The 127,299-nt window shown below is 45.5% G+C and overlaps 2 protein-coding genes across 9 annotated transcripts; one reads left to right on the top strand and one right to left on the bottom strand.

The window, feature by feature from the left end:
• Positions 1-28,589: 28,589 nt before the first annotated feature.
• Positions 28,590-88,868, bottom strand: SAMD8 (sterile alpha motif domain containing 8). The gene is made up of 6 exons (XM_023204883.2): positions 88,511-88,868; positions 57,479-58,071; positions 46,056-46,151; positions 42,071-42,188; positions 34,502-34,652; positions 28,590-34,330 (listed from the first exon to the last, which is right to left on the bottom strand). Exons 1-6 carry the CDS (start codon positions 88,682-88,684, stop codon positions 34,026-34,028), a joined length of 1,437 nt encoding a protein of 478 aa, XP_023060651.2. The 5' UTR covers positions 88,685-88,868; the 3' UTR covers positions 28,590-34,025.
• A 2,166-nt stretch (positions 88,869-91,034) lies between these two features.
• Positions 91,035-106,062, top strand: DUSP13 (dual specificity phosphatase 13). Of its 8 annotated transcripts, XM_023204884.1 has the most exons (8): positions 91,059-91,244; positions 92,044-92,261; positions 94,905-95,112; positions 96,677-96,880; positions 98,526-98,620; positions 102,619-102,792; positions 104,708-104,928; positions 105,616-105,869. In XM_023204884.1, the coding sequence occupies exons 3-8, from the start codon at positions 95,026-95,028 to the stop codon at positions 105,816-105,818; spliced, it is 984 nt and encodes a 327-aa protein (XP_023060652.1). In that variant the 5' UTR covers positions 91,059-91,244; positions 92,044-92,261; positions 94,905-95,025; the 3' UTR covers positions 105,819-105,869. The 8 variants fall into 8 exon arrangements, with proteins under 8 accessions (XP_023060655.1, XP_023060653.1, XP_023060657.1 ...); XM_023204887.1 differs by lacking the exon at positions 94,905-95,112 and having other exon boundaries at positions 91,035-91,244; positions 91,970-92,261; positions 105,616-105,828; XM_023204885.2 differs by lacking the exon at positions 94,905-95,112 and having other exon boundaries at positions 91,041-91,244; positions 105,616-106,058.
• The last annotated feature ends 21,237 nt before the right edge of the window (positions 106,063-127,299 follow it).

The raw sequence follows: 127,299 nt of genomic DNA, 5'->3' as shown, positions 1-127,299 counted from the left end.
CGGGCTGTGTGCCTGAGAGGTTTTTCGGGACTGCCTCTCCCTGAACAAATGTGAGCGGGTCCCAGCGTGCCCCACCCATTTCCACTCCGCCTTAGGCTTTCTCTTCCGCGGCTGCTCCCCACTCTGGCATGGCACTGCCTCACACCCGCACGCAGCCGGAGCTTGGCGAGGCAAGCCCGCTCCGGGTCCAACTTCCTCTGGATTATGGGCCTGGAGAAAATGTGGAATCATCCTGAGCAGGCGTTAGAATGCTGCACACCCAAGTTCCCCGGGTGTGCAGGAAGGGTGACAGAGCTGTTAGATAAAATGTATAGGGAGCCGTTAGTTTAGACTGAGCTCCTGCATTAGGTGCATCAAACCAAGCCAAAAGGGGGTTGTTCATGCTGAAGTTCCAAACTACTACGCCAAAGCTAGGATATTTCCAAGAAATCAGGAGAGAAACAGAGATGCTAACCAGATCCCTAAACAGGCTGGGCGTGGTGGCTCACATCTGGAATACCAGCACTTTTGGATGCCAAGGTGGGCGGATCGCCTGAGCTCAGGAGTTCCAGACCAGCCTAGGCATAGTGATACCCTGTCTCTACCAAAAAAAAAAAAAAAAAAAATGCCGGGCGTGGTGGCAGGCGCCTGTAGTCCCAGCTACTTGGGAGGCTGAGGAGGGAGGATTGCTTGAGCCTGGGAGGTTGAGGCTGTAGTAAGGTTAGATGGTGCCACTACTGCACTCCAGCCTGCCCACTGGAGCAAGACCCTGTCTCAAACAAAAATCCCAAACAGGCCAGTTTTAGCTGACGTAAAGAAGTCCCATGTTGTTTAACCTTTACAAGAAAAGTGACTTTCTACCGACTAATCCACGTTTTGTTTCTGCTTTCCTTGGCCCTTTTCTGTCTGTAATATCAACTTCCTCTTCTCATTGGAACGTTCATTCCATTTTACAGAATGAAGCATTGCCCAATTGTAGAATTGGAACTAAAAGCCAGTTAAGATGTGTAAACTAAATTTGTTGTAACTTTTTCTTTTAACAGAACCAAAGGAAGAAAAAAAAATGAGCAGTCTAATGATACAGAGCAGTCATCTATCTCAGTAATTTAGCCAGTCTAGCTCAGTTTTTGTTTTGTTTTTGGTTTTTTGGGTTTTTGTTGTTTTTTTTTTTTTTTGGTTTGGTTTTTGTTTTTGAGATGGAGTCTCACTCTGTCACCCAGACTGGAGTGCAGTGGTGCTCTCTCGGCTCACTACAAGCTCTGCCTCCTGGGTTCACGCCATTCTCCTACCTCAGCCTCCTGAGTAGCTGGGACCACAGGCGCCCACTACGACACCCAGCTAGTTTTTTGTATTTTTAGTAGAGGTGGGGTTTCACCGTGTTAGCCAGGATGGTCTCGATCTCCTGACCTTGTGATCTGCCTGCCACAGCCTTCCAGAGTGCTGGGATTATAGGCGTGAGCCACCGCGCTAGGCCTACCTCAGTTTTTTAATCTATAAAATGACAAATGAAACGAAGTGATCTTTAGTAGCCATCAGCCATAGTCTCTGAGCAAAGCCTTTTCCCCCTTGACTTTCTCTAGCTCTGAAAGCCATATCTGCTCAAATGCTCCCAAGGTTCTACCCTCCTCCTAAACCAGAAAAGGATGGCTAGATGGGCTTCCACAGTTCAAAACCCAGGTTAAAGCTGCAGCCTGGAAGATTTCCGTCCCATGAGCAAGCCCAGCCAGCTGTCTTGCCTGGTCATGACTGGGCTTACTTATGTTGCAAAAGGTTAGCAGAATTTACTTCTAAGAGATCAGTCACCAGAAGCCCTCATTCATTCCTTCATTCGAGCTCAGGTCAGTTTGCAATCATTTTGGCTCTTCTGGGAAATGGTCTGGTATGTTTGATGTTATTGTAAGGCTAATAACAAAGACCGGCATTTCCATCCTAACTGCACCACGGCACACTACCACTCCGAAACACCCAGTCTGATAAATGAGTCACCTCCACTACCTGCAGCAGGGCTTATTCACAATGTGAATTATCTGTAGCAATTTGTAGCCCCCTGAACTTCACTTTCTCTGAGGCTTCACCTTCTGCAAACCCAAGGAATGTACACAATACCTAAGGACCAGGGGAAGATCTGTGGCCAAACAGGGGAATAATGGCAGTTTTTTCCAGAGCTGGATTTAGTAAATAGATCTGAGTGCTTACATCCAAAGTCCTTTAGACCAAAGCTGCATTAGTAGGTCGTTACTACCTACCACAAGCAACTACTTTGTGTCATCCACAGGGTAAGCAAAGTCCATTGAGACACAGTCCCTACTCTCAAGGCACTTACAGTCAAGTGTGTGTAAAGGTGTCAAGAATAGGGGAGGATCCAAAATTTTACCCTACTTGCACACTAACAAGTTAGCCTGCCATAGTTTCAGAGGCTCGCAGATGCTAGCAGAAGACATGAGACGTGTGGGTCAAGGACAAAAGACTCTCTTACCTGTGACACAGCAGGCAGCATAAGCTTCGTGTTTTGCCTCAATTTCTGCTGTCCTCTGCGTCCCTCAGGGGTGATGCAGAGCAGGTTAGGTGGATGCTGTGCACACCATGCATTGGTGTCACAGCCAAGGAACCCTAAGCTTACAAAACCACCTGTCTTAGAAGGAGCTGCTAACAAATCTGCCCAACCTTCATCCTATGAAAGGAAAGTATCTTGGGCCCCCAAGATCATTAAGCTAAAGGGAAAAGTCAAGCTGGGAATTGCTTAAGGCAGACCTGCCTCGCATTCTGTTCAAAGTCATCCTTCCGCTCACTGAGATAAATGCATATCTGATTGCCTCCTTTGGAGAGGCTAATCAGAAACTCAGTGCAACCATTTGTCTCTCACCTACCTGTGACCTGGAAGCCCTCTCCCCACCTTGAGTTGTCCCGCCTTTCCTGGCCACTTTGAGTTGTCCTGCCTTTCTTGACCAAACCAGTGTTCATTTTACATATGTTGATTGATGTCTCATATCTCCCTAAAATGTATAAAACCAAGCTGTGCTCTGACCACCTTGGTTACACATCATCAAGACCTGAGGCTGTGTCAAGGTTAAGCATCCTCAACCTTGGCAAAATAAACTTTCTTTTTTTTTTTTTCTTTTTAAGACTGAGTTTTGCTCTTGCCGCCCAGGCTGCAGTGCAATGGTGCGATCTCTGCTCTCTGCAACCTCTGCCTCCTGGGTTCAAGCGATTTTCCAGCCTCAGCCTCCTGAGTAGCTGGGATTATAGGCGCGCCACCACCACGCCCAGCTAATTTTTGTATTTTTAGTAGAGACAGGGTTTTACCATGCTGGCCAGGTTGCTTTCGAACTCCTGACCTCAGGTGATCTGCCTGCCTTGGCCTCTCAAAGTGCTGGGATTATAGGCATGAGCCACCACGCCTGGCAATTTTTTTTTTTTTTTTTTTTTTGAGACAGAGGAGATAGAGTTTCACTCTTTTGCCCACACTGGAGTGAAGTGGCACAATCTCAACTCACTGCACCCTCCGTCTACCAGGTTCAAGCGATTCTCCTGCATCAGCCTCCCAAGTAGCTGGGATTACAGGCGCCTGCCATCATACCCGCCTGATTTCTGTATTTTTAGTAGAGACGGGGTTTCACCATGTTGGCAAGACTGGTCTCGAACTCCTGACCTCAGGTGATCCACCCACATTGGCCTCCCAAAGTTCTAGGATTATAAGCGTGAGCTACTGTGCCTGACCTGGCAAAATAAACTTTCTAAATTCTCAAATTTTAATTCTAAATTTAAGTCTAAATTCTCAAATTTCTCAAATTTTCAGGGTTCACATCCCTGAGGGGGAGATTATTATACTGCTCAGGAAATAAAATCTGTTTTCTGCCCCAGAGAGAGAGATTATCTTCCAAGGCTGTTTGCTAAGTAAACATCCTGGAAAGATAGTCTCAGACAAAAGCTGCCATACGATGGGTAGAAACGCCATGGAGAATTGGCCCTAACAAAGGATGGGGAATGGGAAAGACAAACTCAAGATGTCACAAGTACAGTTTTTTTGTGGGGGAGCAGGGTCTTGCTATATTGCCCAGGCTGGTCTTGAACTCCTGACCTCAAGCAGTCCTCCCATTTCAACCTCCGAAGTAGCTGGATCACAAGTGTGAGCCACCACACTCGGCTTCTGCAAGTACAGTTTTAAGATGTAAATACAGAGAACCGTGGGCACAGTCAGACGGAGGAGCTACTTGCACTGAAGTTTGAAAGCAGGACTTAACAAAATTAGAAAGCCAACAGATGGAGGATGGGAAGGCAAAATTCTAGAAAGAGGATGTGCAAAATCATAGGAGTGCTTGAAGTGGCAAGAATTGTTTGGAAACCACATATTATTTTTTTGCTTTTGATTTGCTTTTGTTTTTGTCTGAGACAGAGTCCCGCTCTGTCACCCAGACTGGAGTCCAGTAGCACAATCTTGGCTCACTGCGATCTCTGCCTCCCGAGTTCAAGCAATTCTCCTGCCTCAGCTTCCTGAGTAGTTGGGATTACAAGCACGTGTCACCACGCCCGGCTAATCTTTGTATTTTTAGTAGAGATGGGGTTTTGCCATGTTGGCCAGGCTGGTCTCAAACTCCTGACCTTGGATGATCTGCCCGCCTTGGCCTCCCAAAATGCTGGGATTACAGGTGTGAGCCACTGCGCCCGGTTAGTTTTCTTTTTGTTTGTTTGTTTTTGAGACAGGGTCCCCCTGCATTGCCCAGGCTGTTCTCAAACTCCCAAGCAATTCTCCTGCCTCAGCCTCATGAGTAGTTGGGACTACAGGTGCGTACCACAGGGCCTGGTGGAAACCACAAGTAAATAAGTAAAGCTGGAACAAGCTATCGAAAAAGTTGAGAAATGAGACTAAAGATGTTGGCTGGAGCCAAATACTGAAGGTCCTGAAAGCAGCACGTGAGGACAAGTCTAGGGTAGCTGGGAGCAACATTTCTGATTTGAGCAATGGGGAGGACAAAGGTTCCAGCCACTGTGGGAAGGTCTGCAGGAAGAGGGGCAGGTGTGAGGGTGAAGACCATGATTCCATTTTGGATGAATATGAGAAGCCAGGTCCACATTGCAATGCAGTTGTCCAATAGGCAGTTATGAAGCTTTGGAGAAAGGTCTGGCTCAGAAGCGTGGGTATAAAAGTTAGTTTTAATTATGACTAACCATGGGTGTGGTTTAAGTCAGTGAGATATGGGATAGGAATAAAGACACTAGCAGCCTAAAGGACGAGGCCATGGGCATTAGTCTTCTTTTTTTTTTTTTGAGACAGAGTCTCACTCTGTCACCCAGGCTGGAGTGCAATGGTATGGTCTTGGCTCACTGCAACCTCTGCCTCAGCCTCCCGAGTAGCTGGGACTACAGACATGTGCCACCATACCCAGCTAATTTTTTTGTATTTTTAGTAGAGCCAGGGTTTCACTATGTTCTCCAGGCTGGTCTTGAACTCCTGACCTCGTGATCCACCTGCCTTGGCCTTCTGAAGTGCGGGGATTAGCATTAGTCTTTTAGGGGCAAGAAGCAGAGGAGGAGCTAATGAAGAGAACTGACAAAGACTAGCCAGGAGGATAATAAAAAGAGAACTCAAGAGGAGCACTTCTGTGGAAACCAGAAGAAGAGAGCACTGGGTAGAGAAGGGAGTGCTCAATAGTGTCACAAACTGAGGAGAGGTCAAGTGAGGCAAGGGCAGGGAGCATTAGGGCTGGACGCAGTGGCTCACACCAATAATCCCAGCACTTTGGGAAGCCAAGGCAGGAGGATCACTTGAGCCCAGGAGTTTGAGACCAGCCTGGGCAACATGGCAAGATCTCATTTCTGCAAAAACAGAAAATTAGCTGGGCACAGTGGTGTATGCCTGTAGTCCCAGCTACTCGGGAGGTTGAGGTGGGAAGGATCGCTTGAGCCAGGAGTTTGAGGTCACAGTGAGCTATGATTGTGCCATTGCACTCCAGCCTGGGCGAGAGAGCAAAACCTTGTCTTTAATAATAATAATAAATAAAAGAAATAGCAGCATTAGCTGCTATTACTGTGTAACAAATTGCCCCCAAATGTAATGACCTAAAACAAGCATTCTATTATCTGAAAGTTTCTGTGGGTCAAAAATTAGGGACTGGCTTATCTGGGTGGTTCTGGCTCGGGGCCCCTCAGGGGGTTGCAGTTGAGATGCTGGCTGGGGCTGCAATCATCTGAAGGGTTAACGGCACTCAGGGACCTGCTTTCAGGATGGCACCCTCCTGTGGCTTTTGGCAGGAGGCCTCAGTTCCTTGCTATGTGAGCTTCTCCATGCAGCCTCTTGGGTGTCCTTGTGACATGGCCACTGGCTTCTCTCAGAGCAAGTGATCTGAGAGAGACACTGAAGCCACAATGTCTTGTATGATCCAGCCTCAGAAATTGCACTATCATTTCTGCCTTATTCTGTTTGTTAGAAGTGAGTTAGTAAGACCAGACCACGCTCAGGAGGGAAAGTAGGCTCTCTCTCTTGAAGGGAGTGTCAAAGAATTTGTGGATATTCTTTAAATCCCCACAGCCTATCTTTTTTTTGTTTATGTTTTTCGAGATGGAGTCTCGCCCTGTCGCCCAGGCTGGAGTACGGTGGCGCGATCTCACTGCAACCTCCTCCTCCTGGGGTCAAGTAGTTCTCCTCCCTCAGCCTCCTGAGTAGCTGGAATTACAGGCACCCGCCACCACGCCCTACTAATTTTTTGTATTTTTAGTAGAGATAGGGGTTCACCATCTTGGCCAGGCTGGTCTTGAACTGCTGACCTCTTGATCCACCCACCTCAGCCTCCCAAAGTGCTGGGATTACAGGAGTGAACCACCGCACCAGGCCCCCACAGCCTATCTTTTGAAAGGAGTGTCAATTTGTGGATATTCTTTAAATCCTCACAGCCTATGCCATGGTCACATTTACTTTCATTCCTCCCACATGCAAAACATACTCCCTCCCAAAACCTCCCCCAGATCCCAGCCTTCACAGTAGCCGCATGAGGCTCCTCGGATGTAGTTCCTTGAGTCCAGCAGTTCCTCTCCATCTGAAGACCTGTAAACTAAAGAGATATCAACACAAGTGGTGGGACAGGCATAGCATAACCACTACAGACGCCCCTGTTCAAAAAGGGGGAAACAGGAAGTACCCAGGAGTCACAGGTCCACAGAGATTCTGAAATCCAGCCAGGCAAACTTGGAGGTTCCCTTATTAGGACTCAGTCCTCCTCCTGCCTGCACCAGATGAGGTCATGCAGGGAGAGCCAGTCCTAGACACATACTCCTTCTCTTCCTGCCCCTGGCCTCTGTCCCACACTGGAAGGGGCACACCCCAGCCTGCACATCCAAGCTCTCTCCCCATCACGTACATACTCTGTTTGACCACCCCAGGGGCTTAGGGGTGTGTCACTGGCAGTTCAGTCCATCTTCTGGAGGAGGGACCCAGGGGGAAAGTCCATGCAGGCCCCAGAAGCAGGCTCAGGATGGTTTCAAACTGGAATTCTGAGGTCTCCTGTATTCGGAGTTTGGTCTGGATATGGAGAGGGCGGGCGTGGGCTCTGGTGGGCATGTTCTCTGGGCCCTGCAGGTTCCTCACCTCATAGGAATGGGCACAACCTGAGAAGGGTTCTGGTGGGGTCTTCCAAAGCATGAGACCCAGGGGACCCTCCAAAGCACGAGACTGGGGAGAGGGCTCCAAAGCATGAGACCAGGTAGGGCCCTCCAAAGCCTGAGACCCAGGGCAGGGGCCCTCCAAAACATGAGACCCGGGGAGGGCCTCCAAAGCATGAGGCCCAGGGGAGGGGCTCCTCTTGCCTAGGTTGAAGGGCAATACTGGGGCTAGGGACTGAGAATCTTCCTGTGATTGAAGCATGTTAGGATGAAATGAGAAAGAGAGAGAGGATTGCAAGCTGGAGTTATGGTTAGAATGTGGGACACAGGGAGGCAAGATTTTGCCATGGCAAAATTCAAGGTGGTGAGCAGCTGTGGAAGCGTGGAGTGAAGTGAAGCCCAGTGGAGCTGAGGTGATCAGGGCTGTAGCTGAGGCTAAAATGTTGAAGCTGTGCACCCCACACACACCCAGCAAACAGTGGTGGGGTTGATACAGGTTACTGACAGAGGTACTGATGTCACCAGGGTGTTGCCAGGATAAGAGATGAGGAGGACAATGATGAGTCAGGTACCAAAGTCTTCAGGGGACATGGGGGCATGACCAGGAAGTTGGCCATAAAGGATGACAAGTAAAGAAAGCCAGAGCTGGCCGGGCGTGGTGGCTCACACCTGTAATCCCAGCACTTTGGGAGGCTGAGGCGGGCGGATCACGAGGTCAGGAGATCGAGACCATCCTGGCCAACACAGTGAAAACTCGTCTCTACTAAAAATACAAAAATTAGCCGGGCGTGGTGGCAAATGCCTGTAGTCCCAGCTACTCGGGAGGCTGAGGCAGGAGAATGGTGTGAACCTGGGAGGCGGAGCTTGCAGTGAGCTGAGATCACACCACTGCACTCCAGCCTGGGCGACAGAGCGAGACTCCGTCTCAAAAAAAAAAAAGAAAAAAAAGAATGGCAGAGCTGATGGGATGAACCTCAAAGCAGGTGATCTTATAGGAGGTGACGAGTGAAGTAAGTGGCCCCCTCCCAGTCCCAGTCCAGTCGTGGGGTGTGGGAGGGAGTCTTCCCTGGGCTCCAGTATCCACGGGGAAGGGTGAGGGGAGTGAAAGAGCACTCAGCGGTGCAGCTGAGAATTTAGGGTAGTTTGTTAACAACAGCACAGGCTTCTAGAGGGGCACAATGGGATGGGGTGAGGAGGGCAGCAGTGGAAGTTCAAACCAAGGAGAAGGAAGGGCAGACAAGACTGGGATAAAATTAGGAAGAGCACAAATGAACAGACGAACTCATATTTTGGGGAGTTAGGGCCAACGGCCAGAGGTGAGGGGCATGCTAGGGCTCAAAAGTCAAGCCAGTGCCTGTGAAAATCTTTAAATCATGCATAAAGGACAGTATGCCTGGTTTTGGGTATACAACCTCGGGTTGCCATTTTTAGCCACACTAAAGCATGAAAACCACTGATCTAGACTGTCTATCAAATCCTAGAAGTGACTGGGAGAAAGGAGGGGCATTCTGCAGCTTTCCAGATGACATTCAGATTAATCTACCCGATGTAGTCTTTAATATACAATGTGATGATTAAAGCTGATAGTGGAGTTATAGCTCAACAGTCAGGACACAAGTTAAGTACAAGCTTCATGCAGCTCCTCTCAACTGATATCCCAGTTTAACCATTCAGAGTTGATATAAAGTTTGATATAAAAGAACTTTCCGGCCGGGCGCGGTGGCTCACGCCTGTAATACCAGCACTTTGGGAAGCCGAGGTGGGTGGATCACTTGAGGGTAGGGGTTCGAGACCAGCCTGAGCAACATGGTGAAACCCCATCTCCACTGAAAATACAAAAATTAGCAGGGCGTGGTGGCGCATGCCTGTAATCCCAGCTACTTGGGAGGCTGAGGCAGGAGAATTGCTTGAACTCAGCAGGTGGAGGTTGCAGTGAGCCAAGATCGTGCCATTGCACTCCAGCCTGGGCAACAAGAGCCAGACTCAGTCTTAATTAAAAAAGAAAAAAAAAAAGGACTTTCCAGCCAGGCTCAGTGGCTCATGCCTGTAATCCCAAAACTTTGGGATGCTGAGGTGGGCAGATCACTCGAGCTCAGGAGTTCCAGGCCACCCTGGGCAACATGGCAAAACTCCATGTCTACCAAAAAATACAAAAAAAATTAGCCGGGTGTAGTGGCACACACCTGTGCTCCCAGATACTTGGGAGGCTGAGGTGGGAGGGTCGCTCAAGCCCAGGAGGGGAAGGTTGCAGTGAGCTGAGATCGCACCACTGCACTCCAGCCTGGGTGACAGAGTGAGACCCTGTCTCAAAAAAGAAAAAAAAAAAGGGCTTTCCTATTCATTGTCCAGTCAGTAACCTGTGGCCTTGCTCAGAGTTCTGGTTGCAACACTTGTGAATTATTGTTCTGTTTCTTTAAAAAGCTCAGCACAGCTGGGCAGGGTGGCTCACCCCTCTAATCCCAGCACTCTGGGAGGCCAAGGCAGGCGGATCACCTGAGGTCAGGAGTTTGAAACCAGCCTGACCAACATGATGAAACCCCATCTCTACCAAAAATATAAAAATTTGGGCCGGGCGCGGTGGCTCAAGCCTGTAATCCTAGCACTTTGGGAGGCCGAGACGGGCGGATCACAAGGTCAGGAGATCGAGACCACCCTGGCTAATACGGTGAAACCCCGTCTCTACTAAAGAATACAAAAAAAACTAGCCGGGCGACGAGGCGGGCGCCTGTAGTCCCAGCTACTTGGGAGGCGGAGGCCGGAGAATGGCGTAAACCTGGGAGGCGGAGCTTGCAGTGAGCTGAGATCTGGCCACCGCACTCCAGCCTGGGCGACAGAGCCAGACTCTGCCTCAAAAAAATAAAAAAATAAAAAAAATAAAAAAAAAATTTGGCCGGGCGCGGTGGCTCACGCCTGTAATCCCAGCACTTTGGGAGGCCAAGGCGGGCGGATCACAAGGTCAGGAGATCGACACCATTCTGGCTAACACAGTGAAACCAAGTCTCTACTAAAAATACAAAAAAATTAGCCGGGCGTGGTGGCGGGCACCTGTAGTCCCAGCTACTCAGGAGGCTGAGGCAGGAGAATGGCGCGAACCCGGGAGGTGGAGCTTGCAGTGAGCCGAGATCGTGCCACTGCACACCAGCCCGGGGGACAGAGAAAAAGACTCCGTCAAAAAAAAAAAAAAAAAATTAGCGGGGCGTAGTGGCACACACCTGTAATCCCAGCTACTCAGGAGGCTGATGCGGAAGAATCGCTTCAACCTGGGAGGCGGAGGTTGCAGGGAGCTGAGATCGTGCCATTGCTCTCCAGCCTGAGCAATAAGAGCGAAACTCCATTTCAAAAAAAAAAAAAAAAAAAAGCTCAGCACATTCTGTGGGAATGCTTAGCCCCAGTAGTGGGGATAACGCAGAGGCTCCTGCTCAAGGATCTTCAGTGGCTCCCATTTACCCATAGGATAAGGTCCCTGACACAATGGTGATGGAACCATGATCCTACCCTGCCTCTGTCACAGTCGTGTTTCCCACCTGCCACCTGTGCCAATTCAGGTCACAGGCAATTCCCAAATCACGGTTTCTTTAGTGTCACTGCCATTGTTTTTGCTCACTGTACCTAGAATGCCTCCTTGTCCCCACTGTTTTAAATTAAATTCTTTGAATCCTTGTCAAGCCCAGCTCAAATGTACTCCTACCACAGTTTTCTTCTGTCTTACCAGCTATAAGTTCATTTTATTTCCTCTGAAATTCTATGGCATTTGTTACCTTATAACATTTATTACATATTTTTTTTAACTTTCTCTCTGAGCGAACATGATCAACACAATATTTTCATTTTTCTTTTCTTCCTTTCCTTTCCTTTTTATATTCTTTTTTCTTTTCTCTTTTCTTTTCTTTCCTTTTCTTTTCTTTTTCAAAACAAATGCAGTGGCACAATCTCGACTCACTGCAGCTTTAACCTCCCAAGCTCAAGCAATCCTCTCACCTTAGCCTTCCAAGTAGCTGGGACTGCAGGCATGTGCACCACCATACCTGGCTATTTTTCTCATTTTTGTAGAGACACGGTCACTCTATATTGTCCAGGCTGGTCTTGAATTCCTGGGCTCAAGTGATCCTCCTGCTTCGGCCTCTCAAAGTGCTGGGATTACAGGCATGAGCCACCATGCCCAGCCCACTATTTTTTTGTATTTAAAAAACAAACAAACAAAAAAACACAACTCTGCCTTCCCCATCAAGTTCTTTAATATAATCCTTCCTTCCTTCCTTCCTTCTTTCCTTCCTCCCTCCCTCCCTCCCTCACTCCCTTTCTTTTCTGAGATGGAGTTTCACTCTTGTTTCCCAGGCTGGAGTGCAATGGCACAATCTCAGCTCACCGCAACCTCCACCTCCTGGGTTCAAGTGATTCTCCTGCTTCAGCCTCCCAAGTAGCTGGGATTACAGGCATGCACCACCACACTCAGCTAATTTTGTATTTTTAGTAGAGATAGAGTTTCTGCATGTTGGTCAGGCTGGTCTCAAACTCCTGACCTCAGAAGATCTGCCCGTCTCGGTCCCCGAAAGTACTGGGATTACAATTGTGAGCCCCTGCACCCGGCCGAGAATTGTTTCTTACTCAGCTCTATCCCCACCACCCACCAAATATCTAATAATGATGACACTAGTCATAAATAATAAACACAATCAAAGTAGTCATGGCTAACATATAGTGCACTTCCTCTGTTCCAGGCATTGCTCAAAACACTTCATGTGCTTTACTTAATTCTCCCCACCTTTTTTTTCTTTCTTGAGACGGAGTCTTGCTGTGTCGCCCAGGCTGGGGTGCAGTGGCATGATCTCAGCTCATTGCAACCTCTGACTCCTGGGTTCAAGTGAGTCTCCTGCCTCAGCCTCCCAAGTAGTTGGGATTACAGGCACCCACCACCATGCCTGGCCTATTTAATTCTCATAACAACCCTATGAGACAGGTACCATTAAGTGTGAAACAGAGGCTTACAGAGGTGCACAGCCTGGCTTGGGATGCATAGCTAGTTCTTCAAGAGTTGGAGACAGAATCTAAGCCAGCTCTCTCTGAGTGTGAGGTGCATACTCTGAGCCACCACTTATATTGCCTCCTCGTTGTCAAAGCCTTTCCCATGGAGGGTGACTAATAATATTTATAGAACATTTAAAGAGTCCACTGCTTTGGACTATTCCAGTCATGACTTGCATCCATTGACAGAGTTGCCTTCAAAATTCTTTCCTTTTAAATTTGTAGTGGGGACAGGAGCTTCCACAATGAGAGTAAATTGATAAGCAGGGAGGGTCTTCTCCAAGACCTTTCACTGGGTCACCACTGAGAATGTCTCGTGACTCACATTCCATGGCTGCCTGAATCTACTGTGTGACTGCCCTGTGTCTCTGGGGCCGGTGTGGGAGGCAATGGAAGGAGGAAAGGGAGCATTTTGAAGCCTGGGAAAGTCACATGGGCAATTTGGCCGGCAGCCGCCTGGACACTCAGTACAGAGGGAAGCTGATGAGGAGGCCAGAGGGACAAAGGGCCATTATTTCTGGCTGTAGGAGTTTGGTCAGTTTGATACTGGGTGACCCACCATCACTCCCACCAATTTGAGTTCTCCTAGAGCTTTGGTGGGAAGTAAAGCAATGAGATTTCAAATGAGTCACATCCTATGTCTAGAAACTGAGGCAGTGTCAGGGCTGGTTATGGCTGTAAGGACTGATCAGTCATGACTTTGAGGACTTTTGAGGGCCACCCTCTTGCTCCAATCCCCACTATACCCCACTGCAAGATGAACACAGCTCTGAGTACATGACTCCTTTCTTCAGAACTTCTCCATGAATCTACCCACATGCCAGGTAACATATAGGTTAAAGCTCTCCACGGCATGGCCTAAACTTAACTTTCTAAGCCAGTACAGCTTTGTTGAATAATTACACATGTCATTAATATAATTTACATATACAGAAAGAGCTCTGTGATCACATAGGTTGGGGAAACTTTGGATTAAACCAAGATTAACCCATTTCTGTAAGTGGAACTTCTCAGAGCCCCACTTTTGTGCAGGATGAGTCTCTGAGAGGATGCAATATGGCCCCAGTTTTTTAAAGAAGGATCTTGAGAGACTAAAAAGTATGCTCCATTAAATATCATTCCCACCGTGAAATTTAACCAGTTCTTCCAGGCCCGTTGTGGCAATCATAGAAAGGTACTGTTCAGATCTGCTGTTGTGAGGAGCAGAGGGCTGACTGCTGCAGCTGCTGGGCTCTGGACCTACTGATGCCAGGCAGGCTGCTCCCCGCCAAAGACCTGCACTCATGCAGGGCCATCCCTGCAAAACCCAGAACTCAGTAACAGGCAGCTTTGGCTTGAGGATGATCTTTTGTCCTGGCTGAACTTTCCTAGAACTGTGTTGCCATCTGAGGCTCTTCCCACTTTATCTCCCCTCCTTCCTGTGTCACAGTGTGCACACTTACACCTAGATATATAGTTTAGAACATATATAAGCTCTGGAAAACTTTGTAATTTTGAGTTGGTCTGGTGATAATTTCCAGGCCTTTGCCCTATAACCGGTTGCAGAAATAACTCTCTTCCTCCCTAGTTCATCTGCATCTCGTTATTGGGCCACAAGAAATAGCAACCCAACCCTCAGTTTGGTCTAGGAACAAGAGGGTCTCACCATGTTGCTTGGTCTGTCTTCAAGGGATCCTCCCACTTCAGCTTCCCAATATGTTGGGATTACAGGCGTGAGCCACTGCGCCCAGCCTGATCGCGCTTGTTAAGCCCTGTTAAACACAACCTGAAAGGGCGGTTTGAGCAGTGAAAGCCTCAGACTCAGGCTAAGCAAAAGTAGAAAAAAATGGCAGAAGACCAAAGGAAGGAAATTCCAAAGGCTGGTGAGAGTGTGTTGATGAGGGAGCACAATGAGGACACACAGAATCCAGGCTTTCCTGGCCTTCTCCATTAGTGCAGCATGTCAGGCCACCTTGGTATTAGAGTTTTCCCAAGGAGTCTAACTTGGCAAGGGAAACCACAGCTCTAGGAGTGGTGGCTCCCAAACTAACCTGTTGTGGGTCTTTGCAGGAGGAAGCTGCTGGAATTCTTAGATCTTCTGCCTATGTGTCTAGCTGTGACCTGGCCTCTGGGGAGGCTCAGTTAAGGGCTTCACTTTGTCCCAGGAGCCCAACATTGCTCTCAGAGGGGAGAGGAGGTTATTTTCACTCACCCCAGCTCCTCCCAAAATCTCATTAGTTCCTTGAAACCATAGCACCAGGACATTTTACTTCCAGCTGTAAGTCACAGCTGGAAGAAATTCCTGCGGCCCTACTTTGGGGGCATAGTCCATCCCTAAAGGCCTCCTTGCTCTTTTTTTGAGATGGAGTCTTGCTCTATTGCCCAGGCTGGAGTGCAGTGGCATCATCTGGGTTCACTGCAACCTCCACCTCCCGGGTTCAAGCGATTCTCCTGCCTCAGCCTCCCAAGTAGCTGGGATTACAGGTGCCCATCACCACACCAGGCTAATTTTTGTGTTTTTAGTAGAGACGGGGTTTCACCATGTTGGCCAGGCTGCTCTCGAACTCCTGACCTCAAGTGATATACCCGCCTCGGCCTCCCAAAGTGCTGGGATTACAGGTGTGAGCCACCATGCCTGGCCACCTCCTCGCTCTTATAGGCAGGGGAACTCGTGTGTAGCAAGGTGTCCTCCCCACAGGATCCTTCTTCTGTTCTAACTGGATGATCCTCCATGACCAGTCTCTGATTTTCTTCATTTAAGACCCTTATGTGACAGGAAAATTCTATGTGTATGTGTATGTATACAGATGTGGGCTTTTGTGGTTGTAGCTTTTGTGGGGGTTTGAAGGAGGTTGAGAGTTGAGGCTGCTGCCACATCTGCCCTACAAGTAGAAAGCCACAGGGTTTATGAAATTCAAATATAGAGGCCAAAGTATACCAGGGACGCCACCATCACCTCCAAAACATCATCAATTTCTCTGTATTTCCAGCAATTTTATGAGACAGGCTACAAAGATACACCATTTAGATGAATCACTCTGCTCTCTGCAGTACCAAGAACTTCAAGCGTAGTTAATTCAGAATGACTAGGTCCAGCTAACAAGAGCTGGTTTGTCTGAATCAAAGTATATTTAAAGAAACTCAGTTTTATTACCTTCAGGAATCTAGTGGAACTATGCTAATAAATTGCTCCTCTGTGTAGGTCTTAAGGGAAATATGTTTTAATGAACAGATGAAAATATTTCCTAATTCAGTCTATCCAGTGTTTATATAGAAAGTGTTACTCATCAAGTGTTTACGTTTACTTGAAATGCTTGCTCTTGTTTACAATCACAGTATTTTAGTTTAATGAACCCTGTGTTTATAAATGGTATAAAATAAAACTATCCACCTTGTCATTCCCTCTAAATTAGTGAAGTCCCAATTAATGCCTCAATGGCTCTGTTGGCATAAATTCAAGAGTCATTGTACCAGCTGGGTACAGTGGTTCACACCTGTAATCCTAGCTCTTTTGGGAGGCTGAGGTGGGAGGATCACTTGAGGCCAGGGGTTGAAATCAGCCTGGGCAACATAGTCAGACCACATTTCTACAAAAAATAAGCAAAATTATTTTTTGTGGCCATGTGCCAGTGGTCCCAGCTACTTGGGAGGCTGAAGTGAAAGGATCACTTGGACCCAGGAGGTCAAGGCTGCAGTGAACCATGATCATGCCACTGCACTCCAGCCTAGATGACAGAGGGAGATCCTGTCTCAAAAAAGAAAGGAAGGAAAAAAAAAAAAAAAAAGAATCATTGTACCCATCACTCAAAAGAAGCACTTAGCTTTTGCATGGGCTATGCTTCCAGCAGTGGGGGTTTGGGGATCCAGCCCTAGTCTTTCATATTTTGTGACACACATTCTTTCTCCCTCCTTTCTACGAATGTTTGTTAAGGAACTAGTAATGTGTCAGACACTGTGCTAGGGACTAATTAACAGTCAACAATCTCACAGTCTAGAAAGGGAGACAGATATGAACAATGAGCAAGTATTGTAAAGTGCTGTAGATACAAGGATAGCTGTATGAACAGAGGACAGTGGGGTTAGAGGAGTCAGTTCACCTGGGGAGCTTCGTGAAGGCTTCAGCATTGAATGGATTCTTTTTTTTTTTTTTTTGAGATGGAGTCTTGCTCTGTTGCCCAGGCTGGAGTGCAGTGGTGTCTCGGCTCACTGCAACCTCCACCTCCCGGGTTCACGCCATTCTCCTGCCTCAGCCTCCTGAGTAGCTAGGACTCCAGGCGCCCGCCACCATGCCCAGCTAATTTTTTTTTGTATTTTTAGTAGAGACGGGGTTTCACCGCGTTAGCCAGGATGGTCTCGATCTCCTGACCTCGTGATCCGCATGCCTCCACCTCCCAAAGTGCTGGGATTACAGGCATGAGCCACCGCACCCGACAAATGGATTCTTAAAAATGGAGGATACGGCTGGGGGCAGTGGCTCACGCCTGTAATCCTCGCACTTTGGGAGGCTGAGGCAGGTAGACCACCTGAGGTTAGGAGTTCGAGACCAGCCTGGCCAACATAGTGAAACCCCGTCTTTACTAAAAATACAAAAAATTAGCCGGCCATGGTGGTGCACACCTGTAATCCCAGCTACTCAGGAGGCTGAGGCAGGAGAATCACTTGAGCTTGGGAGGTGAAGGTTGCAATGAGCAGAGATCCTGCCACTGCACTCCAGTCTGGGCAACAGGAGCGAAACTCAGTCTCAAAAAAAAAGGGAGACTATAAGGCCGGGCATGGTGGCTCACCCTTGTAATCCCAGCACTTTGGGAGGCTGAGTCAGGCAGATTACCTGAGGTCAGGAGTTCAAGGCCAGTCTGGCCAGTCTGGCCAACAGCCAAGATAGCACCACTGCACTCCGGCCTGGGTGACACAGGGAAATTCTCTCTCCAAAAAAAAAAAAAAAAAAGAAAAAAGGAGGATATATTTAGTTATACCCACGGGCTATTAAAAAAAGAGAGGATGCTCCAGGCACTGTGGCTAACACCTGTAATCCCAGCACTTTGGGAGGCTGAGGTGGGCGGATCACGAGGTCAGGAGATTGAGACCAGCCTGGCCAACATGGTAAAACCCTGTCTCTACTATAAATACAAAAGTTAGCTGGGCGTGGTGGTGGGTGCCATCTCAAAAAAAAAAAAAAAAAGAAGAAGATGTGTTTGGCAGACAAGGACAGGAAGGGCAGCACATGAAGGAAAGGTGCTCAGGCATGATACTGCAACTGCAAGGCATATTTAGCCAGCTGCAAACAATATGGCACGAATGGAAATGACAATGGATAGGCTATTAGGGGAGAAGGTTACCCAGCAAGACCAGGCTGGAGAGTTCAGGTAAGGCCAGATTGGAACCTATGCAAGACAGTGCCTGCTCAAGTTCTACCTCCTCATGAAATTACAAGGATGAAATAAGACATAGATACCCAGCTGTGGCTTAGTCCACATCCCCAGCCATGTCATGACCCATATACGCCCAGTCCAGGTCAAGGGAGAGCACAGGTTGGCTGTCCTCAGCACTAGACCCATATCACATCTGGAGTATCATATTTAGGGCCTCAGTGACAAATTAGGGGGCATTGGTGAGGCAAAAGAGTAAATCTCATCCCTGTTACTCTGTCTTGGCCACAGGCAGATGTCTAAAAGTTATGATTTCCGGCTGGGTGCAGTGGTTCATGCCTGTAATCCCAACACTTTGGGGCGCCAAGGCACAGAGATCACTTGAGCCCAAGAGTTTGAGACCAGACTGGGCCACAAAGTGAGACCCTTCCTCTAACAACAACAACAAAAACTATTTTAAAATTAGCTGTGTGGGCCGAGCGCAGGGGTCCACGCCTGTAATCCCAGCACTTTGGGAGGCTGAGGAAGGTGGATCATGAGGTCAGGAGATCGAGACCAGCCTGGCCAACATGGTGAGACTGTGTCTGTCCTACAAATACAAAAATTAGCTGGGCTTGGTGGCGCATGTCTGTAGTCCCAGCTACTTGGGAGGCTGAGGCAGGAGAGTCAATTGAACCCGGGAGGTGGAGGTTGCAGTGAGCTGAGATTGCACCACTGCACTCCAGCCTGGCTGATAGAGCGAGACCCCATCTCAAAAAAAAAAAAAATAAATAAATTAAATTAAATTAAAAAAAAATTAGCTGTGTGGTGGTGTGCACCCGTAGCCCCAGTTACTCAGGAGGCCGAGGTGGGAAGATTGCTTGAGCCAAGTAAGTTGAGGCTGCAGTGAGCCATGATTGCACCACTGTACTTCAGCCTGGGTTGACAGAGCAAGTCCCTGCCTCAAAAAAAAAAAAAAATTGTGATTTCTCAATTGAAAAATGTAAAAATTGCCGGGCATGGTGACTCACACCTGTAATCCCAGAACTTTAGGAGGCCAAGGTAGGCGGATCACAAGATCAGGAGTTCGAGACCATCCTGGCTAACACAGTGAAACCCCATCTCTACTAAAAATACAAAAAATTAGCCGGGCGTGGTGGCGGGTGCCTGTAGTCCCAGCTACTTGGGAGCCTGAGGCAGGAGAATCACTTGAGCCTGGGAGGTGAAGGTGGCAATGAACAGAGATCGTGCCACTACATTCCAGCCTGGGTGACAGAGCGAGACTCCATCTCAAAAAAAAAAAAAAAAAGAAAAAAGAAAAATGTAAAAATCATATGCATTGCTCAACTCAATTCCAGTCAAAGCCAAATGACAATGCACCAGTGAGTCACCAGTGAGATTGCATTTAAAATCCAGCAGCCTCAGAGCCAAGACCAGCCTTGTGTAAACAGAGTTCAGGGAGGCGTGAAGACAGTGGAGTGAGGCGTGCCAAGGCCAGCCGGCCTCTGGGCTCGGGGTGGGCTGTCCTCTGGGGGGCCGAGTGCATCTGCTGGACTGAAGGCAGAGTAATTTTTTCATCTCATCCAGGAGAAGAAAGAAGATACGCAGCAGAGGAAAGGAACGGAACATTATCCCTCCCTACCTTACACAGGGGAGTGGTCATCTACACTAAAGCAAAACTTCCTTATCATAGGAAGACCATTTTCCTTGACCTTCAGGTGATTTTATAGTCATCTCGAAAGGAAAATGAAACTCAACTCAGGACTTGATTGAACACAGGGAATCCACTAGGATGCAGTATTCCTGCCCACTTCTCTGGGAAGAAAGAAGCAAATGATGTGGGTCTTTTGGCACTGTTTGCTTAATTATAAAGAAATTATTTTGCAAGCTGGATACTGATGCTTTATTTGAAACAGGTGTTTAGATGGTGGCATTTGTGAATTCTTTATATTTTGTTCCAAACCAAAAGACTAAATAAATAGCAAATATGGGTGGAAAAAAAAAAAGCCTTTGCCAGGCACGGTGGCTCACACCTGTAATCCTAGCACCTTGGTAGCCCAAGGAGGGCATATCACAAGGTCAAGAGATCGAGACCATCCTGGCCAACACGGTGAAACCCCGTCTATACTAAAAATACAAAAATTAGCTGGGCGTGGTGGCACGCACCTGTAGTCCCAGCTGCTTGGGAGGCTGAGGCAGAAGAATCGTTTGAACCCAGGAGGCGGAGGTTGCAGTGAGCCGAGATCGTACCACTGCACTCCAGCCTGGGCGACAGAGTGAGACTCCGTCTCAAAAAATAAAAAATAAAAAGACTTCAAAACAGTATGGAACTATGGAACTGGATGCCATCCAAGAATACTGGAAAAATACACTCTGACCTCTTCATGTAGTAGAGCTAGGCTTTTCAAGATACAGGAGACCAATGAGAAGGGTTTTTTAGGCCAGGCGCAGTGGCTCATGCCTGTAATCCAGTACTTTGGGAGGCCGAGGCAGACAGATCACCTGAGGTCAGGAGTTCGAGACCAGCCTGGCCAACATGGTGAAACCCCATCTCTACTAAAAATACAAAAATTAATAACCCCAGCTACCTGGGAGGCTGAGGCAAGGAGAATCACTTGAACCTGGGAGGCAGAGATTGCAGTGAGCCGAGATTGCGTCACTGCACTCCAGCCTGGGCGACAGAGTGAGACTCCATCTCTCAAAAAAAAAGAGAAGGGTTTTTTGTTTGTTTGTTTTGAGATAGAGTTTCACTCTTGTCGCCCAGGCTGGAGTGCAATGGCGCGATCTCCGCTCACTGCGATCTCCGCCTCCTAGGTTCAAGCAATTCTCCTGTCAGCCTCCTGGGTAGCTGGGATTACAGGCACATGCCACCATGCTCAGCTAATTTTTGTATATATTTTTTGAAACAGAGTCTCACTGTGTCACCCAGGCTGGAGTGCAGTGGCATGATCTCGGCTCACTGCAACCTCCGTCTCCTGGGTTCAAACAATTCTCCTATCTCAGCCTCCCAAGTAGCTGGGGTTACAGGCACCTGCCACCACACGCAGCTAATTTTTGCATTTTTAATAGAGATGGGGTTTCACCACATTGGCCAGACTGGTCTCGAACTCTTGACCTCAGATGATCCACCTTCCTCGGCCTCCCAAAGTGCTGGGATTATAGGTATGAGTCACCGTGCCTGGCTTAATTTTTGTATTTTTAGTAGAGATGGGATTTCATCATATTGGTCAGGCTGGTCTCAAACTCCTGACCTCAGGTGATCCGCCCACCTCGGACTCCCAAAGTGCTGGGATTATAGGCGTGAGCCACCATGACTGGCCTCAAAGTATTTTTATAATATGAACTCAGTAGGTCCTTATAATATCCTTAAAATATGGCAATAATAGCAATGTTTAACATTTGTAATAATAATATTTAACACTTTACATCCTTTGCATGTTATCCTCAGAATAACCCTATGAAGGTAAGTACTATAATCACCTCAAAACTGAGAGAAAGAGAGGTTATGTAATTGCCCAAGGTAATTCAGCTAAATTAAGTGGAGGAGCCAAGATTTGAATACAGGCACTTGGCTTCAGAGTCTGTGTCCTTAAACCACTGTGCTATCTGCCTTCCAAATATTATCATGCATTATATCAAGGGAGGAAATTGAGATAGTGCAGTTTAGTGACTTGCCTGACCTCACACACAGTCCCATTACATCATGACTAAGAGACAGAACCCAGGTCTTCCCCTTGAAAGCCAAGCCCCATTAGAGTGTGGCAGTTGAGGTTAGCAGCCATTTCTACTTTAGATGGCTTTCCTAATAGGAAGGATTGCAGAGGGTGAGGGGTTGAGTCCAGAGTGGGAGGCCAAAGGCTTGCTGATATTTGCCTTGAGGAGACTGGCTACCTTTACGTTTAGCAGCAGAGGGTGGATGAAGCTGTGTAAATGGGAGCTGCTTGGTGAGCTGACCCCGGAAGCCAGTCCGCAGGAACAGGGGCTTGGCAAAGGTTGGGCCAAGGGAGGTGATGCTCCCTGTGCCTCTCTATGAAGACACCCAGCAGCATATAGGGAGAGTGGGTGCAAACACATTACACTGCCACCCCCCCCCCCCGATGCCATCTGCCCCATTCCACTACTGTCCAGAAAAGGGCAAATTCACTCTCCCTGGTGCCTAGATCAGAAGCCCCGTCTCCTGCTTTCCTTTTGGAGCACTCCAAGAGAGCGCAGCTCCCGATTCCCACTGACCTATCAAATGGGCTGAGGGGCACCTCCACCTCTGCCAAGCCCTGTTCCACCCAAGGCTTCGCCTCAGAGTCCCCTCAGATGCCACAACTCAGATACCGGACCCACTCAGAAACTCTGGCTCAGAGAAGCAGGACTGTGCTCAAGGTGAGGCTCAGGCTAGGCACTTCCCCACTGTGGGCAGGTAGGGGTTCCACTCACTAGCTCTGGCCAATGAGAACAAACTATTTCATCAAGGCTAGGTCTCCCTCATTTCAGGGCCAGCGGCCTGATCATTTCAGATGTCTTCCCCCTCATTGTCCTTGTGGTCTTTGCTAGGATTCAGAATACTGTCAAGTTGCTTTGTGAACTGGTGGTATGTTATCTGCCCCTAAATATCATGACAGAATGGGGTTGGCAGATCTAGTTCTGGTCACCAGAGAAACCAGAGTTCAAGATGGAATAGGGGGAAGGATAAAACTGTTGCTATTCAGAAATGATGGGATTGTCTATGACTATGTAAACATACTAACGAATCTATGAAAGAACTCCTAGTACATGACTTTGGCACTGTCACAGGATAAAAGGCCAGCAATTAAAAATCAATTGTATTTCTAGCCAGGCACGGTGGCTCATGACTGTAATCCTAGCATTTTGGGAGGCTAAGGCAGGTGAATCACTTGAAATCAGAAATTTGAGACCAGCCTGGCCACCGTGGTGAAACCCCGTCTCTACTAAAAATACAAAAAGTCAGCCAGGTGTGGTGTGTGTGCCTGTAGTCCCAGCTACTTAGGAGGCTGAGGCACAAAAATCACTTGAACCCAGGAGGCAGAGGTTGCAGCAAGCCGAGACTGCTCCACTGCACTGCAGCCTGGTGACAGAGCAAGACTTCGTCTAAAAAAAAAAAATTGTATTTCTATACACTAAAAATGCACAATTAGAAACCAAAATGAAAGGATGGGAGGGAGGAATAAAAAGCTAAGATGCTGGCAGTGATCATTTGTATGGAGTTTACTAATTTATAGCGTTCAGTACTTTCACAACAGCCCAGGGGAGGAAGGAGGGAACTCAGGAGCTTGGGGAACACCTGCATCCTCACTCCAGCCTGTTCTGAAATGCCTTTCGGGGATGCTGCTTCAAGCTGTGGGTGTTGGTGAAAGGCTCTTCAGGGGGTTCTGATCACTTCCTGAGGAAGAACCAGTCTGACTGGGAGCCTCAGCATCAGCTGGGAACCTGTCAGAAATAAAAATTCCTCCCACTTAGGCAGAAGGTAGGGTTTAGCAATGTGTTTTAACAAGCTAGGTGATTCTGATGCACACCTATATGTTGTTCAAACCAGTGACTTCCTGTGACAAAGGCACAAGGGCTGCTGGAGGTTTGTGGCACCCTCTGCTGGTGACCAACTGCAAAGGTTGACTTCTGAACCAAAAAAAGGTTCTCATAACTCTAGTTTGTCAGCCTGTGCATTAAAAAAAAAAAAAAAAAAAAAAAAAAAATTTAAGCAAAGAAAAGTTAAAAATTCTGCTGCCATTCTATCCAGGGCTGTCTCATCCCACTGCAGCACTTCTGAGATCATGCCGTATTTTCCTTTGGCTCTGCTGCAGCTTTCATCTCCTTGCACATCCTTCAGTTCTTCCATGCTCCTAATAAAGTACCCAGAAGCACTTGATGAAACCTTCAAGGATAACATGGTCCAGGGCCAGGCAAATTGGCCTACACAGAAAGAGCTGGGTGGAGGAGGCCTTCTCTGCCTTGGCCTACACATGTCACTCCAGCTACAATGGAGATGTGAGGTGGGGATGTGAGTCACTCCTCTGCACAAAACCCAAATCCACCAATGGCTTCCCATGTCACTTGAAGCAAAACTTAAGTTTTCACCAGGACCTTCAAGGATTGTACGACTACAGCCTAGTTACTTCTCTAAGTTCACGTTCAGTCACTTTTTTTTTTTTTTTTTGAAATGGAGTTTTTGCTCTGTCGCCCAGATGAGTGCAGTGGCACGACCTTGGCTCACTGCAACCTCCGCCTCCCAGGTTCAAGCGATTCTCCTGCCTCAGCCTCGTGAGTAGCTGGGACTACAGGTGCCCGCCACCACAACCTGGCTAATTTTTGTATTTTTAGTAGAGACAGGGTTTCACCGTGTTGGCCAGGCGGGTTGCAAACTCTGACCTCAAGTGATCCACCCGCCTCGGCCTCCCAAAGTGCTGGGATGATAGGTGTGAGCCACCGCACCCAGCCAAAGGTAGGTTTTTAATTAAACTTCCTGCAGCAAGAAAGACTAAACACCTGGAGAAGGGAGGGGACTCTCAGTAAGAGAGTGTTAGGTGGGGCTGGTACAGGATTTGGGCTTGTGTTAGGTGTTCTTAAGGAAGGTTTAGGAAAGCAACCAAGTCGGGTGCTGTTCTGGACTCAGCGCTTTCAGAAAGCTGGGGCAATTCGGAATCTTAATTCCCAGGAAGGAACAAATAATAGTTGCCCATGTTAATCAGGAGAGGGGTGTGTGGCTATTTTTGTGGCTGCACGGTGTCTTTATTGCCATTCAGGCATGATTGTGAGTGAAGAGGATCCATTATAGCCAGGCAGGGTTCTCATCTGACGTCGATACTCTATAGAATTGCTTATGTTCATTAGGAGAATGCCACAGTACCCAGGTCAATTACCAGTTGACAACTGCCAGGAACACTTTTTTTTTTTTTTTATCTCATATATGTGTTTCTTGTCTAGAAAGTAAGATTCCTGAAGGCCAGGGCTTTGTTTTGTTTACCGCTGAACCACTAGCACTTAAACAGTGCCTGGCATAGAACAGGTAACCAATAAATGTTTAATAAATATTCTTTCAAAACATCTTCCATAGCTCAGATCCTACACATCTATAATGAAGCCCTCCACAGGTAAAGCTGGGTCTTTGGAATGTCTTCCAGGTGATGGTAGGGCCAAAAATAGCTACTGCAGGCAGACCGGTATCAACATTACTCTTCATAGAACTTTAAAACAGAGTGCAACTGAGTCCTTTGGGCTTTCCCTTGGACCAGACAGGACTTAGCCTCCTACAGGTACTCAAGGAAGACAATGATCAGAAAAAATTGCTACTTTTCAATGGCAAGAGATGGCCAAAGTAAAGACTATGTTAAAAATTAAACAGGAGAAACACTCGTCAATCTGCTAAATCATCTTCCTGGCTGGGCACAGTGGCTCATGCCTATAATCCTAGCATTTTGGAAGGCCGAGGTGGAAGGATCGCTTGAAGCCAGGAGTTCAAGATCAGCATGGCCAACATAGTGAGACCCCCATCTCCACACACACAAAAAAAGACTAAAAAGTATAATTTGAAAATCATCTTTCTTTTCCCACTCAACATCTTATAGTCAGATAGTCTTTAATCTATAGTCATATAATCTTTAATAAGTCACAGTTGGCAGTTTCCAGAAAGTTTTACATACTAACCAAGTGTCACCACTCCACCAATTCCTTATCATATTACTATTTTAAAAACACTTTTTTTTTTTTTTTTTTTTGTAGATAGAGTCTCACTCTGTCCCCCAGGCTGGCGTATAGTGGTGTGATCTCGGTTCACTGCAAACTCCACCTCCTGGGTACAAGCAATTCTCCCGCCTCAGCCTCCCGAGTAGCTGGGACTACAGGCGCACGCTGCCACCCTGGCTAATTTTTTTATTTTAGTAGAGATGGGGTTTCACTGTGTTGCCCAGGCTTGTCTCAAACTCCTGAACTCAGGCAATCCACCCGCCTCCCAACATGCTAGGATTACAGGCATGAGCCACTGTGTCCTGCATTTTAAAAACACTTTTGGGCTGGGCATGGTGGCTCACGCCTATCATCCCAGCACTTTGGGAGGCTGATGTGAGCAGATCACGAGGTCAGGAGATCCAGAACATCCTGGCTAGCATGGTGAAAATCCATCTCTACTAAAAATACAAAAAATTAGACGGGTGTGGTGGCGGGCACCTGTGGTCCCAGCTGCTTGGGAGGCTGAGGCAGGAGAATGGCGTGAACCCGGGAGGCAGAGATTGCAGTGAGCTGACATCGTGCCACTGCACTACAGCCTGGACGACAGAGCGAGACTCCATCTCAACAACAAAAACAAAAACAAAACAACAACAACAAAAAAACACTTTTGAAGATTACTTTTGTAGCTAGGGAATTAAGATACCATTTTAAAATCTATAAATTTAGGCCAGGTGCAGTGGCTCATGCCTGTAATCCCAGCACTTTGGGAGGCTGAGGCAGGTGGGTCACCTGAGGTCAGGAGTTTGAGACCAGCCTGGCCAACACAGTGAAACCCTGTCTCTACTAAAAATATAAAAATTAGCAGGGTGTGGTGGCAGGTGCCTATAATCTCAGCTACTTGGGAGGCTGAAGCAGGAGAATCACTTTAACCTGGGAGACAGAGGTTGCAGTGAGCTGAGACCGCGCCATTGCACTCCAACCTGGGCAACAAGAGTGAAACTCTGTCTCAAAAAACTAAATAAATAAAATAAAATCTATGAAATTGGCAAACATCAAAAAATTCTGTAATACATTGCTTTGGCAATGGTGTAGATTAAGTAATTCTCCTGCCTCAACCTCCCGAGTGGCTGGGTCTATAGGTGGGCACCACCACGCCCAGCTAATTTTTGTATTTTTAGTAGAGACGGGGTTTCACTGTGTTGGCCAGGCTGGTCTCAAACTCCTGACCTCGTGATCCACCCGCCTCGGCCTCCCAAAGTGCTGGGATTACAGGCGTGAGCCACCGCGCCCAGCCCCTCCTGCTTTGTTAGGATATTAAGATATTCAATAATAGAAATACCCCCATCTAATCAGAACAGATTCCCACTTCAGTTAAACCTTCCCCAGAAGCTGCGTAACTCAAGCCCACATCCTATCCTTTCTAACACCTTCCCACTGAGATGCCCCACAACTCCCCATGGTGTGTATTCTCCATTATAACAAACAATAAACCCAACTTATTCAACTAAGGCGTGTCCTTCATCCTTGGCTGGAAGGCATTGGAAATGTTAAGTGAAATAAGGTATGAAACCACGTGCATATGTACATATATATGTATATGCTACAATTGGAGTAAAATAATGTAAACATTTAAAATTTTAAAAACATGTTTGTAGGCCAGGCGCAGTGGCTCACGCCTGTAATCCCAACACTTTGGGAGGCCGAGGCAGGCAGATCACCTGAGACTGGGAGTTCGAGACCCGCCTGACCAACATGGAGAAACCCCATCTCTACTAAAAATACAAAATTAGCTGGGCATGGTGGCACATGCCTGTAATCCCAGCTACTTGGGAGGCTGAGGCAGAAGAATCGCTTGAACCTGGGAGGTGGAGGTTGTGGTGAGCCGAGATCACACCACTGTACTCCAGCCTGGGCAACAAAAGCGAAACTCTGTCTCAAAACAAAACAAAAACAACAAAAAACCATTAGATACAGACATTCACTTCATAATGTGACCTAGGGCTATAAAGCTGGAATATGAGCAGGTCATGGTGGTTCTGTATTTCTGGCTTTCACGGGAGCCCCATGAACTGAGAACATACGGCATTTAAATGTCATGCTACTCTACCAGGAGCCTTAAAACTATCATTTGGGCATCTTCAAAGTTCCAGCTGAAGGTGGCAACTGAGCTCCTCTGAGGCACTCTCTTACCTCAGCACCCTCATCTTAACATCTCCATGAGCAAGGCTACAGTACTTTCATAAATTGGCCCTTAATACAACCTATGTGGTAGGCACTTTTTTCCACTTAAATAAGGTTAAGCGGAGGTTTGAAGAAAAACTTAATCAGTGTCAGAAACACAACTCATACCCAGGTCTTCAGAGTCTAAACCCAGTGCATTTTGTACTCCACCAAGCTCCTTGTGGTCTCTTTTGGACTATTTTTCCCAGAGTTCTCAAAAAGACTAGCTGGGCCAGCACTACAGAGGCTACATATTAGCAGTGATCAGGAAGACACGTTCAGTCGTTCAGTCGTGGATCAAGCAGATATGGTCCTGCACCTGTGACAATGCTTAGCATTCGAACTACTCCACAGTTCTGGACTAAGTACCACAAATTTAAAGTTGCAGAGCTCAATCATTTGCGTGTGTTTTGGAGACAGGGTCTCACTTTGTCACCCAGGCTGGAGTGCAGTGGCATGATCTCGGCTCACTGCAGCCTTGACTTCCCAGGCTCAAGCGATCCTTCTACCTCAGTCCACCAAGTAGCTGAGACTACAGACGTGCACCACCACGCTTGGCTAATTTTTGTACTCTTTATAGAGACGGGGTTTCACCATGTTGCCCAGCCTGGTCTCGAATTCCTAGGCTCAAGTGATCAGCCTGCCTTGGCCTCCCAAAGAGCTAGGATTACAGGCGTGAGGCATTGCACCTGGCCAATCATTTGCAAAAACTAAATTCATTATATAAAAAACTGACCAGCTCCATTAATAATGCAAAGACATTTTAATAAGAAACTGCAATCCAACTTTCAAATGTTTTATTTTTAGTGTTTTTAAACATTTTAATACAACAAGGATATAAAACAATATATATTAGTTAAATCTGGATTTAAGTTAGAATCAAGATATTTACTTATGTACAAACACTGTGCTTCAAGGTATGGCTACCACAGGAACTTTCACATCTTCAAGTAATACTAGTTTCTCTGTGGATAGAGAGACATTTAGGTAGAATTAACAAAACAAAACATGTCCGTTTTAGTCCAAGCTAATTTTGCTTCTCCCATTAAGTACCAGTTTCCACTTTCTTTGTTCCATATCAGAAATACTTCAATTTTCTAATAATACATAGATCCTCTGAATAAAACTTAGTAAAACTGAACACTTTTAAGATGACATTACTAACTGGTAATATTGCTTGGCTATGTTCAATTCTCCAGACAACCCAGTCCTTCAGATTGAAAGAGACCTGAAGCAACAATGAAATTAACATAGTGTTCTTCCTCTTCCCATATCAGGCACAAACCTTCCTTATGCTGAAATATGAACTACACTGAATAAAAAGTTCTTTGGTTAATTTAGGATAGAATGTATTCTAAAAACCAGAATAGCTGAAATATGGCTTACAGATTTCAGAGATATTTGTACAGAACTTGAAGCAGAGTAATTGGTCACATTTTAGTTATTTGAAATTGGTGACATTATATCTGGGTGGGGTGAGAAGGGGGGTCCAATACGTAGTTTCATACTAATTTTAGTCATTCAAAGTTACTCAAAGACAGGGAAAAGAAACAACCTACTCAGTCTCTTTCCATTCTTATTCATCACCTGAAGTATTATGACCTTTGATGTTACTAACAATTCTCTATAGCAGTATGGGGTAATGCAGGCTAAACCGCTTACAAACACAAACGGTTAAACTGTCAAGTTGGCATTAAAATGGACACCTTTGATGGCTTAGAAACTGTCTAAATGAAACCAATACTGTTTAAGAAAGCAATTGGACTATTCTACAAGAGAGCTTTCTTGTCTCAAATGCCTGAATACCTTAAAGAACTGGCAAATGACTATATTATCATTACCTTTATTATGAAGAAAACCTAAGTCTATAAAAGACTATCAAATAATTACATTTATTAAATTAGTTTAAAACAAGAATGTGGTTAATGTTCTTAGGCAATTTAGATCTAGAATCCTTTAAAAAAGCTTACTATGAAATTAATGGTGAAACTGCCTTTTGTTGAACACAGTCAAAGCAAATTAGTGTTATAAATATGACTTTGTGAATACATGAGTAATACTTTCCAAACAGATGTTTCTAAAACAGACTGTTTCTTATCAGCTATAAAAGAATCTGGCTTCTCTGTTTCCCATTTACAAATTATAGGATTTCTGGAATTCTTAGTAAAAACACACAGGCAGGGACAGGGCATGAAAGACCACTGCTCACAGAGTAAAGAGCTACATTCCCTGCAGGTCTCTTGGTCCAGTGGGTTCTGGTCTCTCAGTCACTGACTTTTTCTTCTGAATAGCCCACATTATTATTTAATTTAATTAATTAATTAATTAATTTACTTGAGACGGAGTCTCGCTCTGTCGCCCAGGCTGGAGTGCAATGGCATGATCTCAGCTCACTGCAACCTCTGCCTCCTGGGTTCAAGTGATTCTTCTGCCTCAGCCTCCCGAGTAGCTGGGACTACAGGCGTGGGCACGCACCACCATGCCCGGCTAATTTTTGTATTTTTGGTAGAGATGGAGTTTCACCGTATTGGCCAGGCTGGTCTCGATCTCCTGACCTCGTGATCTGCCCGCCTCAGCCTCCTAAAGTGTTGGGATTATAGGCGTGAGCCACTGCACCCAGCATAGCCTGCATTATTTAACTGACCGGTTCTCAGGCTAAGTTCATTACTTTCTGATTTCAAAGGATACAAATAAATAGAGCTAGAAGTTCTATTTTTGTCCTAGCAATTCTGGTCAGAGAACTATGGAGATGACAGCCACACATAGAATTCTTGCAGCACAGCCACGAAAGGTTTCCCCCAAATTATTTGGTGACAACAGCAAACCTGTCTCCTTCAAAACCTCTTACTCTCTACCAACTCTTCAATTACCCTTCAATAACACTACCCTGCCTGGTCTTTAAAAAAAAAAAAAAGGAAAAGGTTAAAAAATGCAACACTGCTCCCAGGAACACAGAAAATGCATCGAAGACTTGCAACATAACCTCCAGTTTGCATCTCCAAACCAAAAACCTTTTGGTTCCTTCTATACTAAAGTCTCCATGATGATGTAAGCCTCTCACAAGTCTGCAACTACAGAACCAAATACAAGGTCAAAAAATATGTAGAACAAAGCCATGTAGCTTCTCTGCCTAGCCACATTCACAGATAAAATGTAAACATAAATACTATCTTCACTGTGGTTTAGATTTGAACCAGAAAAAAAATATGAAGAAAAAATCCGGAAATTTCTGGACAAAACAAAAAGCAACTAAAATACAGGTTTCATGTTTAGGTAAAACTGAAAATAATTTTGTCTCAATGTTTTCCAAGAAAGAGATGATTAATTTATGTAAACACTGCCTTATAATAGTTAAAACAGTAAGTTATAAACCTAACTTACATTTTTCTCACAACATATATGAGCAAGTGCAAGGCTGAAAAGTTATTTTACAATCCCCATTGCAGTCTGTTGTTAGGTACTCTCAATGTCAATAGCTCTGCAAAGTTAGTTGCATTTTATTTTTCTATTTGGTCCTAGAATAGAATTTATATTAAAGAAAGAAGACCGAGGTTAATAGCTATTTAACTTTTTGTAATTGATTGAGACAGGGTGTCACTCTGTCACCAAGGCTGGAGTGCAGTGGCATGATTACAGCTCACTGTAGCTTCCTTGGGCTCAACTGATCCTTCTGCCTTAGCCTCGCATGTAGCTGGGACCACAGGCATGCACCACCATGCCCAGCTAATTTTCTAAAAAACTTTTTGGTGGGGGGGGGTGGCGAGGTCTCACTTTGTTGCCCAGGCTGGTCTCGTTTACCTGAGCTCAAGTGATCCTCCTGCCTCAGCCTCCCGAAGTGCTGGGATTACAGGCGTGAGCCACTGCGCCCAGTCTAACTTGCTTTTTTTTTGTTTTTCTGAGATGGAGTCTTGCTCTGTCATCCAGGCTGGAGTGCAGTGGAGTATCTCAGCTCACAGCAGCTTCCACCTGGGTTCAAGCGATTCTCATGCCTCAGTCTCCCAAGTAGCTGGGATTACAAGTGCAGGCCACCATGCCTAGCTAATTTTTGTAGTTCTAGTGGAGATGAGGTTTTGTCATATTGGCCAGTCTGGTCTCAAACTCCTGACCTCAAATGATCTGCCTGCCTTGGTCTTCCAAAGTGCTGGGATTACAGGCGTGAGCCACTGCACCCGGCCATGTTCTTAAGAGAATGGGTCTTGCTGTGTTGCCCAGGCTAGAATGCAGTAGTTAGTCATAGCCTCAACACACTCCAGCCTAACTCCTGGCCTCAAGCAATCCTCCTGCCTCAGCCTCCTCAGAAGCCGGGACTACAGCCTTGCACCACTGCACTTGGCTTAACATTTTAACATTAATGTTGTCACAGAGTTTTCTGAACTCTTTCCCAAAAGCCAACATCAGTGCCTCCCTAGCTAAATTCAGTCTGTTCTGTCACTAGAAAAATAACAGTAACACATCTTTTGACCTGAAGGGTCAAACCACTCTAACTGGCATAGGAAACATTCTTTATTTTTCATGATTATGGAACTCCTTTACATGATGGCATTTTGTTCCTAGCATGTAACAGAATCAGCAATTTAAGATACCAGATTCTGAGGTGTGAGATTTAAAAGCATAAAACTTGAATTGCCTCGCAGCATTTCTCAAGTGAGAAATAAATAATGTTCACAGCAGACACAAATTGGGGTCCTTCAGCACTAGCTGAGACTTGTTTGCATAATTTCCTTTCCTACCCAATTCATTTGGGCTCCTGTGTAGCTTACACAGGGGTGGAAATAGGACTCAAAGTGCAAAAATAAAATATTTCACCCAGATAACAAAGGAGCAAGCTTCTGATATGCGGCCTAATTTTAGGCCTCAGAATGCCAGCACCTTTTCTAAGTTTTTGTTTTAAAATGGAATGTAAAACCTAATTATTATTCCCAGCAGCTAAGCTCATTAGTTGGGGTTTAAATTCCAATTCCATAACCATCCTACTGTCATAACTATTGTAAAACATCATTAAAAATAAAGTAACAAATGTTATCACAGAGGTGAAATTACTTAAAGTACTATATTTCTAGTGTTGTAAATAGCAGCTAAGTTATATCACTTCCTGACTGCCAAATTAAGACTAAATACAAAGAAGGTATATACACCATTATATTTAAAAGTAAAAAACAGCACAACTTTTTCATATCCAAGTATGTCTGAGACTGTTTACTTCCAATGGCCAAGAATGATAAATTTCAAAAACCAAAAAGTTGTATTTTGCGTGCTATAAGTTTCTTTTCAGGAGAAAACAATTCTTTGCATGCATACCTCCCTACTTAACGACAAAAGAACTTTATCTAACATCTGGTAAAACACTCCTATTTGGCTTATTAAATAACACCATTAAAAAAGCATAAAATTGGACTGTCATCTACTATAGCACAGAGTTATTCTGGGTACCTATACTACTAACATTAAGTCCATTTATTTTTATGGATGCAGCCATTTTTCCCTCATGAATACTTACTGATGGTTATACTGAAACCTCAGAACAAAACAGGCACTGCATCTTTTGTTGCATCTTTGGTGAAAAATGCCAGCTCTACATTTGCATTAATGAGGAGACCAATGGCATCCTAGCCAGTACTCTGTCACGTCATCTATGGCCTCTTTCATTCTCCTCTTATTTCAGGCATCCTGGTATGCTCAGTATACTTAAAAGATGGTTCAGAAGGCAAAAACTGTCAGTAAAACAGATCATGTCCCAGCGTGGCATTTTTTTAAACTGACACAGAGATTAGTCCAAAGAACAAGTACTGATCACTTGGTAGGGTTTCTTCTTCTAAAGATAATAAGTAGCTTCAAAACATATTATTTCTTGACTAGAGCCTTACTGGAAATCAATGAAAATTCCTCAATCAGCAAACTGCTCAAGTTGACTTGTTTAAAGTTCAATAAGCAAATACTCAACAGGTAAGGGTACAGCCTGACTTCAATCACAACATTAAGTCTTCCTAAAGAGAAGGGGCAGAAAACATCTATTTAAGCTTTCTGTTCAAACAGCTACATAAAGACTCTTGATTGTTCTTGCTTGCTTTTTATAATCATAACTTTGCTCAGAACAGAAAACTTTACTTTGTGAACACATAAGCCAGGCATCTAGGAACAACCTAGGGGAGAATGCAAAGTTACTCATTTTCAACAACTATTATATATTTAGTCACAAATTCATTAGAAAGATAGTCTTCATCCAATTAGTCTTTTCATTATTGCTGGTTTTGAAAATGGCCAACAATATTCATTAGGAACTGTGCCATTAACATTGCATTCAAAAAAAGAGAACATGGGAAACCAAATCCTTGCTCTCCTACTCTGCTGATATGCTCTGGTATTGGCCAGAGTATGGTAGTACAAAAAGAGTCTTGTTGTTATATAAAAAGCAATAAACACATCAATGGAATAATGTTCATGGGCAGCCAAGATGAAGAAGATTCCAAAGAGGTTGAGAACCCAGGATAAAGTGTGCAAGAAATTCCAGCTTCTTGGTGTATCTAGGAAAAGGACAGAAAGATCATTTTAAAGCTACATTCCTTCCAATGCTTTTCAGTCACGTTTCTCAGGTCAGGCTGTTTTGCCATTCTTCACAGGATCTGACACCCTTCCCACAGCCTTCACTGCAGCTAGTTATCTAATATACATAGAAGCACTAAAAAGATACTTACATTCAGTGACAAAGAAATTCAGCATAGTTAGGACAACTGTGTGGCCACTAAACATGTAATCTCCACATGTGTGAACGCCAGTCAGCGTCATACCAAAGCCACTCCAAATGGCAAAGGCTCGATGTAATTTCTCCCATACACTGCCATATATCTACAAAGAAAAGTTAAGAATTAGTGCTTCAAATGCTTAGGGAGGTGGGAACTTCCCAACATCCATTCCCATTGAAATTCAAATGCTAAATAACTTAGAAATAAGATCTAAGCCAAAGCAGTTAGGTCCTCAGTCTAATGAATTCCAGGCAGACTTCAAGACTGGGTGGGTAAAGCTTGGCTGTACTCAGAAATATTTTGGTAATTAAATGAAATCAGGCTGGGCGCAGTGGCTCATGCCTGTAATCCCAGCACTTTGGGAGGCTGAGGTGGGCAGATCAAAAGTGGCTGAGGTGGGCAGATCAACTGAAGTCAGGAGTTCAAGATCAGCCTGGCCAACATGGCGAAATCCCATCTCTACTAAAAATACAAAAATTAGCCAGGCATGGTGGCGCGCGCCTGTAATCCCAGCTACTCAGGAGGCTGAGGCAGGAGAATCACTTGAACCTGGGAGGCAGAGGTTGCAGGGAGCCGAGATCGTGCCACTGTACTCCAGCCTCGGTGACAGAGTAAGAGTGTGTCTAAAAAAAATTAATTAATTAAAAATAAGTAAATAAATGAAATCACTGTAACATGAACTCCTTTACTAGGAGTTCCTTTATAATAAAAAGTTCTCTATAACACAAAAACATCTCAAAGTTTTTAATTCAGTATCACAGTAGTATTTGCTTGGCTATTCTTGCCAGTAAGACATAGGCTATGACAGACAGAGATCAATGTCTACCTTTCAACATCCACTCTCCCCTTCTTCACTGGTAACAGAATCCCAAATGTATTGAGGCAGCAATGAATTTAGCCACAATATTGCCTTTCCCAACCTCCCTTGTAGCTAGGTGTGACCACGTGACTAAGTTCTGTATAATAAGATCTAAGTAGAAGTGTTAAGGGTTTCTGGGAAGGCTACTTATCAAGGTAAGAGACAACAGTTTTGAGGAAGTCTTTTCTAACTTTCTACCTTCCCTTCTTTTAGTCTACAACTCAGACTCATTCAACTGGAGGTGAAACTCCAGCAACCATCTTGGACCACAAAGTGGCTTTGAGGCTACAAGCCAAGTATTGGGATAGCAGACCAGAAAGACAGAAGAATGATGGGGTTTTTTTGGATGACTTCATAAAATTCAGACCTGGTGTACCTACCTTCAGACTCTTTTTTGAGAGAGAATAAAGCATTGTGTGTTTATTAAACCATAGCCACTTTGAATTTCCAGTTATCAACAGCCAAACCTAATCCCAACTCCCACACATAGCCTAAAAAAGCAATCCATTTTGAGGAAGACTTTGAGTGATAGCTGCTTTACAAAAGAGGGGCAGTCACTACTTAAAAAAAAAAAAAAAAAAAAAGGCATACTGCCAGGCACGGTGGCTCACGCCTATAATCCCAGCACTTTGAGAGGCTGAGGCAGATGGATCACCTGAGGTCGGGAGTTCGAGACCAGCCTGACCAACATGGTGGAACCCGTCTCTACTAAAAGTACAAAAATTAGCCAGGTGTGGTGGCACATGCCTGTAATCCCAGCTACTCAGATTGAGGCAGGAAAATCTCTTGAACCCGGGAGGGGGAGGTTGTGGTGAGCGGAGATCGTGGCATTGTACTCCAGCCTGGGCAGCAAAAGCAAAACTCCATCTCAAAAAAAAAAAAAAAAAAAAAAAAAACAAAAATAAACAAACAAAAAACCCCAGCATACTAATATTATAATAATAATACAACTTAATAATAACATAATAATGGTACAAAAAGGTGCTAAAATTTTATGTGCATTTACTATGTGCAAGGCATGCTGCGAAGTGCATTATGTGTTATTGCATTTAATTTCCACAGCAATCCTATGAAGTGATTTAATTGTACAGATGAGGAAACTGGCTTAGAAAGGTCACATAGCTAGTAAATAACATAGGCAGGATGTGAACCCAGGGAGCCCAATTCCAAAGCCCTGTCTTCAAGATTCTATCAAATATGACCAAAATAAACAACTTCATAGATATCACAATCTCATTAGGAATCTCACCTGCTGATTATACACTACCCAGCTTTCCCTTTCTGCCTCATCTGAGGGAAAGAGAGGAAGAAGAATTTACTATTAGAGAGAAAGAAAGAGAATACACATGGATTTGGTTCTTCCGTGATCGCTATGAACATGGGCTTAGAGATATTACTCTTGAGAAAGTAAAAAAATCACGTAGTAAATAAAGAGAAGGGACTGCTACAAAAATGATTCAGCCAAGGATAGGAAACTAGTGATGCCAGTCAAAAGGTATCTCTCCATCCTTTCCCATCTTAAATGTCCCATATATTCTTCCAGAAAAATAAAAAATGAAACACAACAGAGCAGAATGAAGAGGATGTTTTGATAAGAGAACATGTAGAAATATGCATTAAGTGTTTCTAAATTTCAAAAATAGACATGTTCTTGGTTCTGTCCTCAAACCCCTTACTTCTGGGAATGTAATTTCAAGCAATTAATTTATTATAATGAAAGCACCTTACGGAATTCACTGTAAGGGATTTGATTTCAAGTTACTATCACTTTAACCTTCTATTTATAACAATTGCTGCAAATAATACGGGTCAGTAAGTAGGTTATATTATAATTCAAAGCAATTAACAGTATTTAGGTCGGATTGGAGGAGAAATATCTATATATAACTAACTGATAAAAACAGTCATTAGAGACAGAAAAAGGGCTGTTTATACCATAGAGGGATGGTATCTAATTTATTTTTGCAGCATATGTTGCAGCCCTATGCACATATATCCCTCTCCTCGGCGGCTGTCCTACAATTAAATCCCTTAGCTATGGAAAATTTTCTCTTTTCAATGTAATAAGCTTATATTTTTCTTTTTCTTTTTTTTTTTTTTGAGACGGAGTCTCGCTCTGTCACCCAGGCTGGAGTGCAGTGGCTCACTGCAAGCTCCGCTCACTGCAAGCTCTGCTGCCTCCCGGGTTCACACCATTCCCCTGCCTCAGCCTCCCAAGTAGCTGGGTGCTCGCCACCATGCCCGGCTAATTTTTTTGTATTTTTAGTAGAGACGGGGTTTCACCGTGTTACCTAGGATGGTCTCGATCTCCTGACCTCGTGATCCACCCGCCTCAGTCTCTCAAAGTGCTGGGATTACAGGCGTGAGCCACCGTGCCCAGCCTATATTTTTATTCTTTAAAATCTGTCCTGGCTGGGCGTGGTGGCTCATGCCTGTAACCCCAACACTTTGGGAATTTGAGATGGGAAGAACACTTGAAGTCAGGAGTTCAAGACCAGCCCGGACAGCAAACCGAAATCCTGTCTCTAGGAAAAAAAAAATTAAAATCAGGCCAGGTGCGGTGGCTCACGCCTGTAATCCCAGCACTTTGGGAGGCCGAGGTGGGTGGATCATGAGGTCAGGAGTTCAAGACCAGCGTGGCCAAGACGGTAAAACCCTGCCTCTACTGAAAATACAAAAATTAGCTGGGTATGGTGGCGGGCGCCTGTGATCCCAGTTACTTGGGAGGCTGAGACAGGAGAATCCCTTGAACCCAGGAGGCGGAGGTTGCAGTAGGCCGAGATCGCGCCACTGCACTCTAGCCTGGGCGACAGAGAAAGACTCCATCTCAAAAAAAAAAAAAAATTTAGCTGGGGTGTGGTGGTGTATGCCTGTGGGCCCAGCTACTCAGGAGGCTGAGGCAGGAGGACTGCTTGAGACCAGGAATTTGAGGCTGACAGTGAGCTATGATCATGCCACTGTACTCCAGCCTGGGCAACAAAGCGAGAATCTGTCTTAAAAAAACAATGACTAAAATAAAATAAAATCTCCCCTAATCAACTAGAATACTATTTGGGTGAAACTCTTCATACCATGTACACAGCATACTATTTTGGAGAAACTGTGCACACCATGCACAGAAACAAATTCAAAATAAAGTTGTAAAATATAAAAAAATAAGACCATAAAAGCATCAGATATTATCTTTCATCAATCAGAATGGCAGTGCTGGCAAGAGGGTAAGAAAGCTGACATGCATACATGTTGGCAGTAGTGAAAAACTCATCTTTTCAAGTGTGTATTTTAGCAATATATATCACTTTTTTTTTTTTTTTTTTTTTGAGATGGAGTCTCGCTCTGTCGCCCAGGCTGGAGTGCAGTGGTGTGATCTCAGTTCATTGCAACCTCTGCCTCCCAGGTTCAAGCAATTCTCCTGCTTCAGCCTCCCAAGTAGCTGGGATTACAAGTGCCTGCCACCATGCCCAACTAATTATTTGTATTTTTAGTACAGATGGGGTTTCATCATGTTGGCCAGTCTGGTCTTGAACTCCTGGCCTCAAGTGATCCGCCCACCTCGGACTCCCAAAGTGCTGGGATTACAGGCATGAGCGACCTCGTCCAGCCCATATCATATTTTTCAATGTGCGTGTCCTTTAATTCTGTAATTTTACTTCCAATGATTTATCTTAAGAGATAACTAAGTAAGTACAAAAGTACAATGTACAAGAATGTTTACTATAGCACTCTGTTTATAAATAGTAAAATTTTGAAACAATCAAAATGTACATCATTTGGGACCTGGTATCCACAATGGACTACTGTTAAAAAGATGTAGTTCCTTTTAGAAAAAAGTAAACAACATACTATTAAATGAAAAATAGGCTAAAGAGGCTGGGCGCGGTGGCTCACGCCTGTAATCACAGCACTTTAGGAGGCCAAGGTGGGCAGACCACGAGGTCAGGAGATCGAGACCATCCTGACTAACACGGTGAAACCCTGTCTCTACTAAAAACACAAAAAAATTAGCCGGGCGTGGTGGCTGGTGCCTGTAGTCCCAGCTACTCAGGAGGCTGAGGCAAGAGAATGGTGTGAACTTGGGAGGCAGAGCTTGCAGTGAGCAGAGATCACGCCACTGGTCCAGAGCAAGACTCCATCTCAAAAAAAGAAAAAGAAAACTAGGCTACAGAACAATGTTTGCAATATAATCCTGTCTTGTTTAAAAAGTATCTATAAAAACTTACATGAAGGCCAGGCACTGTGGCTCACACCTGTAATCCCAACACTTTGGGAGGCCGAAGTGGGTGTACCACCTGAGGTCAGGGGTTCGAGACCAGCCTGGCCAACATGGAGAAACCCCCTCTCTACTAAAAATACAAAAAACGGTCAGGTGTGGTGGTCCCAGCTACTCGGGAGGCTGAGGCAGGAGAATGGTTTGAACCTGGGAGGTGGAGGTTGCAGTGAGCCAAGATTGCGCCACACTACTCCAGCCTGGGCAACTGGGAAAGACTCCACCTCAAACAAACAAACAAACAAACAAACAAACAAAAAACTTATACGAGTGTGTAAGTATGCTTAAAAATGGTCTGTGTGGCTATACACACAACTGTTAACTGTATTATTTATAGGGTGGGGCAAAAAAGAATCAGGTAAATTTTTACTTTTTAATATATACATTTCTATATAATTTGAATTTTTATAATAATATAATTTTATAATTTGAAAAAATTACTTTTCCTTTTTGGAAAAAGAAAAAAAGACCTCAAAACAGCTTTTACCTTAAAAATAAAACATTTCCTTTACATGAAATCCTGTGTCATATCAACCCTTCCCCCTTTCTTACTGGTCAGTCTAAGCCTTCCTAATATCAGGAGAAAGTTTTGTCACCCTTCAGCTCAGGGGTATATTTTTAGCTCTTGATCTCGTTTGGCTGCTTAATCTTCCCTTGCTGGCATTTCAGCTATGATATTGCAGCACAAGAAGTGAACTTGAATGCTGTTACAAACAACATTAAAATAACTACAAAGGTGTTAACACATACATTTATTTGAATATGTGAGAACACAGAACTAAAGCACAGAGGCCTAGAAAAGTAGGGTTCTTTTGTCCAAATTTGTATATAATTTGGACAAAATTATTTGAAAATTTGTATATAGATTTTACCCAATTTTGTACATAAAGTACAGGCGATTTTCAGAGTCTTATTTTGTCTCCATCTGCATAATTTATTCTGTTTAACCAGAAGAGATGTCTACAGTAAACCAAAACAAAGCCACAAAGTATAAAATGAAAACCAAAAGTCAGCCATTATCTGTTTATCTCAGAAAGAGTAAAGTTTAGAGTGATGAGTATGTCGTCAAACTGTAACTTTTTTTTCTTTTTTTTTTTTTTTTGAGACACAGATTCACTCTTGTTGCCCAGGCTGGAGTACAATGGTGCCATCTTGGCTCACTGCAACCTCCGCCTCCTGGGTTCAAGTGTTTCTCATGCCTCAGCCTTCCGAGTACCCGGGATTACAGGTGCCTGGCACCATGCCCAGGTAATTTTTGGTGTTTTTAGTAGATTGTACCACATTGGCCAGGCTGGGTCTTTAACTCCTGACCTCAGGTGATCCACCCGCCTCAGCCTCCCAAAGTGCTGGGATTACAGGCCTAGACACAGCACCTGGCCGGCAACATTTTTAAAGGAGTGAGGAGGACAGTGAAGGAACCAGAGCATGCCATATGAGAAACTTTGAAAATGCTGAGGATGGTGGGAAAGGGAAAATGATAATTGAAAGAAAATTTTCTTTCTTTCTTTCCTTTCTTCCTTTCTTTTTTCTCTCTTTCTCTGTCTCTCTCAGTCTCTCTTTCTTTCTTTGTTAGACAGAGTCTTGCTATGCTGCCCAGGCTACAGTGCAGTGGCGTGATCTCGGTTCACTACAACCTCCACCTCTCAGGTTCAAGCAATTCTCCTGCCTCAGCCTCCCAAGTAGCTGGGATTACAGGCGTCCACCACTGAGCCTGGCTAATTTTTGTATTTTTAGTACAGATAGTGTTTCACCATCTTGGCCAGGCTGTCTCAAAATCCTGACCTCGTGATCCACCCGCCTTGGCCTCCCAAAGTGCTGGGATTACAGGCATGAGCCACCGCGCCCGGCCAAAATAAATTTCTTTTCTTTTCTTTCCTTTTTTTTGAGATGGAGTCTCGCTCTGTCGCCCAGGCTGGAGTACAGTGGCACAATCTCGGCTCACTGCAACCTCCACCTCCCGGGTTCAAGTAATTCTCTGCCTCAGCCTCCCGAGTAGCTGGGATTACAAGCGCCCACCACCACACCCAGCTAATTTTTGTATTTTTAGTAGAGACGGGATTTCACCATCTGGGCTAGGCTGGTCTTGAACTCCTGACCTCGTGATCCACCCGCCTTGGCCTCCCAAAGTGCTGGGATTACAGGCATGAGTCACCATGCCCGGCAGAAAGAAACTTGTTTTCTATAGCTCCATAACATGGAACAAGTTTCAACAGAAATAACAGGGAGGTAGAATCTAGCTTAAGACTTTTACCAAATTATTTCTATATATTCTTTTGTAGACATTGCAGATTCTAAAAAGCACATTTTAATACTATAAGCAAAATGTTAGCCCTATTGCATATAGTGTGCCATCAACCCACCAAGAACAAGAATGAAAAAGAAGGTAGCAGGCTACCTTTCCAGTACACTGCAGGTGTTGTCCTGGCACGGAGAGGGAGGTCACAAACATGGTAAAGCAGCGAAGCAAGAATACAGTTCCCATCAGACTACAGAGCCTTCGCAGAAGTATTGACCTGTGAACAGATCAACCAAAGACGGGGAAAGATCAGAAGAAAACAAACCAAAAAACCCCAGGTATCAAATATTCAAGGAAGAGCAAACAGAAAAATCACTAGACTCTTTGAAGAGGACAGAAATCTTAAAAAGACCATCAAATCAAATCTTAAAAAGACCATCATTGTCCAATAGAATTATCTGCAATGATGGAAATGTTCAATATACTGGCCAAGAAGCTATTTATATACCATGTGGATCTTAAGGACTTGAAATGTGGCCAGTATGACTGAGGAACTGAATTTCTAAATTTTATTTCATTTTAATTAATTTAAATTTTGCCATAATGAACAATATAGACCTAAATTAGATTCTAAGAGCATCATTTCAATGATAAGAAAATATGGCTAAGAGTCCAGGCATGGTGGCGCATGCCTGTAATCCCAGCTAGTTGAGAGATTGAGGCAAGAGAATCACTTGAACCAGGGAGGCGGAGGATGCAGTGAGCCAAGATTGCGCCATTGCACTCCAGCCTGGGCAACAACAGCGAAACTCCATCTCAAAAAAGGAAAAAAGAAAATATGGCTAAGAGAAAGTAAAAGAGTTATACAAGACAGAAGACAAGTAAGCCTGGTGTTAGTCCCATTACTGAAAATTGCTCATAAGTTATTTATAAGAGATAAAGTTGGCTGGGGGTGGTGGCTCATGCTTGTAATTGCAGCACTTTGGGAGGCCAAGGTGGGAGGATTGCTTGAGTTCAAAAGTTTGTTTGACAACAGCTTGGGCAACATAGCCAGATCTCATCTCTACAAATAATTTAAAAATGAGCTGGATGTAGTGGTGCACACCTGTGATCCCAGCTACTTGAGAGGCTGAGGCGGGAGAGTTGCTTGGGTCTTGGAGTTGGAGGCTGCAGCGAGCTATGATTGTGCCACTGCACTTTAGCCTGGGTTACAGAATGAGACATGCTTCAAAAAATGAAAATAAAAAACAAAAAAAAGGAGGTAAAGTTAAACACCTGTGATTCTAGGGAATTTTTTTGCTTGTTAATAACTGAAGGCTAGGTGCAGTGGCTCATGTCTATAATCCCAGAACTTTGGGAGACCAAGGCAGGAAGGAGGATCGCGTCAGACCAGCCTGGGCAACACAGTAAGACCTTGTCTACAAAAAATTAGTCAGGCATGTTGGTGTGTACCTGCGGTTCTAGCCTGAGGCAAGAGGACTGATTGAGCCCAGGAGGTCAAGGATGCAGTAAGCCATGATCATGTCACTGCACTCTAGCCTAGGTGACAGAGCAAGACCCTATCTCAAACAAAACAAAACAAAAATGATAGTAGCTATCGAATACTCATTCTAACTTTTCTTAAGCTATAAAATACTAAGTTTAAAAATTTTTTTATATCAAGTATATATCAAACAAAAATTCTGAATAACTGTCACTTGGGTAATCATGAACTGTACTGTGACAACACTAGTACTGTTAGACTAAGATTCCTGAGGACAGGGACCATGTATCACATATTTTTGAAATGATCCTTCCACCCTCAGAAAAAGCACTGAACACAAGGCTAGGTATGTTTCAAGCATTATGTCCACTCCTGGGATGGAGCCTAGGAATCTGCATTTTAACAAGCACCCAGGTGATTCTAATGAAAGTGGTACCAACACTTTGAGAAACACTTTCTTTGACTAAGTAAACATTAACACTTGGATTTAACGGGTTACCTCTATGCTTTATTAAATCTACCAAGGTTTCCTGTAAGGTAAACTCTAGTTTTGAAGAGTAGATAAATTCAAATTCATGAGATCTTGTGAGGCAAAGTTAACCAGAAAGCAGCAATGATACACACGTTTTAAAACCACCTCTGGTTTTAAGCAATCCAGAATTTAAAATATTGCTACAAAACAGGACAAAATGGCAGAGAATGAAGTTCAATGTGGCCTAAAAGTGGGATAAGAATAGTAATCACCGACCTTTCTTTCCACCTTCAGAACACCGAAATAACTGCTACTTAGGACCGAAAGCTCATCACTGTGGTTTACCTCAAGCACTTCCTGGTGAGGAGAAAGGTCAAAACCTCAAGCAACTACCCTTGTTCCTCTCTCCAGTGTTCCAAAGACAATGGACAGCAGAAGCTACATTTTTTTTTCTTTAAACAATCTCAAAAGCTCACATATCTACAATTTGTTTAACCCCCTCAAGAGCTCTTAGGCAATATCTACTAATTTTATCTTTAAATTTTTTGTTTACAATGCCTTGTTTTTTTACTTAAATCCACTAATTCTTCCTGTCCATTAAACTAGGAAAGGAGCCCCCCAGGCCTCCTTTTTTTAATTAAAAAAATTATTCCTTGCTGACTCTGGGTACACTGCCTGTGAGTTAGCCCTGCTCCACAAGAAGCAGTAAAAATAAATAAAAGTAAATAAATTCTTTCCTCTATATTTTTTGGTGAAAGTGCCAAGAAGCACCTTCCCATTTAGCAACTTCCTATACCATCTGAAGTAAACCAGAAGTATATATGTGAAGTATATATGTGAAGAAGAAGTATATATGTACATGTTGTGCAAAATAATCTTTTTTTTTTTTTTTTTTTTTTTTGAGACAGGGTCTGGCTCTGTCACCTAGGCTGGAGTGCAGCGGCACAATCTCAGCTCACTGCAACCTTGACCTCCTGGGCTCAAGCAATCCTCCCACCTCAGCCTCCTGAGAAGCTGGGACTATAGGCATGTGCCACGACACCTGGTTAATCTTTAAATTTTTTGTAGAGACAGGGTCTCCCCATGTTTCCCAGGCTGGTCTCGAATACCTGGGTTCAAGCAATCCTCCTGCCTCAGTCTCTCAAAGTGCTGGGGTTACAGGCATGTGCCACTGTGCCCGGCCAATACTTTTTTTGTTGTTGTTGAGATGAAGTCTCGCTCTGTCGCCCAGGCTAGAGTGCAGTGGAGTGCAAAGCTCTGCCTCCCGGGTTTACGCCATTCTCCAGTCTCAGTCTCCCAAGTAGCTGGGACTACAAGTGCCTGCCACCATGCCCAGCTAATTTTGTATTTTTAGTAGAGACAGGGTTTCACCGTGTTAGCCAGGATGGTCTTGATCTCCTGACCTCGTGATCCGACCGCCTTGGACTCCCAAAGTGCTGGGATTACAGGCGTGAGCCACCACACCCGGCCAATAATCTCTTTTTTAATGGGCCTCCTCCAAGCAGAGAAAATTTCTTCCATCTAAACATGTGACCAAAGAATGTCCTTGGAAGAGTTTCTATCCTTCTACAGAAAGTAACATTTCCAGTTAGTTTCTAAAGAAAGATAAGGTTTTCTTATCTTTCTTTTTTTTTTTTTGAGATGGAGTTTCACTCTTCTTGCCCAGGCTGGAGTGCAATGGTGCGATCTCAGCTCACTGCAACCTCCGACCCAAGGGTTCAAGCGATTCTCCTGCCTCAGCCTCCCGAGTAGCTGGGATTACAGGCATGTACTACCACACCCAGCTAATTTTGTATTTTTAGTAGAGACGGGATTTCTCCATGTTGGTCAGGCTGGTCTCAAACTCCTAACCTCAGGTGATCCACCCGCCTTGGCCTCCCAAAGTGCTGGGATTACAGGCATGAGCCACCGTGCCAGGCCTCTTACTTTTTTTAGATCAGAGATGAGCATGATCAGGCATAGGGCATCTCTGATCTTTCCTTGCAAAATGCATTCAGGATTATTACTAAATATGTAGATATTATCTTAGGCTGACTCTTACTGATCAAACTCAAAATCCTTTGTTAATAACTATGTCACAATGACCAGAGAAGGAAATTAACAAGGAAATGCAAAGAGAAAGATACGATTTTATGGTATTGATACAACAATTAAAATATTTTTAGTATTTTAATGGAGTAATGAGGTACCTGTGCTTGTGAAGAAGAAGAACCAGGAGCCAAATATAGCACAGAATCATGCCACATACTTCCGTCATGGCAAAGGCCCATGGGATTCTAGGAACGCTGCGACAGAAAAAAATGATTTTGAATTGAAGAAGTATATATGTGAATGATGCCACCCTTTTCAGTAAGGTGCTCTTTTAATAATGACCTTAAAATTGGTTTTATATAACGTTTATCCCTTTCAGAAGATGATATTTAGAGAAACTGGAAGAAAAAATCTGTGTCATAAAGTACCCCCACCTATCAGAACCTGTTTCTCGTCCACTGATTCCCAGTCAGGGTTCTCTATAAAGAAGTGACTGACAGCAAATACCAGAGGGGGAAAAAAAGAGAATTTATTAGCTCCAGAGAATTACAAAAAGTTGTACAAGAAAGGAATTTCTTTTTTCTTTTTTTTTTGAGATGGAGTCTCGCTCTGTGGCCCAGGCTGGAGTGCAGTGGCGTGATCTCGGCTCACTGCAATCTCCACCTCCCGGGTTCAAGCAGTTCTCTGCCTCGGCCTCCTGAGTACCTGGGACTACAGGTGCCCACCACTACGCCTGGCTAATTTTTTTGTATTTTTAATAGAGACAGGGTTTAACCATCTTGACCAGGCTGGTCTTGAACTCCTGAGCTCGTGATCCACCTGCCTTGGCCTATCAAAGTGCTGGGATTACAGGCGTGAGCCACCGTGTCCAGCCATGTTTTCTTTTTTTAAATAACTATTTCCCTAGTTATAAAATTAACAGGTCATTGTAGAAAAGATTTTAGTAGAAATGTCCAAAAAATAAAAAAAAAATCAGTATTCCTGGCACCCAGAGATGACCTATTTGGACTATTTCACTTTGTTTCAGTCTCCTTTCCCTTCCTTTCTTCCTCCCTTCCTTCTTTCCTCCCTCTTTCTTTTTTTCTTTTTTGATACAGTGTCTGGTTCTGTCGCCTAGGCTGGAGGCAGTGATGAAACCTCGGCTCACTACAACCTCTGCCTCCCAGGCTCAAGCCATCCTCCCATCTCAGCCTTCCAAGTAGCTGGGACTTCGAGGTGTACAGCACCACGTCTGGCTAATTTTTGTATTTTTTGTAGAGACCCGGGAGTTGGGGGTGTTCATCATGTTGCCCAGGCTGGTCTCCTGAACTCCTGAGCTCAAGTAGCTGGCCCACCTCAGCCTCCCAAAGTGCTGGGATTACAGGCGTGATCCACTGTGCCCAGTCTCTTTCTCTTTTTCTCTCCCTCTCTCCTTTTTCTTTCTTAAAGTGACCTGTCCTTTGTTAGTGGGTAATCACAGGAGCTGTTTTGTGAGGAGGAAAAAGGGACAAATGGAAAACAGATTAAAAAAACAGGGTTCCAAAACAAGGGAGGATAGAGAGAAAGAGATAAAACAAAAAACAAATGAAGGGCCAGGCGCAGTGGCTCATGCCTGTAATTTCAGCACTTTGGAAGGCTGAGACGGGAGGATCACTTGAGCTCAGGAGTTTGAGACCAGCCTGGGCAACAAAGTGAGACCACATACAAAAAATACGAAAAATTAGCCAGGCATAGTTTCATGGGCCTGTAGTCCCAGTCACTTAGGCGGCTGAGGTGGGAGGATCGCCTGGGCCCTGGGCGGTCTAGGCTGCAGTAAACCGTGATGGCGCCACTGTACTGCAACCTGGGTGGCAGGGCAAGACCCTGTTTCAAAAACAACAACAACAAAAAAGCATCGAGTTCAAACCCTGATTGTTTGCACTCTGAAATGAGCACTTCATGTGAGAAATGGGCCTTTCTCCCATTGTGCTTTGTGGGCAGTCCTATATCCAGAGTCTCACTTTGTTGCCCAGGCTGGAGTGCAATGATGCAGTCTTGGCTCATTGAAACCTCTGCCTCCTGAGTTCAAGCAATTTTTGTGCCTCAGCCTCCCAAGTAGCCGGGATTACAGGTGCCCACCACCACGCCCAGCTAATTTTTGTTAGTAGAGAAAGGGTTTCACAGTGTTGGCTAGGCTGGTCTTGAACTCCTGACCTCAAGTGATCCACCTGCCTTGGACTAGGATTACAGGTGTGAGCCATGGCACCTGGCCGATCCTGCTGGATTTTTTTTTTTTTGAGACGGAGTCTTGCTCTGTTGCCCAGGCTGGACTGTAGTGACGTGATCTTGGCTGACTGCAACTTCTGCCTCCTGGGTTCAAGCAATTCCCCCTGCCTCAGCCTCCCGAGTAGCTGGGATTACAGGCACCTGCCACCATGCCTGGCTAATTTTTGCATTTTTAGCAGAGATGGGGTTTTGCCATATTGGCCAGGCTGGTCTCAAATGCCTGACCTCAGGTGATCCGGCCAAATCAGCCTCCCAAAGCGCTCCCAAAGGATTACAGGTGTGAGCCACCATGCCCAGCCCCTGCTGGATTTTAAATCTCTACTTTCATTTTTTTTTTTTTTCCCCAAAAGCTCTTTTTCTCTGAATTTTCTTTGGGCCTCTCATTACTGTCATAGAATGCAACATCTCTTATTTCTCTTGAAAACATGAAAGTTTTTTTTAAGTGTTCATCTGCTCCCTATTTTGTGTTTTCCAATTTTTTTTTTTTCTGTTTGTGTTAATGTTTTTCTCAGACGTCTGGTTTCTTGACTGACCATTCATATTTGACAGTAAAGTACTAAAAGAGATGATGAGACATTCTGTGGGCATAGACTTGAGCTTTGTCAAGTTTCAGGTTTCTCTGTGCGCAGGGATCTGGTTGATTAGATAAGGATATCCCAAAGAGTTATTTACAGTGTTTTTCTCCAGGTTTTCCAAGGAAAGGAATCTTATCCTTCTTGGAAGACTGGGGTTGGGTGGGAAGGGAGATGGGAAATGTCTGGCTACTTAAGGAAGGGAGCTAGAAGTCTCTATGATTAGTATATAGACTTTTAATGAATCCTCTTGAAAACATTGCAGCTCTGTTCTCATCTGGACATGGTATCCCTAAGTCAACAGTGCTTCACATTCAACTGCTCTAGAGAACAGACCACTAGTCTTCTATCAGAGTAGAGCAGGTCTAAAAGCTTAAGTAGATTTTCTTTTTATTTTTTTGAGACAGGGTCTCACTCTGTTGCCCAGGCTGCAGTGCAGTGGGGCAATCTCAGCTAACTGCAACCTCCACTAACTGCAACCTCCGCCTCCTGGGATCAAGCCGTCCTCCCACCTCAGATTCCCCAGTAGCTGGGACTACAGGCACACTCCACCATGCCTGGCTAACTTTTGTATTTTTTGTAGAGAAAGGGTTTCACCATGTTGCCCAGGCTTAAGGAGATTTTTAACCAATTCTCCCCTACTTAGCTCCTATCTGTATCTGGCCTTGAGTGATGCTTGGTACTTTCTGTTTTATCGGAGCTCTGAAGTACAAATAAACTCACCTCTTGGGCAGGGCACCTTCCACCCCCAACTTCACAACAGGTACTTAGTGTTCCACTTTCCAAACTTTCATTATTAGCACTGTTTTTGCTTTCATGGGATTATACAGTTTCTTCACTCTTTTACTGTCATTTCAGTGGACTGCTGGAGGAACCTGTCAAATGTGTATTCAATCCCTCATATTATTTTTGAGCTAAGCTTTTAAAATGCATTATACACGGATACGCCTTTTTTCTGGATATAATTTAATTTTCTTGGCAGGGCGTGGTAGCTTATGCCTGTAATCCCAGCACTTTGGGAGGCCGAGGTGGGCAGATCACGAGGTCAGGAGATCGAGACCATCCTGGCTAACACAGTGAAACCTCCGCCTCTCAGATTCAAGCAGTTCTCCTGCCTCAGCCTCCCGAGTAGCTGGGATTACAGGCATGCACCACCACATTGGCTAATTTTGAATTTTTAGTAGAGATGGGGTTTTTTCATGTTGGTCAGGCTGGTCTCGAACTCCCAACCTCAGGTAATCCACCTGCCTCAGCCTCCCAAAGTGCTGGGATTATAACCACTCCCTTGCCACTATTCCCTTCATTGTACTGCCTAGCAAAACTCAACCCTGCTTAAATCCAGTTTTCCACCTATTCCATACCTGTATCTGTTGTTGAATGAGGCTGGTAAAAACATACAATGCTAATACGACTACTAACCTCAAGGAGACCATTAAGTGCTGCTACTGCATTACACAAGTCTATTCACTCTCCTTCTCTCCTAGATGGCTAATTTTATACATCTTATCCTTCCTCCTCAAACCTCCATCCTCCTCTCCATTCTCACTGTCTTTACACAGAGAAAATAAAAATAATCAGGAGAGCACTTCCTTGTGCTCCACCATCACATATGGCAACTCTCTACCTGTTTTCCTATTTTCTGTCTTCCCCTCTGTTATGAAGGAACAGCCCAAGGGCCTAAGGCCAGCCTCTCCCAGCCACAAGGTCCCATTCCTTTTCATCTACTCAAGGGCACTGTTCTAACATTGTACCCTCTCTTTCCTCTACCATCATTGCCCCCCCACATCGAGTCATTCTTATTATTAATACAACAAACATGCTATCATATAGCCAATCAAAAAAACAAAAACAAACAAACACCCTCTTGACACTAGATCCTTCCCCACTCCTGCCCAAGCTACAGCTCCATTTCTCTGCTGCCCTTCTAGGAAAACTTGCCCCTACAGGTAAGACTTTTTCTCCAATTTCTCTGTTCCCATTTTCTCTCTCTCTCTCTCTCTCTCATCATTTCTTTGCCTAATTCTTTTAATTTGAAAAATTCTGATCCTACAAAAAAAGTTAAAAGAATCAACACTATATTTTTCACCTAAACTCATCATTTACAATAAATAACATTTTGCCACATCTGCCTTCTTTCATTCCTTCTATACATACCTACATACATATACACACATACTCTTTTCAGGGAGCTGAACCCCTCCCCGAAGTAAGTTGCAGACATTATGACACTTCTCCCCTTTGTTTCTCTAGGAACAAGGATATCCTCCTCATAACCCAATACACTATTACACCTAGGAAATTGTAACACTGATTTAGTATCATTTAACATGCAGTCCATATTCCAATTTTCCTAATTGTCCCAAAAATGTCCTTTATAGCAGTATTTTTCTTTTCTTGATATAGGATCTAATTAAAGTTCATGTTTCTCTTGGTTGTCTCTTCAATTTCCCTTACATTTCCAACTGGATTTTGCCTGCCATGACACTGACATTTTAAGAGTCCACATCAGCTGTCTTGTAGAATATTCCATGTTCTGGATTTGTCTGATTGTTTCTTCATGATTAGATATAGGTTAAAGTTTTTTATTTTTGGACAAGATGATTACAGAGGTGATGCTGTAGACATCACACCCAATGCACATAATGTCTGCTTGTCCCACTGTGATGCCACATTTGATCATTTGGTTAAAGTGATGCATGTCAGATCTTGCCACTGTAAAGCTACCTCATTCCCTCTGTAATTAAGTAATATGTGAGATGAAACTTTCAGATCATGTGAATAAGCTCCCCCTCAGTGGCCTTTCACCTAATAGATTTTATCATCTACTGATGACTTGCCTGAATACACTCGAGGAAGCAGAATAATCATGCCGTCCACATTTATTTGTTCATATTATTCTTGAAGAGCTTTCCCCTCTCACCCCACTATTTTTGTTTGTTTGGTCTCAGCCCTGGTCTGGTTCATTTTAGTGAGGAATGGTATGTATTTATTTGTTTACTTACTCACTTACTGAGACAAACAAAAGGTGTCATTTTGTTGCCCAGGCTGGAGTGCAGTGGCATGATCATGGCTCACTACAGCCTTGATCTCTTGGGCTCAAGTGATCCTCCTGCCTCAGCCTCTGAAGTAGCTAGGACTGCAGGCATAAACCACCACACCTAGCTAATTTTTAATTTTTTGTAGAGACTGGATCTCACTATGTTGTCCAGGCTGGGTTAGAACTCCTGGGCTCAAGCAATCCTCCCGCCTGGGCCTCCCCAAATGCTGGGATTACAGGAGTCAGCCACCGTACCTGGCCTGGGAATAGTATTTTAAAACAATGATCTGTGTGCTCATAGTGCTACTGTTGCTGAGTTTTTCCTGCAAATCATTTTGTATCAGTTCACAGAAACTGTCTTTATTCTTTTATATGATTAAATAGTATTCCACTGTATAGATGTATGACAGTCTATTCAACCAGCTTCCCATGGGTAAGCATTTAGATTATTTACAATATTTATAATTATTACAATTAATGTCACAACAAATACTGTTGCACTCATGTTGTTTCATATTTGTGGAGTACCTTCATGTAAATTCCAATACATCTCACATTCTCTCCTGAACCCATTATAACCCATTTTGCCCTTATTAACTCTTGTCATAGTCACTGATGACCAACATGTTGCTAAAGCCAATGGTCAATTATCCTCAGCTTACTTGACCTCTCAGCTGCATCTGATACAGCCAATTGTTCCTAACTTCTTTTTTTTTTTTTCTTTTTTTTTTTTTTTGAGATGGAGTCTTGCTCTGTCACCCAGGCTGGAGTGCAGTGGCACAATCTCAGCTCACCACAACCTCCGCCTCCCATGTTCAAGCAATTCTCCTGCCTCAGCCTCCCGAATAGCTGGGACTACAGGCGGGCACCACCATGCCCAGCTAATTTTTGTATTTTTAGTAGAGATAGGGTTTCACTATGTTGGCCAGGTTGGTCTCGAACTTCTGACCTTGTGATCCACCCACCTCGGCCTCCCAAAGTGCTGGGATTACAGACGTGAGCCACCGCGCCTGGCCTCCTAACTTCTTAAAATACTTTCTTTTTTGGCTTGGCTTCTGGCATACTATTCTCTCTGTCTGCCCATTCTGAAATCTTAGCCTAGATTTCTGTCTCAATCTCTCTGAACTTCTGCTCATATTTCCATCTCTTACTTGACATCTGATTTTGCTATAAAACATATCTCAAACCTGACATGTCGAAAACCAAACCCTTAATTTTCCCTCCAAGTCAGCTCCTTCCACAGTTTTCCCATTTCTGTAAATGGCAACTCCATCTTCACAGATGCTCAGGTTAAAAATCTTGGAATAGGCTGGGGGTAGTAGCTCACGCCTGCAGTCCTAGTGCTTTGGGAGGCAGAGAAGGGAGGATCACTTGAGGCTAAAAGTTTGAGACCAGCCTAGGCAACATAGCAAAACCCCATTTCTACAAAAGGTCTAAAAATCAGGCAGGTGTGGTGGCACACACCCATAGTCGTAGTGACTCAGGAGGCTAAGGAAGGAGATCACTGGAGCCTAGAAATTTGAGGTTACAGTGATCTATGACTGCACCACTAAACTCCAGCATGGAGAACACAGTAAGACCCTGTCTCAAAAAAAAAAAAAAAAAAAAAAAACCATCTTGGAATATTTGACTTCTCTCTCTTAATTCATCAAATCCATCAGCAAATTCTAATTTCAAAATATATATAGAATTTGACTCTTTCATACCACCTCTACCACTGTTCTCATCCAATCTAACATCTTTATCTAGATGAATTTAATAAATTCTTAAATGATCCCTAGATCCCCACGCTCCCAGGGTATTCTCAATACAACAACAAGAATGACCTTTTAAAATAGAAGTTAGATCCCTCAACTCTTTTCCTCAGTACTTTCCAGTGGCTTCCCTTTTCATTTAGAATGAAAGCTGAAGTCCTTACAATGGTCCTCAAGTCCTTACACAACCTGGCTTCTTGTCTCCTCTCAGATCTGCTCTTCTCATCTCTCACTGGTTGTTCCTTAAATGTGCCAGGAACACTCCCAGTACAGATTTTTGCACCCAGCTGTTTCCTTTCCCTAAAGTACTATTTTCCCCAGACAGCCACATGATTTCTTCCTTACTTCCTTGGGGTCTTCTGTTTACAGTTGGAAAAACTGTATAAAACAGGAGAGGAGATACAGGGATATAACAACTTCTTAAACAGCTTTCAATAAGTTCTCCTTTATGTAGTATATCACCCCTTCACCTCCAGTTTCCACATCCTTGAGAAATCTGCAATATAAACTGGGTTGGTTCTCAGTTTTCCCCATTGCTCAAATTTTATAATTAGGTTAATTTTGGGTTTGCCAGTTGCCACTCATCCGTCTTCCAACTTCCAAAAATGTATGGCTGTTTTCTCCTATTTTATCCACTCCATCTTGTGGGCTTACTTAAAAAACAAAAACAAAAAACTCTTTACTATAGTTCGCCAGGCACGGTGGATCACACCTGTAATCCCTGTACTTTGGGAGGCTGAGGTGGGTGGATCATTTTAGGTCAGGAGTTCGAGACCAGCCTAGTCAACACAGTGAAACCCTGTCTCTACTAAGAATACAACAAAACTAGCTGGGCATGGTGGCACATGTCTGTAATCCCAGCTACTTGGGAGGCTGAGGCAGGAGAATAGCTTGAACACGGGAGGCAGAGGTTGCAGTGAGCCGAGATTGCGTCACTGCACTCCAACCTGGACAAAAAAAACAACAAAACAACAAAACAACAAAAACAAAACAACAAAAACAAAAAAAAAACAACCTCTTTACTATAGTTTTAGTTGGGGTTTGACAGGGAGCAAAATGAGATGTATACATTATTCTGGCACAGTAACACAGACATTTTACATTCATTTCATTTTCAAATACAAATACTACAAGGCAGTTTTATTTTACTTTATGTATGTATATATGTATTTTTTTTGAGACAGAGTCTCACTCTGTTGCCCAGGCTGGAGTGCAGTGGCATAATCTCGGCTCACTGCAAGCTCCGCCTCCCAGGTTCACGCCATTCTCCGACCTCAGGCTCCCGAGTAGCTGGGACTACAGGCACCCGCCACCATGCCCAGCTAATTTTTTTGTATTTTTAGTAGAGACGGGGTTTCACTGTGTTAGCCAGGATGGTCTCAATCTCCTGACCTCATAATCTGCCTGCCTCGGCCTCCCAAAGTGCTTGGATTACAGGCGTGAGCCACCTGGCCCGGCATATGTATTTTTTTTGAGACAGACTCTCACTTTGACACCAAGGTTGCAGTGCGATGGCACAATCTTGGCTCACTGCAACCTCTGCCTCCCGGGTTCAAGCAATTCTCCTGCCTCAGCCTCCTGAGTAGCTGAGATTACAGGTGTCCGCCACTACATCCAGCTAGTTTTTGTATTTTTAGTAGAGACAGGGTTTCACCATGTGGGCAAGGCTGGTCTCGAATTCCTGACCTCAGGTGATCCCACCTGCCTCATCCTCTCAAAGTGCTGGGATCAGAGGTTGAGCCCTAATGCCCAGCAAAAGCACTTTTAGAAGGGCAAAATGTTTTATAAAAAACAAACAAGCAGCCAGGCGCGGTGGCTCATGCCTGTAATCCCAGCACTTTGGGAGGCTGAGGTGGGCAGATCATCTGAGGTCACAAGTTCGAGACCAGCCTGACCAACATTGTGAAACCCCGTCTCTACTAAATATACAAAAATTAGCCAGGCATGGTGGCGGGTGCCTGTAATCCCAGTTACTCGGGAGGCTGAGGCAGGAGAATCACTTGAACCTGGGAGGCGGAGGTTGCAGTGAGCTGAGATCATGCCATTGTACTCCAGCCTGGGTGACAGAGCAAGACTCCATCTAAAAAGCAAAAACAAAACCTAAAATTAACAATCAAGAAAGTAATACCCAAATTTTTAAGAGATTTAAAAATCAGAAATATGAAAACAGTTCTGAACACTTGTTTACTGTTTTATTATTATTGTTGTTGTTGGAGACAGGCAGGGTCTCGCTGTGCTGCCCAGGCTGGAGTGCAGTGGTGCAACTACAGCTCACTGTAACCTCGACCTCTTAGGCTCAAGTGATCCTTCCACTTTGGCCTCCTGAGTAGTTAGGACTACAGGCATGTGCCATCATGCCTGGCTAATTTTTAAGTTTTTGGAGAGATAGGGGTCTTGCTATGTTGCAAGTCTTGAACTTGTAGGCTAGTCTTGAACTCCTGGACTCAAGCAAACCTCCCACCTGGGCCTCCCAATGTGCTGGGATTATAGGCATGAGCCACCATGCCCGGCCTACTATCCTATTCTTATTTTTCATATGGTACACATATACTGTATTTTTTATGTATTCAGTATTTAATAAAACAGCACGCTATCACTGAATCCATTTGTCCTCTTTGTGATAGTTCCAATTCATTTGATGATATGACACCACCAATATTTTTGAAAAAGTAGAACCCTATTCTTCATTAAAAAAAAAAAAAGGCAACCAAGTTCCATTTATTACAAACATCATTCCAGGATACCCTCTTAAAATCTAAAGTACCTGGCCAAGCGCGGTGGCTCACGCCTGTAATCCCAGCACTTTGGGAGGCCGAGGTGGGTGGATTTCCTGAAGTCAGGAGTTCGAGACCAGTCTGGCCAACATGGTGAAACCCCGTCTCTACTAAAAATACAAAAAAATTAGCTGGGCATGGTGGCATGCACCTGGAATCCCAGCTACTCCGGAGGCTGAGACAGGGGAATGGCTTGAATCAGGGAGGTGGAGGTTGCAGTAAGCCAAGATCACACCACTGCACTCCAGCCAGGGTGACAGAGCGAGACTTTGTCTCAAAAAATCTGAAGTAGGCCGGGCTCGGTGGCTCAAGCCTGTAATCCCAGCACTTTGGGAGGCCGAGATGGGCGGATCACGAGGTCAGGAGATCGAGACCATCCTGGCCAACACGGTGAAACTCCGTCTCTACTAAAAAAATACAAAAAAACTAGCCGGGCGAGGTGGCGGGCTCCTGTAGTCCCAGCTACTCGGGAGGCTGAGGCAGGAGAATGGCCTAAACCCGGGAGGTGGAGTTTGCAGTGAGCTGATATCCGGCCACTGCACTCCAGCCTGGGCGACAGAGCGAGACTCCCTCTCAAAAAAAAAAAAAAAAAAAAAAAAATCTGAAGTACCCAAGGAGCTATAACTACACAAAAATAAATGAAGCAGTTCAGGCCCTGATGGCTCATGCCTGTAATCCCAACACTTTGAGAGGCCAAGGTGGGAGGATCCTTTAAGCCCAGGAGTTCGCCCAGCCTGGGCAACCCAGTGGGACTCTATCTCTACAAAAAACTTAAAAATTAGCTGGGCGTGGTGGCATATGTCTACAGTCCCAGTTACCTGGGAGGCTGAGGTGGGAGGATTGCTTGAGCCCGGGAGGTTGAGGCTGCAGTGAGCCATGGTCGTGCCACTGCATTCCAGCCTGGGTGACAGTGCAGTGTGAGATTGTCTCAAAATAAAAAATTAAATTAAATTAAATTAAAATTAAATTAAATTGAAAAATTAAAAAGTTAAGCACTGGTTTTTCTCATTCACCTAGGTTTAAGGCCTAATTTAAGTGAAAAAGGTAACTTCAAAGCATATCTTTTTATACCAGCAGATAAAGCAAATGGAAAGTATACATCTACCACAATAAGAAACAATATAATTATCATAAATATAGTATCACTGCTGTTAATTATAGCAACCTCCCACAAACTTAGCAACTAGAAACAAAACTTACCTATCTAAGAATATATCTGGGAGTGGTGGATAGGTCTGCATGTCAGGCACTCGCTCATGGACTATAACCATAATGAAAGATGTAAATCCAAATACTATAAAAACATATATACAACTCAGTATAGTCTTCCAGTATTCTGGGTCCAATCTTCGAACAGAATGTTTGTTTTTACCATTCATGTACTGGTACTGATCAGAATTCAAGTCAGTGATGGGTCCGTCACAGTCATGGGAAAGCTCCCCATTACACAGCCAGTCTGTACTCTGAAGAGCACTGATGAAAGGGGTCATGGAACCCATGGGACTGTCACTGTTGTAGCCCATCTCTTCTAAAACATCAATATGTATTTTCTGCAATTTTCGGACCGAGAGCATTAACCTTTTAATGTCCCCTAAGACTTTGATTTCCAGAGGAGGAGACCGGAGATCATATTCAGTCAATGTTAGCAATGTGATTCCATCAAGTCGGTGCTTATTGCATAAAATGTCCACATATTCAAAAAAGCCTTCATCCTTCAGCCACACAGCTACATGCTTGGTAGTCCAGCGGCGAATGCAGAGTTGATTATGACCTGCCATTTCCTCCTCCACTGCCTGTCAGGAGAAAACAGGAAAACAAAACAAAAGCTTCAGTGTGTCCTAACAATTTCTTCAAAGACAAACACACATAAATACACCAGAAACAGGCCAGGCGCAGTGGCTCATGCCTATAATCCCCAGCACTTTGGGAGGCTGAGTTGGGAGCATCACTTAAGCCCAGGAGTTTGAGACCAGTCCTGGCAACATAGCAAGACCCTATCTCTACCAAAAAAGAAAATTTAGCCTGGGCATGGTGGTACGCCTATAGTCTCAGCTACCTGGTAGGCCGAGGTGGGAGGATTACCTGAGTCTGGGAGGTCAAAGCTGCAGTGCGCCATGGTTGTGCCACTGCACTCCAGCCTGGGCAACAGAGGAGATTGTCTCAAAAACAAACAAACAAAAAGCTATATATATATAAATACACACACACACACACACACATATACACACACCCCCCTGCCCAAGAAACAGTAATTTAGCTGCACCATCCTGTTGGCTTCTAGAGTGAAAGAAAAATTATTCAATAACGAATGGTTTTCAATAGATTAACATACTAATAATTTTATGCATATGACTCCAACAGCAGAAGAAAATTTAATAACCAAATATTTTTATAGAAAGACATTTTACAAACGGCTTTTCCATCAGTCTACTCGAGAACTAAGAAAAATCCCATTTTAATACTTTTCATAAAATCAAGAAATATAGGAAGATTTATTATATTTTTAAAAGTCAAAGAAAAGAGAGAAAAAAATCCAATTTCTGAAATCTCCATGTTCATGGAAAACATATCTCCCCACCTGGGGGGGAAATAAACATAAAAGAAAAGTAGATAACTGTAATTCCAGGGAATGCTTTAGATTAAGCATATTTTTTTGTTTGTTTGTTTGTTTGTTTTGAGACGGAGCCTTGCTCTGTCACCCAGGCTGGAGTGCCCTGGTGCTATCGGCTCACTGCAAGCTCCGCCTCCCAGGTTCACACCATTCTCCTGCCTCAGCCTCTGGAGTAGCTGGGACTACAGGCACCTGCCAGCACACCCGGAAAATTTTTTGTATTTTTAGTGGAGACAGGGTTTCACCGTGTTAGCCAGGATGGAATTTATCTCCTGCCCTCGTGATCTGCCCGCCTCGGCCTCCCAAAGTGCAGGGATTACAGGCGTGAGCCATCGTCCTCGGCCAATTAAGCATATTTCTAACTACTATATACAAAATAATTTCTATAACAGATATGAAGCCTTTAAACTAGACATGTATTTGAATCTCAATAATAACTCAGTTCTTTCTACAGCTTTGAATATTACAATATAGAACTGAATAGGGCATTTTATTCTTAAAACTATCATGGACTTTAGCAATAAAATTTTTAAAAGCAAACTGTCATTTCAATGTACTCACAAATTTGATGACCCAGACTTTATACTGCAGAATAAAAGGCCAATAATGTGCTATGTTTTAAAAAGTACCAATAATTTTTACTACCTTGATTTCACACAGCTCTATTTATGTTCTTCTATTGTAAAACATTCAGTTACTTGGGCCTCCTCAGGTTTATAAAGTATATCAGATACATAGGAGACAAAGGTCTACGTGGAAAAAAACACTATTTCTCAAAAGCACTTTCTCAACTATTAAAGCCTGTAGGTTTTTTGACATTTTCCAGACCTCTGAAGATTGTATTTCCTCCTGAGATAATTTTTAAAAAATGGTAGGCAAACTTCAAAGCATAAAAGAATAAAATGATACAATGAACACCTATGTGCCTACTACCCAGCTTGGAAAAAAAAAAAAAAAAAACTATTATAATACAAATGTTCTTTTTTAAAAATCTGGGTATTAGTTATATGGGCTTGTTCCTTTTGTGAAAATTCATTAAGCTATATAATTGTGATCTATACTTTTCTCTATATATGTTAGGTTAAACTTTATTTTTGAAGTCTTGAAAAACCAAATAAAACATCAATACAAATGAATATCCTTCTATCCTGAAGGACAAATGAATGAGGACAGCATCCTCTTCCTCAATGTAATAATTCTCGATTTAATGATTTAGTGATATAAATGCATTGTGATATAAATGCATTTAGTGATATAAATGCACTGTTGGCTATGAAAAACTTTTTGTGCTTCCTTACAACAAGAAAAGTAAAAAGCTGGTACTGCTCTGAATTCTTTCCCTACCCACATAAACTCTTGCCACGAAGACTTATAGTTACTTGGCAAAGGCAGACATTTTAACTACATGAGAACCACTTGTATCATCAAAATTATTTAGAAAACAATAAGCTTGATAAAATCCACCCATAGATGAATGTCAGGGAAATGTCAGTTAATCAGTATTTATTTATTACTAAAAGCAATCTTAATTTTTGGAAGGCTTAAGTCATATTTTGTTTCACAAAATAACTTTTATTATCGACCCAGAGTTTCCCTGTCTGTGAAAATTACTATCACATCCATTTACAAGGAGTCTATATTTTTTACAAAGTTGTCTAATTCTTATGCATTATGGAATAACAAAAACTCTTAACTCTTTTAGGCTATAGCATATCATCACCACCTCAAATGCCAAAGAATTATGATTTATTCACTTTAACACATGGAACTTACATATTTATGTATTATATTATTTTATATCACTTATTATATCATATATACAATTCCATTAGAAGTATGATTTTGCTGTTTTAGTTCACATGGATAACTAGATGCTTTCACCCTACCTACTATACATAACTTCTTTTACCCAAGGTATGCTCTGACTAAATTACTTCATCCTTGGATATCCAACAAGCACATGCTATAATCTCTGTAGCAGTTATGACGTCGCGAATCTGAGAGACAAGTTTCCTTCACATAAAACAAAGCCAGCCGGGCATGGTGGCTCACGCCTATCCCAGCACTTTGGGAGGCTGAGGGTGGATCATGAGGTCAGGAGTTCAAGACCAACCTGGCCAAGATGGTGAAACCCCGTCTCTACTAAAAATACAAAAAAATTAGCCGGGCATGGTGGCAGGCGCCTGTAATCTCAGCTATTAGGGAGGCTGAGGCAGAGAACTGCCTCAACCTGGCAGGCAGAGGTTGCAGTGAGCGGAGATCGCACCACTGCACTCCAGCCTGGGCAACAGAGGGAGACTCCGTCTCAAAAAAAAAAAAAAAAAAAAAAAAAAAAATACAAGGCCAGATTTCTTTAGTCACATTATTTCTAGTCTGTTAACATTCCCCTTTCTCTAACAGCTTACCACCAATGGGTTCCATGTCACTCCCATTCTCGAAGAATTATTCGTTAGGACAGTTTCCTCTCATACTCGGTTCAGAATGATTCTTCTCTTCTTTTATGTTTTTTTCCCCTGTCTTAGCTCACCAGTTCTTTACAACCTCAATCAGGCTAACAGGCTTTGATGCTGACGTTTTAGCTGCTAGAAAATATGAGTTATACATGGAAGTCTCTTGGAAGTCTTTGAGCCTGCTGTGGGAATGCCCTAAAAGCATGACACATTTCACTGTTCTGCTTTATCAGGTCAGTGCATGCCCTTTAATTGTATGCTACTATATAATAGTTAAGAGTCCCATACTAAATCACTACTTAGCTAACACTGTGAAAGCCTGCATGAAAGAGGTATATTAAAAGATGATAAAAAGCTTTAGGGTCCATTTAATATTTATGGTGTACCAAAGGAATCACAGGGAACAGGAGACTTTGAGTGATAAATACATATTGAAAAATAAGGAAATTAGATTAGTAAGTGTTTACAGATATTAAGAACTAAGCTTTTATCAATAATTAATACAAATAAATGATCTGTTAAAGGACATGTGCTTCTGACCAAGATTTATTAACAAGAACCAGATTTATCTTCTGACCTGAAACAACGAAAAAACAAACAAAATATATGGGAAAAAAAGTGTCAGCCAGGTGTGGTGGCTCATGTCTGTAATCCCAGCACTTAGGGAGGCTGAGATGGGTGGATCACCTGAGGTTGAGAGCAGCCTGGCCAACATGGAGAAATCCTGTCTCTACTAAAAGTATAAAAAATTAGCTGGTTGTGGTGGCAGATGCCTATAATCCCAGCTACTTGGGAGGCTGAGGCAGGAGAATTGCTTGAACTCGGGAGGCGGAGGTTGAGATGAGCTGAGATTGCACCATTGCACTCTAGCCTGGGCAACAAGAGCAAAACTCTGTCTCCAAAAAAAAAGTTTCAAGACACTGGACATCAGGAAGATCCCTGAGAGCCAGGAAACAAATAAGGTGAACCCTACTGCACCAGGTTATGGCCTTGAGTTTCCCAGCCACAAGAGGCACAGGATGGGAAACTCACATGAGGTCTGGCAGGCTCAATGAGTTGAGGAGATGGAGCTGAGAGTTTGGGGTGATCAAGATGGCTAGTGTTTATGGGGCACAATACTGAAGAGGAGATACACAGACGAGAACTCCAGAGATCTGCGGGTCTCTCTTGAATATTTAGCTGAATGCCTATCAGCACATGTATGTAAGGAAACTAACCAAGACCAAGGAAAGACTACCCAAATGAATTCCCAGCACTCACATGAGGCCAAGAAAAGTGCCTATTCCAAATAGCCAGACTGAAAAAAGGTCTCATGAGCAGCTTTGGGTAGAGTACACAGAAAGAGCTTGCCATAGTAGTGAGGCAAAACTAACCCTAAGGCAGCAACTCTCAACTGGGGGCAATCCTCCCCACTTCCTGGAACATTTGGCCATGTCTGAAGACATTTTCGGTTGTTAAACTTTGGGGCAATGCTGTTAAACATTCTATAATGCACAGGACTATCCCCTCCCCTAACAAAGAATTGTTTGGCCCCAAATGTCATGGTGCTGCTATTGAGAAACCCTACCGTTGACTAAACATGTCTCTGGGTTCATCCTAACAAATCTTAAAAGGAAGACTCAAAGGGATCAAACTGTGTTCAAGTAGTTGAAGAGCATCCCACAAAAAGCTCAAGAATATTAATAGAAATACCAAAGTATCTAGAGTACAACAATGAATTCATAATGTCCAACAATGAATTCATAATGTCTGGCATCTAGTCAAAGATTATCAGGCATGCAAAAAAGCAGAAAAGTATCACTTACAATGAGGAGAAAAATCAATTAATCAAGAACTTACACAGATAATAAAATTGGCAGATAAGGACATTAACATAGTTATGATAATTGTGTATTACATTTGTCCAAAAAGTTAAATGAAGAAATAGACACACAATGGACAGGTGGGGGCTCACACCTGTAATCCCTGCACTTTGGAAAGCAAGGCAGGAGGATCCCTTGTGGCTAGTTCAAGACCAGCCTGAGCAGCAAAGGGAGATGCCCCCTGCCCCGACACCATCTCAACAAAAAAGCAAATAGATACATAAAAAAAGACTAATGCAACTCAAAGTTCTAGAGATAAAATGACATTATCTGAGATGAAAAATACCAGGGACTAACAGCTGATGAGACACTGAAGAAGGTAAGAGCAATAAATGTAACTAAGTAACAATAGAAACAATTCAAGGGCGCTGGTTGCAATCCCAACACTTTGGGAGGCTGAGGTGGGAGGATTGCTTAAGCCTATGAGTTCAAGACCTGCCTGGGCAACATAGTGAGACCTTGTCTCTATAAATAATTTTTAAAAATTAGCCAGGCATGGTTGTCCATGCTTGTAGTCCCAGCTACTCAGAGGTTCAGGCGAGAAGATCACCTGAGTCTGGGCGTTCAAGGCTGCAGTGGGCTGAAAGCGCGCCAATGCACTCCAGCCTGGGCAACAGAACAAGAGCCTGTCTCAAAAAAAGAAAGAAAAGAAAAGAAACTATTCACAATAAAATACAGAAAAAAAAAGAGAACTTTAAAAAAGAGCATATTATTCAGTCTTAAAAAGGAAGTTCTGACACATGCTATAACATGGATGAACCTTAAAGACATACTAAGTGAAATAAGCCAGTCACAAAAGGACAAATACTGTATGATTCCACTTATATGAGGTAACTAGAGTAGTGAAATTCACAGAGACAGAAAGTAGAATGGTGGCTGTCAGGGACTGGGAGCAGGGAGAATGAGTCATTTTTTAATAGGCATAGAATTTCAGTTTGGGAAGATGTTTTAAAAGTTCTGAAGATGGATGGTGATAATGGTTGCACAACACAGTAAATGTACTTAACGCCACTGTACTATATAAAAAATGGTTTCGGCCGGGCGCAGTGGCTCACACCTGTAATCCCAGTACTTTGGGAGGCCGACGTGGGCGGATCATGAGGTCAAGAGATTGAGACCATCCTGGCTAACATCGTGAAACCCCGTCTCCACTAAAAATACAAAAAAAGAGCCAGGCATGGTGGCAGGCGCCTGTAATCCCAGCTACTCCGGAGGCTGAGGCAGGACAATTGCTTGAACCCGGGAGGTAGAGGTTGCAGTGAGCCAAAATCGTGCCACTGCACTCCAGCTTGGGTGACAGAGTGAGACTCCATCTCAAAAAAAAAAAAAAAAAGTTTAGATTATACATTTGGTTGTATATATTTTACCACGCACACAGACACCAAAGAAAGAACATCAATGAGAGGTGGAACAACATCAAACAGCCTCCAAAAGACAAGAGAGAACAGAAAAAAATATGTGAAGTAACAATGGCCAAAATTTTCCAAATTTGGTGAAAACCATAAACATGTGTATCCAAGAAGCTCAACAAACTCCAAAAATAAGAAACAAGAAGAAAGCTATACCAAGGTATATCAAAATCAAATTACTTAAAAACAGTGACAATGAGAAAATCTTAAAAGCAAAAGAAAAAACAGACACATTAGGAACAAAGGTAAGAATGGTAAGAGATTTCTTACTGGGCACAAGCCAAGCTAGAACACAGTGAAACAATATATTTAAAGTACTGAAAGAAAAACAAAAAAAAAAAACCTATAATTGTATGCCCAGTGAAATATCCTTCAAAAGCAAAGGCAAATACTTGTTCAGACACACAAAAGCTGATTTCATCACCAGCAGACATGCACTACAAAAATTTAAAGTCCTTCAAGCAGAAAGAAAATGTTACCATACCAAAATATGAATCTACACAAAGAAATGAACACCAAAATGGTAGCCACGTGCATAAATATATGCATTTTTTTCTTATCATTTTTGTTTGTTTATTTATTTGAGATAGCGTCTCACTCTATCGCCCAGCCTGGAGTGCAGTGGCATGATCTCTGCTCACTGCAACCTCTGTCTCCGGGTTCAAGAGATTTTCCTGCCTCAGCCTCCCCAGGAGCTGGAATTATGGGCCCATGCCACTGCACCAGGCTAATTTTTTTATTTTTAGTAGAGACGAGGTTTCACCATGTTGGCCAGGGTGGTCTTGAACTCCTGACCTCAGGTAATCTGCCTGCCTTGGCCTCCCAAAGTGCTGGGAGGCACTGCACCCGGCCTTAAGTTTCTTGAAGAGATAATTTAGGCCGGGCGTGGTGGCTCATGCCTGTAATCCCAACACTTCGGGAGGCCAAGGTGGGCAGATCACATGGTCAAGAGATTGAGACCATCCTGGCCAACATGGTGAAACCCCATCTCTACTAAAAATAGCAAGACTTCATCTCAAAAAAAAAAAGATAATTTACATTTTAAACAAAAAGCAATGTACTGTGGGATTTATAACATATGTAAAACATATGTTAACAATAGCACAAAGGTTGGGAGAAATGGAAATCCACTAATGTCAGCTAAAATAATGCCACCAAGAAGCTAAAGAGAAAATTAACCCAAAGCAGAAGGAAATAATAATGATGAGGGCAGAAATCAATAACAAAGGCCGGGCATGTTGGCTCACACCTGTAATCCCAGCACTTTAGGAGGCTGAGATGGGCGGATCACCTAGGATCAGGAGTTCAAGACCAGCCTGGCTCACATGGTGAAACCCCATCTCTACTAAAAATACAAAAATTAGCCAGGTGTGGTGGTGGGTGCCTGTAATCGCAGGTACTCGTAAGGCTGAGGCAGGAGAATTGCTTGAATCCAGAAGGTGGAGACTGCAGTGAGCCGAGATCGCGCCACTGCATTCCAGTCTGGGCAAAAAAGTGAGACTCTTTCTCAAAAACAAAAATAAAAAATAAAAAATTTTTAAAAAGTGAGTGTAAGGAAAAAAAAAAGATGCAAGGCAAGATCGTCACTCTCACCACTTCTATGAAACATCAGAAGTTCTGGTCAGTGTAATAAGATAAGAAAAAAAAGGCAGGCCGGGCATGGTGGCTCACACCTGTAATCCCAGCACTTTGGGAGGCCGAGGCGGGCAGATCACGAGGTCAGGAGATAGAGACCATCCTGGCTAACATGGTGAAACCCCATCTCTACTAGAAATACAAAAAATTAGCCGAGTGTGGTGGCAGGCGCCTGTAGTCTCAGCTACTCGGGAGGCTGAGGCACGAGAATGGTGTGAACCCGGGAGGTAGAGCTTGCAGTGAGCTGACATTGTGCCACTGCACTCCAGCCGGGGCGACACAGGGAGACTCCATCTCGAGGAAAAAAAAAAAAGAAGTAAAAGGCATACAGATTTAAAAGGAAGAAATAAAACTCTATTTGCTGACAACTTGATTATTTATGTTGAAAATTCAATAGAATCTACCAAAAACAGTTACTAGAATAAGTCAGTTTAGCAAGATTGCTACATATAATATCAACGAACAAAAATCAATTGTCTTCCTTTTTTTTTTTTTGAGACAGGGTGTCACTCTGTCACCCAGGTTGGAATGCAGTGGCATGATCTCGGCTCACTGCAACCTCCACCTCCCAGGCTCAAGCCATTCTCCCACTTCAGCCTTCCAAGTAGCTGGGACCACAGGTGCATGCGCACCACACTTGGCTAATTTTTAGTATGTTTCGTAGAAACGGGGTTTCACTATGTTGCCCAGACCCGTCTCAAACTCCTGAGCTCAGGAGATTCACCTGCCTCAGCCTCCCAAAGTGTGGGATTACAGGTGTGAGCTATCACACCCAGCCATCAATTGTATTTCCATAAGCTAGCAACAAACAATCAAAATTTAAAACGTACAAAATACCATTTGTAATAGCATAAATACATGAAATACTCAGGGATAAATCTGACAAAACATGGGCAAGACCTACATGCTGAAAACAACAAAACACTGCTAAGACAAATACCTAAAAATGAGAAATGAGTAGGTCAGAAGAATCAATACTGTTAAGAGGACAATTTTCCCCAAACCTATCTGTACATTCAACCCAATTCCAATCAAAATCCCAGCGGGCCTTTAATTTTGTAGATATTGATACATTTCATAAACAGCTGATTTAAAGACTCATTATACAACTACCTGTATTTGTTTTCTATTGCTTTGTAACAAATTACCATAAGCTTACATAAGCTTACCGACCACTCGAATTATTTATTACATGGTTTCCTCTTTTCCCAAAAATCAGCAGCTTCTTCTGTGTTGAATTCCCTCCCCTTGTATTTGGATTATTTCTCCAGGAAAAGCCCAGTCCCTTTTAAGGGTTTGTCTTGTTAGATCAGGTCCACTGAGGATAATCTCCCTTTCTTAGTCACCATGAGAGTGATATCCCATGATTAGGTGGGATTACAGGTCCCTCCCATTATACAAGAGCAAAGGTCATTAGGGGTCATTTTAGAATTCTGCCTATCTTGGCAGGGCGGAGTGGCTCATGCCTGTAATCCCAGCACTTTGGGAGGCAGAGGTGGGTGGATCACTTGGGGTTAGGAGCTCGAGACCAGCCTGGTCAATATGGCAAAACCCTGTCTCTACTAAAAACACAAAACTTAGCCCAGCATGGTGGTGCTTGCCTGTAGTCCCAGCTAATCAGGGGGCTGAGGCAGGAGAATTGCTTGAACCCAGGGAATTCTGCCTATCTCAGTACTCAAATCAAGACAAAGTGGTATTAACATAAATCAAAGAAACAGAATATAGAGTCTAGAAACAGACCTATACATATATAGATATCTGACTTTCTACAAATGTGCAAAGGCAATTCAGTGGAGAAAACACACCCTTTTCATTAAGTTATGCTGGAACAAATGGATATCCATATGTAAAAACCTCAATTCATACTTCTACCACATATAAGAATTAACTGAAAATGGATCATAGACCTAACATAAAACCTAAGACTAGAAAATTTTTAGAAGAAAACATAGGAGAAAATCTTTCTGACCTGGGTTAGGTAAAGATCTCTCAGATGTGACACCAAAAACAAAATCCATATAGAAACAAATTGATGAACCGGTCTCCATTTCTCTAGGTTGGGGACTGAGTTTTTAGGGTTTTTAGTCTGCAAGTTTCTGCATGGTTTGAATCTTTTATAATTAAGTATCTCTACAATAAAAAGCCAAATATATAGAAGCAATATATATTCACTGAAGAACAGAAAATTTGAAAACTAATCCCTAGAGAATCACTCCTTATAATTTATTATATTTCTCTCACACGCAAAATTGTCTATAAAGAGAAAACACATCATACATAATTCTGTATCATTTTGCTTAACATTACTGCATGAGTCCTGTCTAATGCCATTACATGTCTTTTGAAAAGATAGTTTTAAAACATTCCATTGTATGACTATACAATAATTTATCCATCTCCCCATTGTTAGCAATTGTTCACTATTTTATTATTATTATAAATGGCATTGCAGTGCCTTAGGTTAAATTTCTAGAAGTGGAATAACGTATCAACAAATCTGATTTAAATACTAACTCTTGTTACACCATTAAAGCGTGGTCCACCTTAAAAAGCATTTCATGCAAAGCTTGGTACTTGTCCAAAATGTTAATGGGTAGTGATCCACACCTATAATCCCAGCACACTGGAAGGCCAAGGCGGGCAGATCACTTGAGGTCAGGAGTTCGAGACCAGCCTGGCCAATGTTGTGAAACCCCCTCTGTACTAAAAATACAAAAAGAAAAAGAAAAAGAAAAAAATTAGTCGGGCGTGGTGGCACATGCCTGTAATCCCAGCTACTCTGGAGGCTGAGGCTGGAGAATTGTTTGAACCTGGGAGGCGGAGGTGGCAGTGAGCTGAGTTTGCACCATTGCACTCTAGCCTGGGTAACAAGAGTGAAACTCCATCTCAAGAAAAAAAAAAAAGAAAAAATTACTTAAGCATCAAAGGTCAATACCTATCAAGGTGCTGAGAGACCAGTCATTCCCGCAGAATTTGATATCAACAGGAATTATTCAAACTTAGTTTTAAGTCATAGATAACAGATAAGAACACCTGACTGTTCTAGACAATATGAAATATCTTTTGGGTGACCTCTGGTTAGAATTTTTGAAAACTGTTTTTAAGAAGTGCAATTTTCAGCAAGTAAATGCTTTACTAGTAAATTTGTTTCTTTTCTCTCCAAACAAATTTAGTTCATACTAATTAGAGATTTCAGCAGCCTAAGAGCAAAAGAACTCAGTATATTTTCTATTATATTCTTATCTCCATACTTGATGAAATGAAAAAAGCTTATCATAAACATAACAACCTTACATTTGGTACTCCTAAACATTAGCTCAGATATTCTTTAGTCAATGAGTCTTTAATACATCCCATTAGAATGACCCAAATCTCTTTACAGTAATTTAAATAATCCAAATGTTTTCTACCACATTAAAACTGCAAATACCATAGCACAATCAGTCCATTAACTGCAAAAAGAGATAATGACTTCGTCCCCACCCTACCTCTCCAACTTATCAGCTGCAGGACATTCTCAACACTACTGGAAATGGCGACCTGACTAAAAGGAGCGCTGCCATCTATGAATCGCCTCTGACTCAGTGCCTGTGGCAGATATGACAAGGTAGGATTCAGCACCCTTTCCAGTCTCCCTCTAGTTGTTTCCTCCTACTACAGAGTCTGAAAAGCTAATCATTATTCCTCAGGGTTCCTTGAAACTAGGATTCAAATGTGAATCGGTTTCAGTCAACTAGATGCTCATGAGATGCTCACGAGACGAGATGTGGAAAGCAGATGGTGAATGAGAGTCGTTTTACTGAAGTTTTGGCTATCCACAAGGATTAAGGAAATGTTGGCCATGTGCACATAATTCTCCAGTTTTCAGTCACTAACTCTGTAAGGGTCATGAATCAGCTGCGGTTGTGGGGCAAGTAGTAGTGGTTTCCTAATACCTGCATAACAGATATATGCTCTTTTCTGTGTGTGTGGTTAACTATACATAAAATTTACCATTTTTACCATTTTAAGTGTTATAGTTCTGTTTCCTTAAATACATTCAATGTTGTGCCACAATTACCACCATCCATCTCCAGAACTTCATCATCACTCCAAAAAAAAAACCCTGCAAACATTAAGCAATAACTCACTATCCCCCTCATGCTCAGCCCCGGTATCCTCTAACCTACATTCTGTTGCTATGAATTTCCCTATTGTAGATATTTCATATAAGTAGAATCATGCAATATTCATTCTTTTGTGTCTTATTTCACTTAAGCTTCAAGGTTCATCTTCTGTATTGTAGTATATGTCAGAATTTTCTTTCCTTTTTTTTTTTTTTTTTTTTTTTTTGAGACAGAGTCTTGCTCTGTCGCCCAGGCTCAAGTGCAGTGGCACAATCTCGGATCACGGCAAGCTCCGCCTCCTGGGTTCAAGTGATTCTCCTGCCTCAGCCTCCCAAGTAGGTGGGACTACAGGCACCCACCACCACACCCAGCTAATTTTTTGTATTTTTAGTAGAGGTGGGGTTTCACAATGTTGGCCAGGCTGGTCTCGAACTCCTGACCTCAAATGATCCACCCACCTCAGCCTCCCAAAGTGCTGGGATTACAGGTCCAGCCCAGAATTTTCTTTCTAACGCTGAATAATATCCCCTTCTATGTGTATATCACATTTTGTTTACACATTCATACATCCACAGACACTTAAGCTGCATTCATCTTCTGGCTATTGTGAATAATACTGCTCTTAACATGGGTATACAAATATCTGTTCAAGTCCCTGCTTTTACTTCAGGTATACACCTAGAAGTGGAACTGCTGGCTTGTATGGTAATTCTGTTAAATTTTTTGAGGAGTCACCATATCATTTTCCACAGCAGCTGTACCATTTTACATTCCCACTAGCAATATGCACAAAGTGTTCTAATTTCTCCATATTCTTGCTAACGCTTGTAATTTTCTGTTTTTTTCTTAATAGTAACCATTTTTATGATGTAAAGTAGTATTTCATTGTGATTTTGATTTGATTTCAGTAATGATTAGCCATGTTGAACATCTTTTCGTATGATTAACGGACATTTGTATATTTTGCTTGGAGAAACATCTATTGAAGTCTTTTGCCTGTTTTTTTACTGTTTTTTTTTTGTATTGAGACGGCTGTGTTCTCAAACTCAGCAGTTTCACGTTGGCCTCCTAATACCAACCTTCCGACTGTAGCAAAGGTACCATTTCTCTGACAGGCCAATTTAAATATTGTAGTTCCTAGCCCAGACCAGAGAAGTTTCTCTCTCTTGCAAGTGAACCCTGACTGATTACCAAAGGCCCTTTAGTCCTCTGAATTGTCGTCTTTCAGAGCAAGCTAAGTACCAAAAGTTCAAGGTTTCAAGCTGTCTCATATAAGGTCCACATTCTGGTCCAATTCTAGGTAAGGCAATGTAAGTTTATGTTTTTTTCCCTTAGTTTCCTGGGAAACTAAGCAGGATATGCTTTTCAGCTCTCTTCTCATTAACTATATGTACTTTTGCATTATTTGGAATGAATGACATGTTTTATTTCAAAAAACTATTCAATTATTTTTTCTCAACCAAGCACTTAGTGACAGGGGAAAAAGACTTGAACAGTAAAATAACCTATTAGTAACTTACACAAAACAGAAGCTCTGATCTGGCTACTTCATCTATTAAGTAGGTTCAACAGCAGTAAGAACATGAAAGCAGGTAAGTACCATACTACGAATGAAAGAAAACGAAAAGGGAGGAAAGGCAAAATGAGAGTGTGTCTAGCCAAAAGAAAAAAAAAAAAAAGAAAAAAGGAAAGAAAAGAAAAGTAGCACATAGTGCAGCAGAAGAGCTCAGTGGGTTTTTATTAGGTTATTTTTGTTTTATTTTTAGGAAAGATGGTCAGAGTAACCAAGATTACTAAGGCCTATATGATTAGTGCATGGTAGGTTCTCAATAAGCATTTATTAAATAAATGTGCAAAAAAAAAAGCAGCAATCAAAATATTAATTCATTCAATTACCCAATGTCCTTCTAAACAAGATCTTTTTTTTTTTTTTTTGAGACAGAGTTTTGCTCTGTCGCCCAGGCTGGAGTGTAGTGGCACAATCTCAGCTCACTGCAAGCTCCACCTCCCGGGTTCATGCCATTCTCCTGCCTCAGCCTCCCAAGTAGCTGGGACTACAGGCGCCTGCCACCATGCCCTGCTAATTTTTTGTATTTTTAGTGGAGATGGGGTTTCACCATGTTAGCCAGGATGGTCTCGATCTCCTGACCTCGTGATCCACCCACCTCGGGCTCCCAAAGTGCTGGAATTACAGGCGTAAGCCACCACGCCCGGCCATAAGATCATTTTTAAAATTACAACTTTATTTATAATTGACACATAATTGTACGTATTTATGGGGTACAGGGTAATTTTTTTTTTTTGAGACGGAGTTTTGCTCTTGTTGCCCAGGCTGGAGTGTAGAGACATGATCACGGCTCACTGCAACCTCCACCTCCCCAGTTCAAGCGATTCTCCTGCCTCAGCCTCCTGAGCAGCTGGGATTACAGGCATGCACCACCACCGCCCAGCTAAATTTGTATTTTTAGTAGAGACAAGTTTCTTCATGTTGGTCAGGCTGGTCTTGAACTTCCAACCCCAGGTGATCCGCCAACCCCAGGTGATCCGCCCGCCAAGGGCCTCCCAAAGTGCTGGGATTATAGGAGTGAGCCATCACGCCCGGCCCAGTGTAATATGTTAATACATGTATATACTGTATAATGATCAAATCAAGATACTTAGCACATATATCATTTTAAACAGTTATCCTTTCTTTTTTTTTTCTAGAGACAGGGTCTTGTTCTCTTGCCCAGGCTGGAGAGCACTGACACAATTATAACTCACTGAAACCTCATACCCCTGGGCTCATGTGATCCTCCCACCTCAGCCTCCTGAGTAGCTGGGACTACAGGCATGTGCCATCATGCTTGGCTAATTTCTTTTTTACTTTTTTGTAGAGACAGGGTCTTGCTATGTTGCCCAGGCTGGCCTCAAACTTCTAGGCTCAAGTGATCTTCCTGCCTCGGCCTCCCAAAGTGTTAAGATTACAGGCATAAACCACCACACCAGTCACATCTATCATTTCTTTGTGGTGATAACATTCAAAATCTTCTAGCTACCTTGAAAAACACATTATTATTAGTCATAGTCACCCTACTGTACAACAGAAAACCAGTTAACACTTCTCATCTAACTATAATTTTTTGGGGGGGGTTGGGGGGAATAGTCTCACTCTGCTGCCCAGGCTGGAACGCAGTGGCGCAAATTTGGCTCACTGAGCCTCCACCTCCTGGATTCAAGCAATTCTCCTGCCTTAGCGTCCCGAGTAGTGGGGATTACAGGCGCCCACCACCACACTAGGCTAATTTTTGTATTTTTAGTAGAGACGGGGTTTCACCATGTTGGCCAGGCTGGTCTCGAAGTCTTGACCTCAGGTGATCTGCCCACCTCAGCCTCTTAAAGTGCTGGAATTACAGGCATGAGCCACTGTGCCTGGCCTGTTATTTTACTTTAATTCCAGGATACATGAGCAGGACATGCAAGTTTGTTTACATAGGTAAATGTGTGCCATGGCGGTTTGCTGCACCTAACAACCCATCACCTAGGTATTAAGCCCCGCATGCATTAGCTATTTATCCTGATGCTCTCCCTCTCCCGGCACCCCCCCTCCCCCGACAGGCCGCAGTGTGTGTTGTTCCCCTCCCTGTGTACATTTGCTCTCACTGTTCAGCAAATACTAAATGCCTTTTGTCCCAGCAATCCCATTACTGAGTATATACCCAAAGGAATATAAATCATTCTATTATAAAGATACATGCACGCGTATGTTTATTCCAGCACTATTCACAATAGCAAAGACATGGAATCAACCCAAATGTCCATCAATGATAGGCTGCATAAAGAAAATGTGGTACATATACACCACGGAAAACTATGCAGCCATAAAAAGGAACGAGATCACGTTCTTTGCAGGGACAAGGAAGGAGCTAAGTGTAATTTTGTACTTGCTGACCAACCTATCTCCATCCTCCTCTCCTATCCTTTCTCTCTAGTCTCTGATAACTACTATCCTACTTTCCACTTCTACCAGATTAACTGTTTTTTTAGATTCCATATATGAGTGAGATCATGTAGTATTTGTCTTTCTGTGCCTGGCTAATTTCACTTAATATAATGTCCTCCAGATTCATCCATGTTGCTGCAAATAACAGGACTTCATTCTGTTTTATGGCTGAATATGAATATAGCGCACGCCCACAGACACACACACACATTTTCTCTATTTATCTGTAGATGGACACTTAGGTTGATTCCTTATCTTGGCTATTGTGAATAGTGCTGCAATAAACATACAGGTGCAGATAGCTCTTCGACACACTGATTTCATTTCCTTTGGATATACATCTAATAGAGAGATTGCTGGGTCGTACGGTAGGTTCTATTTCATTTTATTTTTTGAGACAGGGTCTCACTGTGTAACCCAGGCTGGAGAGAAGTGGTGCAGTCTTGGCCCCCTGCAACCACCACTTGCCAAGCTCAAGGAGTCCTCCCACCTCAGCCTCCCACGTAGCCGGGGCTATAGGCATGCACCATCATGCCTAGCTAATTTTTGTATTTTTTTGTAGAGATGGGGTTTTGCCATGCTGCCCAGGCTGGTCTTGAACTCCTGAGCTCCAGCAACCTGCCTGCCTTAGCCTCCCAAAGTGCTGGGATTACAGGTGGGAGCCACCAGACCTAGCCTCTATTTTAATTTTTGAGGAACCTTCACAGTGTTTTCCATAATGGCTATATTAATTTACATTTCCACCAACAGTCAATCAGGATCATTATAAACAAAACAAAAACCTGCCTTTTTCTTTCTTTATTGATTGACTGAGACAAACTCGTGCTCTGTTGCTCAGGCTGGAGTGCAGTAGTGTGATCACGGTTCACTGCAGCCTCGACCTCCCAGACCCAAGGGATCTTCCCACTTAGCCTCCTGAGTAGTGGGGACCACAGGTGTGTACCACCAAGCCCAGTTAGTTTTCTTATTTTTTGTAGAGATAGGGTCTTCCTAGGTTGCCCAGGCTGGTCTTGAACTCCTGGGCTCAAGTGATCCTCCTGCTTTGGCCTCTCAAAGTGCTGGGATTACAGCTGCGAGCCACCATAGCTGGCAAAAAAAATCTGCCTTTAGACAGCTGATTATTTCAATCTTAAGAGTACACAGGAAATATTTTATTACATATTTCTCTTTATTTATATTGTTATTATAATACTTTATTACAAACTCTTCACGGCTTCAGGGAGTTTTATATCCATAAATTTAAAATGTCCAACTGTCAAGAGATAACACAGGGCCACTAATTTGGTAAATTTTCCAGGAATCAGGATCTGGTATTCACCCTTAGAGATCAAAACTTGACCCTGTCAGTTTCCCAGAGTTGGTCAAACCAAGAGAGACTAAAAAGCAAACTCACAAGGTGCTAATGGATAAATTAGAGCACCAATTCTAGACACTCAAGTGTCTAAAAGGAATGTTCAAGCATTATCTCAGGCACATCCTTTTGTAATTCTGAAGTGTCTAGGAGGCTGATTTAATTATCAGAATGCTACTTGTAGAGCAAGTAATCAGGACAAAGAAAAATAGATCATCTTGGGCCAAATCTAATCCAACATCCTGTGAGACGTAACGTAACATCAGTGCCACAGAGTAGAGAGTGCCTGTCTAGAAAAGGTTGTTCGCATCTCCCAGTTTCAGTCTCTCTCTCTCCTAGACGGTGTAGGATATAAAAAGCCAATTCTCTTTGATGACTCCTTTGTGTAGGCTTCCAAGGAAACTACATGTACAAAGGTTTTCAACCCTGGCTATACATTAGAATAATCTGAAATTTCAAAATGTATTTGTATCAATGTCCATGCCTCATCCTAGGACAACTGAATCAGAATCTCTCAGAAGAGACAGAAATTTTATATCTGCATTTTTAAAAAAGCTCCCCATGTGATTCTAATGCACAGTGAGGCTTGAGGTGCCAAGATGTTTAGAGTATTTAAAGTCATCTAGAGAGTTAATATTGGAGTTGAAATTAAACTCCAAGAATTTGGACAATGAATTCAGTGTTCTTTCCACCACTTCATGCTGCTTTTCCATGGAGCTAAAGGATGGGGTGAAAATAATGCTACCAAGTTCTAACAGAGATTTAAAGATTTATTATAGATTTTTAAAAAATATTCTTACCATATTTTGGAGGCTCACTTATTTCTTTACTTATCAGAAATATATAAATTGTAGATAAATTTGATCGTTTATTTTTAATAATCAAAGTTCTGTTTTCCGGCTATTAGATTTTGGTATTACAGACAGATTCTAAGCTTCTAATTAGTATATGTTTTAATATAAAATAACCTACAATTTTTCTTAATATTATATATCTGCAGTCAACCCTAGAGCGTGATTTTTCTTTTCAGACAGTTCTGTGTGTATGCTTAAACTGTATTTTATTCAACTGCATTATGTAGTAATTAGGAGAGGTAACAAGTCAACATCAAATCAAGATGTAATAGATTAAATCAGATGTGTGGAAAGGCACCTCAAAGACTCAATGTTATACAAACCAGAAGTAGAGAACAAGCAGAATTAGACTGGATGGTCACATAGTGCTCTGCAAGCCTCAGATTAAATAATACTATAAAATGAGGAGGGAAAAAAAGGGATAACAGAAGGAAACTAACATTTATGAATACCTACTACAGGTCAGACCCTGCAGGGTGATTTCATGTGTGATCTCATTTCCTAATTAAAACAATTCCTACTTGATCTTTGCCTAGTTGTTTTGAGGGTTCTGCCTGCCTGGACTTCTGTTTTATATTTTCTACCTCTCGAGTCTTCCAAGCTCTCTTCAAAGTAATAGATAATAAAATAAATATAAAACAGTAACAGCAGCAGCTACATTTGTTGAATGCTCAGGTACTATTCTGAGCACTCTATCTTTATAGTATTATTTAATCCTCACAACAGTTTTATGAGGTAGATATTACTATTATCTTCATTTTATACATGAGACAATGAAGGCACAGAAAAGTTAAGTGAAGTGACCAAGGTCCCACTTGAAATTATCTGAGCCAGGATTCAAATTTGGGATTCAAACATTTTGCCACATTTGCTTTACACAAATTATTTAAATTATTATAATTTAAAATATTTAAAGTCACCTAGAGAGTTAATATTGATGCTGAAATTAAACTCCAACAATTTTGACAACAAATTCAGTACTCTTTCTACCACTTCATGCTGCTTTTCCTTGGAGCTAAAGGATGGGCTGAAAATAAAGTTACTAAATCCTACCAGAGATTTAAAGAATGATCATAGTTTTGTTTTGTTTTTTTATGAGACGCAGTTTTGCTCTCCTTGCCTAGGCTGAAGTGCAATGGCATGATCTCGGCTCACTGCAACCTCCGCCTCCTGGGTTCAAGCAATTCTCCCGCCTCAGCCTCCCAAGTAGCTGGGATTACAGGCATGCGCCATGAAGCCCGGCTACTGTTATTTTTTTTGTATTTTTAGTAGAGATGGGGTTTCTTCATGTTGGTCAGGCTGGTCTTGAACTCCCGACTTCAGGTGATCTGCCTGCCTCGGCCTCCCAACGTACTGAGATTACAGGCGTGAGCCACCGCACCTGGCTGATCATAGGTTTTATTTTAAGAATTCTCATCATATTTTGAAGACATTGTTTAACTGTTTAATATGAAGACATATGACATTCACCATAAATATTTCAGCATCTAGATGTTATTCATCTTCTAATAATAATGACAACTTCCTATATAAGTACAATACACATTACCACACCTAAGAAAATTAACCATAATATCACCCCTAATTGTCCCTCAAATATTATTTTATTTCTATTTCCCCCCCAAAATAAGGATTCAATTTAGGATCATGCATTACACTTGGTTAGCACATCTTGTTAGTGTCTTTTAGTCTAGAACAGTGCCCTAGCTCTTGTTTCTTTTTGTGGGGAGGAGGCGAGTTCAGGGTAGTTATTTTGTGGAATAACCTGTATTCTAGATTTACCTAGTTGTTTACTTCCCTCTGCTCTTAACCACTACACTATGATGTCAAGGTTTACGATCACAGTTAAACCTAACATAAATCTCCAATAATATGTATTCGTGTAACAACTCAGATGGCTTTGGGGTGTTTCTTAAAACATTAATGGCAGGCCGGGCGCGGTGGCTCAAGCCTGTAATCCCAGCACTTTGGGAGGCCGAGACGGGCGGATCACGAGGTCAGGAGATTGAGACCATCCTGGCTAATACGGTGAAACCCCGTCTCTAACAGAAAATACAAAACACTAGCCGGGCGATGAGGCGGGAGGCTGAGACAGGAGAATGGCGTGAACCCGGGAGGCGGAGCTTGCAGTGAGCTGAGATCCGGCCACTGCACTCCAGCCTGGGCGGCAGAGCAAGACTCCGTCTCAAAAAAAAAAACAAAACAAAAAAAAACATTAATGGCTTTGTTATGTATCTAAGGCTGTATAAACAAACCATTTTCTACTATCCCTAAGATTATGTAACTTCTTTTTCCTACATAGATGACACATTCAAATCTGAAGATGCCAAATGAAACTAGCTAATCATTTTAACTTTGAAGAAGTCTAGGCCGGACGTGGTGGCTCACACCTGTAATTCCAGCACTTTGGGAGGCTAAAGTGGGTTGATCAGGAGGATGGAGACCCTCCTGGCCAACATGGTGAAACACTGTCTCTACTAAAAATACAAAAATTATCTGTGCATGGTGGTGCGTGCCTGTAATCCCAGCTACTTGGGAGGCTGAGACAGAAGAATCACTTGAACCAGGGAGTCGGAGGTTGCAGTGAGCTGAGATCATGCCACTGCACTCCAGCCTGGTGATATAGAGTGAGACTCCATCTCAAAACAAACAAACAAACAACCCAGAAGTCCAAAAGAGTCACTTAAGCTGGGGACTTCCAGGCTATAGTGAGTTATTACTGTACCTGGGCAACAGAGCAAGACCTTGTCTTTAAAAAAAAAAGAAGAGGAGGAAGTACAAAGAAGATATAACGAATATCTTTAGAATTAGAAGAAAAGCACACTGGAAAAAAGATCCAGTTGAGATGGTTTTTTTAGGTGATTCAGAATACAGAAAGAAGTATAGAGGAAGGTAGGGCTTCTGTATTATGAAAGTGTCAACTTTTGTTAAAAGACCCTTTTGCAGAAAAAGTAATACCATTTTCATCAGTATGTGTCTGAAATTTTGCTACTTAGGTACTAAAACCAGGTATATGCATGTATTAACAATGCAATACAAGCAGCTGGATAAAAAAACAAATCTTTTCATCTCAGGCTTCCAACTACTCACTTCCTTTACTTTGTAATCACCCCAAGACACCAGCCCAGTATCACTGTGTACCACTTCTAATCAATAATCCCCTTCCCCTCTCCCTGCTGCCCACCCCATGGTAACCACAAACCCATCTTCTTGAAAATCCCTTGTTTTTCTTTATAGCTTTACTACCTAAGCATCTATACATAACTATATTGTTAGGTATTCATAAACAATATAGTTTAGTTTTCCCTGCATTTGTATTTTATATGAATGGAATAATACCATATGTATTATTTTAATCTTATACAAAAGTAGATTTCAGAATTCACCTGTTATTAAAAATAAGCTGGGCCAGGCGCGGTGGCTGAAGCCTGTAATCCCAGCACTTTGGGAGGCCGAGACAGGCGGATCACAAGGTCAGGAGATCGAGACCATCCTGGCTAACATGGTGAAACCCCGTCTCTACTAAAAAATACAAAAAACTAGCTGGGTGTGGTGGCGGGCGCCTGTAGTCCCAGCTACTCGGGAGGCTGAGGCAGGAGAATGGCGGGAACCCGGGAGGCGGAGCTTGCAGTGAGCTGAGATCCTGCCACTGCACTCCAGCCTGGGCGACAGAGCGAGACTCCATCTCAAAAAAAAAAAAAAAATCTAAGTTGGGTGTGGTGGCTCACGTCTGTAATCCCAACACTTTGGGAGGCGAATGCGGCAGGACTGCTTCAGCAAAGTTCAAGACCAGCCTGGGTAACACAGGGAGATCTTGTTTCTATTAAAACCAAAAAAACCCAGAAGGGTGGGTGCGGTGGTTCACACCTGTAATCCAGCACTTTTGGAGGCCGAGGCAGGTGGATCACTTGAGGTCAGGAGTTCCAGACCAGACTGGTCAACATGGTGAAATGCTGTCTCTACTAAAAATACAAAAATCTGCTAGGCGTGGTAGCAAGCACCTATAATCCCAGCTACTCAGGAGGCTGAGGCAGGAGAATCGTTTGAAACCTGGGAGGCGGAGGTTGCAGTGAGCCGAGATCGCGCCACTGCACTTCAGCCTGGGTGACAGAGCGACTCTGTCTCAAAGAAAATAAAAATAAAAAATTAAAGAAGAAAAAAAATTAAAACCAGATTAATTTTAGAGGGCTGTTGAAACAGTTTTAAGGTTCAAAATAATACAGGAGCTGGGCGTGGTGGCTCATGCCTGTAATCCCAGCACTTTGGGAGGCCGAGGCAGGCCGATCACCTGAGGTCCGGAGTTCGAGACCAGCCTGACCAACATGGAGAAATCCTGTCTCTACTAAAAAAATACAAAATTAGCCAGGCATGGTGGTGCATGCCTGTAACCCCAGCTACCTGGGAGGCTGAGGCAGGAGAATCGCTTGAGCTGAGGAGGCGGAGGTTGCTGTGAGCTGAGATCGCGCCATTGCACTCCAGCCTGGGCAACAAGAGTGAAAGTCCGTCTCAAAAAAAAAAAAAAAAAAAACACCAAAATCATACAGGAAACGTTAAATAGCCATTTTAATTTGTCTGTGAAGACCCGTAAAGGGTTTATCACCTAGGAAGAGTTAACTGCACTAAATGGGAAAGTATATTCAACCAGAACAAATAAAGTTTGTTATTGTATCCTTCAAAGGAAATACAGTGAACAAAAGTACATGTTGTTCCTTGGTGTGAACTAGTTAACCCTTTCTGACTTAAAATGTCTCAAGAGGACTTGTTCATTTAACTGTTACATGCTGAGTACTGTCTGTGATATAACTGGGATTATCAGCTATCCATTCAATACCTAGTTAAAATAGTAGGAAGCAGACAGGACGTACAGCTAGAGGATATGTGATGTCAGCAGAGTGCTATTCCTTAAAAAGAATGTATACCCTAACTCACAAACTCAAGTTCTGAACCAAGTTCAGTGCATTTTCAGGAAGTAACAATAAATTAGTTAACATCTATGACATTTACAATGTCTGAGGAATTGTTCTAAGTGTTTGATTTATATGCCCAAATAATCCTCACAACTATATAGAGTAGGTACTATTAATTTCCTCATTTTATAGATGTGATAACTGATATAACTGGGTTAAGTTCCCTAAGATCAACTTGTACTAGCAAGTAGTACAGAGAACTGTTCAACCTAGGCAATCTCATTTTAAAGTTCATGTTCTTACCCACGACAGTATACTGCCTCACATGAACTGAGGGCTCTTGTACTTTTTTAAGAACTAAATCTCAAAAATAAAATACTAAATATTTCCTAGTTATCAGCAGAAGAATGTATCAAAGTTACAACTCCTGCATTTTCTTAGTAAGCACAGGGTATTGTTCCCAAAACATCGATAAAATCTGCAATAATTACAAAACAGTCTCAAAGACCTTGCACTAATTCCTACCACCCATTTTGAAACACTTTAGTGGTGATTTTCTGTTTTACTATGTCCCACTTCTAAGCAGTAGAATTAAATTAAAAAGAATTAAATTCCCTCTCAGTTATATCATAATTCTCTTGGCTGCACTTCAGTTCTGGGACTTTCTTGCTGCCCTAACCATGAACTCTTATGATTTTACTCAAAAAAAGTTGTCATATATACCAAATAACACAAACTTTTTCTGGCTCCAAATAGCCTTTAAACTAACTTCTACTATCGGGCTGCACCTAATTATCTACACCAAATCCAGAACTGTCTCCCCTCAATGAGTAAGAATCTGACAGATACTACCGTCCATTTTATATACTCAGTTGTACCAAAAGTTTTTACATGACAACAGGAGTTTATTGATAAATTTGGTAAAGGGTTCCTGACCTGGCTGCAATGACACAGCAAACCAGTAAAGAAGCCAAGTATCTAAAATTCTAATTTTTATTCTAACCAGGCTAGCAGTTTAACATATCAATTTGGTAAAATCTTGTTTGTTTGGTTTTTTGAGATAGCGTTTCACTCTTGTTACCCAGGCTGGAGAACAATGGTGTGATCTCGGCTCACTGCAACCTCTGCCTCCCGGGATCAAGCAATTCTCCTGCCTCAGCCTCCCAAGTAGCTGGGATTACAGGCACACGCCACCATGCCTGGCTAATTTTTTTGTATTTTTAGTAGAGAAAAGGTTTCACCATGTTGGCCAGGGTGGTCTCGAACTCCTGACCTCAAGTGATCCACCCACCTTGGCCTCCCAAAGTTCTGGGATTACAGGTGTGAGCCATCACGCCCACCCTTTTTTTTTTTTTTTTTTTTTTAAGATAGGGCCTCACTCTTTACCCAGGCTGGAGTGCAGTGGTGCAATCACAGCTTATTGTGGCTTTGACCTCCTGGGCTCAGGTGATCCTCCCACCTCAGCCTCCTGAGTTCTGGGACGATAGGTGCACACCACCACGCCTGGCTAATTTTTTGTATTTTTAGTAGAGAGGAGGTCTCACTATGTTGCTCAGGCTTGTCTCGAACTCCTGGGCTCAAGGGATCCACCTACCTCAGCTTCCCACAGTGCCAGGATTACATGCATGAGTCACTCCACCCAGCTGGTAAAATCTTTATTTTTAAATATGCTACACTGGCAGGGCGCGGTGGTTCACGCCTGTAAACCCAACACCTTGGGAGGCCAAGGTGGGCGGATGCCTTAGTGAGACCTCGTCTCTACTCAAAATACAAAAAATAAGCTGGGCATGGTGGCACGCACCTGTAATCCCAGCTACTGTGGAGGCTGAGGTGGGAGAATTGCTCGAACCCGGGAGGCGAAGGCTGCTATGAACTGACATCGACCTACTGCATCCGGCCTTGACAACAGAGTGAAACTCTATCTCTAAATAAATAAATAAATAAATATGTAACATCCAAAATCTAATCAATATAATGGAAAATGAGAAACTGGCTCAAGATTTCAAACTCCATTATATACTGTGAAAACTGATTGGATTTGGAGCCAAATTTTAATGCATGGTTTTGGAAATCTCTGGCTTTCCAGCCAATATTATATTGACGGAACTGACATCAATTCCATTTAATCTCAAAGTTCCAAACTAAAACAGATTTGCAAGTATTTCCAAAAACTCAGTGACCCGGGTTAACCTACAGGAAGACCCTAAATTAGCAGAATCCATGGTTCTCACCTCCAACTAGAATTTATCTGTCAAGAATTTCAAGACAACAGAACAATTATCAAGATAATAGATACTTATATTACTACCTCTCTTGTCCTCTGCCACAACTCATAAGCTTAACTAAATGCACAACAAAAATTTAAGACACTCACACCTGTAATCTCAGCACTATGGAAGGCTGAGGTGGGAGGATCGGGAGGCCAGGAGTTCTAAACCAGCCTAGTCAACATAGCTGATACCCCATCTCTACAAAAGAAAAATTTAAAAAATTAGCCAGGTGCGGTGACACACGCCTATAGTCCCAGCTACTCAGAAAGCTGAGGCAGGAGGACTGCTTGAGCCCAGGAGTTCAAGGCTGCATAAGTCATGATCACGCCACTATACTCCAGCCTAAGAGACAAAGTGAGACCCTATCTTAAAAAAAAAAAAAAAACAAACTTTTAGACAAATATAAATATAGTTAACTGCCCTGTCCCACAACTCTTCTCTGAGGTACATATCATAAAACATTGTTTTATGGTGAAATCCTGTGGTGAAACTATTATAACCAAATTTTTCTTAGTTAATAGTCTTTTTTTTTTTTTTTTTTTGAGACGGAGTCTCGCTCTATCGCCCAGGCTGGAGTGCAGTGGCCGGATCTCAGCTCACTGCAAGCTCTGCCTCCCGGGTTCCCGCTATTCTCCTGCCTCAGCCTCCGGAGTAGCTGGGACTACAGGCGCCCGCCACCTCGCCCGGCTAGTTTTTTGTATTTTTAGTAGAGACGGGGTTTCACGGTGTTAGCCAGGATGGTCTCGATCTCCTGACCTCGTGATCCACCCGTCTCGGCCTCCCAAAGTGCTGGGATTACAGGCTTGAGCCACCGCGCCCGGCCTAGTTAATAGTCTTACAGTATGTTACATTCTATAATATTGTGAGGGCCCAATACAGTGAAGGAATAGAACATTTCAATAGGAAACATGAAGTCCCTAAACTCAGCTAAAAGGTTAGGCTTCAGATCTGTGATGATGGTGCTGTGTGTATGGGAGGAGGGGGTGCAGGAGCATTCACAGCACAGGTCTGTTACAAACTCATACCCACACATTCAGATGGCAAGTTACCAGGAAGCAACAGTGGTAGCATGTAAACACTGATCTGTTTTCCCAGTGTGCCTGGCCCATGCTCTCCTATTTTTAGTTAACATCTTGATTTCTCAAGCCCAAGAAAACCACAAGAACTAAAGCAAGCATCACGGCCCTGTTGATATCTGTTGTAAAATGGCTTTCTCTGTTCTTGCCCTACTATTAACCCCTCAATGTGTTACATCATACCCTTAGAGCAAAACAAAAATAAGAATAAGAACTGGTTCCAAAAGAATTCCCAAAACCACATGTAAGCAAGTATTAAAGATACAGCATTTTGCAAATCAGTAACACTTTATTTATAAACAAATATAAACACATGAGAGATGTGAAAATAATCAAGGCTCTCCCCTGTCATCTCTGCAAAAAAGTAAAACACTTAATCCGGGAATGAAATGGTACAATCCTCCTCTATAACCTAAATCCATTAAAAGAATTATGATTAGCTCATACTGTATTTTTTCATCAAATACCATAATCATTCAAAACAGCTTCATAAGTAATTTAGCAGAATATGGAATTGTATTCATATCTCATATAAATCAGTTTTATGTCCAAAGAGAATCAAAGCTACAGAAGCTTTAAAATTAAAAAGTGAATTCAATCTTAGTTCACTAATAATCCACTGGCATATGAAAAATGAAGGGGGTAGAATCTGAAGACAGGAAAGACCTCCATCCATAAATTAACGGGCATGCTAGGTACACCCAACAATTAACACCATATATTACATCAGGCCTGGAAGTAAAAATCTCGAAAGAATAGCTCGTTAACATGGCATTCTTATAAAACAATAATAATACTATTCATGGAAAGTCTGTGATTTAAGTGTCTCAAAGTGTTCAAATTTCAATTCTTAGAAAAGCCATGAAAATGTCTTAATTAGTAACAGCAAAATTTTGAAGAAGTATTGAGGATCTAATGATTAACAAAATAAAAAAAAATGTTTACGTGCAACTGTGCAACGTGAATAAGCTTTTGCAGAAGGGGGGGGTTATGCTACTGAAATCAAAACTGATTTACCTAAACATGTCTGCATATTCTGCCATCGCAGTCATGATGGCTTCTTCTGCCTTAGAGAAACTGATTTTCCTTTTTTTTTTTTTTTTCCCGAGACATATCACTCTGTCGCCCAGGCTAGAATGCAATGGCGTGATCTCAGCTCACCATAACCTCTGCTTCCCGGGTTGAAGCGATTCTCCTGCTTCACCATCCTGAGTAGCTGGGATTTCAGGTGTGTGCCACCACACCTGGCTAATTCTTTTTATATTATTAGTAGAGACGGGGTTTTGCCGTGTTGGCCAAGCTGGTCTTGGCCAAGCTGGTCTTGAACTCCTGACCTCAAGTGATCTGCCTGCCTGGGCCTCCCAAAGTGCTGGGATTACAGGAGTAAGCCACCACGCCCAGCCTAAAACTGATTTTCTTTACTCAGTGGGTGCGAGAACTGACAAAGGGAAACGAAAATTTTAAAAACTATCAGACTTGCTAATATGTTAACTGTACAACTCCATCTAACAGTTTCTCTTTAATTTTGCAATAACATTAAGATGTAATCTTAATAGAGTTCTTATATTGCAATTCAGCAAATCTTTACATGGCCATGACTTTTATTCAGAACTAAGTATGAAGACAAGGTCTCTAGAGGATCTCACTCCAGAGATAAAACCAACAAACAGTAATATTATGTAAACTTCAACAGAAGATAATTTGTAGTAAGTTAAAGGGAATTAATACTTTAACAACCTCAGCGTTTTTAGCTAAGAATTCACATCTCCTTTGAAGAAACAATTACTATTCCACTGTGCATCTGAGGGTATGTCACATAGCCCATACACATAAACTAATTTAAAAGCTGTTGCCAATCAATAAATTATCATCTCATGAAGATTAAACAGTAGATATCCATTTAGATTTAATCAAGCATTTAGAAAACGCCTGATGCTAACAAAAATTAGCCAGGCCATGGTGGCGCCCACCTGCAGTCCCAGCTACTCCCAGCTACCTGGGAAGCTGAGGTGGGAGGATCACTTAAGCCTGGGCAACACAGTGAATCTCTGTCTCAAAAAAAAAAAAAAAAGGAAGAAGAGAAAAGAAATGGCCAACAACTTTACAAACCTATAATCACATAAAAAGTTGTAAGACATATGAGACGTGGCTAAAGTCAAAGACTTGATAGAGCCATGTTATGACTTAACAATCACAAAAGGAAGTGAATTTATCTCTACTAAAGTGAACATAAATATTGCAATCATTCTTTTTCTGGCATAATTATGTTTTGGAACTAGTGTCTTCTATAAAAAGTATCTGTGTACCCACCTGTCCCAGTTGTGTTGGCTGCCAACTACAAGCATCCTCTGTCCTTATTTTCCTAAATCACTCTACTAAAAATATTATTCACACAATATCTGCAAAATAGTATTTCAATATTGGTTTTGGAAATCAGTCAAAGGTATCTGTCCAATTTTCAAGGGCTAACTCCAATCCTGGGGTTGTCAGTGAGGAAGATTTGGTATTGGCCTAGACTGTGGCAAGTTCACTGTGCCCCCTTAACACAGAAACTTGCACTGACCAAATTTTTACTATGTGGCAAATACATGTGTCAACTTAAAACTTTGGAAGTGGAACCAGTCCATGTTCAGTATCTGTAAAATCCGAGCGTCCAAATTCTTGTTTCATGTTTAACTTTTAAAATCCGAGTGTCCAAATTCTTGTTTCAAGTTTAATTTTTAAAATCTGAGTATCCAAAGTCTTGTTTCAAGTTTTTAAAACTTAAAGGTAATGTAGTAAATCTTTTTTTAGGATCTTAACACGTCTGGTATTTAAACTTATTTACGAAAGAAAAATATGATGAAAAAAAGGACACCATTACTGTCAATAAATCCAAATGATATCATGTTCACAATCACGTCTTTCACTACCTTCTTCAAACATCACTTCCTCTCCACTACTTCCCCCAGTCCTTTAGGCAAATCAGTGATTCACACCGCCCCTTCCACCCAAGATTCTTAAAAGGATCCAGTATGCACGAACGAGAAAGTCCCACAATCCAAGTACATTGCCCTAGTGATCTTTGATGTTTTAAAAGGCACCTGTAAAAATGCCAAAACTCAAAATTAGATCCCCAAGGGCTCCTTTTCTTTCTTGACCACACTTCTCTTTTTCAGTGCCTCCCTCACCCCCAGAGGCCAGACGATTTCCCATCCAATAGCCCTCCTCCTTCTAATCAAACCTAAATCCTGCCCTCCATCATCACCAGCCCCACCCGGGTAAGAGGCTCCAGTCCCAGCCCCGATCGCCCTCCCTCGTCCTGGGAAGGGAACACCGGCCCAGGTCTTGCTCCTCTGACTCTTCACCCCCGCTGCCAAACCCAGAGCATGTCTTCCTCCGGGTCCACATTCCCGCAGGACCCCTTCGATCTTCTTCCCCCACCGCGCAGCTTTCAAAAGCCCCCAAGCTCTGGGCTCTTCCAGCCTCCCCCTCCCGCCCCCTCCCTCTCATTCCTCGGCCTCCACTTACCCCTCAGCCTCAGGCCCTCGGTTCGACAACCTCCATTTCCTTCAGATTCCATTCCAGAGCTGACTCTCCCGGCTCCCTCAACCGTCTCCCCGGGGCCCCTCCGGATCGCGGTCCCTCAGCAGCCCCCGGCCCCATCCCAGACTCCCTACTCACCCTTGGCAGCAGGCGCCCCCCAAGCCCCCCTCTCCTCAGCCTCAGCTCTCGCTCACCTCCGCGGTCCGAGTCGGGCTCCCCGGACCCACCTCCGAGTCGGCGTCCGAGCCGCCGTCGGAGTCCGGGGCCCTCCCCGCCTCGCCGGAGTGCAGCGCCTCAAGCGGCGGGGGCGGAGCCCGGGGCGGGGAGCCGGAGTGGAGGTGGGGGCGGTGGCGGCTGCGCGCAGGCATCTTCCGGGCCGCCGTCACCGCCGCGCCGGCAGCTGCTCGCAGCCGAACCGGAACTGCTTCGGGAGGCGGGGCCGTACCGGCCGGGAACGGGGTTCTACCGGCAGGGGGCGGGGCCCACACTGGAAAAGACGCGAGGCTCCAGATGGGCCCGACGGGAGAACCGAGAAGCTGCCGCGGGGGAGCCCGAGGGCGCATGCGTCATGCCGGAGGCCAAAGCGAGAGTAGGAAGCGGGGCTAGCGGAGCGGGGGCGGAGCCTGTGGGATCAGTTAAAGGGGTTAGGGCCTAGAAGGAGGTAATCCTAATTACTCTGGAGAGAGCCAGCTGGTCTCCAATAGCCAGCCACCAATGATAATTGTTATAATTTATTGCCCACTTACTCTTTGACAGCGTCTATGCCACATGCCATGTAAACATCTCATTTAATCCTTGTGCTAAGGCCAGGCGTGGAGGCTCACGCCTGTAATCCCAGCACTTTGGGAGGCTGAGGCGGGTGGATCACCTGAAGTCAGAAGTTCGAGACCATCCTGGCCAGCATGGTGAAACCTCATCTCTACTAAAAATACAAAAATTAGCCGGGCGTGGTGGCGCATACCCGTAGTCTCAGCTACTCGGAAGGCTGAGGCAGGAGAATCGCTTGAACCCGGGAGTTGGAGGTTGCAATGAGCCGAGATAACGCCCTTGCACTCCAGCCTGGGCGACAAGTGCGAAACTCCATTTAAAAAAAAAAAAAAAATCCTTGTGCTAACTCTTCAAGGGGGATCGTATAGCACAGAAAGGTAAATAAACACGTTGCCTGACGTATTGCAAACTGATATTCCAACCCAAATCTCTCTAACATCCGATCCTATATTTTCCTCACTCCACCATGCTGCCCCACCCTGAGGGAAGGTCTCGTCCCACGCCAGGTCTAGCATTGGCATAAACCAAGTCCAGACCCAACTGTAACCTGGACACGAACCCCTCCTTGGCCTTGCCTCCCCACACAGTGCCGGGCTGACTTCAGTGGTTCTGAATGGGATGGACATGAATGTAGACTGCTTCCATGGGATGCCCTGGTGTGGGCTTTCCCTTCAAACTGGTCTTAAGGCCAAGGACAGCTGGGAACCTCCCCACTGCAGCCCATACCCTTCCCAGCTCCATCAGGGCCGCTGAGAAGTCACATGAGAGACGGCGAGACATCTCATCTCTTTTGCTGATAGCCAGCTCTGGCAGAAGGACAGGTTGACCTTTCTCAGTTTCTATTTTGGGACCCAAAGCCCTTATAGACAGAGGAATCTCCCTCCCACCCTCAAAATGTTTCTGATGACAGTTGGCCCCTTTGGCTCTCAAAGTCTAGGGCAACACTCACCTCCCTTCTCCCCGTTTGACATACAAGGCCCTCTTCAGCCTTCTCTTCTGAGAAGTCAGCCATCTTCATTACAGGACCATTGTTCAAACCTTCCCCCATTGGCCCGGCATGGTGGCTCACACCTGAAATCCCAGTACTTTGGGAGGCCGAGGCAGGCTGATCACTTGAGGTAGGAGTTCAAGACCAGTCAGACCAACACAGCAAAACCCCATCTCTACTAAAAACACAAAAATTAGTGTGGCATGGTAGTGCACGCCTGTAATCCCAGCTACTCAGGAGGTTAAGCAGGAGAATCACTTGAACCCGGGAGGTGGTGGTGGCAGTGAGCCAAGATGTCACTGCACTCCAGCCTGGGTGACAGAGTGAGACCCTATCTAAACAAACAAACAAACAAACAAACAAAAAACACTTTCCCCATTCCCCCATGAATCTTGTGGGCATGCTTTAAAAATGAAGCTTTCCATGTCTCTTATCCGTATTTCTCTGACTCTACAACTCAGAAAACTGTCCCTGACCTCCATAATTCAGAGACTCATCCAACAGACATCCAATCCAGCTCCTACCCAATTTGTGGCCCACCTAGACTGTACACTTCTTTCAGTTCTATCATTCATCCTTGGAACCAGCCACCTCCTCTGCACCCTGGATCTCTACTTTAACTCAGTCCTCATAACCTAATAGCCTTAGGCAGGGCTCTACATCTACTAATTCCTCAGACATTTCTAAGCACCTACTATGTGTCAGACCCAGCACGTCCTTTGTTTCATTTAATCCTCAAATTCTCTGAGGTAGGTGTGATTATCCTTACTTTACAGATGAAGAAACTGAGGTTCAGGGAGGTAGCTGACTTGCAGAGGTCTCTCTGATTCCATGTTCTCACGGAGTTGGGGGGTAGGGGGAGGCTGAGGGAGGTAAAGGTCTTGTCTGCTCCAGAGGCCCCTTTGACTTGCTGAGTCACTTGCTCCTGTCCCACCTGTCCCTGTCAATCTCTGGGAAGGAGAAATGACACTGGAGAGGCGGAGAGGAGTGACCGCAGAGGCAGAGGGGTGGGCGGGCTGGCCCATGGCTGAGACCTCGCTCCCAGAGCTGGTGGGAGAGGACAAAGCCACGCCTTGCCCCAGCATCCTGGAGCTGGAGGAGCTCCTGAGGGCGGGGAAGTCTTCTTGCAGCCGTGTGGATGAAGTTTGGCCCAACCTTTTCATAGGAGATGCGTGAGTGATAGCTGGCCAAGGGTCATGGGGGTGGGGACAAGGAGAGGCAGTTCTTGGTGGCTTTACCAGACACAGGAGGGTAGAAACAAGGAGAAATTGCTCTGCTCTGACCATCCCAGGCCAGGGACCTTCTCCAGGACCCCAGGGTGCCAAGGACAGTGCAGTGACCAGGTATGGCCACGAGGGGGAGCAGGGACTTCGCCTGCCTGAAAGCAGGGAGTCTCCCAGGAGTCCTGGGAAACACTTCCAGGACAACTAGCAAGTGTAGAGGTACAGGCCTGGGAAATAGTATTTGCAGCATGAGATGAGGTAGACAGAGAGCCCCCTGTTTCTGGACCCAGCCTCCCTCCTCTGGGTACAGGTGGTGGAGAAGCCTGACTGAAGGTGAATCAGAGAAGGTGTTGCCTCTCAACGTTTGTAGGCTAGAAGCAGGTATTAGGTGGTAGCCGGTAGAGGACGGATGTGCGTGGGAGGACATGGGGCAAGAAGGGAGGGGCAGCCAGGTTCCAGGGCTGAAGCAATCCCTTCCTTCCTGTCCTGGCCAAGGCAGGGGCAGAGGCCTTGAGGAAGCAGAGAGGGTCTAAAGATCCCCCAACACACACATACCACCAGTTCTGCCACCAGAAAGTGTGGGGCTCTGGGTATGGGGCTGTGGAGTCAGACCCCACTTGGAGCTTGCTGGGGTTGGATTCTCTTTGGACCCTAATGGCTCGGTCCCTCTGCAGCAGGGGGCCAGGCAAAGCCTCCCTCCTGGTCCCATGGCTTGGCCGTCATCCAGTGCCCTTCCTGCCCTCCCCAGGGCCACAGCAAACAACCGCTTTGAGCTGTGGAAGCTGGGCATCACCCACGTGCTGAACGCCGCCCACGGGGGCCTCTACTGTCAGGGCGGCCCTGACTTCTACGGCAGCAGTGTGAGCTACCTGGGGGTGCCAGCCCACGACCTCCCTGATTTTGACATCAGTGCCTACTTCTCCTCCGCGGCTGACTTCATCCACCGTGCCCTCAACACGCCTGGGGGTAGGACTTGGGGTCCAAGCCCATATCCCATCTTGCTCATTCCTGGGGAGGATGCCTCATTTCTTCTCAGTCATCAGTGCCCTCCCATCCCTTGTTTTTAAAAATCCTCTGCTTAGGGCCGGGTGCGGTGGCTCAAGCCTGTAATCCCAGCACTTTGGGAGGCCGAGACGGGCGAATCACGAGGTCAGGAGATCGAGACCATCCTGGCTAACATGGTGAAACCCCGTCTCTACTAAAAAATACAAAAAACTAGCCGGGCGAGGTGGTGGGCGCCTGTAGTCCCAGCTACTCGGGAGGCTGAGGCAGGAGAATGGCGGGAACCTGGGAGGCGGAGCTTGCAGTGAGCTGAGATCCTGCCACTGCACTCCAGCCTGGGCGACAGAGCGAGACTCCGTCTCAAAAAGAAAAAAAAAAAAAAAATCCTCTGCTTAGGCCAGGCACAGTGGCTCATGCTTGTAATCCTAGCACTTTGGGAGGCCAAGGTGGGTGGATCATCTGAGGTCAGGAGTTCGAGACCAGCCTGGCCAACAGAGTGAAATCTCATCTCTACTAAAAATACAAATATTAGCCGGGCATGGTGGCACACACCTATAATCTCAGCTACTCGGGAGGCTGAGGCAGGAGAATTGCTTGAACACGGGGTGGGGGGAGGTTGCAGTGAGCCGATATCATGCCACTTCACTCTAGCCTGGGCAAAAGGGTGAAATCCATCTGCCCCCCCCCCGAAAAAAAGTTCTCTGCTTAGTGCTCCAGTGTTTTATCAAACCCTATTCCTTCCCAGATGGGGAAACTGAGGCCTGGAATACAAGGTCATGCCATGAGTTAGGAGCAACCCTAAGGCTGAAAGCCATTTCTCCCAAACAGCAGAATAGCTCTTTCTCTGCAACACTCAGCTTTGGGAAAGCACCATTTGGTACCTAAATGTCTGCCCCAAAGTACTTCTTTTATTCCTTTTTTTTTTCTGAGACAGAGTCTCAGTGCTACCCAGGCTGGAGTGCAGTAGCACAATCTCGGCCCCTCCATCTCCTGGGTTCAACCTCTGCCTCCTGGCTTCAAGTAATTCTCGTGCCTCAGCCTCCCAAGTAGCTGGGACTACAGGCATCTGCCACCACGCCCGGCTAATTTTTGTATTTTAGCAGAGGGAGGGTTTCACCATGTTGGCGAGGCTGGTCTCGAACTCCTGACCTCAAGTGATCTGTCTGCCTCGGCCTCCCAAAGTGCTGGGATTACAGGCATGAGCCACTGCACCCGCCCCTCAAAGTACTTTTAACTAGAAAAGAAATGTATCTTCAAATACTCAGGATACAGCAGAGGAGTCCAGGGAGGCTGGTGTCCTGGCTTTGTGTCCATCCTAGAAGACAGCTGTGTCCCTTGCTATGTGACCCTGGGCAAGCCAGTGTCCCTCTCTGGACTTCAGTTTCCTCATCTATGTGACAGGAATAACAAGATTACAGCTCACATGACTTTTCAGTATCCAAAGCACTTTGACATTCTTTTGTTCTTTATCCATTCATTCACCAGCTATTTACTGAGTATCCACTATGTGCCTGGCACGGAGCTAAATAAATACTGGGAATCCAGACTTTAAGAAGCAGGGTCCTTGCCCTCTTGGAACTGGTGGAAAGACAGCCAAATTGTGAATAGTACAGTGAGAGCTACGCATAAGAGTGGGCCAGTGTGGAGGGCTCTGGGAGCACACGGCGGGGGTGCTGAGCCTCGAGGATCAGTAAGGTGCGGGGACTTCCCTCTACAAAAGTATTCATGGGTCATATGCAAAAAAGATGAGCTGCTCTGTGATTCAAGCAATACTTTGAGCAGTCAAGAAAGCCTGTGGAGGAAGCCATGTCTCCGCCGAAACCTAGTGGATGAGTAGTAGAAGTTAGTCAGACCGAGACCAGGGGAAATGATTTGCAGGTATTTGGAATAGCATGTGGTAAGGCTGGAGGTCAGAAAACACGGCAGCCTCAAGGAACTGCAAGTTCCTCCATTTTCCTCGAGCTGAAGGTGGGGGAGGGACAGTCTAAGATGAGGCGACAGGGGCCAGCTCTTGAAGGGTCTTACAAGCTATGTTAAAAAGGTTTGGAGGCCAGGAGAGGTGGCTCACGCCTGTAATCCCAGCACTTTGGGAGACCGGGACAGGCGGATCACGAGATTAGGAGATTGAGACCATCCTGGCTAACACGGTGAAACCCTGTCTCTAATAAACATACAATTAGCCGGGCCTAGTGGCAGGCGCCTGTAGTCCCAGCTCGGGAGGCTGAGGCAGGAGAATGGCGTAAACCCGGGAGGCAGAGCTTGCAGTGAGTCGAGATCACGCCACTGCACTCCAGCCTGGGTGACAGAGCGAGACTCTGTCTCAAAAAAAAAAATAAAAATAAAAAATAAAAGTAAAAAATACATTGAAAAAAAAGGAAAGAAAGAAAAGAAAAAAGAAATTCGGACCCTATCCCAAAGGCAGGCAGAACAGGTGTTGATCTACCCATTTTACCGATCAGGAAACTGAGGTTCATAAAGGCTGAGTGACTTGCTCAGGATCACAAAGTACACCCAAGGCAGGGTCAGGAAAGGAACTTGGGTTCCCATCCCAGCCCGTGGGTGGGCCGGCTGGTGGGAAAGGGTTTTTCACCAGGATGTCTTCCTCAGCCAAGGTCCTGGTGCACTGTGTGGTGGGCGTGAGCCGCTCCGCCACGCTAGTCTTGGCGTACCTCATGCTGCACCAGCGGCTGTCCCTGCGCCAGGCGGTGATCACCGTGAGGCAGCACCGATGGGTCTTCCCCAACCGAGGCTTCCTGCACCAGCTCTGCAGGCTGGACCAGCAACTGCGGGGTGCCGGCCAGAGCTGAGGGGCCAGGTGAGGCCTCGGGGGGCGAAGCTGGATGTGGTTGGCAGGAAGAGGCCAGGTGAGGGCCTGGCCTGCGGACATAAGATTGGGTTCTTGCAGGATTGGTTGGCAGGGCTGCGTGTGGCTGGAAGTGAGGATTAAACGGGGCCTGGCCCTCTCCCTAAACTGCTGGGTTCCCTTCACCTACCCAAGGTCTCACCCAAGGGCCCGGCCTAGGCAATTCTCCTATAGGACCCCCTAACCCATCTCCCCCACCCTACCTGGATCCTTCAGACCCCAAAGAGAAGAGGAGGACTAGGATGTGAGGGCGTGGAAAGCGTAAAATGGAAGAGGGGAGACTTTCCTACCTGGTCTTGAGGCCAACCTGCCCTGCCTCAGCTGAAAGCCTGTGGGGGCTCCCCTAAATCTCACCGAGGCATCTGCACAGCCAGCCTGGACCCTCCTGAACCTCCACATCCCCTTTCCCCTAGGTCTGGACCCCAGGTACGGTGCCGCAGAGAAAACCTTCCAGACTTAGCTAATTCTCATCAGTGAGCTAAGGCCAGGCCTCCCCGGCGGCTCCCCACCCAGCAGGGCCTGCCTCCACCTCTGCTTCCCCTACAACTCCTTCCCTGTCTCGCCTCAACCCTGTCTTTCGCTGTCCCCACCAGCCCACGCCACAGACAGGCTGCCATTTGGGGGTTGGTGACTGGCCTGGGCATGCTTGGGAGCTGGAATAGCAGCAGCTTTTTCCTCCCAGAAGCCTCCCAGGGCAGGGCCTGACTCTCTCCCTGCCTCCCACCCCTAAGAGTGGTTCCTATCTCTGAAGGCATAGCCAGCCCAACCAGAAGGGAGGCCCTTCAGCAGCATCGACCCCTTCCCACGGGCTGGCTGGAGGATGAGCATCTTGGGGAGGAGAATTAGGGAAGGATCAGGGGCTAAGTTTAGAGTTTGGGGGTGAGCATGATAAGAAACTTTGGGTTATAGCTGGGCTTGAGATTGGCCTGCCGCCAAGCTGTGGCATGGAGCTCTGTGGGTAGAAGATCTGAAGGGAGCATGTTTCCCATGGAATGGCAAATTCCCAGCTTGCTCTCTCTCCTCTAGACAGGACCCAGGAACCTGGCAGAGCAGCAGATCTCAGACCATGCCCAGTCACCCCTCTCCCTCAGCCTGGGGCCTTAGGCTCCCTGACCTGTGGCCTCAGCATCTTTCCCATCAGGCAACTGACTTTGGGGGAGTTGGATATGCAGGTGTATAGCATTGCACAATTCATGGAGGTGTCATCCACCAAACTGTGCAACTGGAGGCCCCAGGAGTTATGCAGTGTGCAGCCTGTGCAGCCGTACACAGCAGCTCTGGGTCTGGGGACTCTGAAAGATAAGGGGCCGATGGGGAGAGGTCATCTCTGTCCCTAAGCCATGGATATCAAATCTACTTCCTCATCTCTCCCAGCAGCTGCACTCACTTGACCTTATGCACAGGGCTTAAGGCAGAAGCAGGTTTAGGTGACAGCTCTTACCCCTGCCTCAACAAGTCCCAGCCAGCCTGGGCCATGGTTCACCTGCCCGTAACACAGAGCTCATCTCTCTTCCAGAGCTGGTCCTTACTCCCTGCCATGGGGCTCTGCCAGTTTGCCACCCTGGCACTGGTCCTTCTGGTGCTGCTGGAGGCTCTGGCCCAGGCGGACACACAGAAGATGGTGGGAGCCCAGCGCGGAGTCCGCCCTAGAGCCTGCTACTCCATCCGGCTCCTCCTGGCGCCTGCACCCCCTCTCCGCCACTGTCTTTGGCCTCCACAGGTGGGAGTGGGCTCCCCTCTCAGCCAAGCCCTCAGGCGTCTTGGCCAGGGATCCCAGGTTCCCTGGGAAAGTGGGGAGGGCAGGAAAGAGGAAGGGGGTTTCAGGTATTTGTGATAGATGTTGGCCACAGCTGCCTCCAGCAGCTCCCCTCAGGGTTCAGGGAGTCCTAGGAGGGGCTGAGCCTTAGCTCCCTGGAGCTCAGACCTCAGAGCCCCAGCAGGTGTGGCTGCAGGCATGGGTGTGCCCCGTCCCCATCATCTGGGAGTGCAAGTGGGAGAGTAGTATCAAGGTATGGGTGTATGACAAAGGTCTGTGGATGACAGAGAAGGTTCCTAATGGGCCCAGTTGAAGGTCCTAGCTGACCACAGTTAGCAGGGGAGAGACCTTAAAGAACATCTCTCTGGCTGCAGGGGACAGCGGGGCCTGGGTATCCCTGCCTTTTGGGTTGGGAGAGGAGCTTGGCAGAGGGTGGGAGTGGCCCTGGACACATTTCTTCTGCCTGCAGCCCAGGGCTGTCTGAAGACCTGCTCTACACCTGTGTCTGTGTGTGGGCCGGCGCCGCTTCCCTCAGCCTGAGTCTTCCAGCTCTTTATCCTGGACCCGTCCCATCAACCTTGGCCCCTAACTGAGGGCCCCTGAACCTGGGTTCTGCTGTTGGCAATGCCACCAGTTTACATGTGATTTTTGGCTAGTCCCTTCACTGTCCACCTCCACAGAACATCCTTCCAGCTTGAACTTTCTGCCCTTCCTCCATAATACCCTTGAAGGCCAAGGAAGAGGGTCTCACTCCAGTTTCGTAGCCTGGAGTGCAGTGGCATAGTCAGGGATTAGGGCTCGCTGCAGCCTTGATTTCCTGGGCTCAGGTGATTCTCCCACCTCAGCTTCTCGAATAGATGGGACTACAAGCATGTGCCACCACAAGCAGTTAATTTTTTTTTTTTTTTTTTTTTGAGACGGAGTCTCACTCTTGTTGCCCAGGCTGAAGTGCAATGGCGTGATCTCACCTCACCGCAATCCCCGCCTCCCGGGTTCAAGTGATTCTCCTGCCTCAGGCTCCCGAGTAGCTGGGATTACAGGCATGTGTCACCATGCCAACTAATTTTGTATTTTGGTAGAGACAGGTTTTCTCCATGTTGGTCAGACTGGTCTCGAACTCCTGACCTCAGGTGATCTGCCCACCTTGGCCTCCCAAAGTGCTGGGATTACAGGCATGAGCCACTGCGACTGGCCCAACTGGCCATATTGTATTTTTTGTATTTTTAGTAGAGACAGGGTCTGGCCATATTGCCTAGACTGGTCTCAAACTCCTGGGCTCAAGCAATCCTCCCACCTCAGCCTCCCAAAGTGTCGGGATTATAGACGTTAGCCACTTTAGCCGGCCAAGGGACCTTTTAAAATGCTTTATTTGATCTTCCTTCTCCTACTATCAACATACATGTACACAATATGCCACAGTCAGACCTGGGCTGAGCTGCCTTGATTCTTAGCAGTGCTGGGACAGAGGCCTGGGCCTGGAGGGAAAGGTGCCTGGCTAAGCTTGGCACTGGTCATGCCATGGAACCAGTGGAAAGTTGGGAGTGGCAGGGGAGGCTGGAAGAGGGGAGTAGACAGCATGCTTTATAATTAAACTCAAATCAAAAAATAGAAACAGCATCAAGTGTGCGGAGACAGGCAGCTGAAAGCTGGCAGCACAAACTGCCCGTCAGAGAAGTGCACAGCCCGGGCCAGTTACTCCCACAGGTGGGTGAGTGCCCCTAATTTGGGGGGGTAGGGTGTGGTCTCTGAGCATGCTGGGTAATGAGGGCCAGGACACTTGTGCCTGTGTGAGGAAGGGTGGGGGTTGGGTTGGGTAGAGAACTGACTGGGTCAGAGATGAAGGTGCAGACAAAGTATAGTAGAGTCAGAAAGACCTGGGCTTGAATCCTGACTCCCACATCAACTGGCTGTGTGACTCTGGGTGTGTTCCTTAACCTTTCTGAGTCTCGGTTTCTTCATCTGTAAAATGGGGATGATAATATTGCCTGCTCCATAAAGGCACTGTGAGGATTCAATGAGAAAATGTAAGTTCCTAGCTCTGTCTGACACATCCTTGATGAGTGCTAAATATAACAATTATTGCTGGACAGAGAAAGAAACATCAAGAAATACAGAGATAGAGAAGAAACCTCACTGTCCCGTAAGGAAGTTACCCTCCACCTAGGATATGGCTGGGGCTAGAAAGGGTAAGAGTAATTATAGTAGTGATAATAATAGTAAGATGCACCATTTATTGGGCATCTACCATGAGACAGACCCTGTGGGAGGTGCTTTACATTAATTATTACATGGAATTCTCACAGCAGCCTCACTGAAGAAACTGGCTCAGTGAAGACCACATAGATGCAAGTACCAGCCCTGAGAATTCTGCCCGGGTCTGCCCTCCCCAGTATCCGCAGGCTGAGTGCAGAGACCCACAGCTCTTCCCCACTGGCGCCACACGCCACCCTTCTGCAGTCTTTCTTCCCCACACTCCTCACTGGTCCTGCCCTGAGACCTCCAGCCCCACGTGGCCTGTGGCCACAGTCCTGTCTGGCCTCCCTGGAGTGGAGTCAGAAAGGATGGGCAGGAAGAAAGTCCAGGGGACCATCTGAAGCTGCAGCTGAGAGGTAGATGGCAAACAGCTGCCCCCTGCCCCAAGGAAGCCTGTGCCTCTGCCTGATGTCGTGGGCACGCAGAGCAGTGTCATGGGAGGCTGCAAAGGCACATGAGCTTCCTGGGGGAGGATGGGAGACAGAGGCAAATGGGGGAGCTACCCAGGGAGGAGAGATGCAAATACAGAAAACAAGTGCATGGACTTGCAACCAGCAGCAGCACAGGAGCAGGCCAGGAAAAGCCCTGCCTACAGAGGCAGCTGCTCTGCTGAGCGGGGGAGGCAGGAAGCGGGAGAGGAGGAGCACAGGACCAGGGAGAGAAGGAGGGCTGCAGGGAGTGGGAGGGGAGCCCGGCCAGGCCCTGGCCCTGCTGGACATTGGGCCTGTGCCTCACCTGGCTGGGGCCGAGGAGACATGGAAGGTAATGCCAGGCGGGGCCCTCCGAAGACCGTCTGGGGTCTCAGAAACCGGCGGAGCTGCCACAACCACTGACTTCCCCTCCCTGGGAGGGCCTGGGGCTTAAAGGACGAGTCCCTGGGTGGGTGGCTGGGCCTGACTCTGACTGATGGGCTGGGCTGGGTCCCAGTAGAGTGGCCAGGCGGGGCAACACCCTGAGCATCGGGAGTGAGGCATTAGGTGGAGCCTGACCAGGAGTAGCGCTAAGTCCAGGGGAGAGCCCTGTTCTTCAGACCTGGGCCTAGGTCCCCTCGGAGGCAGAGGCACGTACTGTGGCCTACCAGCCCCCAAATCCTTCACCCCTCTGGAGCCTCCTGGGGGTGGGGCCTGGCTGCCTGCTCCCTTGCATGGCTGGGCTGCGAGACACCCATTGGCCACAGGGGGGCAGCCTCACCCCATGCCAAGCTCCGCAGGCCTGAGTCCAGTGCCCACCCCACTTCCCAAAGCCCCATCTTCCTACCTGATGGCTCCAGACCAGTGTGGCTGTTGGACTCCCCTGGGGCCTGAGGGCTTCCCCCACTCCACCACACTACACTGCCCTCTGCCCTGCAGTGACCGCACATCCAGACCCTCCTCTGTCATTCTCGGGTCAGACGCCCAGAGCATCCTGAAAGTTAACTTCAGGATCCCTAGCAGGGGAAGATAAACTGTGGTCCAGATCAGGGCAAAGACTTGCCCATGACCACAGAATGAGTCATGGCAGAGTCCCGGGGAAGCCAGGCTCTCCTCCCTGCCTCAGAAGTTCTCTTCCCACCTCTTCAGGTAGCCTCCCATCTTCATGGGGGGTTATGGAACCAAGTGTCTTCAATCCCAAAGAGATACCAAGCAGAGAGGAGACCTGGGTGTTTAGAGGGACTGGAGAGCCCACCGCAGTCCACAAGGCCTCAGTCAGCTCTCAGACCCCACCCCCATGGGCGCCCCAGCCAGCACCTGGAATTCTAGCCGCTTCACAGTGTTTGTGTTCTGGGCGGAACCTGCCCAGCCCTGTTCCAGTCAGGCAGAGTCCTGCCCCTGCACCCACTCCCCCATTCCTGGCCCCAGACCATACCCCAGGTAGGTGGCAGGCCACTCAGCCGCCTGGGGAAGTCACAGTGGGGGATGAGGAGGACACCTGGGTCTTCACTTCCGCCTTGCCCGACAGCCTCCCACTGGGTGAGCCTGGCCAAGCCAGCAGCCTTGTGGGTGCCCGTTTCTCTTTCTGGTCCTGGCACTGCCTACCAAAGGGAAAAGATGTTCTTCCCAGTATGCACCTTCCCTAGTCACTGGTCCAGGGGATCAGGGGCAGTTAGCAAAGACAGGTCCCCCTCTCCAACACGGCACCAGGCCCATATTCTGGCGCCGCTGAAAATCCAGCTCCGCAGGGTCCCTGACTCCTTCAGCCAGCAGATGCCTGAAACAAGCCACCTGACCCGGGTGGGGCCTGACATCCAGCGCTGGCCTGAGTCGTGGGGGTAAGGAGGAAAACCCGGGGCCTATAGGCATGTGTGTGGTTCAGCAGCACCAGGCTCCCTTGAGAAAAAAGGGGGGTTAGTGACCACTCTCTGGAGGCCCCAAAGATGGTAACTGAAAGGCTTGGGGATGGACTAAAACCCCAGCCTTGCTACTTATGAGCCGTATGGCTTTGGGCGTCACTTTTTAAACATTCTGAGCTTTAGCTTCCTTCTGGGTAAAATAGGAACAGATCACGAACAGATCGTGGGATCATGAGCGAGACATCAGGCTTTTTGTTGTTGAGACGGAGTCTCGCTCTGTCGCCCAGGCTGGAGTGCAGTGGTGTGATCTTGGCTCACTACAACCTCTGCCTCACAGGTTCAAGAGATTCTCCTGCCTTAGCCTCCCGAGTAGCTGGTTCTACAGGAGTGGACCACCACACCTCGCTAATTTTTGTATTTGTGGTAGAGACAGGGTTTTGCCACATTGGCCAGGCTGGTCTTGAACTCCTGACCTCAGGGGTTCTGCCTGCCTCGGCCTTCCAAAGTGCAGGGATTACAGGCATGAGCCACCGTGCCCAGCCATCAGGCTTATAAGAGGCATTAGCTTATTCCGTGTGGAGATGCTAACAAATACCAGTTCACAGCCCTGGCCTCTTACCTGGAGATGGGCTCTGATCTCCGAGTCCCTGAAAGTGGGAGGGGACAGGGGTCTGAGGATGAGTACTGGAAGTAGCAGGTGAGGGGGCTTGAGAGGTCACAGTGGGGGTTGAGGAGGACACCTGGGTCTTCACTTCCACCTTGCCCGACAGCTGCCGAGGTTGGTGGGGCGGGGGGTGCCCTGAGAACCACAGCCATCTGGGGCTTTCATCCCTACAAAGTCCAAGCTGACTTAGGGGTGAGATCTGCACTGACTAGTGCCACAAATAGGGAACTCCAAAGGCCCCTTGGCCAAAGCTTCATACAGCTGCAGCTCAGCAGAGGGCAGGAGAGAGGTCTGCCCAGCTCCATAGCAGTGACAAAGGATTGATTCCCTTTTTCCCTGGGGAAGGGTTCTAGGCCCCAGCCCCAGCTGAGCTTGTTAATACCTCATGTGAAATAGCTGAGGCCCTTCCCGCAGCATCCCTGTGGCACCTGGGTACTGCACCATGGGCTTCCCCATCAGCTGTATCCACCCTCCAGGAGCCTGCCTCCAGCCACTGCGGTGTCCACTCTGTTCCAGGATGGACTCCCTGCAGAAGCAGGACCTCCGGAGGCCCAAGATCCACGGAGCAGTCCGGGCATCCCCCTACCAGCCGCCCACGTTGGCTTCACTGCAGCGTTTGCTGTGGGTCCGTCAGGCTGCCATGCTGAACCACATCGACGAGGTCTGGCCCAGACTCTTCCTGGGAGATGCGTGAGTAAGACCCACATTAGGAGTGGGGGTGGCAGAAGGGTGTGAGGTTCACACGGGAATGAGGGCATGAGCCTCTCCCGGGGCCCTCCAGGGCAGAGGGGGCACCCTTGCCTCCCACCGTCTCTTTCCCTATTTTTCTTTCCTTTTATATTATTACTGCTTTTAACTGTGGAACTAGAATGCACATAAGAAAAGGGCAAAGGGCCAGGTACGGTGGCTCATGCCTGTAATCCCAGCACTTTGGGAGGCGAAGACAGGTGGATCACTTGAGGTCGGGAGTTCGAGACCAGCCTGGCCAACATTGTGAAACCTCATCTCTACTAAAAATACAAGAAATTAACCAGGCATGGTGGTGGAGACCTGTGATCGCAGCTACTCAGGAGGCTGAGGCAGGAGAATCACTTGAATCCGAGAGGCAGAGGTTGCAGTGAGCTGAGATCACACCATTGGACTCCAGCCTGGGCAATAAGAGCGAGACTCTGTGTCAAAAAAGAAAAAAAAAGGAAAAAAGAAATGTGCACAGAGCATATATGAACAGCTTCATCACCTAGTGAAGAAAAAGGATATTACCTGTCTCCCAGAAGCCCCTACTGAATATTTCTCATTATAACTTTTCTATTCTCTGTGGTTAATCACTGTCTATTGAATTAATTATTTCCCTGTTTTTCTTTAAAGTTTTACCACCTACATACCTAAACAGTGTAGTCAGTTTCACCTGCTGTTTAAAATTATTTGAGTGGAATCATATTGTGTGTGTTTTGTGCCTGGCATCATTTGCTCAAATTTGTGAGTCACCCACGTTGTTATGTGTATCTGCAGTTCATTCATATTTTCACTGCTGAAGATTTCATTATATGATTATGCCACAGTTTATCCATTTTACTGAATATGGACATTTGAATTGTTTCCACTTTTTGACTATTATGAACAATGATCCTAGTAATATTTCATCTTAAATTTTTATTTATTTATTTAGAGACAAGGTCTCTCTCTGTTGCCTAGGCTGGAGTGCAGGGATTATCATCATTCACTGCAACCTCAAATTCCTAGGCTCAGCAGTTCTCCTGCCTCAGCCTCTCAAGTAGCTGGGAATACAGGTGTGCACCACCACACCTAGCGAATTTTTCTTTTTTTTTTGAGGCGGAGTCTCACTCTGCCACCCAGGCTGGGGTATAGTAGTGCAATCTCCACTCACTGCAGCCTCAACCTCCCAGGCTCAGGTGATTCTCCCACCTCAGCCTCCCAAGTAGCTGGGACTACTGGCATATGCCACCATGCCTGGCTACATTTTTTTATTGTTTGTAGAGATAAGGTTTTGCCATGTTGCCCACGCTGGTCTCGAACTCCTGAACTCGATGAATCCTCCTGCCTTGGTCTCCCAAAGTGTTGGGATTATAGGCATGAGCCACAGTGCCTGCTTGAAAAGGAGTCTTTTTTTTTTTTTTTTTTTTTTTTTGAGATGGAGTCTAGCTCTGTCACTCAGGCTGGAGTGCAGTGGCGCAATCTTGGCTCACTGCAATCTCCGCCTCCTGGGTTTAAGCGATTCTCCTGACTCAGCCTTCTGAGTAGCTGGGACTACAGGCGCCCACCACCATGCCTGGCTAATTTTTGTGTTTTTAGTAGAGTTGGGGTGTCACCATGTTGGCCAGGCTGGTCTCAAACTCCTGACCTCAAGTGATCCGCCCACCTCAGTCTCCCAAAGTGCTGGATTTATAGGCGTGAGCCACCGCACCCAGCCTGAAAAGGAGTGTTAAACTCCAACTGGAGGAGCCCCTTCACCCTGGGCCGATTTGCAGGCTCTTGTCTCTTCCCTTGGTGGGTGGTGGGCGGGGGTGTCTGCAAACTTCAACCCAGCCAGAGCTGCCGCAGTGAGATCTACATCCACCCTCCTAACCCCTTGTGCCCTCCCCTCCAGGTACGCAGCCCGGGACAAGAGCAAGCTGACCCAGCTGGGAATCACCCACGTTGTGAATGCCGCTGCGGGCAAGTTCCAGGTGGACACAGGTGCCAAGTTCTACCGTGGAATGTCCCTGGAGTACTATGGCATCGAGGCAGATGACAACCCCTTCTTTGACCTCAGTGTCTACTTTCTGCCTGTTGCTCGATACATCCGAGCTGCCCTCAGTATTCCCCAAGGTGCACTTCTGGGTCTGGCGTGGTGGACGGTGGAGGGTGTGCTTTAGGACTCTCCATCTTTCCAGTAGCACTAGTGGGTGGGAGTCCAGAGAGACAACCCCTTTCAGCAACCCTCCCACTCCGTGGGGCAAATAGCTACTACCAGTCAGTGAATGTCGCCTTCAGGGACACCCTCGAGGCTAGCAGTCACGGACATAACTAAGATCCAGTGTAGTCATCAGCATCACCACATCCCTCCATAAGAGGCCAGGCACTGGACAGAAGGTATAGGACCCAGCGAAGCTCTTGAGCGGACTCCTCTAAGATGAGTCCTTGGCATAGAGCTGCAGGGGCAGGCGAGAGGGCAGAACTCAGGGGAAAGGGAGGTAAGTGGACTAATCTGATGCAAACCCAGGGACCTGAGGAATTCAGTAAACCCCCTTCCCCTGGCCCAGAGTTGCAAAGAATACTGAGGAAGCACCTGGACCTGAAGAAGGAAATCCCAGCTGCTAACCTAAACCCTGCCTCTAACTTACTATGTGACTTTGAGCCAGCCTCCTCTCCCTGGGCTTCAGTTGCCCCATTTGACAGAGTAGACAGTGTCAGTTTTGCAGGATGCTGTAGAGGATGGCCGTGGGTGTCTCTTCTTCCCAAAGGAGTGGGTGGTTCAAGGGCAGGTAGCTGACATTAGCTTGGTTCTCCCCACAGGCCGCGTGCTGGTACACTGTGCCATGGGGATAAGCCGCTCTGCCACACTTGTCCTGGCCTTCCTCATGATCTACGAGAACATGACGCTGGTAGAGGCCATCCAGACGGTGCAGGCCCACCGCAATATCTGCCCTAACTCAGGCTTCCTCCAGCAGCTCCAGGTTCTGGACAACCGACTGGGGCGGGAGACGGGGCGGCTCTGATCTGGCAGGCGGCCAGGATCCCTGACCCTTGGCCTGACCCCACCAGCCTGGCCCTGGGGACAGCAGGCTCTGTTGTTCCTAGTGACCCTGAGGTGTAAACAGCAAGTGGGGGCTGAGGAAGGGGCAGGGATAGCTGGGTGGTGACCTCTTAGCAGGTGAATTTCCCTGACCCAATCCAGAGATTCTTTATGCAAAAGTGAGTTCAGTCCATGTCTATAATAAAATATTCATCATCATGAAGACAGGCGATCTTTTGGTGGTCTGTGGGTCAATGGCTTACTCTCGGGATGGTCACAAGGTTCCAGATGGCTCGCCAACTCTGATTCAGTGGGATGGCAGCCTCGGGGAGGAGGACAGGTGGGAATAATTCGTGATATCTGCCTTGGAGGAAGGAGTGGGGGTACAAGTGTGAGGATTAGATGAGCTCATCCTCATCTTGTCCTCCTCATACCCTCCCCCAGGAGTTAGGCTGTCTGATAAAGACCCAAGTTCAATGCATCACCATTCTCTCCATGCCCATCCTACCCAAGGCTGAATATCAAAATTCACTGTGCACAAGTAGCATCTCTGGAAACCAGTCAGTCTTTTCACTGACACTCTGCTTTCAAAAATGGACTGCTTAAAATTAGACACCTAACAAATTAAAGCATTAAACAAGAGGATGATGGGATTGGGAAGGAGACATACCAGAAATACTAGGCAAAGGACAGTTACATGATGGAACAAAACAGCTCTGAGTTTCTTAGTTCTTATCTTAGCACAACATAAAATAAAACAATAAAGAAAGGCCCCCCTCCCAGCTTCCTCACATGTAAATACATCATAAAAACCCAAGGTATTTATAAGGATTAAATAGTCAGCTTTCCTCTACCTCTCTGGCTGCTCTTAGTGAGGTCTTGTCTCCTCTGTTTTTGTGTGTGTGTATTTGGGGTTTCTGGTTGTTTTGAGACAGGATCTCACTCTGTGGCCCAGGCTGGAGTGCAGTGGCACAGTCAGCTCACTGCAGTCTTGAATCCTGCACCCCAGCTTGAGCAATCCTTTCATCTCAGCCTCCCAAGTAGCTGGGACCACAGGCGTGAGCCACCACACCCAGTTAATTTTTAAATTTTTTGGTAGAGATGAGGTCTCACTATGTTGTCCAGGCTGCTCTTGAACTCCTGGACTCAAGTGATTTTCCTGCCTCAGTCTTCCAAAGTGCTGGGATTACAGGTGTGAGCCGCTGCACCTGGCCCCTTGCCTTCTTTGGCTGGCCCTTCAATATCAAGTTTTCTCAGGGTTCCATCCTCTGCCTCCTCTCTCCTGCAGTGTTTCTGCTCTCGCAGTTCTCTGCAACACTTGGTCCCAATCCCGCATTGCTGTTGGCTGCCTCAGGTGCTCTCTGGGTCTTTTCCAGAGGGTATACATATGTCTTAGGTGGAGGATGGCGGGAGGACTGGTGCTGCTGTGTCCAGCTTAGTCACAGGGCCCAGTCCCCACCAGGCAGGTGCAAACACTCCTGGGTTCCCCCCGCTAGGAATGGAAGACTGTTCTCAATTCATCCTGGGGTTGATGGAGTCTGTGATTCTCTAGAGCAGACAAAGCGCATCCCAGTTCAGTAGCCCCACCTGCCCACTCCCAACTCCCTTGGGTCCCTCCTCCACCTGACAACTCAGTGCTTGTTGCTGTTTCTTACTCATGCACCATCAGTGGGACCCAAGATAGTGGCTCCAGAAGCCAGTCATCCTCATCTGAGTACGGGCAGCCTGCCCCTGTTGGCTGGGGTGGATGCACTGCGGCTGCAGCAGAGCCAGACTCTGGGCCTGGGGCTTGGGTTCCAGCAAGTCACCTTCTTGGGGCTCTGTAGATTGGGTGCAGAATCTGGGGCTGTAGGGAGAGATTGAAAGAAGCCATGAGGAGGCAGGTGGAGGGAAAGCGAAATATTCCCCAAGTACTGAGGAAATCGAGGCCGAGCTCCAGGCTGGCACCTCCTCTGGGATGACTTCCTGCCTGCCACACTCACCCAGGGAAGGCTGTAATAACATATCTCCGTCTTGTATAGACCAGCCTTGTGAAAGAAGTGGTGTACTGTGAGGAGCATGACTTTGGAGACAGACTCTTTGGGTTCAAATCCTACTTCTTCCCTTTGTCAGATGTATGATCTCAGTTAATCTCTCCGTACCTCAGTTTCCCTATCCATAACACGGGATTAATGACAGCCACCACATACGATTGCTGTAAGGATTAAATGGGGGCATATAGAAAGTGCTTTGCACAATATGTGGTGAGTTCCCAGAAATGGTAGCTGTGGCCAGGTGCAGTGCTTCAAGCCTGTAATCCCAGCACTTTGGGAGGCCAAGGCAGGAGGATCACCTGAGCTCAAGAGTTCGAGACCAACTTGGGCAACATGCCAAGATCTCATCTCATTTATAAAAATAATAAAATACATAAATAAATGATAGCTGTGATCAATCATCATCACAGCACATAGCACTGGGGCTCCAGTCTCGACTGAAAGCTGGCAGCATTCTCAGTGCATTGAATGAATGGATGACTGAGTAAAAATTAGCTGACTTAAAGGCAAGATGGTGTCCTGGATTGGATCCTGGGGTTTTTTCTTGTTTGTTTGCTTTTTGTTTTGAGATGGAGTCTCCCTCTGTCACCCAGACTGGAGTGCAGTGACACAATCTCAGCTCACTGCAACTTCCACCTCCCAGGTTCAAGTGATTCTCCTGCCTCAGCCTTCTGAGTGTCTGGGATTACAGGCACCTGCCATCATGCCTGGCTATTTTTTGTATTTTTTTTTTTTGAGATGGAGTCTCATTGTGTCACCCAGGCTGGAGTGCAGTGGCCGGATCTCAGCTCACTGCAAGCTCCACCTCCCGGGTTTACGCCATTCTTCTGCCTCAGCCTTCCAAGTAGCTGGGACTACAGGTGCCCGCCACCTCACCCGGCTAGTTTTTTTGTATTTTTTAGTGGAGACGGGGTTTCACTGTGTTAGCCAGGATGGTCTCAATCTCCTGACCTCATGATCGGCCCATCTCGGCCCCCCAAAGTGCTGGGATTACAGGCATGAGCCACTGCACCCAGCTATTTTTTGTATTTTTAATAGGAACAGGGTTTCACCATGTTGGTCGGGCTGGTCTTGAACTCCTGACCTCAGGTGATCCGCCCACCTTGGCCTCCCAAAGTGCTGGGATTACAGTTGTGAGCCACTGTGCCCGACATATTTTTTATTTATTTATTTATTATTATTATTATTTAGTAGAGACAGGGTTTCACCATGTTGGTCAGGCTGGTCTCTAACTCCTGACCTTGAATGAACTGCCTGCCTCAGCCTCCCAAAGTGCTGAGATTATAGGAGTGAGCCACCGCACCTGGCCTTGGATTGGATCCTGGAACAGAAAAAGGATGTAAGTGGAAAAACTGGCAAAATCTGAATAAAGTTTGTGGTTTAGTTAATACTGTTATAGGAATGTTGATTTCTTTGATAAATGTAGCAAGGTTATGTAAGAAGCTAACATCAGAGAAAGCTGAGTGGACATACAAGAAATGTCTCTGCTATCTTTGTAAGTCTGCTGTAAATCTAAAATTATTTCAAAAATAATAAAATTAGCTGACAATTACCAACTGTTTTGCATATATGCCAGCACTGTGCCAAGTTCTTTAGAAACATAATTTTTTTTCCAAATTTCATCCATAATGTTTTATGTCTTTTGAAAACACACGAATCAGAGCCCAGGAGCTATAGGCTACAGTGAGCCAAGCTGTGATTGCACCACTGCAGTCCAGCCTGGGTGACAGAGTGGGACCCTGTCTCTAAAAAAGAAAGGAAAAAAAAAAAAAAATCACATATCAAATACAGCAAAATGTTAAGATTTGACCATATTTATGGAGTTATGGGTATATAGGTGTTTATTACATGATTTTTTATATTTTAAAAAATACTTCATTACTTTAAAAATTAAAACTAAATAAATCTACTAACTTCTAAATTAGGAACATCCTACTCTATATTTAGGTTTGGAAACCATCAAGTCAAATGGAGTTTAGGAAGTATTCTGGGCTGGGCGCAGTGGCTCATGCCTGTAATCCCAGCACTTTGGGAGGCCGAGGCAGATGGATCACTTGAGGTCAAGAGTTAGAGACCAGCCTGGCCAACATGGTGAAACCCTATCTCTACTAAAAATACAAAAATTAGCGGGGCGTGGTGGCGCATATCTGTAGTTCCAACTACTTGGGAGGCTGAGACACAAGAATCGCTTGAACCTGGGAGGCAGAGGCTGCAGTGAGCCAAGATTGCGCCACTGTATTTCAGCCTGGGTGACGGAGCGAGACTCGGTCTCCAAAAAATAAATAAATAAAAGTAAAACTTTAAAGAGGCTATATTACAAATAATCTTGCTTAAGAAAAAAGGTAATGATGACTCAGTTGGTAGTATTTTTTTTTTACATACCTTTTATTTTGTTTTTCGACGGAGTCTCCCTCTGTCGCCCAGGCTGGAGTGCAGTGGCCGGATCTCAGCTCACTGCAAGCTCCGCCTCCCAGGTTTACGCCATTCTTCTGCCTCAGCCTCCCGAGTAGCTGGGACTACAGGCACCCGCCACCTCGCCTGGCTAATTTTTTGTATTTTTTAGTAGAGACGGGGTTTCACCGGGTTAGCCAGGATGGTCTCAATCTCCTGACCTCGTGATCCGCCCGTCTCGGCCTCCCAAAGTGCTGGGATTACAGGCTTGAGCCACCACACCCGGCCCAGTTGGTAGTATTTAGATAAAATGACCGTGTTGAAGAGAAGCTAAGCCAGTGAGTCATACTCTCCATCATTTCTTTCACTCTTCGCAATCCTGTAGGGTGGGTCGTGTGAATACCATTTTATGGGTGAGAACACAGGCACAGGGAGATTAGGCCTGAACAGCAGCTAGTAGTGATTGAGAACTTTATTATCTACCCATGACTTAGTCAGTCAGCCTAGCCCAATGGCTCGGACAGCCCCAAAACTTCATTGACTTAAATTCAACAATACTTTTATTTATTGATTAATATTTTTATTTTTGAGATAGCATATCACTCTGTTGCCCAGACTGGAGTGTAGTGGTATGATCACAGCTCACTGCAGCCTCGATTTTCTGGGCTCAAGGGGTCCTCCCACCTCAGCCTCCTGAGTAGTTGGGACCACAGGCACATGCCACCATAAGCGGCTGATTTTTTGTAGAGACAGGGTCTCCCTATGTTACCACACTGATGCCAAACTCCTGGGCTCAAGTGATCCTCCCGCCTTGGCCTCCCAAAGTGCTGGGTTGACAGGCATGAGCCACTGCGCCTGGCCAGGCCATACTTTATTTTTTTATTCACAACACAGGTTGATGGAGGGCTGGGAGAGTAAGCACAGAGGAATGGAGGCCAAGTCTACCACTCCCCTTCAAGTTCCATGGGCCAGAACCAGTCACATGGCCACGCCTAAATGCAGGGGAAGCCGGGAAATAGTCTAGGGTGGTGCCTAGAAAGAAAAGGAAATTGCAGATATTAGTGATCATGAGCTTTCTACAGCGGGCATTGGAAAACACAAAAACAGGCTTTGCAGATGCCACCACCACTGCCAGGAGCCCTGTACCATCAGCCACGGTCAACCCCACCGTGTTCTTCGACATCGCCGCGAGCCCTTAGGCTGTGTCTCCTTCGAGTTGTTTGCAGACACATTTCCAAAGACAGCAGAAAACTTTTGTGCTCTGAGCACTGGAAAGAAAGGATTTGGTTGCAAGGGTTCCTGCTTTCACAGAATTATTCCAGGGTTTATGTGTCAGAGTGGTGACTTCACACGCCATAATGGCACTGGTGGCGAGTCCATGTACGGGGAGAAATTTGATGACGAGAACTTCATCCTAAAGCAGACAGGTCCTGGCATCTTGTCCATGGCAAATGCTGGACCCAACATAAACGGTTCCCAGTTTTTCATCTGCACTGCCAAGACTGAGTGGTTCGAAGGTGTGTGGCCCTTGGCAAGGTGAAAGAAGGCATGAATATTGTGGAGGCCATGGAGGGTCCAGGAATGGCAGGACCAGCAAGAGGATCAGCAATGCTGACTATGGACAGCTCTAATAAGTCTGACTTGTGCTTTATCTTCACCACCGGACCATTCCTTCTGTAGCTCAGGAGAGCAGCCGCCACCCCATTTGCTCACAGCATCCTATCGTCTTTGCACTCTCGCTGCAGTTCCCTTTGGGTTACATGTTTTCCTTGTTCCCTTCCATGCCTAGCTGGATTGCAGAGTTGAGTTAAGTTTATGATTATGAAATAAAAACTAAATACCAAAAAAAAAAAACCAAACAAAATATATACATACACATACACACGTGTAATGTATATGTATTTATAATTTTTACATTTGTATTAATTTAGAAATTATATATATGTATAATTAAACTCTCATAAATGCTAAGAGGTAGATATTGTTGCTATTCCCTTTCTACAGATAAGAAAACTGAGGCTTAAAGAGCTTCAGTAAACTTCTCAGGTCACTTAGCTAGCAGGGTAGAATCATACAACCAACCCGGTGAGTGAACCTGTGTTCTTAAGCACTTCCTGATCCTCCACTCTGGATCGGCCTTAGTGACTTGCTGGCCGGGTGAATTCAGCAGAAGCGGCATTCTGGGGCTTCTGAGGCTGTCATAACACATCTTCTTTGCATCTTCTGCCTGGGTCACTTGGAATATGCTCTCTGGGAATCCTGAGCCACCCTGTGAGAAGCCGGCCTGCACCCCACTCTGCCATGCTGGAGTGGTCGTGGGTAGGCCAACTGGTTGACAGCCTCACTGAGCCCAGACATTAGACATTTGAGTGACCCTTTCTTGGTCACTCCAGACCAGCACATCTGCCAGTGAAATACCACAGAGTGACCTCTGTCAATGTCACATGGAACAGCAAAATTGTTTACTGAACCCTCCTGAATTACTGACCGAAAATGAGGTATCAGAAAATGCTCTTGTTTGGAGTCACTAAGTTTTGGGGGTAGTTTGTTATATACATCAGTGGATAACCAGCACAGGGGCAGAGCCAGGTCTGACCAGCAGCCCTGGCTTGTAGCCACTTCATTAGCCTCCAGAGGAGTGTGTGTGTGATGAAGGGACAGGGTGGCCACATGCATCTTCCCGTGCTGAGTGCATGGAGATGAGAGGCCCTGTGTCTACAGAGGATGAAGATGGCAATAGAGCCCCACTGGAGACCAGGAAAGATGTTAGGGGCCCAAGGGGGATATTGGTGGCAAAGGCCTTGAGATGGGGAGGGTGGAGAGGCTACCAGAAAGAAAAACTTTCCTTGGTCCTCATCCACACCCCCAGCTCTTTCCTAAGCTCCAGCTACCCTACCTTCCTCCCAGGGCAATAAACTTCTGCTGAGAGTCCCGAGACCTCCTTCCTGCCCTCGGCAAGGCCTCCTGGGGGTTCTGCCGGCCTCTAGCTCAGAGCCAGACCTCGATGGCTGACTCCTCTGCTTTCTGCCGCGGGGTGGGGAGGCCAGCTGCAGTGTGGACTCTAGCCAGGGAGGCCCTGGGGGAAACTTGGTTGCGGAAAACTCAAGGGGAACTGGCCCACCCCATGATGTCCTCCCCAGGTACTGCACTCCCTACCAAGCAGGAGGAACCGCCACCATTATTTTCCTTTGCCTCAGATCACTGCTTTTCTCAGCTCATTCCCCCAGGTGTCTGCATTCATCTCCTCATCCGTGCTTCCTGAGCCTATGATGTCAGGTCAGCCTGGTCTCTTTCCTTGGGAGCTGCTAGCATTTCCCCTCCTCTGTGATTTTCTGCACTCCGGCTGCTACTTCAGAGCCTTCCATCAGCCCATTCTTCCCCCACCCCCACCCTCTCGCTCTCTCCTCAGAACCCTTCCCCTTTCACACCTGTGCAGGTGTTCGGGCTTTGCCTCCTGGACTCTCTGAGCCTGTGATGGGGCTCCTGGGACCCATGATTAGGACCCCATCAGACTAGGCTTGTGGGCTGCAGCTTAGTGATAGTGATTGCTAGGACCATCCTGATTTCGATAGTGATTGTGAGGGAGGGCCCAGGATCAGGGGCACACTTTAAAAGGAGTGCTGGAGAAGGCATCACTTCACTTGAGTGATGAACTTGCAGGCAGCAGTGCTAAGGGGGAAGCTTGAGAGTGGGATGAAGGGGCTCTTCTGGTTCCTTCTCAGCCATGACACATGAATATGAATGAGCACTCTGTCCAGCCTGTGCAAGGCACCCACCGTGCCAGCACCCCTTTCTGAGGGATTCCTGTCCTCACAAACTCTTTACAGGGTGGATCTGTTGTCCTAGTCAGAGATGGCTGCATCAAGATGGGCCCTGTTAAAAAACAAACAAACAAAAAATTAGTGATGCTTTTTAAAGCACAGAAAGGAAGACTTCAGGACCAGCGAGATGGGTGTGGGGACCACAGCAGTGGGATTCTGCAGCGGGAAGAAGAGATTGGGCTCAACTCTGAATATAGCATGGGCAAGCGGGAATTTATAGACAATGAGAGGGGTAGAATTAGTGGAAGGAAAATTACCAAGAGGAAATATCAGGACTAAAAGGCTATTGGCTAAACCAGCCTAACAGGATTTTTGCTGAAAACAGGCCAGGATGGCTGGATATCACCTGAAGAAGGGTTGATGAGGAGAAACCTGATCAGATATGCAGGGGAGCAGGGGCAGGGAGGAGTTCCTGATAAACAGACTTAGCGGGGTTGTTGCTAAAACTTGATTTTACCAGGAAGTGCACAGATGGGCCTAGGAGAAGGTTAGGGAGCCTGACTGAAGTTGGTCAAGCCAAGAATCTTTGTCTGGAGCTGGGTAACAACTTCTACTTGCCTCCCAATATTCATTCTCCCCTTTACTTTGGCAAAGAACCTTGAGTGTTAGCTGGGTGGCTGTGAACCCAGCTAAAGTAGAACATCTCCCAGTCTCCTTGCAGGTGTGACCAAGTGACTACATTCTGGCCGATGAGATGTAAGTGGAATTCTTGTGCGGAACTTCTGAAAAGTCTCTTTAAAAGGGAAAGTCTAGGCCGAGGCGGGTAGATCACCTGAGGTCAGGAGTTCAAGACCAGCCTGGCCAACATGATGAAACCCTGTCTTCACTAAAAACAGAAAAATTAGTTGGCCATGGTAGTGGGTGCCTGTAGTCCCAGCTACTAGGTAGTCTGAGGCAGAAGAATTGCTTGAACCCTGGAGGGGGAGGTTGCAGTAAGCTGAGATGGTGCCACTGTACTCCAGCCTGGGTGACAGAGGGAGACTCCATCTCAAAAAACAAAAACAAAAACAAAAAACCTCCATGGTGCTGTCTGGAGTATGAATGTGAGTGCGGGGCTCCCTGCTCATCCTGGACCGCCTCTGCCCTCCAAATGAGAGAGAAATGATTATCTGGTTTAAGCCACCATTTTTCAAGTCTCCGTTACTTACCCTAAACCTGTTCTTAACCATTCTGTCTCCTGACCCACAGGTAGCCAGAGACCTGTGAAGCCCTTTCATGTAAGAGCTGCCATTCACAGGATGGGGGATTGCCCACCCAATGAGGCACTCTCTGGGAGAGTTTGAATGGGAGATGGAGTCAGAGATGGCAGGTTGGGTGGGGAGGGGCCTGCAGAGAGAAATCAGGAAGCAGGAGCCAGGAGGCAGCAGAAGTCACCAAGAACCAGAGGCAGGCAGCTGCAGCCACAGGAACCTCAGAGGCAAAGCAGAGGAGAGCCGAGTCCCTGTAACTAGAGTGCTGGGAGGCAGAGCAGTCTGCACTTGAGAACCCATGCAGAGCCGGCCAGGGAGCCATGGGCCATGCCGGGAGGCACTCCCATTGCCCAGCAGAGTCCTTGCTCTTAAGTGTGTTACTCATGAATCTTTGAGGTCACCTGAGTGGGGGTCCACCTTGTGGCATCTGAAAGAACTTCATCATTCACTTATTGAAACTTGATCAGACCACGGGCACCACCTGAAGAGAGGGAGCACCTTTGGGAGGATGGCAGGTCAATGGATCTAGGCCTGTCCCAGAAATGGGCACCACACAGAGGTATGTGGCCCAATCTCACTCACTCTCCATCCAGCGTTGTCCCTCTTGAAAAGCAGAGACATGTCTTCAGCAAGGAGATCGTAATACACCCCGCCACCTGCACACCGCCACCACCAAGCTGCACCACTGCCTGGGGCAGGAACTAAAAGGAAGAACCAGACCTTGGACGCGGGTGGACTTGGGTTTTCACTGCAACTCCTCCTGAGACTAGGAGCTGCGACCAGGAGCTGCGACCATCATGTGACCAGCTGTGTGAGCCTGAGGAGATATTGAACTCCTCTGAGTCTCAGGTTCCTCAAGTGTCAAAGTGAGCAGGATTAACAGCCTTGCGCAGCCCTGCTGGGAGGGTGAAAATAACGAAGCAGCTCAGTGCCTGGCACATAGTAGGCGCTCAGTACAAGCTTGAGCATCTCTTCTTCTGCTGAGACAACCAAGGGCACAGAAGGAAGACCTGTATCTCCAATTCCTGAGTGGGCGGTGGGAGGGCTCGTCACACAGACCCCAAGAGAGGTTGTCTTTTCCAGCAGCGTCTCAGAACAGCAGTAGGGAGGAGGTGCGTGGGTGAGGCAGGAGGATATAACAGGGCCATTACAGTCAGCCAGTTTCTAAAAGACCCTCATCTGGCTTTACTTCACATTCTTTTAAATATATGTATATGATTTACAAACTTTTGCCAAGCAGTTTCACAGAGATAACAGGCTCTGCATTCTATTATAGATTTCCTAACTATGGTTGTCAACTTCCATTAGGATATTAGGCTGTCATGACAAGCACAGCCCTCCTACGTAACACTCAGATTCTCCAACTACTACAGTATTTGCTTAATGAAAAGATTCTTGCAGGCTCTCCAGAATCCCTACTGATCTTTATTCTGATCCTTAATTTAGAGAAAAGGAGAGAAAAGTAAAATGCCTTCCGTGAAACCTCCTCACTTTTTCAACAAAGACTCTGGTGTGGTCTGGCCAAAGTATATGCATGTTCATACATGCACACACACATACACACACACACACACACGCATGCACGCTTGAAGCAGGCTTATGAGAAAAATCTGGAGTGTCTTGGAATTCTTTTTCAATTATAGCTCAATAAAAATGTCCTCATAAAATCCTAGGTAAGCATTTGCTTTGCCTACAGGATGGGGCTACCCACAACCCAGGGAACCCTGCCTGGTGTGATTAGGGGAGGAAGGGCAGAAAGCCAGAGTTGATTCCTCCATCCTCCCCCCAACCCCATCCTCCTCACACACAACAGACATAATGGGATCCTCTAAGGAACTGAGAATAGCCCATGTTAGGGGGGAAGGTAGGGGGAAATCTCCTTCTTTCTGAAGCCTGTCTAAGTCTGTCCAGTCAAGAGGCCAGAAGGCGGTAAGCCCTGTATCAAGCATAATATTTTGAAAATACTGAATGGCTGTGCTTTTCATTCCTCTCCCTGACAATTAAGTTCTCTAGAAGTAGGGTTGCCAGATAAAATACAGGACACCCAGTTAAATTTGAGTTTCAGATAAGCAACAGATAATTTTTTTAACATAAATATGTCCCAAAGAAGCATGGGACAACTTACATTAAAAATGTATTTGTAGGCTGGTGCAGTGGCTCATGCCTGTAATCCCAGCACTTTGGGAGACTGAGGCGGGAGGATCACTTGAGACTAGGAGTTCAAGACAAGCCTGGGCAACAAAGTGAGACCCCCCCATCTTTACAAAAAATAAAGGAAAAAAGTAGCCAGGTGTGGTGGCGCATGCCTGTAGTCCCAGCTACTCAGGAGGCTGAGGTGGGAGGATTGCTTGAGCCTGAGAGGTCGAGGCTGCAGTCAGCTGTGATCATGTGTAGGGTCCAGCCCCATAGGGTTGGTGGGTTTTTCTCCCCGTGTGCAGAGACAAGAGATTGTAGAATTAAAGACACAAGACAAAGAGATAAAAGAAAAGACAGCTGGGCCCGGGGGACCACTACCACCAAGACGCGGAGACCGGTAGTGGCTTTGAACGCCAGGCTGCGCTGACATTCACTGGACACAAGACAAAGGGGCAGGGCAAGGAGTGTGAGCCATCTCCAATGATAGGTAAGGTCACGTGGGCCATGGGTCCACTGGACAGGGGGCCCCTCCCTGCCTGGCAGCTGAGGCAGAGAGAAAGAGAGGAAAGAGAGAGAGACAGCTTACGCCATTATTTCTGCATATCAGAGACTTTTAGTACTTTCACTAATTTGCTACTGTTATCTAAAAGGGAGAGCCAGGTGTACAGGATGGAACATGAAGGCGGACTAGGAGCGTGATCACTGAAGCACAGCATCACAGGGAGATGGTCAGGCCTCCGGATAACTGCTGGCGGGCCTGACATCAGGCCTTCCACAAGAGGTGGAGTAGAGTCTTCTCTAAACTCCCCCAGGGAGAGGGAGACTCCCTTTCCCAGTCCGCTAAGTAACGGGTGTTTTTCCTTGACACTGACGCTCCCGCTAGACACGGTCTGCTTGGCAACAGGCGTCCTCCCAGATGCTGGCGTTACCACTAGACCAAGGAGCCCTCTAGTGGCCCTGTCCAGGCGTGACAGAAGGCTCACACTTGTCTTCTGGTCACTTCTCACTACGTCCCCTCAGCTCCTATCTCTGTATGGCCTGGCCCTTCCTAGGTTGCAATTGTAGAGCAAGGATTATTATAATATTGGAATAAAGAGTAATTGCTACAAACTAATGATTAATGTATTCATATATAATCATATCTATTATTGATATCTAGTATAACTTTTTATTTTATATATTTTATTATACTGGAACAGCTCGTGCCCTCAATCTTTTGCCTCGGCACCTAGGTGACTTGCCGCCCACAATCATGCCACTGCATTCCAGCCCGGGTGACGGAGCAAGACCCTATCTCGAAAAACGAAAAACAAAAACCCATTTATTTGTAAATCTTTCAACCCTACCTGGAACTCATTTTGTCATTATTGTCTCAGAAAAATGGGAAAGGAAGACCACATCCAGTAGGAGGAGGCCAAGAGGAGAAGATATTTTGGCAAGAAAGGAAAAGAAAGAGGATGCTTGAAGAAGACGGGAGGTGAGGAGGGGCATCGACAGAGGTCTATGAAGGGTGACCTCCCTTCTCTAAGACAGCGTCCCAAATGTAGGTGGGAGTACCATACAAAACGAGGAAGACGCTGAAAGAGGGGGACTTTGCTCTTTACTCAGGCTTCTAGAAGATCATTTTGCACCAATATAGGTGTGCAACAGCCAGACTCACGGGGCCCACAGCATCAACACCTTCTTACCATCTTGCTTCTTGCAATAAACCCTGATGTCATCCGTAATACATCTTGGGCAGGAGAAGGGAATTTGAAGTGCTTGAGGTGTTGTTTGTTTGTTTGTTGTTGTTAAGACAGGGTCTCATTGCTACCCAGGCTAGAGTGCGGTGGTGCGTTCACTGCTCACTGCAACTTCAACCTTCTGGGCTAAAGTGATCCTCCCACCTCAGTCTTCTGAGTAGCTGGGACTACAGGCATGCACCACTAGAACTGGCTGTTTTATGTTTTGTTTTGTTTTGTTTTTTGAGACAGAGTTTCGATCTGTCACCCAGGTTGGAATGCGGTGGCATGATCTTGGCTCACTGCAAGCTCTGCCTCCCAGGTTCACACCATTCTCCTGCCTCAGCCTCCCGAGTAGCTGGGACTACAGGCGCCTGCCACCAAGCCCGGCTAATTTTTTTTGTATTTTTAGTAGAGACGGGGTTTCACTGTGTTAGCCAGGATGGTCTTGATCTCCTGACCTCGTGATCTTCCCATTTCGGCCTCCCAAAGTGCTGGGATTACAGGCGTGAGCCACCACGCCTGGCCTGGTTTTTTATATTTGTTTTTTTGTTTGTTTGTTTGTTTTTTGTTTTTGTAGAGATGTTGCCCAGATTGGTGTTGAACTCCTGGCCTCAAGTGATCCTCCCACCTTGGCTTCCCAAAGCATTGAGGTTACAGACATGAGTCACAGCACCCGGCCCCCTTGAGCTGAGCTTTTAACTGCGAAGGGACTGTGGCGTTATCATTTAGCAATTTAAATGTCAGTTCCCAGCAGGGTGGGGCCGGTCATGTGGGGAAAGGTAGAAGAGCCAAAGAAAAATAGACACTTCACATTCTTTGCATATCCCAGTGGAAAGAATAGCAGCAACATGAGGGCAGTGCACTGCATCTCTTGTTGGTACTTTTCACTCAGATTCTAGCGTACTTTTCAGCTCGTAATAGGCAATGGGTCACTATTTGCTGTACGGGAATGGGTAGAGGGAGTGAGTTTTTGACTGGTTTCAAGCCCAACTGCAGCCATGAGGGTCTCTCAGGTTCCTGGGTCATGCCCGCAGACATCCTTCCCTCCTGAAACTGGCCTCAGGGACAGTCCCAGACCTTGTGTCCAGACCCCCAAGTAGTGAGTTGCTTTGCTAACCCAACCCACCAGTGTCTTGTGGGAAAAGCTACAGCAGCGGGATTAGAAAGTCTTTCTTAAAACAACAATGGTTATGTGCTAGGGCCTGTGTTAAGCACTGTGTATTATTTCATTTATTCTTGAACATACAAACCCCTCAAAGTCAAAATCATCAGATAATCCTTTATAATCCACCATCAAAACATATCCAGAATCTGATTCACGTCTCACAACCTCTGCTGCTACCACCCTTGACCAAGGCAACTAGCAACTCTTGCCTGGACATCTAGAATAACCTCCTCACTAGTGTCCCAGCCTCTACTTTTGTTCGCTGTATTCCATTCTCCACAAACCAGAATGTTCTTTTTCAAATGCAAATCAGATTGTGTAAGCATCGCTCCCTAGAATAAATTCCAAACTCTTTACCTTGGCCTACAGGGCCCTATGGGATCTTGGCCCTCATCTGCTAGCACTCATACCCTGTTTCACTCTATTCCAGCTGCATTGGCCTTTCAACGCATAAGGGCACTGGCCAGTTGTTGTAACAGAGACTCCAGAATACAGTGGCTTAAACGGACAGCTGCTTATTTCTCCCTCATGTCACTGTACAGAGGTAGGTGGGCAGTCTAGACTGGTAAGGTGACTTGGCTCCACAAGGTCATGCAGGGACCCAGCTTCCTTCCACCTTGTTGCTCTGCTGTCCTGAGAATGTTGTCTTTATCTGCTGAATTGAAGCTGGGGCACAGCCACATCTGTATCCCATGGCTTTCCACTGTGTTGCTACTTCCTGGGTGCTGCAGCATTCCTTGTTTATTCCCTTAACCCTGTTCACACTCCATGTGTAGTCCCTTCATTAATATTTTATTGTTTTAAAGAAACCCTGGTGAATTCTGTTCCTTGCTGGTTCCCGACCAGTATAGGATTCTGTGCACAATTTATGAAAGTCAACCCCTTCCTAAAACTGAGCTCAGTCCAGCCTATACATTATCATCTTTTTTCTCTTCAAGATAAAGCCCCTGAAATTTAACTGGGGTTGGCTCAAGGTACCTGTCATGACGAAACTATCATGGGTTGGCTGGGTGTGGTGGCTCGCACCTGTAATCTCAGGAGGTGTAATGAAAATTACACCTGTAATTTTGGGAAGCTGAGAGGGATGATTGCTTGAGGCCGGGAGTTCAAGACCAGCCTGGGCCACAAAGTGAGACCCTGTCTCTACAAAAAATTAAAAAACGAAAAACAAAACAAAACAAAAAATACCACTTAGCCAGGCATGGGGTGCACGTCAGTAGTCCTAGTTACTGGGGAGGCTAAGGCAGGAGGATTGTTTGAGCCCAGGAGTTCAGGGCTGCCATGAGCTCTGATCACACCACTGCACTTTATCCTGGGCAACAGAGCGAGACCCTGTCTCTAAAAACAAACGAACAAAAAACCCAAGAATCACGGACTGGCTAATGTCTATCTCTGAACAAAAGGCCCATGGCAGTTTGGAATACTATCACTCCTGTGCAACAAGTATTGACTTGTTTAGTGCCCACTGGGTTCATGGAAGACCAGCACATTATCATAGGACACTCCCATCCAGTGCCAAACTGGCCACTTCCAAGCAGTCTTTATGGAATCTCCCGGCTCTATGGGACAGCCCTTCCCCGTGTGCACCCCCAGCACAGCCCACACCCACTGAGCCACCAGCGTGTGCTCGGGAGTCCATTTCCTCACCAGACTGTGAGTTCACCCTGGACGGGTCCCGATTTCCTGCTTCCCTGGCCTGCTGGCTGCTTCTAGAACAGGGCCTGGACACAGAGTAGGGCCTCACCTGGGTCAACTGCTGAATCCACGGGGAGATTTCAGCCCCCATTCGTTTGTCAATTCAATCCTCTTTAGGGATTTCTTAGTCCAATCAGAGCTAAGACGATGAACCAGAGTTGAGGGAAAGGAAGAAAAAGCACAGGAGTGGCTGGCACAGATTGGTTGCTTAGGACAAGCCAAGAGCTTTATATGCATTTTCTTATTCAATCTGCACCATAACGCTAGAGGTGGATCCTGTTACTGTTCCTGTTATGCCCAATGTAAAGAGAGATGAGCTTGGAGAAGTTAAGGAATTTGCAAAAGCTCAGAGGTAAGTGGGAGAGGCAGGATTTGAACCCAATTCCTTACGTTTGAAAGTGCATGTCCTTCACTCCTCTGCTCTCCTGCCTCCCCCACGCAAGCAATCACCCTGTCAATCCTCATCAGTGTCACTTTGATGCACTAACAGGCCATGAAGAGGAAACAGCCATCTATCTGTAAAATAAACAAGTTTTGGCATGCAGACAGAGGCGCTAATAGAGACACAATTGACCGATTTGCTGATATCACTGACAGGCTTGAGTAAAGCATTCATCCCTTGGGAAAGGCAGAATTTGGTGAGGACCCCTACCCCTAGCCCCTGCTGTGGCTCCTAAGTGCTTCAGAACCCCCCAGCAGAAGACTGACAGCAGCTTTCCCAGTGTTTTGACAGCCAGGGAGAAAAACAGAGGTATCGATTTCAGAGAAATATCCTTGGCCCTCAGGCCTTGTCGCCAAACACAATGTCCTCACATAGCTCAACAATCAGAGTCAAAAGTGACAGCTTCACAGCAAATGTGGCCAGGCCAGCTGCCGGCAAACTCCTTCGAGAGCCACTGAAACCTCCAAAGGCACCCACACCTAGACTTCAGGAACTGTGGGCAACCCAGGCGGGGCGGGAGGGAAGGTTTGTAAACACCTGAGGAAATTGGTCCTCCTGGTGGGAAGAAGGTAGGTCAGGCCTGGGCGGAGGACAAAGGGAAGTCCCCAGTCCATAGTCCCATCACCACACTGACTTGTTCCATTCTCAGTGATCTAGACCTGGGCTGTCCAGCATGGGGGCCACCAGCACCGCGGGACTCCTAAGCTCTTGAAAGATGGCTGGTCCAAACTGAAATGTGCTGTAAGTATAAAATACTCACAGATTTCAAAGACACAGTGTGAAATAAAAAATGATGTCAAATATCTAGTTTTTCATATTGATTACATGTTGAAATAATATTTGGGACAGATTTTGCAAAATGTATTATTTATTTATTTGTTTGTTTTTGAGACGGAGTTTGCCCAGGCTGGAGTGCAATGGCATGATCTCGGCTCACTGCAACCTCTGCCTCCTGGGTTCAAGTGATTCTCCTGCCTCAGCCTCCCGCACAGCAGAGATTACAGGCATGCGCCACCACGCCTGGCTAATTTTTTATTTTTAATAGAGATGGGATTTCTCCATGTTGGTCATGGCTGGTCTCAAACTCCTGATCTCAGGTGATCTGCCCACCTCGGCTTCCCAAAGTGCTGGGATTACAAGCGTAAGCCACCATGCTTGGCCTTGTAAAATGTATTGTTAAAATTAATTTCACCTGTTTAATTTGTATTATTAAAATTAATTTCACCTGTTTCATTTAGGTTTTCTTTTCTTTCTTTCTTTTTTTTTTTGGAGATAGAGTCTCACTCTGTTGCCCAGGCTGGACTCGAACTCTGGGCTCTAGTGATCCTTCCACCTCAGCCTCACAACTAGCTGGGATTACAGGCATGTGCCACTATGCCTGGCTCTTTTTACGCTTTTGAATGTGCCTACTAAAAAATTTAAAATTGTATACACGGCTTGCATTATATTTCTATTGGACAGTGCTGCTCTGAAGGATCAAAAATAAAATGACTCATTGAATTCAAAGTGAAAAAAAGAATGAACATATTCTTTATCAGAACCAAATTAGGCCGGGCATGGTGGCTCCTGCCTGTAATCCGGTGGATTGCTTGGGCTTAGGAGTTTGAGACCAGCCTAGGCAATATGGTGAAACCCCGTCTCTACATAAAGATGCAAACAAAAATTAGCCGGGCATGGTGCTGCACAGATGTAGTCCTAGCTACTCGGGAGGCTGAGGTGGGAGAATTGCTTAAGCCCAGGTGACCGAGGTTGCAGTGAGCTAAGATTGCACCACTGCACTTCAGCCTGAGTAATAGAGCAAGACTCTGTCTCAAGAAAAACAACAACAACAACAACAAAAAACCAAATTAAATAAAAACAATAAAAACCAAAAATTATTTTCATATAATTTTCAAGAGTTCTTTTCTTTCTAGGCTATTCAATGTTTCTATTAAAAAGAAAAAGAAATACAATCATTGACTATCAAAGTTTTAAGGTAAAATGATCTAAATGAACCTGAAAATCTTAACTCATTTTTTTGAAAATTTTGTTAAATTTCACAAAATTTTGTTATAGGCTGGGTGTGGTGACTCATGCCTGTAATCCCAGCACTTTGGGAGGCCAAGGTGGGAGGGTTGCTTGAGGCCAAGAGTTCAAGGCCAGCCTTAGCTGGGTGTGGTGGTGCACAGATGTGGCCCCAGCTACTTGGGAGGCTGAGGTGGGGGGATCGATTGAACCAGGGAGGTCGAGGCTGCAGTGAGTTATGATCACACCATTGCACTCCAGCCTGGGTGATAGAATGAGACCCTATCTCAACAAATATAAATAAATAAATAAAACATTATAAAAAAGAAACTATTTACAAGTCTAGTAGCCAATGTAAAGAATTGTCATTATGTGTTAACACTCATTACATCTAGACCTATGTATATATGCTTTAAAGAACACTGTGGGGCCGGGTGTAGTGGCTCATGCCTGTAATCCCAGCACTTTGGGATGCCAAGGCGGGTGGATCGCTTGAGGTCAGAAGTTCGAGACCAGCTTGGTCAACATGGTGAAACCCGTCTCACAAATTAGCTGGACATGGTGGCAGGCGCCTGTAATCCCAGCTATTTGGGAGGTTGAGGCAGGAGAATCATTTGAACCCGGGAAGCGGAGGTTGCAGTGAGCCAAGATCATGCCATTGCACTCCAGCCTAGGCGACAGGAGCCAAACTCTGTCTTACCAAAACAACAACAACAACAACAAATGAACAAATAAACAAAAAAAACCCACTATGAACTGTGTAATATACCAAAATATTTCTCAGCTATTGCAACTGTCAGAATACCATGCTAATTCTGGAGCGCCCCCAGAAAGTGAAGTGAAACAGACATTATGACGTTTAGCGCTACCAGGTCCTTTACACTATCTGAGTAGATGTACTTGACAAGTAGAATAAGCTCCCTTTCTTCACTGGGAAGCTGTTCCACAGCTCAAATCCTCCTACTACTCCAAAGCAGTGTCCACCTCCAAGGTCAGTGGCAGCACGGCCCACCAACCTTCATGCAGTTCAGGTTTAGTTACCTTTGGTTTTTGAGGACACAGAGCAAGACAAAGGGAAAAGCATTCTCTGTGGCCTCTGGATGGTTTCAGTTACAAAAGTGGGTAGAGTTACAGTCACACTTTGCCAGTGCTGAAAGCCAGATCCCAAGAGAACAAAGCACCTACATATTCTTCTTCTTTTTTATTTTTTAGACGGAGTCTCTCTCTGTCTCCCAGGCTGGAGTGCAATGGTGCAGTCTCGGCTCACTGCAACCTCTGCCTCCCGGGTTCAAGCAATTATTTTGCCTCAGCCTCTCAAATAGCTGGAATTATAGGCACGTGCAACCATGCCCGGATAATTTTTGTATTTTTTAGTAGAGATGAGGTTTCACCATGTTGGCCAAGCTGGTCTCGAACTCCTGACCTCAGGTGACCCACCTGCCTCAGCCTCTCAAAGTGCTGTGATTACAGGCATAAGCCACCACACTTGGCTACATATTCTTATTTTAAATGTGTATACAACAAAATCTACTCTTCTTGGTAAGCAGGTTTATTGACAAATGCCTATAGTTCTGTATATACCTTCATGAGCAAGATTACAGAACAGTTCCAGCACATCCAGAATTTTGTGTTTGTTTGTTTGTTTTGTTTTGTTTTGGTAGGGACAGGGTTTGCTATATTGCCCAGGCTGGTCTCGAACTCCTGGCCTCAAGTGATCCTCCCACCTCAACCTCCCAAAGACCTTGGGATTACAGGTGTGAGCCACCGTGTCCTGCCCTGAAATTATTACCAGCACTGGGTATTGCCAGTTTCCTGTTTGTTTGTTTGTTTTTAGCCACTCTAATAGGTGTGTAGCAGTTTCTCAGTATGTTTGTGTTTGTAACCTGTGGGTTGTCTAAAAAAACACAAGGACAGGGGTTCTTATTTCTAGGGTCTAATGATGGTAGTGTTTAGAAGAGTTAAAAAAATTCCCCTCTTGGCCTGGCGTGGTGGCTCACACCTGTAATCCCAGCACTTTGGGAGGCCAAGGTGGGTGGATCACTTGAGGTCAGGAGCTCAAGACCAGCCTGGCCAACATGGTGAAACCCCACCTCTATTAAAAATATAAAAAATTAGCCGGGCATGGTGGCACATGCTGGTAATCCCAGCTACTTGGGAGGCCGAGGTGGGAGGAGGATGGCTTGAACCCAATAGGTCGAGATCACAGTGAGCCGAGATTGCGCCACTGCACTTCAGCCTGAGTGACAAAGACTCTGTCTCAAAAAACCAAAAAAAAAAACTCCCCTCTTGAATAGGGGACTTCTCCAGGACAATGCCTGGGTGAGCCTGTTGGATAAGAGTGGAGGCACCCTAGGCTTAGTCTGCCTGGGAGGTTGAGACCAAGAGGGAGCTGAGCTGCTCTGCATGGCAATAGGAGGACTCTCGAACCTGTTGAGGCACTCGGCTCTTGAGAGGAGGTGATGACAAATGAAGAAAAAGGAAGGCCGTGACAATCGCATGTACCGAGAGGAGCTTCACGAACACAGCAGTACACAGGAAGTCCTTGGAGATGCGGCCCAGTCAATAATTTTCAAAGAATGGGGAGGCTGAACCTTGAATGTGGAGTTGTCTCCTGCCCTGTGCTGCAATCCCTCTGCCCCACACAATCCCTTGGGCGAGTGATGGAGGAATAATAGAAGACAGTGGTGTCAAGCTCGGAATGAGGTTGCAGGAGCGAGAGGCCAGAGGGTGCCAGTGAGGGTGGAGGGGCCACAGCAGAACTGACTATGGAGAAATGAGAGTCATCCTACTGTTCCTTTCCTGGGGGAAAACAGTCGTCTGAGATGTTGGAGAGGGCTTTGGACTTCCGCAGAACATGGGCCTC

The sequence above is a fragment of the Piliocolobus tephrosceles genome, chromosome 9, assembly GCF_002776525.5.
Source record: "Piliocolobus tephrosceles isolate RC106 chromosome 9, ASM277652v3, whole genome shotgun sequence".
In the NCBI taxonomy this organism is placed as follows: Eukaryota; Metazoa; Chordata; class Mammalia; order Primates; family Cercopithecidae; genus Piliocolobus; species Piliocolobus tephrosceles.
Note: the sequence above shows the minus strand (reverse complement) of the source record. Positions and strands in the feature narration are given on the sequence as shown.

Bases quoted from the DNA above. Each gene is read 5' to 3' on its own strand.
- SAMD8 (XM_023204883.2), bottom strand. From the start codon at position 88,684: ATGCCTGCGCGCAGCCGCCACCGCCCCCACCTCCACTCCGGCTCCCCG. The intron at 58,072-88,510 runs GTGAGCGAGAGC...TTCTCCTGACAG, and splicing joins GCCCGACTCGGACCGCGGAG to GCAGTGGAGGAGGAAATGGC. The intron at 34,653-42,070 runs GTAGCCTGCTAC...TTTTCTTTGTAG, and splicing joins ACCTGCAGTGTACTGGAAAG to ATATATGGCAGTGTATGGGA.
- DUSP13 (XM_023204884.1), top strand. From the start codon at position 95,026: ATGGGTCTTCCCCAACCGAGGCTTCCTGCACCAGCTCTGCAGGCTGGA. The intron at 98,621-102,618 runs GTGGGTGAGTGC...ACTCTGTTCCAG, and splicing joins CGGGCCAGTTACTCCCACAG to GATGGACTCCCTGCAGAAGC. The intron at 104,929-105,615 runs GTGCACTTCTGG...TTCTCCCCACAG, and splicing joins TGCCCTCAGTATTCCCCAAG to GCCGCGTGCTGGTACACTGT.